This window comes from Eleutherodactylus coqui, chromosome 4 (genome assembly GCF_035609145.1).
Source record: "Eleutherodactylus coqui strain aEleCoq1 chromosome 4, aEleCoq1.hap1, whole genome shotgun sequence".
Lineage (NCBI taxonomy): Eukaryota > Metazoa > Chordata > Amphibia > Anura > Eleutherodactylidae > Eleutherodactylus > Eleutherodactylus coqui.
In genome coordinates, this window is record NC_089840.1 from 210,683,597 (window position 1) to 210,827,775 (window position 144,179).

Below are 144,179 nucleotides of genomic sequence, written 5' to 3' on the forward strand. Positions count from 1 at the left end.
ACAGATTTTCTCACCTGCTGCTGTCTGATAAATTGGCAGTAAAAAGAAACCATTTGCCACAAACGACATTGCTGCCAGGATTTAAGATTCATTTTTAACTATGTACATATTAAATGTTTAGTAAATGACAAAATGCTAAGAGGTCATTTCCGTTACCTAGAATATGTGCTCCTACAGGGCATTTTATAACACTTCTTTCATTTCTGCAATTAAATAAACCAAGGAAGTAGTAGAAAATGTAATTTAATAAGACATCGGATGCCATGAAGCAGGAGACAGAGGAGAGTCGCTCTAACACTATTCCTTTTTAAATTAGTCCTTGTGTTTAATGCCTATTGTTAAAAAAAGGGGTTTAACTGAGTTCTTTGTAGCTTCTGAGAAAATATAACCAAAACATTACAGAGGTTTTCCCACTTTGGACATTTATGGCATGTGTATATATATCTATACTATATTCCATGAATGTCCCATAGTTAGTGGTCTCACCTTTGGGAAAAACGGGAGTTCCCCAACATCTATACTGAAGACCAATACAACTAATGGCCGTCGCATCAAAGAGAAGACTAAATGGAGAGGCGGCCACCCGTGGCTTTCTCTGTTGAAGTCTGTGGGAGTTATAGAAATAGATGATCAAACTTTCCATTCGGTCACCTCTACATTCAGTCTAACACTGGACAGGGATCATGGTTCTTGAAATAGAACCCCAATTTAAGCTCACAATATGGCATATGTGTCTAAGGAAGGAAAATACCTTTGAGGATACTGTGTCTCTCAATAAATAATGTCTTTTTACACTAATGTTTCTATGAAATTTATATCTATCCTCCTAATTGTCTTCTTCTATGGGATAACCAAATTTAAAAGGTGTAAAAAGTTGTCCAATAGAAGCTACCAAAAATTTCCACTCTATGAAAGTGGAACGTTTTTGTAATAATTGAAGGCCAACACCTACAATAAGTTTCCAATGCCGGGGGAGTTTAGAAGCTGACTGATTAGAACTTTTACAATGAATGCCTGCTAGTGACTGCAGGTCTTTTAAAAGGGTATTCCCATCTCAGTCATTTATGGCATAGCCTCTGGTTATGTAAGACATTGTCTGAGATGGCAATACCACTTTAATTTGGTCTAGGTTCTACACACCATACGTGAGGGGTCCAGAGCAGAAGCTTGGGATATCAAGTATGCCTGAGGGTGGTTTCATATCTGTTGTAGTGGTTCCAGTTTCCTGCTCCTTTTGGGGACCTGGTAAATGTAATACCCTGGCTAATTGGCTCTGTCTTATGATGGGACCAAACAGTGCTAAATGAATTCCATTGACTCAGCTGCCCGGGTTCTTGCCAGAAAAGAAAGTGCTGCATGCAGCAATTTTTCTTCTGGTATTTTGTGCCAAATCTGCGACGGAACTTCTAACTTGAGGTTCCAACACGGATGCAACACCACCCTGAGCTTGCCAAAATGCCTGAAAGCTACAGGATGGATGATCAATGTCTGAATGCATGGGGTTCCACCTCTGGAACCATCTTCAGTCACTTGAACGAGGGTATAGTGTCCCTTGGTTCTCTTCACTGCACAAGCGGTGGTTGAGCATGAGCTCTGCTACTCCATTCAATGTTTATGGGGCTAATGGAAACTGCCGAGTACATAATTGGCTATTTCAGTTGACCCCATATACATTGAATGGAGTGGCAAGGCACATGCTCAACCACGACTCTACCCAAACTACTCCTTACTGTGCAGTAAGGATGAAAGGAAGGCTTGGTTCCCCCATTTTGGTGATTGTTGGGCATCTCAGCGGTGGAGACTCAGCACTCAATTTCACAGCTTTGTAATACCCCTGAGGACGCTGTAATAGCAGCGAAACACACCAGGGGGACTATGTTATTAAAATAGTAAATGTTGGTTACTTATCCTGGCAAAGTACAATGCTAGAGGCGGTATGAATTGTAGCTAAGCCTTCATATAACTGATACTGTGATACACGATCATGGATATGAAATAATGTTTGCAAATTTTATACATTGAAAATTTCCATCCAGTCAGAGAAAACCAAGAGCTTCTAAGCACATACGTACGAGCTTATTATTTACCAATAAAGGCGTACTTTCCATTGGTTTTTATACTTATTCCCCACAGGTGTAATCTATAACATAGAGGTGAACAGCAGCTTGTAAATGTGGTGAATATTTAGAAGCACCGGAACAACTAAAAATAATTAGTCATTCATAAGTTTTCATTTTTTTTTCTTAAATCCGTTGTAAATATGCTGTAAAAATAGCATACCAGTACTCCGACACAAGTTACACCACAAATCTGGTGGAAAAGGCTTCATAAATAAGCCCCGTAATTTTTGTTGATCAGTGTGCACTGCAAAGTTTTAGGAAATTATAATAAAAGTGAAGACTCATTAAACCGGTGAGAAAAAGATTTTTACATGCTTCAAGGAGTGTATGTGCACACGCAAAATTTGCAATATGCAGTGAATAGAACCATTGATATCAATGGGTTAGTTCATATGTGCGTATTTTTTCTGTGCATTTCGGTCGATGTGCGAAAAATATGCTAGGAGATGCGTGAAACACAACTTAATTGCGTAGGAAAAAGAACACATCTGGAACTCATTAGCCATTTCAACCGATGTGTATTTTGTTGTCGTGCGAAGATACACATGCCCTGAGTGCAGAAAGCATGCAAAGAAAATACGTCGATGTGCGTGCAAAAGCATAGTTCGTTCTGCAAAAACACTATGCTCATGTGTGTGCAAATATGCATACGCACGTGTGAGAATCTGGCCTAAATAGACTGCTGTGGTCTTCCTTCATGGAACCTGTAAATCCCGAGCTTTCATTCTTCATCCGCACGCTTTTCAGAGACACATTTGCTGCACTGTTTCATGTGACTGTAGACAGCCTATTTTCATGCACAATTGCTCACCTGTCTGATAAATTACACCTTTTATAGAATCAAGGATTACATATTTGTTGAACTTTGCTTTTTCTATTGCTGACATTTTTCAGGCAGGTAACCTAGTGTGCATTGACAACCAGTTGGCAGTGGGAGTTTACTGTACTTGAGGGGCTTTGCAGGCTTATGCTCTGATCCCGCATTTTCACAAGATATACTGTCTGAGTGGTTAGATGAAGTAGCGAAAAAGAAAGATTGTAAAAATTTTGATCCAAATATGGCTCCCAGGGAAAAAAAGCCTGGCTGATTTTATTGAAAGATGGTCCTTCATACCTTGCTACAAATCTATCTGAATACAAATACAATAGAGGTATCTACACTAAAGAACTCCTTCCAGCTGTTACCTTTACACTATCTTCGATTCAGAATAAGGTTATAGTCAGAGGCGTAGCTTGTAACTGCTTGGCCACAATATTAAAACGGAAACAGACCTCCGTACTACAATGTGGTATTTAGGGCTCTCTCACACAAGCGCGCAAAAGATGCAAGCACCTTGCACAGAGAATAGAGCCCATTGTTTTTAATAGGCTCATTAGCACTTGTACTTTTGCACTCACACAAATAAAAACGCAAAGAAGGAAGATGGAACAATACCTCTGCAGTGCCACCTATTGGAGGGCAGCATTCCTGCAAGTTTTTGCCCCTCATCAGTGTACAGTAGGTTTCTGACTTGGCTAGTGAGAGGCCTATGACGTGGGTAGAGAGGGGTATCATTTCTTTGTACGAATAACACCTAGAAGGTGAGTGAGTGAGGAGACTTATAAGGCCATGCATGCTCCTCTGGGAAATATGCAAATGAGGAAGATGAAACAATACATCTGCATCTCTCGATACCGATTGGAAGGCAGCATTCCTGCAAATCAATGTTAGATTCTTTATACAAGCCTTGTAACAATGACTGGTTATAAGTCTTCTCACTCACTTTCTAGGTGTTCTCCTTAAGGAGAAACAATACCCTTTCTGACCCACATCACAGGCCTCTCACTAGCCAAGCCAGAGACCTACTAAAATGTGATTGTTCTCAGCAAGAGAAACGACGTAATCTTGTAGATATGATACCTTTTAATGGCTAACAAAAATACATGATGTAATAATAGCGAGCTTTCGTACCAACGCAGGGTACTTCTTCCGGCTTAAATGGATTGGATCTGAAGAGGCATGCATATTTATACACACTTATAACATACATACTTATGACAAGGCACAGATATGGATGTGATTGGTTCGCACTTAAAAGGAATTCTGCAAACCAGAAAACAAACTTTTTTTGTCTAGGCACTGATAGCGGAGTGAAAGTTTTATGGTCCCTAAATTACTGTTGGAGGTGGGGGAAAAGGTCAACAGGCTCGAATTGTTATAAGAGATACACAGACATTTTTAGCTAAATACTGATAAGGGAGTGAAAGTTTATGGTCCCTGAATTACTGTTGATGGGGGTCTTATCTGTGCAATCAAGTCTCACACTTCCCATTCACGCATAAATCCTGGGGAATAATTTAACCCAGTATTCAGCGTGTCAAAGGTTGTTATCAATTTATACTCCCAAATTCTTCTGTGGTTTTGTGACTTGAAACCACCCTTCAATATCAAAACTCTCATATCTCCAATGTCATGTCCATGGCTAGAGAAGTGTTCGGCCACAGGTAATTCTCTTCTTCTGTGTTCAATCGTGTGGCGATGAGATCTCATCCTGTGGCCGAACACTTCTCTAGCCATGGACATGACATAGGAGATATGAGAGTTTTGATATTGAAGGGTGGTTTCAAGTCACAAAACCACAGAAGAATTTGGGAGTATAAATTGATAACAACCTTTGACACGCTGAATACTGGGTTAAATTATTCCCCAGGATTTATGCGTGAATGGGAAGTGTGAGACTTGATTGCACAGATAAGACCCCCATCAACAGTAATTCAGGGACCATAAACGTTCACTCCCTTATCAGTATTTAGCTAAAAATGTTTGTGTATCTCTTATAACAATTCAAGCCTGTTGACCTTTTCCCCCACCTCCAACAGTAATTTAGGGACCATAAAACTTTCACTCCGCTATCAGTGCCTAGACAAAAAAAGTTTGTTTTCTGGTTTGCAGAATTCCTTTTAAGTGCGAACCAATCACATCCATATCTGTGCCTTGTCATAAGTATGTATGTTATAAGTGTGTATAAATATGCATGCCTCTTCAGATCCAATCCATTTAAGCTGGAAGAAGTACCCTGCGTTGGTACGAAAGCTCGCTATTATTACATCATGCATTTTTGTTAGCCATTAAAAGGTATCATATCTACAAGATTACGTCGTTTCTCTTGCTGAGAACAATCACATTTTGCTCTACTGGCTAACACGGTACCAGATCTTTGTTTTCAGAGACCTACTACACACAGATAAGGGTGAAAACCTCCAAAAACAGCTGTCTGTTTATTGTATTCTGACTTGGTTTTAAATTCCCATTCATTGTAATAAGGCTTGTATAAGTAGTCTAACATTGACTTGCAGGATTGCAGACTTCCAATTGGTGGCGCTGCAGAGCTATTGCTCCAACCTTTTCATTTGCATATATCCCAGAGGAGCATGGATGACCTTATAAGTATCCTCACTCACCTTCTAGGTGTTCTCCTTAAGGAGGAATGATACCCTTTCAGACCCCCCAAAAACGTGACATGCTCTATTTTGGTGTGCATTTGCGCAACAAAAGCATCATAGCAGTCTATGGGATGCACAAATGCACACCCGATCAAATGTGCAATTTCATGGCGCAGGTGTGTTCCATGCCAATGTATACGGTCCCTGGCAGCACAGAGCGTTTCTGCACTTACGTCTGTGTGAGACCGCCTTTATGGACTCCTGCCTGTAGGCATCTACATCGTTCACAATCTGTTCAGTCTTTCACGTTCACAGTATAAGCGAATGAGAAGGACTGAATGAGCAATGTTTAAACTGAATGATAAATGAATGAGGAAACAATTATATTTATGCCTGCAGAAAATGAATGCCGAATGAACATTGAATGATTCTCCTTCGTCGCTCAGTCATTGGCTCACGTTTAGACCGAACAATTATCATTCACTTTCGCTTGTTTGAACGATTTTTTGAACATAATCGTTTTGTCTAAAAACATCTTAAAGGCTCTTTCACACGAGCGTATTCACGAAAGCGTACAATTCAGCGCAATATATTTGTATATATTTATATAAACTAGGTTGATTTGTGCGCTTGTCTGCACATTGTAATGTAATTTATTGCGTATGCAGGGCATGTTCGTATGCGCACAGAATGCACCCATGCCCTGATTTGCATGGCTTTTAGCCTAATGAGGTCTAGATGTGTTCTTTCTTTTCATGGAATTGCTCATTTTCGTTCGCATCACGTGTGCACTTTCACGCCTGCCATAGACTTCTATGTCTAGCTTTGGAGCGCCAGTGTGCACAAAATAGAGCAGGTCCTACTTTTTTTGCATTTGTTAGAAGTGTGTGCGCAAAATATGGAAAATGTGTACAAACCCATTGATATTATTGCACACATAAATTCTGCATGCTCTAATATACGCACAAATTTGCTTGTGTCTCCAAGGCCTGGGTCCAATCGTGCATCCACTCTAGCTGTGCCCATGGTTGTAGTCCGAGCTGTAACTTGAAGCTTTTGGGCCCCAAAGCAAAATATATAACATGCCCCCCAAATATAATGCTTTATACATAATACCGGGCTCCCTATATACAGAGCAGAGGCCTTATGGGCCCCCTAAGGGCTCATGTCCACGGGGAAAATAGGATTTAGGATCCGCAGCGGATTTCCTGCATGCGGATCCGCACCCCATAGGGATGCATTGACCACCCGCGGGTACATAAATACCCGCGGATCGTCAATAAAAGTGATTTAAAAAAAAATGGAGCATGAAAAAATCTGGACCATGCTCCATTTTCATGCGGGTCTCCCGCGGGGACGGCTCCCGCGGGCTTCTATTGAAGCCTATGGAAGCCGTCCGGATCCGCGGGACACAAAAATCATATTTTACTTACCCGCTCCGTTTCTTCTCTTCGGCGCCGCGCCATCTTCTCTCAGCCGCGGCCGGATAATTTTGCTTCAGACCGGCGCATGCGCGGGGCACGTCACCGCCGTCATCGTGCACATCCGCCGGGCCGAAGAATGAAGATCCGGCCGCGACGAGAGAAGATGACGCCGCCGCGAAGAGCAGAAACGGAGCGGATCGGAGGTAAGTTTATTCTCATTTATTCTCCTTTTCGGCGCTCATGTCCGCGGGGCAGGAGGGACCCGCTGCAGATTCTCCATGGAGAATCCGTAGCGGGCCCGATTTTCCCCGTGGACATGAGGCCTAAGGCTCCTGGGCCTGGGTGCAACTGCATCCCTTGCATCCCCTATAGTTACGCCCCTGTTAAAACCTGTACCTGCATATAGCATACATGAGCTTAAAAGATGATATAACATCTAATTCATGCAAAACATTTAGTTACATTTATTTTCTGTGATTTTTCCATATTCCATGTCAAAACGTAACCCCCCCCCCCCTCATGTTATTAATAACAGCACGCACCAGTGAGCCAAATATCTGATTTGTAGTCATTCAGGTTGAGGACACTCAAGGAACCCTTAAGTACTTCCCTACCATTGAGTGTATTTCTATAATTCTATCGGTCTCACTATGTCTGACCAGTGTCTAATAATAAAGCATTTCCATTTATGCAGAAACGTTTTGACTTGCATTTCTTGAATATGACATTCCGCATCCATCCTTTCTAGACTTATGAGCTTTTGCAATTGCGAAATGAGTTCTGTTACTATAGAAGCCTTGGAAGGTAGCCAATACCAGAAGTATCACATGTGGTAATGGGGTAAGCTTTTAATCTCATCAGTGTATAGATAAGGCGAGGATACTGATTGAAAAACAGGGATTAAAGGATCCATGTCCGGTGATAATTTTCATCGGGAACTCATGTAGCGAACCGCACCATCTCATTAGTTGCTGATATTAGCACATGTCCATAGCCCATGCTGAAGGTCCACAGACAGTATATGACATTTAAAGCAAGTCGGCATACTGTGTGGATGTGAATGTGGGAACTTAAAGTTAATGAGTGCTCTATTAATTAATTTGAAGCGTGTTCCGATCGACCTCTCATTGGATACATGTTTTCTCACATTTTCCGAACCTTCTAAAATCTTCTTGTGAGGATCTTGAAGCAGATTAAGAAGATTCCTGCAATTGATCGGGGATAGATATGAGGAATCCTTTATTCTTTCATCCAAAACCTCCATTATAAGTGCTGGAATTTCTTTGATCAAGCTTTAAAAAGGGCCGCCTAGTTACTAAAACATGCCCCTCGTAGTGCCCCATGTCTTAAAAAGAAGAAGAGAAGCAATACTTATCTTTTCCTTGCCACCCCGATCCGATGCTGCATCACTGCTGTTGTCCCGGTGTTTGTTGTGCCTAATGAAGTCACCGATGCTACCTTTGAGTTTTCCACGAAGCAATAATTCCCACTTAATACCCCTATGATGTAATAGTGCCATCTTTGTACCTCGACACAGTAGGAGGGCTTTAACATAAAGTACTATATGTTTATGACATATTGATGGTGTGGGCTCAGATGCCGACCATAACTGGCAGCCAAGATCCTGCTGGAATAGTCAGGATTGGAGATAACTCTGACTCTGTCTATTAACTCCCTAGATGCCGTGGTCAATGCTGACCATAGCATGTAAGTGGTTAACAGTAGGAGGCAGCTAGTGCTTTTATTCTATGTGCATGCCTGTGTAGTTCACCAGGTAGGTGAATGCTGCAGTAACTTTGACAGTGGACAGTGGAGGAACACCAAGGAGGGTAAGTAAAATACATCTCCTGATTCTGCATTTCAACTCCATTATAAGCACCATAAGCTTAATTTATGGGGCTCATAGGAGCTGACAGATTCCCTTTCAATGACATTTTATTTTCAAACACAGAAATAGATGAAATGACTCAGACCAAGTACAGTAAGTTGCATAATGTAAAATTTATTATATGTGTTTTCGTTATTACCTCCCATCCCTCATGAAGAGGGAACAGCAACACGCAGGACAGGAAAAAAAACCCTGTGGAGGAAACCTGTAGGGTAACCATGGCTGCTGTACTGCCCTTCCTCCGGGCATACTAAGGGAGGTAACACTATAAAATGTGCAAGGTGAAGGTGTGTGACTACCTACAGAGACTATCTACAGTGACTGCATTTGACTACCTACTGTGACTGTATGTGACTACCTACAGAGACTATCTATAGTGATTGCATGTGACTATCTACTGTGTGCTGCATGTGACTATCTACAGTGTCTGTGTGTGACTATCTACTGTGTGCTGCATGTGACTATCTACAGTGACTGCATTTGACTACCTACAGTGACTGTATGTGACTATCTACAGTGACTGCATGTGACTACCTACAGTGAGTACATATGACTACTTACAGTGACTGCATGTGACTACCTACAGTGACTGCATGTGACTACCTACAGTGACTGCATGTGACTATTTACAGTGACTGCATGTGACTACCTACTGTGTGCAGGTGTGTAATCATGTTTATGGTTGTACAGTGTATTTGTGTGTGCACATGTGGGTAGGGTTGCCACCTTTGTCACGAAAAAATACCGGCCATGGTAAAAAAGGGGGCGTGGCTTATCACAGCATTTTTTTCCTCCTTTATCTCCTAGATCCCATCCAGCAGCTGTGCGCATGAGTGGGATCCAGGCCAGCATGTTCTCGTGAGTAGATGACGTTTAGTGTGATTCACATGTCATCTACTTACAAGAACACGCTTCAGTCTGCAGACGTTCGCATCGCACACAATCTACACATATATAATTATATACAGGAGATACCCAGGTTACCCCAGCATGGTCCATATCACTATATACAGGAGATATACCTCCCCTGTATATAGTGATGCTGATGTAAGGTAGATATGTCCTGTATGTAATTATATGTACAGCTGGTATAACATATACCACCTAAACATACAAGATTACATGCAGTACATGGTACATACCTCATAACGCATGTACTGCTCCTCCGCTCTCCTCCTCGGGTGTCGGACATCCATTCTGACCCCCACACATCGCACACACACAACTCCACTACATCCATCCTGATCCCCAGACATTACACACACAGCTCTGCTACATCCATCCTGATGCCCAGACATCACACACAGCTTCACTACATCCATCCTGATCCCCAGACATTACACACACAGCTCTGCTACATCCATCCTGATGCCCAGACATCACACACAGCCTCGCTACATCCATCCTGATCCCCAGACATCACACACACTGTTTCACTACATCCATTCTGACCCCCGCACACATCACACACAGAGCTCCAATAAATCCATCCTGATCCTCAACATCACACACACAACTCAGCTACATCCATCCTGATCCCCAGACATCATACATACAGCTCTGCTACATTCATCCTGATCCCCAGACATCACACACACAGCTCCACTACATCCATCCTGATCTCCACACACATCACACACACAGCTCTACTACATCCATCCTGACCACCACACACATCACACACAGCTCCGCTACATCCACCATGACCCCCCACGCATCACACACACTGCTGCAGAGTCCTACATTTACTTAGCCCCCATGGTCATGTGATCCCTGACTCCTTCCACACAGGGTATCACATGACATGACATCATCAAAGGCCCTGGAAGCTGTCGGCTCTGCAGGTCTTTGTTTCCCCTGCTGGAGGAGAGTTACCAGGCGCTAGGGGGCAATGCAGGCTCTGAAAATACCGGCCTGTAATAGGACCAGTAAAAAAAAATACCGGCACCGGCCTGGCAGAAAAAATACCGGCCAGGCCAGTAGATTACTGGCCAGGTGGCAACCCTACATGTGGGTGACCATTAAAAGGATATTTTAGTCTTCATCTGTCATCTTCTGGTTGGTCGGTCAGTCATCTTCCCCATACATGTTTCCTTTTTTCACCTCACTGGCTCTTTGACTATGTAAGGTTCTGATTTTATATATTAAGTGTACATTGTCATTAGTGTTGCTCTTCTTGATCGATCGGGCGATAAAATCGTTCCAATTTTCGCAAAATCAAATTGGGTGAATCTGAACTGAATTTCCTATAATGCCTGCTGTAGAGGTCAGCATGCAGTTAATCAGAAGCCAGGGCACCTTGCTGATATCACTAAATGTGTCCTCCATCTTGCATATGAACAACAGTTTCATTGAATGCTGGCATCACGTGACGCGGCCATACATAACATAGCAGCACCACCACCAGTGGTAGGGGAAGTCTAACAGAGGTATGGCATCATTTTTTTTCAGCTCGTTGCAGTCTGCAGCAAAAGCACAGGGTAGGACTGACAGTCACAGGCATCACTTACCCATGATGGTCCAAGAGTATGTCAGCTCTTGTGTACTCAGAAATGGCTTTTGCCTATTTGATTTCTAGGTGTTTAAGCTGGATGAGGGGCCAGAGCTTGCTCAACATGCTTTAGAGGTGCTTACCTACCCAGCTGCCAGTTTGATATCAGAAAGGGTGTTCAGCATAGCTGGGGCTGTGATAACTGGCAGACACATCCCCTATGTTCACAGATAATGTAGATTGCCTGACATTTATAAAAATGAACCAGGCATGGATTTCACCTGACTTCTGCACCCCCCGATGGCAGATTCCACTGTTTAGTTAGCACACTGGCAATTTTTATTCACGTATGATTGAGCTTAGCTTTATATCAAAGACTAGGCAGCATCAGATGGATCTTCAAAACAATTTTCCAATCTTTATTCCTCCAACAAAGGTAAAACCTGCGACGTTTCGGTCACAATTGTGACCTTTCTCAAGCTTGAGAAAGGTCACAATTGTGACGGAAACGTCGCAGGTTTTACCTTTGTTGGAGGAATAAAGATTGGAAAATTGTTTTGAAGATCCATCTGATGCTGCCTAGTCTTTGCTGCACATTTTCACTGATTAGTTGGTCGTGATCCTGACTAAGCTGGGCTGCTGCATCCACCTGCTCCTCACTTGCACTGTTTGCAGTGGAATGACCGGGACTGGTCTGGAGTGAATCCACGTGAGTGCTGCTGTTGCCTTTATTATTCATTAGCTTTATATCAAAGACCATACAGTGCCCTCAAGGTGCTGGTGGTGGTGATGGTGGAACTGCTACTGCTCTCCTTCTCCTGTTTCCACCATGTTTCCTTGTCTTCCTCTTTCTCTCGAAACAAAAATTTTCTTACGCACAAGAATCAGCTGCAGCTCTACAGCATTTCCTTGGAGAAGGCCCGTGCTTGGCTGTTCTGTTCACCTAGTAGAATTTATCCTCTGCAAACCTTATGACATTGTTTTTAAAACAACCAACACACCTGCTGTCTCCCTTGGTGTAATTTTTGTTAACTCTACTGCTATCCTTGCAGTAGTCCCATGCTTGAGTGTTCTGTTCACCTGGCAGAATTTCTCCTTGTAAAATTTTTGACATTATTTTTAACCTTTTCCAATCCACTGGGCAACTTTGGCTGTATTGATTATAATGGGAGTCAGAATCGACTATCCTGATTCACGATGATTTTTGTTAAATCGGTCCGATACCAACACCAACTGATTATTCCACTAATCGCTCATCACTAACTGTCATCTCGGTCAGCTGTTGCTTTGGATTTTGTTCAAACATTTCAGTGAAGTATTAGAAATCACAATGGCTTACTGCTGTTATGTCAGTAGTTAAAGTTAATATATTATTAAGTAACTTGTGATGCATTTTTAATCGCTTGTTTCTTCCAAATTGTATAAAAATTAAGTGCCTCCAGCTGCGGGTTTAGTTTTTTAAATTTAGTTTGCTTTAAAAAAAACGGTCATTTCTTTTTTGGTATAAAACAAATCAAATGCAAATCAATCACATCATTGAGCCAACAGCAATAAATGTATAACTGAACACACAATACCAATAAAACATATAAAATATTAGTGAAATTAAAACCGAGCAGCAGGACTCTCCATTACTGCTCTTCTCTCACAGGGATCTTCCATCAAAAGCTTACTTTAATGGATTTTATCAAATCTATTTAAGAACATTCAGATGAGATGCATGTGCTTTTCTCCTTAGTGTTTTATGTCAAATAATATATTTATGTCTCTCTTGCTTTACTTTGATCCTATGAGCTGACCCTGTAGTCTATAAGTACCGTGTCCAAGATACTGCTTTCTGGACGTACACCGAAAGAAGGGAGCCCCTGTGCAAAAACAGCATATGAGTCCTTTGCTCTCCAATAGCTCATTATAGAGCATCCTCTTAAAGGGGTAGTCTGGTTGTAAACTATTGGTGACCTATCCTCAGGATAAATCATCAGTAGTAGATTGTCGAGCGTTCGTCACCTGGGACCCCCACCATTTAGCTGTTCTCCATGCTGGTGCACTCATGTACCGAGCTGATTTCTGCAGGAAGCAGACAGCTCCATTCCCACTTCAGTGGTCAGGATTGGTATTGCAGGCATTGAAATAATTGGAAACTCTGTCTGCAATACTAAGGTGGGACACTGCAGTGCAAACAGAGCTATCTGCTTCCTGCTAATACCAACTCAGTGTATGAGCACACTGCCACAGAGGACAGCCGATTGGTGAGGATCTTGTGTGGTGGACCCCTACCGATCTACTATTGATGACCTATTATGAAATATGACATCAATAGTTTACAACTAGACCCCTTTAAGTCACAGTACACAAATTTGTCAATAATTCTTAGCCACTATTATTAGCTCACTCCCATTCATGTAAACTAATAGTTAAAAGCTGATTTTACAGTATTGGTGGGCCCCTTACCTACTGGGCCTCTATACAACTGCATAGGTTGCACATATGGTAGAATGCTCTCTCACAATACAGGAGCAGATACAGCAGAGGACCCATTTACAAGAACAGTTAATGCTCCTATTTCTGTCTAATAACTCATCATAGGGCATCCCTAATGTTACTCAAGCAATTAACCAGTAATTGGCAGCCATTGTTATTAGCTCAGTGCCTTACATTCAATCTTTGGGAAGATAGAACTAGGATCCACCTTGGCAAGGCCTTCCACTCTTACGTGGAACCAACATTAGCAGCCATTGCCACCTCTATGGTATGTACTATCTTGGAAATTTGAGGATTTCCAGTCATTTGCAAGTTTTAGGATTATAGTCTAAAAAAGGGGCTGTTATTGGAATTATCCTCAGAATATCTTTTTTAGGACAAGTGCATTTTATAGTGGATCCCATACTGAGAATTGTTGTATTAGATGAAATGAAAAATGTTATCATTTCAATTAATAGAATAATCTATGTCATCTACATAACGTCAGCTAATTAAATCTAATTGGAATTCTGTTCAAATATTTCCTTCTTGTTTAATATGAATTGATTCTTTTCAGTAACAAGCCAAGCTAGATTAATCCATAATTCACTATAGCCTCATCATTAAGGAACTCACTTTTCATGAAATTCAGAATAGAAAGTGGACTACAGATTTAATGGAATGGAAAACTTATTCTCATAGGCAAGTTGCAGACCTGATGATCTGCGATTTTGTGAAAGATCTGAGCAATGTAAGAGAATTCGGAAATTCAGTTATGAAAACTTAGATGCATCGGTGTCTTTGAAGGAAAGTGCTGGATTTGTTCCTGGTAAGGCTTAAAAAACGCAGGAAAGCATCAATTGTAAATGGTAAGAAATCTCTTCAACAGATGCCCCTCTGATTTTAGACTGATACTGAAGTGAAATCTAAAAAATGTGAAACTTTATTTTTAATCTTAGTAGCACTGCTGCCCTAAAAATCTGAGATTATTGGCAATATTTTATAGAAAAAGTTTTCAAGAAGTTTTAATAACCATGTTGCTTTTATGGGAAATTGTGCCATTTTTCTTATTCCTTGTGCTTTTCTCCATTGGATTTAAAAGCAAAAGCCCTAAGAAAACACCTGGGCAGGAACACAGCTATAGGATTCGCAGAGATAGCAATCAAGTAACACGGACTAGGGTCCTTTGGAGGCCGGAATGGTATCAAGGCCACAAGTTCTTTTGGGGGGAGTAGAATGAGGCAAGTGCAGACAGAAAGTTCCAATACAAGAGTTGAACTTTACTTCAGAGAGTGTGGCAGTTATAGACAGTTCAATAAGCACACTGTTTCACAGTTTCTTAGTAAGGGCACCCGCTTGACAGTTGCTTATTAAAGATGGTGGCTTGTTATACAAAAAGGTGGCTAATTGCAGTAACTCAATGTCATGATGCGCTTAAGGTTCTGCAATACTAATGCCCACTGCTGTTCACTTCTGGTACTGGCCCACCTCTTCTGTCTAGGCTTTGATTACCAAATCCCATTGCCTCATGTCAACTTCCACTTTTCCCTCTAAGCTGTGTGCTCTGGAGAGTAAAAAGTTTAAACAATATATTAGGGTAATATAGGGTAATATGCAAGAAAAATGTGTCAAAGTAGGAAATCCGCTGCAGATCTGCATTAAAATCTGCACCAATTGGGCAGATTTTGACACATTTTTAATGCAGTTTTGATGCAAGGGGGTATCACCAAGGATGTCGTTAGTCCTCGACTTATGCCCTAAATATTTCACCTAGGCCCTCCGATCTCCATGCTGCCACTACTTTCAATCTGGCTAGTATATGCATTACAGTTATATATTTTCTGATAAAAAATGTATTTTGAGTGCTGTTACCATTTGTTTCTGCTCGTAGAGTTAGTTGTTGCCATGGTTTAACGTGCACCTACAGATTTCTATTTGGAAAGTGCTGACTTATTTATTTTTTGTTTGTATGGCTAGTACGGTGGTGGAATTATGGCTGCCTCCACCTTGTTGTGCACTCACGCCCATCTACCTCCTGTCCCTTTAATTAGACCATATAAATTGTTATCCTACTTTCCTTAGTTTTATTTGTAGGCTCAGGCCCAAGAGAGATGAATTCTAAAAGGTAGGTACTAGAGATGAGCGAACGTACTCGTAATGAGTACTTACGCACCCGAGTACCGCCATTTTCGAGTACTTCAGTACTCGCGCGTAAAGATTCGGGGGGCGCCGGGGGGCGGGGAGAGGCGCGGCGGTGCGGGAGGTAGCAGCGGGGAACAGGGGGGAGCCCTCTCTCTCTCCCTCTCCCCCCCACTCCCCGCTGCAACCCCCCGCGCCGCCACGGTGCCCCCCGAATTTTTTCGCCCGAGTACGGAAGTACTCGAAAATCGCGGTATTCGGGCGAAAAAGGGGCGGGGCCGAGCACGTTCGCTCATCTCTAGTAGGTACCCATCAGGTGGTTATAATTAAGCCACCTGGTATTGGTGTTGGGACCCAATTAAAAACATGGTCACCTAAATGTTGGTGGATGGGCAATATACTAAGAACCTTGCATTATTTAATATCGCTAGTATATGCATTACAATTATGTATTTTTCTGATAAAAAATGTATTTTGAATGCAGTTACCATTTTCTGCTACTACTTTCAACAGCATCTGCTTCCTCAAGACACTCCTTGGCTGCAGCGTTCTCCTGATTTCCTGTGACATTATCTGTCATAGCAATCACCAGGACCACAGTTGGCCTGCAGCTTTGGATCTTGCGGAGGGGTAAGTATATAAAATATAGTGCACTTTATCACACACATATATAATGTGTAACTGGATAAAAAACTTTTGAATGGGCACAGTTAATAGTGCCCCATAAGGCTCCTGGGGAGTACTAATGTACAGTTAGGGCCAGAAATATTTGGACAGTGACACAAGTTTTGTTATTTTAGCTGTTTACAAAAACATGTTCAGAAATACAATTATATATATAATATGGGCTGAAAGTGCACACTCCCAGCTGCAATATGAGAGTTTCCACATCCAAATCGGAGAAAGGGTTTAGGAATCATAGCTCTGTAATGCATAGCCTCCTCTTTTTCAAGGGACCAAAAGTAATTGGACAATGGACTCTAAGGGCTGCAATTAACTCAGAAGGCGTCTCCCTCGTTAACCTGTAATCAATTACGTAGTTAAAAGGTCTGGGGTTGATTCCAGGTGTGTGGTTTTGGATTTGGAAGCTGTTGCTGTGACCAGACAACATGCGGTCAAAGGTACTCTCAATTGAGGTGAAGCAGAACATCCTGAGGCTGAAAAAAAAGAAAAAATCCATCAGAGAGATAGCAGACATGCTTGGAGTAGCAAAATCAACAGTCGGGTACATTCTGAGAAAAAAGGAATTCACTGGTGAGCTTGGGAACTCAAAAAGGCCTGGGCGTCCACGGAAGACAACGGTGGTGGATGATCGCCGCATACTTTCTTTGGTGAAGAAGAACCTGTTCACAACATCAACTGAAGTCCAGAACACTCTCAGGGAAGTAGGTGTATCTGTCTCTAAGTCAACAGTAAAGAGAAGACTCCATGAAAGTAAATACAAAGGGTTCACATCTAGATGCAAACCATTCATCAATTCCAAAAATAGACAGGCCAGAGTTAAATTTGCCGAAAAAACACCTCAAGAAGCCAGCCCAGTTCTGGAAAAGTATTCTATGGACAGATGAGACAAAGATCAACCTGTACCAGAATGATGGGAAGAAAAAAGTTTGGAGAAGAAAGGGAACGGCACATGATCCAAGGCACACCACATCCTCTGTAAAACATGGTGGAGGCAAAGTGATGGCATGGGCATGCATGGCTTTCAATGGCACTGGGTCACTTGTGTTTATTGATGACATAACAGCAGACAAGAGTAGCTGGATGAATTCTGAAGTGTACCGGGATATACTTTCAGCCCAGATTCAGCCAAATGCTGCAAAGTTGATCGGACGGCGCTTCACAGTACAGATGGACAATGACCCCAAGCATACAGCCAAAGCTACCCAGGAGTTCATGAGTGCAAAAAAGTGGAACATTCTGCAATGGCCAAGTCAATCACCAGATCTTAACCCAATTGAGCATGCATTTCACTTGCTCAAATCCAGACTTCAGACGGAAAGACCCACAAACAAGCAAGACCTGAAGGCTGCGGCTGTAAAGGCCTGGCAAAGCATTAAGAAGGAGGAAACCCAGCATTTGGTGATGTCCATGGGTTCCAGACTTAAGGCAGTGATTGCCTCCAAAGGTTTCGCAACAAAATATTGAAAAAAAAATATTTTGTTTGGGTTATGTTTATTTGTCCAATTACTTTTGAGCTCCTAAAATGTGGAGTGTTTGTAAAGAAATGTGTACAATTCCTACATTTTCTATCAGATATTTTTGTTCAACCCTTTAAATTAAACGTTACAATCTGCACTTGAATTCTGTTGTAGAGGCTTCATTTCAAATCCAATGTGGTGGCATGCAGAGCCCAACTCGCGAAAATTGTGTTACTGTCCAAATATTTCTGGCCCTAACTGTAATTGCCCCATTATATACTGTATAGTAAAGTAGAAAAAAAACTGGAAATACTCACTTTTCATGCTTCCCTGGCCACTTCAGTCGCTCCTATTTTGCCTCCGCTGCTAACTTACGTGTTGAGTGAGCACATGATCCACATGATACAGCACATCTGATTGATGCAACCATTTACGTGGCCTCTCTAATGCTGAGGCCAGGGATTGGCTGCAGTAATCACAAGTGTTGGGTCACATGATCACACAACCTGGAATTCATCTGGGGGATGGAATGGTGCTGACTGCAGCATCCAGGGAATTGTCAAGGGCGAGTATAGTAATTAAAAATAATTTTTTTGCATACACTTAAAAAGTTAAGCCTGTGGGGCCTGACTGCCATGCCTCACCTGAAGCCCTAGCCACCTCAAAGAACACTCCCATTCCTGAGAACAGTAGTCCTGTCTTTTATAGTAATAATATATGTATTCTATTGTATATATATCTTGTTATATGTTTCTCACATCAGCCTAGGCAAACACGTATATATATATAGGTATATCTTTCTTCTTAGTAAATAGCTAGCAGCTAAGTGGTTAACTTGTTCATGTTATACACTGGTATGTATTAGATTCTTATGTGTATCTCCCACACACAGTTCTCAGGCCTAACACTGCTCTCCTACAGTTCTCTCTCATGAGAAGCCCTGGGATGCCCACTGCTCATAAGGGGGCTGCTCGTACCCCCTACCTCGGCCCTCCTTAGGCCAAGCAGTGATATTAATAAGTCTATTGTAGTTTTGTTTATAAGAAATCACGTGTTTAGTAGTAACACATACCTCAAGGCGTTAACATGTGTCAGTCATTACAAACTAAGCCAATCATGAGTTCTTATGATTGCAGGGGTATGTATTTCTATTGCTGCATCATTTGGGGTATATTTGTACTGTGATGATGTTAATAAAGCAGAAGACGCGTACTGATGCTGACAAGCATTGTGTCAGTCTCACTACTTGGCATGTATGCATGCACTTCTCATTGTAATCAATTTGGAGCAGTACAGTGAAGTCAGAGTGAATCCACTTGGTTCCCCTAACACCTCTTAAGTGGCCAGTATCATTAAACTAAAGCATGAAATATTCCTCTTCTTTAAGCTTCCTTGCCCTGCAGTGGAAAACACAGGCACAATATTGGGGGCATTATGCCAAGTACCCCTTAACCAAGTCATCAAGTACTCAAGCATGGAGAAGGAGATATCAACACAACATTTTACAATTGTTCCTGCACACTTTTAAGACCAAGGGAGGGCTACTCACTTTCCTTATAGTCTGGTGCCTTTCACCAAGTGGAATTGGACTACAATACGATTCACAGTACACAGATAATTGTGCACCAAAATCCACATGCGTATTTTTATAGGGGACTTGTCATAGCTTAATTCTGCAAGAAATTCTGCATCAAAATCCGCAAGTAGTCATAGGGGCTTTGGTGCAGATTTCCCTAGAGGCAACCTTAGCTGTATGTTATGGTCCATTCTTTGGCCAAACTCCAGGCCATGTGAAAGGTCCCTAAGGAGCATCACCAGTCTTAAAATTACACATAGTACATGTAGGGATCTGTTACAGGTTTTGTATTAAAGCCCAGATGCTTCATGTTATCTACGATAGGACATGCTATAAAGTCAATGTTGCATAGTGTGAATGAGATTTTTTACAATCTTGTTCACACCAATGTAACATCTGGCCTGGCATGAAAAAAAAAAGAATTGTCTTCCAACTGCACTGAAATGTATGTTTTATATGGGGCCGTATCCGTATTTATATTAGAAAAAGAATCTGTAGGAGAAAAGTCCAAGTTAAGAGGGACATTATTGGAGCATATAATTGAATATATTCTGACATACTATTGCATCTAAACTCCATTTCCCACTTTGAAACTCTACCCTGATTAATGGGTTCAATCATTGACAAGTGCCATAGAAAATGAGACCACAGTGAATTATGAATTGATCTAAACAATCAATTAAATCCCCTTCCCGATGCAAAGCTGACTGCGCCATCTGCATCTAGTATTAATATGGGAGTTTCACAGCAAATATTTAGAAATATTGTGATCAGCAGAGTGAACTTCTGCTACTGGATAATTCTTCATTCTCATATGCAAATTCATAACATTTGTACAGTGTCGACGCTTGCTGTATTTTTCATCCTGGTTTTTTTTTATAGCTCTAGAATTCATGTAAAAATCAGAATTCAACAAAGAGAGGCTGCAGAATATGCTTTTACGACATCGCTTCTCTCTGCATTTATGTCTCCATTTACGCCAAGTCTTCTTTTGTAGTTTTCAAATAAATATTTTATCGAGCACAAAACAGATATATATATATATATATATATATATATATATATATATATATATATACATATATATATATATACACACACACACAGAGGGAGAGAGTATAAAAGTGCTGCAAAGTAAGAATGGAAATCGGAGTGTTAACAGTTTATTTTTGTCATTAACAAAATGCAAAGTGAGTGAATTAAAGACAAATCTAAATCACATCAATATTTGGTGTGACCACCTTTTGCCTTCAGTTCTTCTAGGTACACTTGCACACAGTTTTTGAAAGAACCCTGCAGGAAAGTTGTTCCAAACATCCTGGAGAACTAACCACTAAAGATGAGCGAACACCAAAATGCTCGGGTGTTCGTTATTCGAAACGAACTTCCCGCGATGTTCGAGGGTTCGTTTCGAATAACGAACCCCATTGAAGTCAATGGACGACCCGAGCATTTTTGTATTTCGCCGATGCTCGCTAAGGTTTTCATGTGTGAAAATCTGGGCAATTCAAGAAAGTGATGGGAACGACACAGCAACGGATAGGGCAGGCGAGGGGCTACATGTTGGGCTGCATCTCAAGTTCACAGGTCCCACTATTAAGCCACAATAGCGGCAAGAGTGGGCCCCCCCCTCCCAACAACTTTTACTTCTGAAAAGCCCTCATTAGCAATGCATACCTTAGCTAAGCACCACACTACCTCCAACAAAGCACAATCACTGCCTGCATGACACTCCGCTGCCACTTCTCCTGGGTTACATGCTGCCCAACCCCCCCCCCCCCCCCGCATGACCCAGTGTCCACAGCGCACACCAAGTTGTCCCTGCGCAGCCTTCAGCTGCCCTCATGCCATGCCACACTCATGTCTATTTATAAGTGCGTCTGCCATGAGGAGGAACCGCAGGCACACACTGCAGAGGGTTGGCACGGCTAGGCAGCGACCCTCTTTAAAAGGGGTGGGGCGATAGCCCACAATGCTGTACAGAAGCAATGAGAAATAGAATCCTGTGCCACCGCCATCAGGAGCTGCACACGTGGGCATAGCAATGGGGAACCTATGTGCCACACACTATTCATTCTGTCAAGGTGTCTGCATGCCCCAGTCAGACCGGGCTTTTTAATTCATAGACACAGGCAGGTACAACCACCTATTGTGAAGTCCCTGTGGACCAACAGCATGGGTGGCTCCCTGGAACCCACCGGCGGTACATAAAAATATCCCATTGCATTGCCCAACACAGCTGAGGTAGTAATGTCGTGCTTAATGCAGGTGGGCTTCGGCCCACACTGCATGCCCCAGTCAGACTGGGGTTCTTTACAAGTGGAAACAGATGCATTTACAACTCCCTGTGGACCCACAGCATGGGTGGGTGCCAGGAAGCCACCGGCGGTACATAAAAATATCCCATTGCATTGCCCAACACAGCTGAGGTAGTAATGTCGTGCTTAATGCAGGTGGGCTTCGGCCCACACTGCATGCCCCAGTCAGACTGGGGTTCTTTACAAGTGGACACATGTAGGTTACACTCCGTGTGCACCTACAGCATGGGTGGCTCCCTGGAACCCACCGGCGATACACAAAAATATCCCATTGCATTGCCCAACACAGCTGATGTAACGTCAGCTGTAATGCAGGTGGGCTAAAAATTCATTTGATTACACTGTAGGCGAGGGCCCACAAAAATTGCTGTATCAACAGTACTAATGTACATCCAAAAAATTGGCCATGGCCAGCCAAGAGGGCAGGTGAAACCCATTAATCGCTTTGGTTAATGTGGCTTAAGTGGTAACTAGGCCTGGAGGCAGCCCAGTTTAACGAAAAATTGGTTCAAGTTAAAGTTCCAACGCTTTTAAGCGCATTGAAACTTTTAAAAATTGTTCAGAAAAATTATTTGAGTGAGCCTTGTGGCCCTAAGAAAAATTGCCCGTTCAGCGTGATTACGTGAGGTTTCAGGAGGAGGAGCAGGAGGAGGAGGAGGAATATTAGACACAGATTGATGAAGCAGAAATGTCCCCGTTTTGGATGGTGAGAGAGAACGTAGCTTCCATCCGCGGGTGCAGCCTACATATTGCTTACGTATCGCTGCTGTCCGCTGGTGGAGAAGAGAAGTCTGGGGAAATCCAGGCTTTGTTCATCTTGATGAGTGTTAGCCTGTCGGCACTGTCGGTTGACAGGCGGGTACGCTTATCTGTGATGATTCCCCCAGCATCACTAAACACCCTCTCCGACAAGACGCTAGCCGCAGGACAAGCAAGCACCTCCAGGGCATACAGCGCTAGTTCAGGCCACGTGTCCAGCTTCGACACCCAGTAGTTGTAGGTGGCAGAGGCGTCACGGAGGACAGTCGTGCGATCGGCTACGTACTCCCTCACCATCCTTTTACAGTGCTCCCACCGACTCAGCCTTGACTGGGGAGCGGTGACACAGTCTTGGTGGGGAGCCATAAAGCTGTCCAGGCCCTTAAAGACTGTTCCCCTGCCTGGGATGTACATGCTGCTCGATCTCCGCACCTCCCCTGCTACCTTGCCCTCGGTACTGCGCCTTCTGCCACTAGCGCTGTCGGCTGGGAATTTTACCATCAGCTTGTCCGCAAGGGTCCTGTGGTATAGCAACACTCTCTAACCCCTTTCCTCTTCGGGAATGAGAGTGGGCAGGTTCTCCTTATAGCGTGGGTCGAGCAGTGTGTACACCCAGTAATCCGTTGTGGCCAGAATGCGTGCAACGCGAGGGTCACGAGAAAGGCATCCTAACATGAAGTCAGCCATGTGTGCCAGGGTACCTGTACGCAACACATGGCTGTCTTCACTAGGAAGATCACTTGCAGGATCCTCCTCCTCCTCCTCCTCCTCCTCCTCCTCAGGCCATACACGCTGAAAGGATGACAGGCAATCAGCCGGTGTACCGTCAGCAGCGGGCCAAGCTGTCTCTTCCCCCTCCTCCTCATCCTCCTCATGCTCCTCCTCCTCCTCCTGTACGCGCTGAGAAATAGACAGGAGGGTGCCCTGACTATCCAGCGGCATACTGTCTTCCCCCGCCCCCGTTTCTGAGCGCAAAGCAGCTGCCTTTATGCTTTGCAGGGAATTTCTCAAGATGCATAGCAGAGGAATGGTGACGCTAATGATTGCAGCATCGCCGCTCACCACCTGGGTAGACTCCTCAAAATTACCAAGGACATGGCAGATGTCTGCCAACCAGGCCCACTCTTCTGAAAAGAATTGAGGAGGCTGACTCCCACTGCGCCGCCCATGTTGGAGTTGGTATTCGACTATAGCTCTACGCTGTTCATAGAGCCTGGCCAACATGTGGAGCGTAGAGTTCCACCGTGTGGGCACATCGCACAGCAGTCGGTGCACTGGCAGCTTAAAGCGATGTTGCAGGGTGCGCAGGGTGGCAGCGTCCGTGTGGGACTTGCGGAAATGTGCGCAGAGCCGGCGCACCTTTACGAGCAGGTCTGACAAGCGTGGGTAGCTTTTCAGAAAGCGCTGAACCACCAAATTAAAGACGTGGGCCAGGCATGGCACGTGCGTGAGGCTGCCGAGCTGCAGAGCCGCCACCAGGTTACGGCCGTTGTCACACACGACCATGCCCGGTTGGAGGCTCAGCGGCGCAAGCCAGCGGTCGGTCTGCTGTGTCAGACCCTGCAGCAGTTCGTGGGCCTTGTGCCTCTTATCTCCTAAGCTGAGTAGTTTCAGCACGGCCTGCTGATGCTTGCCCACCGCTGTGCTGCCACACCGTGCGACACCGACTGCTGGCGACATGCTGCTGCTAACACATCTTGATTGCGAGACAGAGGTTGCGGAGGAGAAGGAGGAGGAGGAGGAGGGTGCTTCAGTGGAGGAAGCATACACCTCCGCAGATACCACCACCGAGCTGTGGCCCGCAATTCTGGGGGTGGGTAGGACGTGAGCGGTCCCAGGCTCTGACTCTGTCCGAGCCTCCACTAAATTCACCCAATGTGCCGTCAGGGAGATGTAGTGGCCCTGCCCGCCTGTGCTTGTCCACGTGTCCGTAGTTAAGTGGACCTTGCCACTAACCGCTTTGGTGAGGGCGCGTACAATGTTGCGGGAGACGTGGTCGTGCAGGGCTGGGACGGCACATCGGGAAAAGTAGTGGCGACTGGGAACTGAGTAGCGCGGGGCCGCCGCCTCCATGATACTTTTGAAGGACTCCGTTTCCACAACCCTATACGGCAGCATCTCAAGGCTGATGAATTTTGCTATGCGGACGGTTAACGTTTGAGCGTGCGGGTGCGTGGCGGCGTACTTGCGCTTGCGCTCCAACAGTTGCGCAAGCGACGGCTGGACAGTGCGCTGAACTACACTGGTGGATGGGGCCGAGGACAGCGGAGGTGAGGGTGTGGGTGCAGGCCATGAGGCGGTAGTGCCCGTGTCCTGAGAGGGGGGTTGGATCTCAGTGGCAGGTTGGGGCACAGGGGGAGAGGCAGGGGTGCAAACCGGAGGCGGTGAACGGCCTTCGTCCCACCTTGTGGGGTGCTTGGCCATCATATGTCTGCGCATGCTGGTGGTGGTGAGGCTGTTGGTGTTGGCTCCCCGGCTGAGCTTTGCGCGACAAAGGTTGCACACCACTGTTCGTCGGTCGTCAGGCGTCTCTGTGAAAAACTGCCAGACCTTAGAGCACCTCGGCCTCTGCAGGGTGGCATGGAGCGAGGGGGCGCTTTGGGAAACAGTTGGTGGATTATTCGGTCTGGCCCTGCCTCTACCCCTGGCCAAAAGTCTGCCCCAGGACCAGGAGGGTAGCAGGTTATATTAGCCTTATTTTTCTTCTCTGCCATCTCTCTGTTCCACCAGTTCTGGGTCCCATTTTTTACCGTCCAAGATGGCCACCGCAATTCTCTAACTACCTAATGGACACTATGCACTGATCTCTGATGGGCCAGCACTGATCATGTGAGCAGCTCTGGCCAATCGGTGAGTAGGTATAGTGCTTGATAGTCCAACACTACCAATGCACTGTGGGGATTAGGTGGTCTGAATGGCTATCTTGCATGACCAAAACCAGGACTATATCGGCAGATTAGAGGGCTGGCAGAGAAGAGCAACTGAAGGTAATATACCCCTTCCCTCTCCGGTCCTGCTACAGAATTTTGTCCCAAAACCAGAGGAAATTTGTAGACTGTATAAAGTGCGTCTAGCCCCATTATTATTAGACAAAGGGGAGGTGGTGCTCCTGGAAGACCTTCTATCTATACTCTGGACCAAACAAACACTAATAATATAGATACTATATAGTGACATCCTTGATATTCTAAAGAATATTGGAGAATTGGGACACTATGTGTCTTTCACTAAGGTTATTCTCTTTTAGTTAGTAATATACTGAATATACACAATGGGCTTAAAGGGAATGTATCTTTTATTTGTTCACTAATTAAAGCCAGGTAGTGAAATATCTTCCATTTTTCTAAGCTGTTTTAATTTTCCGATTGTAGATTCTTTTATTCTATTGTTTGTACATGACTATGGGGTCTGCCATCTTGTTGGAGCTGCAAAAATATGATTTACAGTAGCTTTTAGAAAAGCAGCCTTATGAGCCATTCACACAATGAGCAGGAGCTGACCCTTTGACTTCTCTGAAAGTGTGTTCTAGGCATGTTCTATTCCCTATTGCAGAGGTCATTGTGTAGAGTAGATAAACTGTGACCCTCATCTATTGTGAATGGTGACTCCTGTGCTATCTATATACAGATGTTATCTTTCATTGTAATTCTGCCTTTAATGATAATGATGACATGACTGCTGAAAAGTTTTCTCTATAGAACAGGATGTATTAAACTAGTAAGATTTTAGGATTTTTTTAAATATAGATTGTTACATCAAGAGTAAAGAAAACACCAAAAATTCTTAAAAATATGCTTAATATAAAACCTTGAGTAATACAAAAGGTTATTTTCTGATGACACGTTCCCTTTAAAGAAAGAAAGCATAAGTAAATTTCTGTGTTAATAAGGTCTCCAAAAAGTAATTGGCAAAATATTTTTCAATTAAGAAAGTGAGACAGGTAGTGTGGGTTTCCCAGGAGCTGTGCCCATTAAATAGCGACAACAAGCCTGTTTAGTGACATGTATATTCTTCTTAAGAAAGACTGGTTAGTGTGTGAACCATGTCTCAATGCAGGCAAGTTTCAGAATATCCAGAAATGTGTGACAGGGATGTATAAAACTGTAAAAAGCCACAAATGTATGGCTAAAGACTAGAGATGAGCGAACGTACTTGTCCGAACCTTGATACTCGTTCGAGTATTAGCGTGTTCGAGATGCTCGTTACTCGTGACGAGTACCACGCGATGTTCGAGTTACTTTCACTTTCATCTCTGAGACGTTAGCGCGCTTTTCTGGCCAATAGAGGACAGGGAAGGCATTACAACTTCCCCCTGCGACGTTCAAGCCCTATACCACCCCCCTGCAGTGAGTGGCTGGCGAGATCAGGTGTCACCCGAGTATATAAATCGGCCCCTCCCGCGGCTCGCCACAGATGCGTTCTGACATAGCTCAGGGAAAGTGCTGTCTTGCTGGAGTTGCTATAGGGAGAGTGTTTGGAGTATTTTAGGCTTCAAGAACCCCAACGGTCCTTCTTAGGGCCACATCTAACCGTGTGCAGTAGTGTGGAGGCTGCTTTTTGCAGTGTTGCACTTTTTTTTTTTTTGTATATCGGCCGTGCAGAGCATTGCGCCCTGCAGTAATTATACATAGTCCAGGGCCAGTAGTGGTGGTGAGGCAGGGACAGAAGACATATTTATTGAATATAGGTAGTGGGCCTTTCCAAAAACATTTGGGAAAAAAAATCTATTTGGGCTGCCTGTGACTGTCCTCAGTGTACTGGGTCTGTGCTGGGGGTAATTGTCCTCCTAATTCATACGCAGCCAGCTAAGTGTTACAGCAGGCTTGCGCAAAATTATTTCCTGGCTCTGTGTTGGCTGTTAACTGTTACATCACCGCTGTATTCCAGTCCACAGTGCAACAGTCTGCAGTTATTTTACATACTTCAGGGCCAGTAGTGGTGAGGCAGGGACAGAAGACATATTTATTGAATATAGGCAGTGGGCCATTCCAAAAACAGTTGGGGAAAAAAATCTATTTGGGCTGCCTGTGACTGTCCTCAGTGTACTGGGTCTGTGCTGGGGGTAGTTGTCCTCCTAATTCATACACAGCCAGCTAAGTGTTACAGCAGGCTTGCGCAAAATTATTTCCTGCCTCTGCTGTGCGTTCCGTAAGCGAAGTCAGCCTTCAACCACAGGCCAATAAGCGGCACATTTAATTACAGCGTTCTGTTTCTGCACTACTGGTAATACACCATGCTGAGGGGTAGGGGTAGGCCTAGAGGACGTGGACGCGGCCGAGGACGCGGAGGCCCAAGTCAGGGTGTGCGCACAGGCCGAGCTCCTGATCCAGGTGTATTGCAGCCGACTGCTACGGGATTAGGAGAGAGGCACGTTTCTGGCGTCCCCACATTCATCTCACAATTAATGGGTCCACGCGGTAGACCTTTATTAGAAAATGAGCAGTGTGAGCAGGTCCTGTCGTGGATGGCAGAAAGTGCATCCAGCAATCTATCGAACACCCAGAGTTCTGCGCCGTCCACTGCTGCAACTCAGAATCCTCTGGCTGCTGCTCCTCCTTCCTCCCAGCCTCCTCACTCCATTACAATGACACATTCTGAGGAGCAGGCAGACTCCCAGGAACAGTTCCCAGGCCCCTGCCCAGAATAGGCAGCAAGGGTTCCGAATCCTCTCCCACTGGAGGAGTTTGTCGTGACCGATGCCCAACCTTTTGAAAGTTCCCGGGGTCCGGGGGGTGAGGCTGGGGACTTCCGGCAACTGTCTCAAGACCTTTCAGTGGGTGAGGAGGACGATGACGATGAGACACAGTTGTCTATCATTTAGGTAGTAGTAATTGGAGTAAGTCCGAGGGAGGAGCGCACAGAGGATTCGGAGGAAGAGCAACAGGACGATGAGGTGACTGACCCCACCTGGTTTGCTACGCCTACTGAGGACAGGTCTTCAGAGGGGGAGGCAAGGGCAGCAGCAGGGCAGGTTGCAAGAGGCAGTGCGGTGTCCAGGGGTAGAGGCAGGGCCAGACCGAATAATCCACCAACTGTTTCCCAAAGCGCCCCCTCGCGCCATGCCACCCTGCAGAGGCCGAGGTGCTCAAAGGTCTGGCAGTTTTTCACTGAGAGTGCAGACGACCGACGAACAGTGGTGTGCAACCTGTGTCGCGCCAAGATCAGCCGGGGAGCCACCACCACCAGCCTCACCACCACCAGCATGCGCAGACATATGATGGCCAAGCACCCCACAAGGTGGGACGAAGGCCGTTCACCACCTCCGGTTTGCACCGCTGCCTTTCCCCCTGTGCCCCAACCTGCCACTGAGATCCAACCCCCCTCTCAGGGCACAGGCACTACCGTCTCCTGGTCTGCACCCACACCCTCACCTCCGCTGTCCTTGGCCCCATCCAGCAATGTCTCTCAGCGCACCGTCCAGCCGTCGCTAGCGCAAGTGTTGGAGTGGAAGCGCAAGTACGCTGCCACGCACCCGCACGCTCAAGCGTTAAACGTGCACATAGCCAAATTTATCAGCCTGGAGATGCTGCCGTATAGGGTTGTGGAAACGGAGGCTTTCAAAAGTATGATGGCGGCGGTGGCCCCGCACTACTCAGTTCCCAGTCGCCACTACTTTTCCCGATGTGCCGTCCCAGCCCTGCACGACCACGTCTCCCGCAACATTGTACGCGCCCTCACCAACGCGGTTACTGCCAAGGTCCACTTAACAACAGACACGTGGACAAGCACAGGCGGGCAGGGCCACTATATCTCCCTGACGGCACATTGGGTGAATTTAGTGGAGGCTGGGACAGAGCCAGAGCCTGGGACGGCTCACGTCCTACCCACCCCCAGAATTGCGGGCCCCAGCTCGGTGCTGGTATCTGCGGCGGTGTATGCTTCCTCCACTAAACCACCCTCCTCCTCCTCCTACGCAACCTCTGTCTCGCAATCAAGATGTGTCAGCAGCAGCAGCACGTCGGCAGCAGTCGGTGTCGCGCGGCCTGGCAGCACAGCGGTGGGCAAGCGTCAGCAGGCCGTGCTGAAACTACTCAGCTTAGGAGATAAGAGGCACATGGCCCACGAACTGCTGCAGGGTCTGACAGAGCAGACCGACCGCTGGCTTGCGCCGCTGAGCCTCCAACCGGGCATGGTCGTGTGTGACAACGGCCGTAACCTGGTGGCGGCTCTGCAGCTCGGCAGCCTCACGCACGTGCCATGCCTGGCCCACGTCTTTAATTTGGTGGTTCAGCGCTTTCTGAAAAGCTACCCACGCTTGTCAGACCTGCTCGGAAAGGTGCGCCGGCTCTGCGCACATTTCCGCAAGTCCCACACGGACGCTGCCACCCTGCGCACCCTGCAACATCGGTTTCATCTGCCACTGCACCGACTGCTGTGCCATGTGCCCACACGGTGGAACTCTACGCTCCACATGTTGGCCAGGCTCTATGAGCAGCGTAGAGCTATAGTGGAATACCAACTCCAGCATGGGCGGCGCAGTGGGAGTCAGCCTCCTCAATTGTTTACAGAAGAGTGGGCCTGGTTGGCAGACATCTGCCAGGTCCTTAGAAACTTTGAGGAGTCAACCCAGATGGTGAGCGGCGATGCTGCAATCATTAGCATCACCATTCCTCTGCTATGCCTCTTGAGAAATTCCCTGCAAAGCATAAAGGCAGATGCTTTGCGCTCGGAAACAGAGGCGGGGGAAGACAGTATGTCGCTGGATAGTCAGAGCACCCTCCTGTCTATATCTCAGCGCATTGAGGAGGAGGAGGAGGAGCATGAGGAGGATGAGGAGGAGGGGGAAGAGACAGCTTGGCCCACTGCTGAGGGTACCCATGCTGCTTGCCTGTCATCCTTTCAGCATGTATGGCCTAAGGAGGAGGAGGAGGAGGAGGAGGAGGATCCTGAAAGTGATCTTCCTAGTGAGGATAGCCATGTGTTGCGTACAGGTACCCTGGCACACATGGCGGACTTCATGTTAGGATGCCTTTCTCGAGACCCTCGCGTTACACGCATTCTGGCCACTACGGATTACTGGGTGTACACACTGCTCGACCCACGGTATAAGGAGAACCTTTCCACTCTCATACCCGAAGAGGAAAGGGGTTCGAGAATGATGCTATACCACAGGACCCTGGCGGACAAACTGATGGTAAAATTCCCATCCGACAGCGCTAGTAGCCGAAGGCGCAGTTCCGAGGGCCAGGTAGCAGGGGAGGCGCAGAGATCAGGCAGCATGTACAGCACAGGCAGGGGAACACTCTCTAAGGCCTTTGACAGCTTTCTGGCTCCCCAGCAAGACTGTGTCACCACTCCCCAGTCAAGGCTGAGTCGGCGGGAGCACTGTAAAAGGATGGTGAGGGAGTACGTAGCCGATCGCACGACCGTCCTCCGTGACGCCTCTGCCCCCTACAACTACTGGGTGTCGAAGCTGGACACGTGGCCTGAACTCGCGCTGTATGCCCTGGAGGTGCTTGCTTGTCCTGCGGCTAGCGTCTTGTCAGAGAGTGTGTTTAGTGTGGCTGGGGGAATCATCACGGATAAGCATACCCACCTGTCAACCAACAGTGCCGACAGGCTTACACTCATCAAGATGAACAAAGCCTGGATTTCCCCAGACTTCTCTTCTCCACCAGCGGACAGCAGCAATACCTAAACAATACGTAGGCTGCACCCGCGGATGGAAGCATTGTTCTCTATCACCATCAAAAACGTGGACCTTTTAGCTTCATCGATCTGTGTATAATATTCATCCTCCTCCTCCTGCTCCTCCTCCTGAAACCTGACGTAATCACGCCGAACGGGCAATTTTTCTTAGGCCCACAAGGCTCAGTCATATAATTTTTGTAAACAATTTTTATACGTTTCAATGCTCATTAAAGCGTTGAAACTTTCACCTGAACCAATTTTTATTTTAACTGGGCTGCCTCCAGGCCTGGTTACAAATTAAGCCACATTAACCAAAGCGATTAATGGGGTTCACCTGCCCTCTTGGTTGGGCATGGGCAATTTTTCTGACGTACATTAGTACTGTTGGTACACCAATTTTTGGGGGCCCTCACCTACAGTGTAATCCAATTAATTTTTTGCCCACCTGCATTAAAGCTGACGTTACATCAGCTGTATTGGGCACTGCAATGGGATATATTTATGTACCGCCGGTGGGTTCCTGGCACCCACCCATGCTGTCGGTCCACACGGAGCTGTAGCTGCATGTGTCTACTTCTAAAGAACCCCAGTCTGACTGGGGCATGCAGTGTGGGTTGAAGACCACCTGCATTTAATCTGACTTTAGCTCTGCTGTCCAGGGCACTGCAATGGGATACATTTATGTACAGTGGGTGGGTTCCAGGGAGCCACCCATGCTGTGGGTGCACACGGAATTCCAATTGCGGAGTTGGGGATTCCCAGTTGTACCTGCCTGTGACTATTTATAAAAAAACGCGGTCTGACTGGGGCATGCAGACACCTTGACAGAATGAATAGTGTGTGGCACATAGGTTCCCCATTGCTATGCCCACGTGTGCAGCTCCTGATGGCGGTGGCACAGGATTATATTTCTCATTGCTTCTGTACAGCATTGTGGGCTATCGCCCCCCCTTTTAAAGAGGGTCGCTGCCTAGCCGTGCCAACCCTCTGCAGTGTGTGCCTGCGGTTCCTCCTCATGGCAGACGCACTTATAAATAGACATGAGTGTGGCGTGGCATGAGGGCAGCTGAAGGCTGCGCAGGGACAATTTGGTGTGCGCTGTGGACACTGGGTCGTGCAGGGGGGGGGGGAGGTTGGGCAGCATGTAACCCAGGAGAAGTGGCAGCAGAGTGTCATGCAGGCAGTGATTGTGCTTTGTTGGAGGTAGGGTGGTGCTTAGCTAAGGTATGCATTGCTAATGAGGGCTTTTCAGAAGTAAAAGTTGTTGGGAGGGGGGGGCCCACTCTTGCCGCTATTGTGGCTTAATAGTGGGACCTGGGAACTTGAGATGCAGCCCAACATGTAGCCCCTCGCCTGCCCTATCCGTTGCTGTGTCATTCCCATCACTTTCTTGAATTGCCCAGATTTTCACAAATGGAAACCTTAGCGAGCATCGGCGATATACAAAAATGCTCGAGTCGCCCATTGACTTCAATGGGGTTCGTTACTCGAAACGAACCCTCGAGCATCGCGATAATTTCGTCCCGAGTAACGAGCACCCGAGCATTTTGGTGCTCGCTCATCTCTACTAAAGACCTGGGCATAAAACCATCCAGGGTAGGACAACTTATCTTATCAAGGGTAATCCTAAAAGAGGTGAGAAAGAGGCACTGTGGATGTTTACTCAATGTTTAAAAAAAACAACCCTTTCCTCAGGCTTCCAGGCCCCAGTTGAACTATACAATATTAAATAATCTCTGATTACCTTAGAAGGTTTGGTGACCAGGGGATTATTCCGATTGTCAGATTGGAGTCAGGAAGAAATTTTTCCCCTTAAAAGGAGAAAATTGGCTTCTACCTCATTGCGGGTTTCTTGGCTTCCTCTGGATCAACATTGGGGGGTAATAGCCTGAACTGGATGGACATGTCTTTTTTTGACCTTACATACTATGTTATTATGTATTAGTTTCCTTATCGATTTTGAATGCTTCTTTGCTTCCTTCTTAGTTTAGTAGTTGAAATGCTTTCTTTTTGTTGTTTATTTCCGTCTTTACATCTTTATTGAACAACATTGGTTTTCTCCTACTCCTAACTCTTTTATTCCGGTAAGGTATGAACTGCTCAAAGTATTTATGATATTTTTAGACATTTCCCATTTATTGTCTGTACTCTTATTTTTGAGGACTTTATCCCAGTCAATATGGTTAAGGACATCTCTAAGAATATCGAAATTTGTCTTCCTAAAGTTTAGTATTGTCATAGCTCCCTGATTAACCTCCCTTATGAAAGAAAAGTGGAAATTAATTATTTTTTATATATGGTCACTATTCCCCTCCATTTGCACCCGTATTATTCTGTCAGGTCTGTTGGTTAATGTTAAGTCCAAAATGTCCGTCCCTTTAGTTAGATTCTGTACATTGACAGAAACTTGTTACCTTTACGGGATCTGCAGGTTTCAGCTTCCAAGTTATATCAGGGTACATTTTCCCATAATAATTACCACTTTGTGATTTTCTGTTTCATGTATTTGCCTGGGTAATAGATTTTCAGTGTCTTATGTTATATTTGGTGGCTGATAAAAACCCCTATGAGGATTTTATTATTGTTTTTCCCTCCAAGTATTTCTCCCTATAGAGACTCTACACGTTTATCTCCCTCCCATATATTTTCCCGTAATGTGGGCTTTACACAGGATTTTGCATAGAGATAACACCCCCCCCCCCTTTCCATTTTTCCAATCCCTTCTGACCAGACTGTAAGTTCACTACCCAGTCACAGCTTTTGTCCAACCAGGTCTCAGTTATTCATGCTATGTCATTGCTTTCCTCAGGCATTATTAATTCAAGTTTGTCAATCTCATTGGTTCGACTTCTAGCATATGTCACCAGTTCATAAGGTTTTGGCTATTTTTTTATATCAAGTTTATCCCCGTTAAGGGATATATTAAACGGATGATCTGGTCTGCCTCATCGCTACCATCTTTATACCTTAAAAATAGAACCAAGGTAGATTTGGATATTTACTTATGGTTTTCTCTATAGTGGTTCTCTAAATCATTGACGTCAAACTATAATTATTGAAAAATTGCAGTAAAGCTTTATTACGCAAAATATTATCCACTACAATGTCATAACTGGTTGCAGACTACCACAGTGGTCAAACCTTACCAAAAATGTTAGCTAGGAACAGGCCGTAACACTTCTTTAGTTCAGACTAAAACAGTGGATAGTCATTGATGGGTGACATTTTGTATAGTCCCTTTGGCAGATTCCTTTCTTGGTTTCTTTATCTAACAGCACAGCATGAAAGGAAAAATCACATTAAATTACCTCTCAAGCCTCTTACAGTTTGCTCCATAAATGTAACATATCAAAAGTTTTCTGGTAGAAAGTTTGCTGTTTATTAATGACCATTTGGAAAGGTTAGCTACAATTATGTCTAATTGTATTTTTCCCTCTAATTTAGTATAAAGGCTGGAATGAGTCCCAGACTTTTTAACCACCTAGTGGGACGATGGCAAAGGCTTTGAAGCTTTTTTGAAATATAAAGATGAAGAGTCTGAACCTGATTTATTGGTAGATGATTGATTGTACTGCTTTTCCTAAGTCTGTCTAGAGAAAATTACAGTTATGACAGTGGGATATCATCTTTGTTATTCTTCTGCCCATATAAAACAGGCTGTGACTTATTTAAAGCTACTGTACTTTTAGTTAAAAGAATTCATGTTCATACTTAAGACGATATATTGTCAGATTAATTAATTCTGGAGAGACCTTAAAATGCTTTCAAAAAGTTGTTCTTCAAAATAGGTTATAGTAAGCAATTGAAAATTATTGATAAATATGAAAAGCATTTCCCCTAATCTGACATTAACTAGACCAGATTACAAAAAGTTCTACATATTTAAATGGTTGCAGAAAAGTCAATATAAATTTATCAGTGCAGGTAAGCACTGTAGAGATAGATAGATAGATAGATAGATAGATAGATAGATAGGTAGATAGAAGATAGATAGATAGATAGATAGATAGATAGATAGAAGATAGATAGATAGATAGATAGATAGATAGATAGATAGATAGATAGATAGATAGATAGATAGATAGATAGAAGATATATAAGCGCTGCGGAATATGTTGGCGCTATACAAATAAAGATTATTATTATTATATAGATAGATTGAGAGAAGATAGATAGATAGATAGATAGATAGATAGAAGATAGATAGATAGATAGATAGATAGAAGATAGATAGATAGATAGATAGATAGAAGATAGATAGATAGATAGATAGATAGATAGATAGATAGATAGATAGATAGATAGATAGATAGATAGATAGATAGATAGACCGACTCTATTTACATTCCTCAATAACCTTCAAATTTTTTTCTGGTTCCCTGTGAGAACTGATATGTATTTATTGAACTTCTATGTATTGTTTTGACAGACATTTCAACTAGATGAAGAGGACAGAAATTTAATTTATGAGAATGATTTATGTCCTCTGCCAGTTAGGATGAAGCGGTGTATTGGTAATTCTAAAAACGTGGTGGTTAATATTGGAGATGGAATTTATGTAGTTTCTAAAAATAAAACAAAAAGTTATATTGTCTGCACAATGTAAACTAATGCCCATAGCTTAGGTAACAAACTCTGTAAGATTATGGTTATTATATCCAGGGATAATTCAGACCTGGTTGCCATAACAGAGATTTGGTTCAAGGATTGTAATGACTGAGAAATAGCTATACCTGGGCACACATTGGACAGGAAAGACACAGTAGAAAGAAGGGGCGGTAGAATAGCTATTTATGTCAAATATAGTTTTAAATCAATGGTGATTCAAAATACACACAGAGCTAGAAACGCTCTGGGGTTACATGCAAACTAAAGAGGGAACTGTGATTAGAATTGGTGTCATATATAGGCCTCCGGGGAAAAGCAAGGATTATAATAACCAGTTGGTTAATGAAATTACTCAATCTATATATATAAAATTGAATGTATGTCTGTATGCGTGCGTGTCTGTCTGTTTGTCCTTTATGCGCTACTACACCATTCATCCGATTGCCATGAAACTTTGGGAAGTTGGTAAGTACACTCCTGGGAAGATTATAGGCATAGTACAACTATCCTACGATAAATGGTGCGCGCGCGAGCATCGTCGAAAGTTACGCCCCCCCCCCCCCCACGTAGATCGTTTGATTTCCATCACTGGATGTCTGACAGTTAAAGCTGCATTGTGATGTCATTAAGGCTCTATTATGACACGTACAGAGCCACGTAGATCGTTCGATTTCCATCATTGCCACTAATTCTCTCACTTCCCGATGTCGTAGAAACATGAAATTTGGCACGAGCATTGATTATGTCATAAATAGGAAAAGCTAATGGGTCCCAACTCCATTATTCAATTCTATGCGCCAAAGAATTAGCATCCAAATTTTACGTACGGAATCTAATTTTCTCGCTTCCCAATGTCATAGAAACTTAAAATTTGGCACGAGCATTGATTATGTCATAAATAGGAAAAGCTAATGGGTCCCAACTCGATTATTCAATTCTATGCGCAAAAGAATTAGCGTCCAAATTTTACGTACGGAATGTAATTTTCTCACTTTCCGGTGTCATAGAAACGTGAAATTTGGCACGAGCATTGAATATGTCATAAATAGGAAACGCTAATGGGTCCCAACTCGATTATTTAATTCTATTCGCAAAAGAATTGGCGTCCAAATTTTACGTACGGAATCTAATTTTCTCGCTTCCCAATGTCATAGAAACTTGAAATTTGGCACGAGCATTGATTATGTCATAAATAGGAAAAGTTAGTGGGTCCCAACTCGATTATTCAATTTTAAGCGCAAAACAATTGGCGTCCAAATTTTACGTACGGTATCGAATTTTCTCGCTTCCCGATGTAATAGAAACTTGAAATTTGGCACAAGCATTGATTATGTCATAAATAAAGCTGAGGTCACATGTAAGCTGCGCTGCGATTGGTTGTTATATATTATACCAGTGAGGTAACATAAAAAAGCTGCGCTGTGATTGGTTGTTATCTAGATATATAAAAACGAATGTATGTATGTCTGTCTGTCTTCGCAGCAACGCGCGACGGGTAAGCTAGTTGGTAATAAAGGGAGCTGTAGTGTACAGAAGTTCATGTATGAAAGTTTCTGGAAAGTTCTGATTGATCTATGCAGTCTCGTGCTTATGTGTATTGTCAGTATGTTTTATGTTGCTTGAATATGAAGTGTATTGCCTAGCTGCAGCACTGAATGTGTTACTGTCTGGGTCATGTCTGGAAATGCAGCTTTTATAAGTCAAGTGACTGTTTCTTCTATGTGTTTGCAAGCTGGATGATTGGGTCTTTTGGCTTTTTGCTTGCTGCGACTGATCTGCTTGGAGTTGAGTGCTGTCATGTTAGAGTGCTGCCCGCATGCAGGTACCTTCAACCTGCATGTGGTGAAGGTGGAGGAGAGGGAGAGGTGACCTAGAAATCTATCCTAGGACCACTTCTTACAAGCATTGTGATGTATGACTGGAGTATTAGAGTTTGTCGTGCAGGGACAGCGAAGTCAAAAGTGAGTGAGTGACCAGTGGAGAGCTCGTTCCTTTTTCTAAGGAGTATTTTCCTGGAGCAGTGCTGCAAAGATAACTTGGACTGTGGGCCCGGTGTCATCCTGTGTCTGCCTCGCTGTCCTAATCGCTAATTTTTGCCTGCATCAGTATGTTTTGCTGAGCCTACTTCAATCTACTGTGAACTGTAATTATTGAAGTAAAGTTACAGCTGTCAACTGTTCCTGGCAACTGTTTGTTCAACTAATCTCTGTGTGTGTGGACTTTATTCCATCTTCATCTCCATCGCTGAGGAAGAAGCGGTGGCGTCACATGTGACAAATCAAGTAAGCAATAACTCACCATTTTTAATAGCCTGCCCGCGGCCCCTAGGATGTACTCTCAACTTACCCTCTGGGTGGGAGACGGTAGTGCCACCTTGACAAGGCCCAATTCTAATCCCCACCGTCTCCTAGGCTGAGATCCACTCCTCGGATGCTGCAGAGATATTGTAGTAATGGCTGACTTTAACATGCCTGTGCACTTACAAGACCAGAAGTTTGAGAAATGCACTTAAAGAAGCAACTATAAGACAGCTTGTCAGGTCATTAATCAGCGGAGATAACATCTAGACTTAGTATTTATAAATGGAGATCTGGTGTCTGAGGTTAGGTAGTAAGAGAATTTGGGTTTAGGGTCGTAACTATAGGGGGTGCAGGTGCACCTGGGCCCAGGAGCTTTATTTTCTATATAGGGAGCCCAGTACTATGAATGAAGGATTATAGTTGGAGGCCCTGTTACAGGTTTTGTATTGGGTTCAGAAGCTTCAAGTTATGCCTTGGGCATTATGTTTGAGTTCCATTAACTACCAATGTTTATATCTATATATATAAAGACGAAAGCCCTCACTGACTGACTGACTGACTGACTGACTCACTGACTGACTCACTCACTGACTCACTCACTGACTGACTGACTCGCCAAAAGTTCTCCAACTTCCCGATGTTGTAGAAACATGAAATTTGGCACAAGCATAGATTATCTCCAAAATAGGAAAAGTAATTGGGTCCCAACTCGATTATTCAATTCTAGCGCAAAAGAATTGGCGTCTAAATTTTACGTAGGAATCTAAATCTGTCACTTGCCAATGCCATAGAAACTTAAAATTTGGCACGGGCTTTGTTTATTTCATAAATAGGAAAAGTTAATGGGTCCCAACTCGATTATTCAATTCTATGCGCAAAAGAATTAGCGTCCAAATTTTACGTACGGAATGCAATTTTCTCACTTTTCGGTGTCATAGGAACTCGAAATTTGGCACGAGCATTGATTATGTCATAAATAGGAAAAGCTAATGGGTCCCAACTCGATTATTCAATTCTATGCGCAAAAGAATTAGTGTCCAAATTTTACGTACGGAATGTAATTTTCTCACTTTTCGGTGTCATAGGAACTCGAAATTTGGCACGAGAATTGATTGTCATAAATAGGAAAAGCTAATGGGTCCCAACTCGATTATTAAATTCTATACGCAAAAGAATTAGCGTCCAAATTTTACGTACGGAATGTAATTTTCTCACTTTTCGGTGTCATAGAAACGTGACATTTTGACCGAGCATTGATAATGTCATAAATAGGAAAAGCTAATGGGTCCCAACTTGATTATTTAATTCTATGCGCAAAAGAATTAGCGTCCAAATTTTACATACGGAATGTCATTTTCTCACTTTTTGGTGTCATAGAAACGTGAAATTTGGCACGGGCATTGATTGTCATAAATAGGAAAAGTTAATGGGTACCAACTCGATTATTCAATTCTATGCGCAAAAGAATTAGCGTCCAAATTTTACGTACGGAATGTAATTTTTTCCCTTTTCGGTGTCATAGAAACGTGACATTTTGAACGAGCATAAATAGGAAAAGCTAATGGGTCCCAACTCGATTATTCAATTCTATGCGCAAAAGAATTAGCGTCCAAATTTTACATACGGAATGTCATTTTCTCACTTCGGTGTCATAGAAACGTGAAATTTGGCACGGGCATTGATTATGTCATAAATAGGAAAAGCTAATGGGTCCCAACTCGATTATTCAATTCTATGCGTAAAAGAATTAGCGTCCAAATTTTATGTACGGAATCTAATTATCTCACTTCCCGGTGTCATAGAAACTCGAAATTTGGCAGGAGCATTGATTATGTCATAATAGGAAAAGCTAATGGGTCCCAACTCGATTATTCCATTCTATGCACAAAAGAATTAGTGTCAAAATTTTACGTACGGAATCTAATTATCTCACTTTCTGGTGTCATAGAAACTCGAAATTTGGCACGAGCATTGATTATGTCATAAATAGGAAAAGCTAATGGGTCCCAACTCCCTTATTCAATTCTATGCGCAAAAGAATTAGCATCCAAATTTTACGTACGGAATCTAATTTTCTCACATAGAAACTTAAAATTTGGCACAGGCATTGATTATGTCATAAATAGGAAAACTAACGGGTCCCAACTCGATTATTCTATTCTATGCGCAAAAGAATTAGCGTCAAAATTTTACGTACGCAATGTATTTTTCTCACTTTCCAGTGTCATAGAAACGTGAAATTTGGCACGAGCATTAAATATGTCATAAATAGGAAAAGCTAATGAGTCCCAACTCGATTATTCAATTCTATGCGCAAAAGAATTAGCGTCCAAATTTTACGTACGGAATGTAATTTTCTCACTTTCCGGTGTCATAGAAACGTGAAATTTGGCACGAGCCTTGATTATGTCATAAATAGGAAAAGCTAATGGGTCCCAACTCGATTATTCAATTCTATGCGCAAAAGATTTAGCGTCCAAATTTTACGTACGGAATCTAATTTTCTCACATAGAAACTTAAAATTTGGCACGGGCATTGATTATGTCATAAATAGGAAAAACTAACGGGTCCCAACTCGATTATTCAATTCTATGCGCAAAAGAATTAGCGTTCTTCCTGATGAAGAATCTCACTTCCTGATGTCATTTTATTTAAAGGAAACGTCGCATGGTTACCTCCTGTGGTGTTTCCTGGGTAACACAGAGAACTATGCAAAATGGTAAACATATGTTTTTCCGGTATCTCTAAAGTAACCATGACTTCATAAGATTTCCGTGTGAACACCAGATAAACACCAGTACCAAATTAACTCGTGCGAAGCCGGGTATATCAGCTAGTTTAACATAAGAACAGAATTAAGCAATCCTTTACTACAAGCAAAGTATTACATTTTAGAAAGACTAATTTCAAGAATATGTGTGGGTTAAAAAATGAATTAACAGGGTGGAATAAAACAGCAGGCATGTATGTCCAGTGGACACTATTAAAAATGGCTATCTTAAAGGCAAATAAACTTCATGTCAAACAAAGTAGCAAAAGGAGAAGGAAAAAGAAACCGCTCTGGTTCACTAGAGAAGTTAGTAATGCAGTAAAAGAAAAGAAGGCCGCATGTAAGAGACTGGAAGTGTAGGTGAGTTGTACAAAATTAGACAAAAGGAGCCAAAACATATTATTAATGCTGCTAAGGCACAAAGGGAGGAAGAAATGACCAAATCTATAAAGAAAGATAAAACATTATTCAGGTATATTAGTGACAGAAAGAAGGTAAAATTTAGAAGGGCAAAAATTAAAAATGGGAATAATAACTATATGAATGGAGAAAGGGACAGCGCTAACCATTTGAATAGTTGAATAGTTTTCAGAATGATAATATGTTTACGCCTGTGTGTTGTGTATTTCTAGTTGTAATGGGTCAGATGTAGTATCTTAGAGGCTGTGGTTGTAGGTGAACTTGCATGTTTAAAGTTGAATAAGGCGATGGGTCTAGATGACATCCACCCCAAAGTTCTTAAAGATCTTCAATCTATGATTGCCGTACCTCTAACTGAATTATTTAACCAGCCTCTTCTAACAGGCAATGTGCTTGATGAATGGAGAACGGTCAATGTTGTACTCATCTCTACGAAAGGCAGCAGAGAAAAAGCTGTCTGGGCAATCACTGACACACAACTTCAGGAGTGCTCTAAAAATGCACCTCTTCATGGAGGCATACCATATCCACTAAACCAAACCCCTCTTTATTCCGCCTGATAACATGCTCCCTGTCCTATCGACTTCAGTTCCTACTAGCCGCTATCAACCGGCAGCTTCAGTTATACCGATTTAGCCAAAATACGGCCTAACCATTGTCTGTGTGTATAGCATCCCACACTCCCCACCTTGCCATTATGTACACATCTCCAGCCCCTTTACATTCTGTGTCACTCCATTATTTGTAGTATGTAAGCTTGTTGGAGCAGGACCCTCACCCCTACTGTTTCTATCAATTGATTACTTCATGTAACTGTGGTCTTGTTTTTATTTCCCCTCTATTGTAAGCCCTGTAGAATATGTTGGCGCTATAAGAATAAAGATTATTATTATTACTTCCCACTGCACTGGCTGCTCTGCGATGACTTTGCAGAGGCTTTCTCCTTTTCTCCAGTCCCTATCTCAGCTTCTCTGGACTAGACTCCTGGACTAAACTGACTTAGCTCTGCCCACTCCTCTTTTTATACTGTCACACAAGCACCACCTGTAAAGGGGATTCTATTCTACCAACCACAGGCCCGCTATTCTGAATAAGCCTGGCTAACCACTCCCCCGGCTGTTGCTAGGTGACCTGTACTCACTAAGGGACTGGAGAACATTGCCAGCTAACATCATACAGTAACATGGAAAAACATCACAATAACATGAAAACTCCAACTTTATAATGCATGACAACAAACATGAATTAAACCTTTGCATAACCATAGAAGTGCGGTAGTACCCAACTCTGGGGTAGTACGCATAAATATAGCCTAAAAGTTGCTAAAGAGAAAATCATATAAGGGCAGACTAGATTGACCATGTGGTCTTTTTCTACCTGAATGCTGAATATGGCTCCTCCAGCATCCAAGCACATTTTTATGCAAATCTCATACTGGTGAAGACATCTGCCATTCTCGAACTATGTGGTGCAGCTGCACTTTTTCAGCAGGTCTTTGACATGTGAAAAATGAAATCCTAGTTTCTTGCGAAGGCCTTTTTAAAGGGGCTTTCTGGGACACTAAAAAAATTATAATAAAATAATGAAGAAAATTATAATTAAAATGATGAAAGATCGAACACCCCCCTATCCCGTTGGTCCGCTGAGGGCTGTGACTAGCTGAACATTCACTTGCATAATGTCCCAGAAAATGCATTTAAAGAATTTCTTGGGGTAATGGATCCTTCCCATCCTGGACCACATGATCAGGCATCTTTTGGGCTCCTGCATGTTGAGTCAAAAAGCTTGTTGTCTCAAATTTTTTCACCCGTTTTTGAATACAGTAGTTTGTCGGTACACTTCCTTTACCATATTTATTCCAAAATGCCCTTGTATAAATTAACCTATTCACCAGTATTCATGAATCATAAATGCCAGAACCCATTCACCAGTACTCATGAACATTCACCAGTACTCATGAACAATAAACACCAGTACTCATGAACACTAAACACCAGAACCCATTCACTGGTACTCATGAACATTCACCAGTACTCATGAACAATAAACACCAGTACTCATGAACACTAAACACCAGAACCCATTCACTGGTACTCATGAACATTCACCAGTACTCATGAACAATAAACACCAGAACCCATTCACTGGTACTTATGAACAATAAACACCAGAACCCATTCACCAGTACTCATGAACAATAAACACCAGAACCCATTCACCGGTACTCATGAACAATAAACACCAGAACCCATTCACCAGTACTCATGAACAATAAACACCAGAACCCATTCACCGGTACTCATGAACAATAAACACCAGAACCCATTCACCGGTACTCATGAACAATAAACATCAGAACACATTCACCAGTACCTATGAACAATAAACACCAGAACCCATTCACCGGTACTCATGAAAAATAAACACCAGAACCCATTCACCAGTACTCATGAACAATAAACACCAGAACCCATTCACTGGTACTCATGAACATTCACCAGTACTCATGAACAATAAACACCAGTACTCATGAACACTAAACACCAGAACCCATTCACTGGTACTCATGAACATTCACCAGTACTCATGAACAATAAACACCAGAACCCATTCACTGGTACTCATGAACAATAAACACCAGAACCCATTCACCAGTACTCATGAACAATAAACACCAGAACCCATTCACCAGTACTCATGAACAATAAACACCAGAACCCATTCACCGGTACTAATGAATAATAAACACCAGAACCCATTCACCAGTACTCATGAACAATAAACACCAGAACCCATTCACCAGTACTCATGAACAATAAACACCAGAACCAATTCAACAGTACTCATGAACATTCACCAGTACTCATGAACAATAAACACCAGAGCCCATTCACTGGTACTAATGAATAATAAACACCAGAACCAATTCACCAGTACTCATGAACATTCACCAGTACTCATGAACATTCACCAGTACTCATGAACAATAAACACCAGAACCCATTCACCAGTACTCATGAACAATAAACACCAGAACCCATTCACCGGTACTCATGAACAATAAACACCAGAACCCATTCACCAGTACTCATGAACAATAAACACCAGAACCCATTCACCGGTACTCATGAACAATAAACACCAGAACCCATTCACCGGTACTCATGAACAATAAACATCAGAACACATTCACCAGTACCTATGAACAATAAACACCAGAACCCATTCACCGGTACTCATGAACAATAAACTCCAGAACCCATTCACCAGTACTCATGAACAATAAACACCAGAACCCATTCACCGGTACTCATGAACATTCACCAGTACTCATGAACAATAAACACCAGAACCCATTCACCAGTACTCATGAACAATAAACACCAGAACCCATTCACCGGTACTCATGAACAATAAACACCAGAACCCATTCACCGGTACTCATAAACAATAAATGCCAGAACCCATTCACTGGTACTTATGAACATTCACCGGTACTCATGAACAATAAACACCAGAACCCATTAACCGGTACTCATGAACAATAAACACCAGAACCCATTCACCGGTACTCATGAACATTCACCGGTACTCATGAACAATAAACACCAGAACCCATTCACCAGTACTCATGAACAATAAACACCAGAACCCATTCACCGGTACTCATGAACATTCACCAGTACTCATGAACAATAAACACCAGAACCCATTCACCAGTACTCATGAACAATAAACACCAGAACCCATTCACCAGTACTCATGAACAATAAACACCAGAACCCATTCACCGGTACTCATAAACAATAAATGCCAGAACCCAATCACCGGTACCCATGAACATTCACCAGTACTCAAGAACAATAAACACCAGAACCCATTCACCGGTACTCATGAATAATAAACACCAGAACCCATTCACCGGTACGCATGAACAATAAACACCAGAACCCATTCACCAGTACTCATGAACAATAAATGCTAGAACCCATTCATCGGTACTCATAAAAAAAACATTCACCAGTACTCATGAACAATAAACGCCAGAACCCATTCACCAGTACTCATGAACAATAAACACCAGAACCCATTCACCGGTACTCATAAACATTCACCGGTACTAATGAACAATAAACATCAGAACCCATTCACCTGTACTCATGAACATTTACCAGTACTAATGAACAATAAATGCCAGAACCCATTCACTGGTACTCATGAACATTCACCAGTACTCATGAACAATAAATGCTAGAACCCATTCACCGTTACTCATAAACATTCACCAGTACTCATGAACAATAAACGCCAGAACCCATTCACCGGTACTCATAAACAATAAATGCCAGAACCCATTCACCGGTACTCATGAACATTCACCAGTACTCATGAACAATAAACACCAGAACCCATTCACCAGTACTCATGAACAATAAATGCCAGAACCCATTCACCGGTACTCATGAACATCCACCAGCACTCATGAACAATAAACACCAGAACCCATTCACCAGTACTCATGAACAATAAATGCCAGAACCCATTCACTGGTACTCATGAACAATAAACACCAGAACCCATTCACCGGTACTCATGAACATTCACCAGTACTCATGAACAATAAACACCAGAACCCATTCACCAGTACTCATGAACAATAAATGCCAGAACCCATTCACCGGTACTCATGAACATCCACCAGCACTCATGAACAATAAACACCAGAACCCATTCACCAGTACTCATGAACAATAAATGCCAGAACCCATTCACTGGTACTCATGAACAATAAACACCAGAACCCATTCACCGGTACTCATGAACATTCACCAGTACTCATGAACAATAAATGCCAGAACCCATTCACTGGTACTCATAAAAAAACATTCACCAGTACTCATGAACAATAAACGCCAGAACCCATTCACCAGTACTCATGAACAATAAATACCAGAACCCATTCACCGGCACTCATGAACAATAAATGGCAGAACCCATTCACCGGTACTCATGAACATTCACCAGTACTCATGAACAATAAACCGGTACTCATGAACATTCACCGGTACTAATGAACAATAAACACCAGAACCCATTCACCTGTACTCATGAACATTTACCAGTACTCATGAACAATAAACACCAGAACCCATTCACCGGTACTCATGAACAATAAACACCAGAACCCATTCACCGGTACTCATGAACATTCATCGTACTAATGAACAATAAACACCAGAACTAGAGATGAGCGAACGTACTCGTCTGAGCTTGATACTCGTTCGAGTATTAGCGTGTTCGAGATGCTCGTTACTCGTGACGAGTACCACGTGATGTTCGAGTTACTTTCACTTTCATCTCTGAGACGTTAGCGCGCTTTTCTGGCCAATAGAAAGACAGGGAAGGCATTACAACTTCCCCCTGCGACGTTCAAGCCCTATACCACCCCCCTGCAGTGAGTGGCTGGCGAGATCAGGTGTCACCCGAGTATAAAAATCGGCCCCTCCCGCGGCTCGCCACAGATTTATTCTGACATAGAGGAGGGAAAGTGCTGTTGGTGCCGGAGCTGCTATAGGGAGAGTGTTAGGAGTATTTTAGGCTTCAAGAGCCCCAACGGTCCTTCTTAGGGCCACATCTAACCGTGTGCAGTACTGTGGAGGCTGCTTTTTGCAGTGTTGCACTTTTTTTTTTTTGTATATCGGCCGTGCAGAGCATTGCGCCCTGCAGTAATTATTCATACTCCAGGGCCAGAAGTGGTGGTTAGGCAGGGACAGAAGACATATATTGTGAGGCAGGGACAGAAGACATATTTATTGAATATAGGCAGTGGGCCTTAGCAAAAACATTTGGGGAAAAAAATCTATTTGGGCTGCCTGTGACTGTCCTCAGTGTACTGGGTCTGTGCTGGGTGTAGTTGTCCTCCTAATTCATACGCAGCCAGCTAAGTGTTACAGCAGGCTTGCGCAAAATTATTTCCTGGCGTTCCGTAAGCGAAGTCAGCCTCCAACCACAGGCCAATAAGCGGCACATTTAATTACAGCGTTGTGTTTCTGCACTACTGGTAATACACCATGCTGAGGGGTAGGGGTAGGCCTATAGGACGTGGACGCGGGCGAGGACGCAGAGGCCCAAGTCAGGGTGTGGGCACAGGCCGAGCCAGTGCGGTGGCCAGGGGTAGAGGCAGGGCCAGACCGAATAATCCACCAACTGTTTCCCAAAGCGCCCCCTTGTGCCATGCCACCCTGCAGAGGTCAAGGTGCTCTACGGTGCGGCAGTTTTTCACAGAGACGCCTGACGACCGACGAACAGTGGTGTGCAACCTTTGTCACGCCAAAATCAGCTGGGGAGCCACCACCACCAGCATGCGCAGGCATATGATGGCCAAGCACCCCACAAGGTGGGACAAAGGCCGTTCACCGCCTCCGGTTTGCACCACTGCCTCTACCCCTGTGCCCCAACCTACCACTGAGATCCAACCCCCCTCTGAGGACACAGGCACTACCGTCTCCTGGCCTGCACCCACACCCTCACCTCCGCTGTCCTTGGCCCCATCCAGCAATGTCTCTCAGCGCAGCGTCCAGACGTCGCTAGCGCTACTGTTTGAGTGCAAGCGCAAGTACGCCGCCACGCACCCGCACGCTCAAGCGTTAAACGTGCACATTGCCAAATTGATCAGCCTGGAGATGCTGCCGTATAGGCTTGTGGAAACGGAGGCTTTCAAAAGCATGATGGCGGCGGCGGCCCCGCGCTACTCGGTTCCCAGTTGCCACTACTTTTCCCGATGTGCCGTCCCAGCCCTGCACGGCCACGTCTCCCGCAACATTGTACGCGCCCTCACCAACGCGGTTACTGCCAAGGTCCACTTAACAACAGACACGTGGACAAGCACAGGCGGGCAGGGCCACTATATCTCCCTGACGGCACATTGGGTGAATTTAGTGGAGGCTGGGCCAGAGTCAGAGCCTGGGACCGCTCACGTCCTACCCACCCCCCGAATTGCGTGCTCCAGCTCGGTGGTGGTATCTGCGGCGGTGTATGCTTCCTCCACTAAACCACCCTCCTCCTCCTACGCAACCTCTGTCTCGCAATCAAGATGTGTCAGCAGTAGCACGTCGCCAGCAGTCGGTGTCGCGTGGCATGGCAGCACTACTCAGCTTAGGAGAGAAGAGGCACACGGCCCACGAACTGCTGCAGGGTCTGACAGAGCAGACCAACCGCTGGCTTGCGCCGCTGAGCGTCCAACCGGGCATGGTCGTGTGTGACAACGGCTGTAATCTGGTGGAGGCTCTGCAACTCAGCAGCCTCACGCACATGCTATGCCTGGCCCATGTCTTTAATTTGGTGGTTCAGCGCTTTCTGAAAAGCTACCCACACTTGTCAGACCTGCTCGGAAAGGTGCGTCGGGTCAGCGCACATTTCCGCAACTCCAAGACGGACGCTGCCACCCTGCGGACCCTGCAACATCGGTTTAATCTGCCAGTGCACCGATTGCTGTGCGACGTGCCCACACGGTGGAACTCTACGCTCCACATGTTGGCCAGGCTCTATGAGCAGCGTAGAGCTATTGTGGAATACCAACTCCAACATGGGCGGCGTAGTGGGAGTCAGCCTCCTCAATTCTTTACAGAAGAGTGGGCCTGGTTGGCAGACATCTGCCAGGTCCTTGGAAACTTTGAGGAGTCTACCCAGATGCTGAGCGGGGATGCTGCAATCATTAGCATCACCATTCCTCTGCTATGCCTCTTGAGAAGTTCCCTCGAAAGCATAAAGGCAGACGCTTTGCACTTGGAAACGGAGGCGGGGGAAGACAGTATGTCACTGGATAGTCAGAGCACCCTCAGGTCTATATCTCAGCGCGTTGAGGAGGAGGAGGGGAGGAGCATGAGGAGGAGGGGGAAGAGACAGCTTGGCCCACTGCTGAGGGTACACATGCTGCTTGCCTGTCATCCTTTCAGCGTGTATGGCCAGAGGAGGAGGAGGAGGAGGAGGAGGAGGAGGAGGAGAATCCTGAAAGTGATCTTCCTAGTGAGGACAGCCATGTGTTGCATACAGGTACCCTGGCACACATGGCTGACTTCATGTTAGGATGCCTTTCTCGTGACCCTCGCGTTACACGCATTCTGGCCACTACGGATTACTGGGTGTACACACTGCTCGACCCACGGTATAAGGAGAACCTTTCCACTCTCATTCCCGAAGAGGAAAGGGGTTCCAGAATGATGCTATACCACAGGGCGCTGGTGGACAAACTGATGGTAAACTTCCCATCCGACAGCGCTAGTGGCCGAAGGCGCAGTTCCGAGGGCCAGGTAGCAGGGGAGGCGCAGAGATCAGGCAGCATGTACAGCGCAGGCAGGGGACCATTATCCAAGGCCTTTGCCAGCTTTCTGGCTCCCCAGCAAGACTGTGTCACCGGTCACCAGTCAAGGCTGAGTTGGCGGGAGCACTGTAAAAGGATGGTGAGGGAGTACGTAGCCGATCGCACGACCGTCCTCGGTGATGCCTCTGCCCCCTACAACTACTGGGTGTCGAAGCTGGACACGTGGCCTGAACTCGCGCTGTATGCCCTGGAGGTGCTTGCTTGTCCTGCGGCTAGCGTCTTGTCAGAGAGTGTGTTTAGTGTGGCTGGGGGAATCATCACGGATAAGCGTACCCACCTGTCAACCGACAGTGCTGACAGGCTTACACTCATCAAGATGAACAAAGCCTGGATTTCCCCAGACTTCTCTTCTCCACCAGCGGACAGCAGCGATACCTAAGCAATATGTAGGCTGCACCCGTGGATGGAAGCATCGTTCTCTATCACCATCCAAAACGGGGACCTTTTTGCTTCATCTATCTGTGTATAATATTCCACCTCCTCCTCCTGCTCCTCCTCCTGAAACCTCACATAATCACGCCGAACGGGCAATTTTTCTTAGGCCCACAAGGCTCAGTCATATAATTTTTGTAAACAATTTTTATACGTTTCAATGCTCATTAAAGCGTTGAAACTCTCACCTCAACCAATTTTTATTTTAACTGGGCTGCCTCCAGGCCTAGTTACCAATTAAGCCACATTAACCAAAGCGATTAATGGGTTTCACCTGCCCTCTTGGTTGGGCATGGGCAATTTTTCTGAGGTACATTAGTACTGTTGGTACACCAATTTTTGGGGGCCCTCGCCTACAGTGTAATCCAATTAATTTTTAGCCCACCTGCATTACAGCTGACGTTACATCAGCTGTGTTGAGCACTGCAATGGGATATATTTATGTACCGCCGGTGGGTTCCAGGGAGCCACCCATGCCATGGGTCCACACGGAGTTGTAACTGCATGTGTCCACTTCTAAAGAACCCCAGTCTGACTGGGGCATGCAGTGTGGGCCGAAGACCACCTGCATTAAGCATGATGTTACCTCGGCTGTGATGGGCAATGCAATGGGATATATTTATGTACCGCCGGTGGGTTCCTGGCACCCACCCATGCTGTCGGTCCACACAGAGTTGTAACTGCATGTGTCCACTTCTAAAGAACCCCAGTCTGACTGGGGCATGCAGTGTGGGCCGAAGCCCACCTGCATTAAGCACAATGTTACCTCAGCTGTGATGGGCACTGCAATGGGATACATTAATGTACAGCCGGTGGGTTCAAGGGAGCCACCCATGCTGTGGGTGCACACGGAATTCCCATTGCGGAGTTGTACCTGCCTGTGACTATTTATAAAAAAATGCGGTCTGACTGAGGCATGCAGACACCTTGACAGAATGAATAGTGTGTGGCACATAGGTTCCCCATTGCTATGCCCACGTGTGCAGCTCCAGATGGAGGTGGCACAGGATTGGATTTCTCATTGCTTCTGTACAGCATTGTGGGCTATCGCCCCGCCCCTTTTAAAGAGGGTCGCTGCCTAGCCGTGCCAACCCTCTGCAGTGTGTGCCTGCGGTTCCTCCTCATGGCAGACGCACTTATAAATAGACATGAGGGTGGTGTGGCATGAGGGCAGCTGAAGGCTGCGCAGGGACAGTTTGGTGTGCGCTGTGGACACTGGGTCGTGCGGGGGGGGGGGGGGTTGGGCAGCATGTAACCCAGGAGAAGTGGCAGCGGAGTGTCATGCAGGCAGTGATTTTGCTTTGTTGGAGGTAGTGTGGTGCTTAGCTAAGGTATGCATTGCTAATGAGGGCTTTTCAGAAGTAAAAGTTGTTGGGAGGGGGGGGGCACTCTTGCCGCTATTGTGGCTTAATAGTGGGACCTGTGAACTTGAGATGCAGCCCAACATGTAGCCCCTCGCCTGCCCTATCCGTTGCTGTGTCGTTCCCATCACTTTCTTGAATTGCCCCGATTTTCACAAATGAAAACCTTAGCGAGCATCGGCGATATACAAAAATGCTCGGGTCGCCCATTGACTTCAATGGGGTTCGTTACTTATGAACAATAAACGCCAGAACCCATTCACCAGTACTCATGAACAATAAACACCAGAACCCATTCACCAGTATTCATGAACAATAAATGCCAGAACCCATTCACTGGTACTTATGAACATTCACCAGTACTCATGAACATTCACCAGTACTCATGAACATTCACCGGTACTCATGAACATTCACCAGTACTCATGAACAATATATACCAGAACCCATTCACTAGTACTCATGAATAGAGATGAGCGAACGTACTCGGATAGGCACTACTCGTCCGAGTAATGTGCCTTATCCGAGTACCGCTGTACTCGTGCTCAAAGATTCGGGACGCGCTGCGGAGCGGGGAGCTGCAGGGGAGAGCGGGGAGGAACGGAGGGGAGATCTTTCTCTCCCGCCCGCTCTGCCCCACTCCCCGCTCCGACTCACCTGTCAGCAGCGGAGCGCCCCGAATATTTGAGCACGAGTACAGCGGTACTCGTATAAGGCACATTACTCGGACGAGTAGTGCCTATCCGAGTACGTTCGCTCATCTCTACTCATGAACATTCACCGGTACTCATGAACAATAAACACCAGAACCCATTCACCGGTACTCATGAACATTCACCAGTACTCATGAACAATAAACACCAGAACCCATTAACCAGTATTCATGAACAATAAATGCCAGAACCCATTCACTGGTACTTATGAACATTCACCAGTACTCATGAACATTCACCAGTACTCATGAACATTCACCGGTACTCATGAACATTCACCAGTACTCATGAACATTCACCGGTACTCATGAACATTCACCAGTACTCATTAACAATATATACCAGAACCCATTCACTAGTACTCATGAACATTCACCGGTACTCGTGAACATTCACCGATACTCATGAACATTCACTAGTACTCATGAACATTCACCGGTACTCATGAACATTCACCAGTACTCATAAACATTCACCGGTACTCATGAACAGTCACCAGTACTCATTAACAATATATACCAGAACCCATTCACTAGTACTCATGAACATTCACCGGTACTCATGAACATTCACCGATACTCATGAACATTCACTAGTACTCATGAACATTCACCGGTACTCATGAACATTTACCGGTACTCATGAACATTCTCCAGTACTCATGAACATTCACCGGTACTCATGAACATTCACCAGTACTCATTAACAATATATACCAGAACCCATTCACTAGTACTCATGAACATTCACCGGTACTCATGAACATTCACCGATACTCATGAACATTCACTAGTACTCATGAACATTCACCGGTACTCATGAACATTCACCAGTACTCATGAACATTGACCGGTACTCATGAACATTCACCAGTACTCATTAACAATATATACCAGAACCCATTCACTAGTACTCATGAACATTCACCGGTACTCATGAACATTCACCGATACTTATGAACATTCACCAATACTCATGAACATTCACTAGTACTCATGAACATTCAGCGGTACTCATGAACATTCACCGGTACTCATGAACATTCACCGGTACTCATGAACATTCACCAGTACTCATGAACATTCACCGGTACTCATGAACATTCCCCAGTACTCATTAACAATATATACCAGAACCCATTCACTAGTACTCATGAACATTCACCGGTACTCATGAACATTCACCGATACTCATGAACATTCACTAGTACTCATGAACATTCACCGCTACTCATGAACATTCACCGGTACTCATGAACATTCACTAGTATTCATGAACATTCACCGGTACTCATGAACATTCACCAGTACTCATGAACAATAAACACAGCGCTCAATTAAGTGCATTTTTGTGGTACAATAAATCAAACGCCCATTTGGCGGTAGCAATTTGACAGACGTCATGGGTCCAGTCCACTTCGTTGAGAGATGTGATGATTCAATAGACTAATCTTCATCCATATGAATTTTCATAGGAAACCATATAAAATTGCAAAGTTATCGAGTAATGTTTGGGTTTCCTAGTGAGAAAATTACCCTGTATATCTGTAATATGTACTACACACTGTATATGCAAAACCTCTAGACACATAATCCTGCACATCTGACTCCTTCTTTTAGGTGGACTGCCAAGAATTTGCTTCAAGAGTGGTAATGCAGAACATCCCTGTTGCTGTCTTTGGTTCTAGTGATCTTAATATGAATATGTGGGTGTAGCTTGCTTCTACTCACATGAGCATTTACATCAGGTTTCACTAGTTGCTGATGTGGGATGAAAATAAATAGCTAGCATGCTGATTGTATGCATTATGCATCAGTACTTGGTCTGGATGATTGGTTATATACTTATAATTGGCTACTTATAGGACCAAAACACAAGGTATGAAGAGCGAGCTGTCACCCTTGTCTTTCTCACCAGAAATGGGAATCAATCCTCGTAGGGTTTCAACGCTGCGGCCGTCTGGTCTGATTCATAGCCAAAAAAAATGTTGAAATGCAAATGATATATATGGATTTTTTTTTCAAAGAATATATTCAGCCAGCCATATTCTACACAATGAATATTCATCAACCTATGCTCTTCTGCTTTAACCCTTTCCAATCCACTGTCTGACGTCTGAAGACATTACGATTTAAGGCTGTACAGCTCAAATGTTGGAAGACGTTTGTCGGGGTTCTCTTACTGTATATTGCCAGCCTCTCTGCTGTCGGAGCCTATCCAACGTGTCACCTCATGCAGTACTGGCTTTAGCCAGCATATAGCACCATTGTATAACAGAAAAAGAGTAAGCCCCCTAGGAAAACCAGAATACAAATTGGATTGGAAAGGGTTAACAGTTTCTTGTGTTTTTGAGCGTGTGGGAATTGGAGAATCAGGAGAAGAATCTATGGTAAGGGTAACATTACATTAAAGTAATGGGGGTTTTACACCAGCAGAGATGTTGGCCCAATGTAACAAGCCCAATGTAACAACACACATTTGAAATGTCAGTCACAGAACTTCATTGGAGTAAACTGTGCCAAAGTTATAAAAAAATGCACAGCTCTTAATAAATTTGCTATATCTTGGACTGTCCTAAGGACAGAAAAACAAATCAATGCCTGTTATGAACAAGCATAGATTTGCACAATTGGCAACTCTTTATGTCTGTAGTAATGATAAAGCTGTTGGCAACATAGTCTTCAAATTACCCCAATTGGTGAGTCGTGGGAAAAGTCACAAATTATAGTACAAATATGGTATGTGCCATGATTTGTGACTTTTCTATACTATAAAATAGGCACAAGTCAGGTGATAAATTGTCCTCTAAATCTTTCACTAATTGCGGTGGGACAGGCCAGAATCTGCATGGCAAACAGGGCAAAGTTTGTCCCGCAACCCATTCTGTTCATTCAGAAAATTAAGAATTATTTGCTTTAGAATTCTCGGAGGGCAAGAATGCAGAACAGGAAGGCTGTTATCATTAGGGTCCATTTAGACAGGACGAATGTCAGGCAAACAATGCCCAACACTTGTCCCTGTGTGTCCTTGCTTCCATGCTCCTACACGGGAGCTAGTATCGCTGGCTCGCTCACAGAGCAGCCAGCAGGGGGGCAGGATGGCTGCAGGAGATTTCTGTACTCGCGCTCCCCTACCCCTCTTCATTAATTTAACACTGAATTTAGTACTGAACGGCCGCTATTTACACTGAGCGATCAGCTCACCGTCCATCGTTTATGCTGCATAATTGATGGACGATGAGCAGATCACTGATTGTTCAGTGTAAATAGGAGCCGTTCAGTATTAGGGGAACACGAGGAGAGAAATTTCCTGCAGCCTCCCTGCTGTAAGCCAGCGATACTACCTAACGTGCAGCAGCTCGAAAGCTAGTATGTGCGGGGATGAGTGTCAGGTATGGTTTGCCTGACATTCATCCCATCTAAAAGGGCCTTTACCTTTAGTATTGTCAAATAATCAAGACCACCTGCCTTCGGGTCATTTAGACAAGCTGATTCTCATTTGAGCGAGTGACGTCACTGCTAGCTCATTTGTTTTCATGCACTCTGTTTAGTCAGGTAGATGCATCGTTGGCTTGTTGAAACGAGAATCGTTCAGAATCGTCCAGTCGTTCACATGCACTGTAGAAGCGAATGAGAGGGACTGAATGAGCGCTGTGTAAATCGAACAATAAGCGAACGAGCCAACAATAGTTTTTATGCCTGCATAAAATTAATGATTCGGGTACTCTTAGATGGAATGATTATCATTCAAAAAATCGTTCAAGAAGCAAAAGTGAATGATAAACGTTCAGTCTAAATGCCAGGCCACAACTGATCGGTGAACAAGAATCGTTCGCTTTTCATTCGTCATTCATTTTATGCAGGCATAAAAAACATTGCTGGCTCGTTCGCTTATTGTTTGATTTAAACAGCAATCTTTTGGTTCCTCTAAATATTGCTTATACAGTGAATGTGAAAGACTGAACGATTCTTGTTTAAGCAAGCCAACACTGTATCTGCCTGTCTAAGCACGGAGCAAGAGAGCGGGTGAGTTAGCGATGCAGTCACTCACTAGTTCAAATGAGAATTGGCTAGTCTAAAAGAAGCTGAACGAAAAGTGAATAATTCTTATTCGCCGTTCAGTCGATATCTCGCTTTTAGAACAAACGATTTTCATTCACTTTTGCTTGTTTAAACGTTTTTGTTTACCAACAATCGTACTGTCTAAAAGCACCTTTACTACTGTATCTTGTGGCAGCTGAAAACATCTAATTGCCTGGTGGCATTGCCATTAATGCTGGTGTTATTCTTTCTAGCAATGACCACAGTAGGGAAGTAATGATGTAGTATAGGGACCTCTTCCATATAGATATTGTAAACCGGAGGACTGAAATCTTAGCAAATAGTGTTAATCTGAATAAACTGACTGGCCACTTCCCTAGTCTGTTCTCCTATTGCAAACCTGCATTCACTGCCTTTCCCCAGAGCTATTACAGAGGGCTGTATAACAGTGCTGGGTGATGTTGGAGGAAATCATGGGGACAGAGAGCAGAGAAAACTACTGTTATAGATGGCTGTAATTTACTCTGGGTGACTTTTCTGCTCTTATTAGCAGTGTGAGGGAACAGACTAGCAGCTAGTCAGAGAGACAATTAGATTGACTGAGAGATAGCTGTCTAGGAATGAGTGGGAGTGGTTATGCTACACAGCCTCTAAAAGATAAGAAGGCAGGGAGAGCAGATTTTGTACATGTTCATGAGAGAGACCAGCTGATCGGTGCTGGGAACACCTCAGAGCCAGAAACTTGAATTTAGGAGAGCCTGCAAACCAAGTATGAAGCTTTCTAAATGCATGAGAAAGAAAACTCAATGCACAAAAAACCAATCTTAGTAAGATGTGTGTATATTAAGTTCACAAACATAAAGATTTCCATAGCCTTTAAATGCTGCTAAGAATTTGATCTAATTTCTGGAGCTAAATATGCAGCTCCCACTTGGTTTTATTTTGTTGGAAGATTTTAGCATCAATGTCTTAAATCCTGAGAAATCCATGTTATAGTTAAGCATTGTTATCACCTTAATTGCATAGTAGGTGGAGAATATTATGGATTTTATACAAACCTCTTCTTTTTATTCATTTAGAAGCCAAAGCACCTGAAGGTGAGGATAATGAAGTCAGGATAAACACAACAGGAGGTAGCTATGAAAGTAAAAGACAATCTGAAATGGCCAGTGGCAGAATTACGTGTTTTTATTCCTTCATCGAGTAACATCCATTAAAGCTCCATTAACGTTCATAAGTGGTATGGCTTTCCAGTCTTTGTCATGTACAAATGAGAAACAGAATCCATTGTACTTACATAGTAATCACTCAAGTGTAACAATAGCTACCTGCTTCAAGATGTTCCTGCAAGAAAAACGATTTTCCCTTTCTATGTAACTTTTCAGCACACTAGTTTTGTTATGTTAATTCTGAATACCTAATATAGTGAATGTTGTACTAATTGGAAAATCTAAAATACACAATGATTGATAAAAAATATATCCCGTTTAAGGTGGTATTTTGAGATAGTCAACTTTGCTCGCAGAAAGGGATAGAATTTCCTTGCTGACTACAGTCCAATGTTTCCCAAACTTCAGTTTTCATGACCTCCCCCTCGCCACCTCTCTCCTGCCCTCTGGCTGTTTGCAATGGGAGGGGGAGGGTCCCACCAGGGGAAAGCTCCCTCTCATTGCTGGCTGGGGACAAGGGGCGGGAGGTTAGCTCCACCCCTGCCCTGCCCCCTCCCATTGCAAACAGCCAGAGAGGAGGAGAAAGGCAGAGAGACGGCGAGGGGGAGGGAAGGGGAAAGACAGCTCAGATGGCAGTGTATATCGGCCGGCCATGAAAACGGCGTCCGATATACGCTCGTGTGAATAAGCCCTAAAATCCAGCAAAAAGTTCCCATGCAGACAAATTTTGTTAACTTATTTCGGATGGAATAACCTAAGGCTAGATTCATACAGACGTATTTGCACGTGCAAAATTTACGTGTGCAATACACAGAGAATACAATTTATTGATTGTTCCTGCACCTTTCGGTCTTGCAAAAAACCCTGCAGCATGCTCTATTTTCCTGTAAACCAAAGGTCCCCATTAGAAATCAACGGGCGGGTGGGAAAAGGCGCAAGCAATACACAAGGAGATGTGTGATATGCTGAGTAATTTAGCTGAAAAAAGACCACATTTAGAACTCATTAGACGAATTAGCCATTTAAATCACTGCATCTTTGTTGGCTGAGCACAAATAAACATGCAAGAGCAAAAAAAAGACAGTGTAAAATACGCCAATGCACGTGCAAAAATACCTTGTTCAGTGTGCAAAAATGTTGCGCTGAGACAGATGCAAATACGCATACGCCCATGTACTGGAGGCCTTTGTCATAACATAACAAATAGTGCATTCTCACATTATTTATCACGATCACATGATCTGGACCAATGCATAATTAATTACACTAATTAAAACCTCAATATCTAAATAAGAATGATCAGTAGTGATAAATGACGTCCTGTCTGATGTTCAGGCCCTTTGGAATACGGGTTTGTAATAAAAAAAAATCCCAAATAATTCTCAATTTATAGGCTTCCGTCAGTAATCTCATCCCCTGAGGGGTTCAGTTACCTTCTCAATAGCTTTAAATGAAAAAGAAATACAGTTCCATTATGGCCTTCCAAAAAATGCTGCAGCACGGCGGATATATTTAATGCATTACGATTGCTATCAGATTCCTACAGATTCTGATTTTAAGTGGATCTGTAGTGCATCCCATATATTGTATGTAATATAAAGTGCTTGTTATTTCATCCACTACATAGTTGCTATTGCAAGTTATAAAATGTCTAATATTATCGATTTTACTAGTAATTAGAGATGAGCAAGCACTAGAGATGAGCGAGCATACTTGTCCGAGCTTGATACTCGTTCGAGTATTAGGGTGTTCGAGATGCTCATTACTCGAGACGAGTACCACGCGATGTTCGAGTCACTTTCATTTTCTTCCCTGAGAAATTTGCGCGCTTTTCTGGCCAATAGAAAGACAGGGAAGGCATTACAACTTCCCCCTGCGACGTTCAAGCCCTATACCACCCCCCTGCAGTGAGTGGCTGGCGAGATTAGGTGTCACCCGAGTATTAAAATCTGCCCGCCCGCGGCTCGCCACAGATGCATTCTGACATAGTTTAGGAAAAGTGCTGTTGATGCCGGAGCTGCTATAGGGAGAGCGTTAGGAGTGATTTTAGGCTTCAAGAACCCCAACGGTCCTTCTTAGGCCATAGAAATCGCAGATCGCACCTATGTGCGATCTGCGATTCCTGTTCTCTTCTCTATATGCGCTCAATGGGGCCGACCCCATTGAGAACATATAGAAGACAAATCATTCTTGATTTGCCGACCCCAATCATTCAATGCCGACCCCATTGAGAACATATAGAAGACAAATCATTCTTCTCTGCCACAGCTGTAACAGCTGTGGCAGAGAAGAATGATGTTTGCCCATTGAATTCAATGGAGCCGGCAATACAGCAGGTTCCACTGAAAGCAATGGGCTGCCGGCGATCGCGGGATGAATTGTCGGGAAGGGCTTAAATATATAAGCCCTTCCCTGCAATTCATCCAGAAATGTGTTACAATAAAAATATATACCGTATATACCGGCATATAAGGCGACGGGGCGTATAAGACGACCCCCCAACTGTCACCTTATACGCCGGGAATACAGCGGAGCAAAGAATAAAATTCATTACTCACTTCCCCCGGCGTTCTGCGGTGCTGCTGCAGGCTGTCACTCCCTCCTGGTCCCTGGCAGAGCATTGCTTTCTGGACGCAGGGCTTGAAATCCCCGCCTCCAGAAAGCTACTGTGATTAGCTAACACACGCCGTCAGCCAATCACAGCCATTCAATGACATCATTGTCATTGGCTGTGATTGGCTGAAGGCACGTGTGTTTTCTGGAGGTTTCCATTTGTGAAAATCTGGGCAATTCAAGAAAGTGATGGGAACGACACAGCAACGGATAGGGCAGGCGAGGGGCTACATGTTGGGCTGCATCTCAAGTTCCCAGGTCCCACTATTAAGCCACAATAGCGGCAAGAGTGGCCCCCCCTCCCAACAATTTTTATTTCTGAAAAACCCTCATTAGCAAGGCATACCTTAGCTAAGCACCACACTACCTCCAATAAAGCACAATTACTGCCTGCATGACACTCCGCTGCCACTTCTCCTGGGTTACATGCTGCCCAACCCCCCCCCCCCCCCCGCACGACCCAGTGTCCACAGCGCACACCAAAGTGTCCCTGCGCAGCCTTCAGCTGCCCTCATGCCACACGCTGGCCTCATAGCCACACCACCCTCATGTCTATTTATAAGTGCGTCTGCCATGAGGAGGAACCGCAAGCACACACTGCAGAGAGTTGGCACGGCCAGGCAGCGACCCTCTTTAAAAGGGGCGCGGCGATAGCCCATAATGTTGTACAGAAGCAATGAGAAATCCAATCCTGTGCCACCTCCATCAGGAGCTGCAAATGTGGGCATAGCAATGGGGAACCCATGTGCCACACTCTATTCATTCTGTCAAGGTGTCTGCATGCCCCAGTCAGACCGGGGTTTTTTATAAATAGTCACAGGCAGGTACAACTCCACAATGGGAATTCCGTGTGCACCCACAGCATGGGTGGCTCCCTGGAACCCACCGGCTGTACATAAATCTATCCCATTGCAGAGCCCAGCACAGCTGAGGTAACGTCAGGTTTAATGCAGGTGGGCTTCGGCCCACACTGCATGCCCCAGTCAGACTGGGGTTCTTTAGAAGTGGACACATGGAGTTACAACTCTGTGTGGACCGACAGCATGGGTGGGTCCCAGGAAGCCACCGGCGGTACATAAATATATCCCATTGCAGTGCCCATCACAGCTGAGGTAACGTCAGGTTTAATGCAGGTGGGCTTCGGCCCACACTGCATGCCCCAGTCAGACTGGGGTTCTTTAGAAGTGTACACATGCAGTTACAACTCCGTGTGGACCGACAGCATGGGTGGCTCCCTGGAACCCACCGGCGGTACATACATATATCCCATTGCATTGCCCATCACAGCTGAGGTAACGTCAGCTGTAATGCAGGTGGGCTAAAAATTACTAGGATTACAATGTAGGCGAGGGCCCAAAAAAATTGGTGTACCAACAGTACAAATGTACTTCAGAAAAATTGCCCATGCCCAACCAAGAGGGCAGGTGAAACCCATTAATCGCTTTGGTTAATGTGGCTTAATTTGTAACTAGGCCTGTAGGCAGCCCAGTTAAAATAAAAATTGGTTCAGGTGCAAGTTTCAACGCTTTATTGAATTGAGAATTGAAACGTATAAACATTGTTTACAAAAGTTATATGACTGAGCCTTGTGGGCCTAAGAAAAATTGCCTATTCGGCGTGATTACGTGAGGTTTCAGGAGGAGGAGCAGGAGGAGGAGGATGAATAGAATACACAGATTGATGAAGCTAAAAGGTCCACGTTTTTTATGGTGATAGAGAACGATGCTTCCATCCGCGGGTGCAGCCTACGTATAGTTTAGGTATCGCTGCTGTCCGTTGATGGAGAAGAGAACTCTGGGGAAATCCAGGCTTTGTTCATCTATATGATTGTAAGCCTGTCGGCACTGTCGGTTGACAGGCGGGTACGCTTATTTGTGATGATTCCCCCAGCCGCACTAAACACCCTCTCTGACAAGACGCTAGCCGCAGGACAAGCAAGCACCTCCAGGGCATACAGCGCGAGTTCAGGCCACGTGTCCAGCTTCGACACCCAGTAGTTGTAGGGGTCAGAGGCGTCACGGAGGACGGTCATGCGATCGGCTACGTACTCCCTCACCATCCTTTTACAGTGCTCCCGCCGACTCAGCCTTGACTGGGGAGCGGTGACACAGTCTTGCTGGGGAGCCATAAAGCAGTGAGTGGCTGGGGAGATCAGATGACACCCGAGTATTAAAATCTGCCCCGCCCGCGGCTCGCCACAGATGCATTCTGACAGAGATCAGGGAAAGTGCTGCTGATGCTGCTGCTGCTGCTGCTATAGGGAGAGCGTTAGGAGTTATATTAGGCTTCAAGAACCCTAACGGTCCTTCTTAGGGCCACATCTGACCGTGTGCAGTACTGTTGAGGCTGCTGTGAGCAGTGTTGCACATTTTTTTTTTGTGTAAATCGGGCGTGCAGAGCATTGCGTCCTCAGTCTGCAGTCATTGTACAGAGTATAGGGCCAGTACGGGTGAGGCAAGGACAGTGGTACAGGGAAAGAGATATACAGGCTATATAGGCAGTGGGCTTTTTAAAAAAAATTGGGGAAAAATAGTATATTTGGGCTGCCTGTGACCGTCTTCAGTGTACTGCGTGTCTGCTGGGGGTAGTAGTCCTAATTAATACGCAGCTAAGCGTTACAGCAAGCTTGACTGCTTCTGCGCTGTGAAGTCCACTAGCTGAGTCATACGCACCTACATCACAGTGCAGGCGTGTGCAAAATTGTTTGCTGGCTCTGCTGTGCGTTCCGTTACATCATCGCCGTCATCCCGCCAGAGGGAAACAGTATACATAATATACGCTGCCTACAGTATCTGTCTGCTGTACCAGCTCTGCATTTAAAAAAATAGAAGCTAAATACTTAGGGCCTACTACTGGCCTTTGGCCACTTGACTGCTTCTGCGCTGTGAATTACACTAGCTGAGTCATACGCACCTACGTCACAGTGCAGACGCTCGCAAAATTGTTTGCTGGCTCTGCTGTCTCTGTTACATCACCGCCGTCATCCCGCCAGAGGGAAACAGTATACATAATATACGCTGCCTACAGTATCTGTCTGCTGTACCAGCGCTGCATTTAAAAAAATAGAAGCTAAATGCTTAGGGCCTACTAGGGCCACTTGACTGCTTCTGCGCTGTGAATTCCACTAACTGAGTCATACGCACCTACGTCACAGTGCAGGCGTGCGCAAAATTGTTTGCTGGCTCTGCTGTGTATTCCGTTACATCACCGCCATCATCCCGCCAGAGGGAAACAGTATACATAAAATACGCTGCCTACAATATCTGTCTGCTGTACCAGCTCTGCATTTAAAAAAATAGAAGCAAAATACTTAGGGCCTACTAGTGGCCTTTGGCCACTTGACTGCTTCTTCGCTGTGAATTCCACTAGCTGAGTCATACGCACCTACATTACAGTGCAGGCGTGCGCAAAATTGTTTGCTGGCTCTGCTGTGCGTTCCATAAGTGAAGTCAGCCTCCAACCACAGGCCAATAAGCGGCACATTTAATTACAGCGTTCTGTTTCTGATCTATTCGTAATACACCATGCTGAGGGGTAGGGGTAGGCCTAGAGGACGTGGATGCGGGCGAGGACGCGGAGGCCCAAGTCAGGGTGTGGGCACAGGCCGAGCACCTGATCCAGGTGTATCGCAGCCGACTGCTGCGGGATTAGGAGAGAGGCAAATTTCAGGGGTCCGCAGATTCATCTCACAATTAATTGGTCCACGCGGTAGACCTTTATTAGAAAATGAGCAGTGTGAGCAGGTCCTGTCGTGGATGGCAGAAAGTGCATCCAGCAATGTATCGACCACACAGACTTCTACGCCGTCCACTGCTGCAACTCTGAATCCTCTGGCTGCTGCTCCTTCTTCCTCCCAGCCTCCTCACTCCATTACAATGACACATTCTGAGGAGCAGGCAGACTCCCAGGAACTGTTCTCGTGCCCCTGCCCAGAATGGCCAGCAATGGTTCCTCTCCCACCGGAGGAGTTTGTCGTGACCGATGCCCAACCTTTGGAAAGTTCCCGGGGTCCGGGGGATGAGGCTGGGGACTTCCGGCAACTGTCTCAAGAGCTTTCAGTGGGTGAGGAGGACGATGACGATGAGACACAGTTGTCTATCACTCAGGTAGTAGTAATTGCAGTAAGTCCGAGGGAGGAGCGCACAGAGGATTCGGAGGAAGAGCAGCTGGGCGATGAGGTGACTGACCCCACCTGGTTTGCTAAGCCTACTGAGGACAAGTCTTCAGAGGGGGAGGCAAGCGCAGCAGTAGGGCAGGTTGGAAGAGGCAGTGCGGTGGCCAGGGGTAGAGGCAGGGTGTGAGGGTTATGAACATATTAATTTATATATGTATGTATCTTTGATATACGTTTCCGGAGGCTGTAGGCCTAAATTGTACACTCTATTCTGTGTCCTATGAAAAGCTCTGCTAAATGCTTGTACATTTAGGTTAGTACTTAATTACATTAAGTAGAGGTGTAATCTTAAATGTCCATCATGTCTCCAAGAGCTTGTTTATCTCGTTACACTGATCAAAAGGTTGTATGGAATGCTTTGTTTTTGACTGCTGTCTAGGTAGGGCATGTGATTAAAATGTAGAGTGTGATGATAATGAGGGTACCAGACACGATGTCTACATACAAACAAATAAAGCATTGTTTATAGAGAAGACACAATTATTTACCAGTAAAACAGGTCAACCTCTGTAACACTAGCCTACTGATACGCCTACTATTTTCTGTATAAGAATAAGGCAATGTACACAATAAACTCAGATTGCTCTAAGACACGATCGTGATGCCTGTGTCTATTGCTTTCTCATGGTGGCCGCCATAACCACCTCTGATTTGGAGCCCCACAGCATATTGACGGAACATTGAATTCCCTAACATTAATTGGCGCCCGAACGCGGGGCTTGATGGAACAAGAGGACCACCTACACCTCGAACCCCCCCGGACCCAGATGGGATAAGGAGCCACTCGGAACCACGGATTGACAAAAACTGCGCAGTAAGGTAAGGTTTTATCTTGCCACAATCTATCCGTGCTTCCTGGCTGCTCCTTTCCTGTCCGAGGGGTAAGAAGTGCATGCCTCTTATAAATCTTCAAGCTTTTAAGAATCCATATGGTGGGCTGAATATGCTGTGCGGGTGTTTAACTGTTATTGTCTTTATTTGTTACTTTGCATGGTCAGTGTACAGAATATGATACCCTATTGCCAATCTCTGGAAGGCATGGTATAAGTTTTACCAGGGAAGCCTAAAATTTTCAGGGGATAAAACCCCTGATGGGATCCTCTTATAAACATAAGAGAAGTAGTAGAGACGAGGTAAAATATGCAGGGTGAGGATGATACCCTATTGCCAATCTCTGGAAGGCATGGTATAAGTTATACCAGGGAAGCCTAAAGTATTCAGGGGATAAAACCCCTGATGGGATCCTCTTATAAACATAAGAGAAGTAGTAGAGACGAGGTAAAATATGCAGGGTGAGGAAGTACAGAATATTAAACCCTCTTGCCGATCTCGGGAAGGCATGGTATAAATTGTACCAGGGAAGCCTAAAATTTTCAGGGGATAAAATCCCTGATGGGAGCCTCTTATAGATATAAGAGAAGTAGTTGAGACGGGGGGAAATAAGCAGGGTTGGGAAGTACCGACACTTTTAGACAAGTGAGGAAGTACTGACACTTAAAAAGTAGTAACTGACATGCAAATGTTTTTGTCTTTATGTGTGTGTATAAATGGAAGGACCTGTATGAGAGTTAGATTGTGTTATATGGTATATACTGTCCGGTAACCAGAAACGAAATGAAGCAAAAATGATCAAATGCTGAGCCAGACCACAGGGGGTGGAGCTAGGTGATGTAAGGAGATGGGAGGTAAGAACAATAGGAACAGGTCTTGCTCCACCCTCCACACAGTCCAGCCTAGGTGAGAAGTGTGTCTCCATTTTAAGTGGATGTTGGTGTATATATATGTATATTGTGGTAATGTATAGAGTGAAGGTCACTCTTAGACTCCATGTTAAGTCTCTCACTTGAACAAATGGAGTGACCAAAGGAGGGGCATCTAATTTTATTCCTGAGACTAGTTGTGTGAGATAATAGCCCAGGATTACCACAGTGTATATATGTATATACAGATTCGTGGAATATGTGGAATTCAAAAATATTGAGTTGTGTTAATTTGAATATTATTGAATTTAGATATTAATATGAGATAATTGTGTACTTGAAACACCTGATAAGTACTTTAGTCAAATTAATATTTAAAGTGTAATTCATTTTCAATGAACAACAGTATTTTATTTGAAGAGTGTATAAAGAAAATAATAATAAAAATAATAAGCCTCTTGGTGTACATAAACCACCAGCCATTGGCCATAGTGCTGGTAAAGAGGATAAGGTGTGGAAGACTGCACAGAAAATAGTGAAACAAACAATTGTTTTATGTGTGTGAAAGAATAAAAATAATAAGCCTCTTGGTGTACATAAACCGCCAGCCATTGTCCATACTGCTGGTAAAGAGGATAAGGTGTGAAAGATAGCTAAAGAAATTGGCAAATGAATATTGGTCCCCATCCCACTTATTAGGGTCCCAATCAACTACAGTATGAACCTTTTATAGTGTCTAACTCTCTTTAAAGCGTAATTTGAACTAAGTCTTGCTCCTTGCAGCAATACATAAATGGCGCTGTGAACAGGATTACGCAGAGAGTAATACACTAGTTTGTTTTAAAGGAAAATTTTGATAAACTGATAGTTGAAGAATTTCTTGTGATAATCGGGCTTAGTGTGAAAATGTCGCTGTTTAAGAAAATCCGCAATAGTACGAAAATGTCGGTAGCTAAGAACAAAGAAGTGTCCAATGAATTGTTAATAATGCCAGGGTGGAATAAAGCCCCCTATAATATATTGGCCGCTGAGTGGTCGCAGTGTGGTGAATATGAGTATATGGGTAGAAATGGGCATAAGTTGTATTGTGTTTGTCATTGGGTAGCCTATTCTGAGCGAATTGTGTAAAAACCGCGGTACTAAGAGTTTTTCTTATCTATACATAATTCGCTCATTATTGGAAGTCTGGTGTACAGTAAATACAATCCCAATTTCTACTTCACATATTATCAGTCCGTATAGGAATGAATAAAACCCCCCTTAGTGAGTGTGAATTTGCAGTTTAGAAGATGTTTACAGGCAGTGGAACCGGTTATACAGCTATTTGTCTGGAGAAGTTTCTGTGTTCTATAGAAGATAAGATACATTTCAAAGGGTGGAGTACTGGGCTGTAGACTAGAGGGCCTACTTGTCTGTGCAAAGAAATGTGAATTGAGAATTGGTTATATTTGGCTGCACAGGAAAAGCCCGTATGTTGTATTATATTAAATATATATATACTGTTCAATAGCTAAAAATAAAATGAGAAAAGAATTCAAAGCACAGGTATATAATGTTCTCTCATTGTGGGGTCAGTTCCCTCTTCCACCTTCACCCCCTCCTTCATCTAAATTCCAACCGTCTCCTCCTCACCCTATGCCAAGTCATCCACTCCAAGGTCAAACATTGGACTGGAGGGATGGACCTGCTGGCATTGTGGACAACAGAACCCGGATTGGAGAGAGAGCTGCCCTGCTTGCGGAGCTCCTCGGTGCAAACCGGTTATGCCTATGCTCACTAGATCCTAGGCTAGTGAGTGAAAGCATGAGGACAAGAAAGAGATGCAGGGAGCGGAGGGTGATATAGAAGCAGATGTAAAACAAGGAAGGCAGTGGGAACTATAATCTAAAATTATGTGAAAGACTATTGTGACACAGATTGGGATAAAATTAAACATAGAGAATTGAGAAGTGGTAAAATATTTTTAATTTGTCTGAAACATTGGGGAAAAAGAAAAAAATTTTTTGAGAGAATCCTCCTTGTCTCTTTCTAATATCACACAAAGAGAAGGAAGAAAGTGTAAAACAATTCTATGCCCGCCTTCAACAACATTAGTCAGATCTGGGGTATAGGGGCATAGAAAAGACGGGCAAACATGTACTTAGTATGGCCTTTGTAGAAGGTCTATTGGAATCCCTAAGGTCATAGATAATAAACCAGAGTGGAGACAGTCTGAATCTCCGGCCCTTTTTTTCAGACAAAAGGGCATTATGGTAAAGCTAAAAGAAAAGAAAAAAAAAATAAAAATGCTTGGACAAGTTCTGGCACCAAGGGTGCGCAGAATTCTCCAAACATGTATAACCAGGCATTCCAGTCTGTCCTGCAGGCTTGGACTCCGCCTGAGGGGACTGTGCTGTTGCAATATGTTAATGACTTTCCAGCTTTGTGCTGAGGATCTGAAACATGTTAATCTGCATCCATTTCTCTTCTAAAAAATTTTTTTTAGCAGAAAATGACTGCAAGGCTTAAAAAGGAAAAATTACAGCTTTGTAAACAAAAGGTTGTTGTCTAGCTCAAGAAGGCAGACATCTCACAGAACGACGCAGGGCTGCAGTTCAAGCCATTTCTGTATCTTCTTCTGCTGCCAAAGCTTCGCACCTTTTTGGGACTTGTCTCATACTGCCGTCCCTGGCCTTTCATGCGACAGCAGTATTGACGCAAAAACATGGAGGACGTCCACGGTCACTTGGGTATTACTCCATGAGATTGGATCCGGTAGCCCGAGGAGCCCCCTCCTGTGTCCGTGCGGTAGCAGCAGTACAAGCAATGGTTGACAAATCTTCTAAGTTAGTCCTGGACTACCCCCTAGTGGTTCTCACCCCTCATGACATCCAGAGTATACTCACTCAAGTACAACCTAAACACCTGTCTCTAGCTCGTCAAATAAGGTTGCAATGTGCTTTGCCCATGCCCCCCCTTTAATATTTCTTTTCAATGGTGAACCCGGCTACTCTTCTTCCAATCGAGTATCCTGTTTCAAATGGGGGAGGGGGAGGCATAGGTGATCAAATGGGGGAGGGGGAGGCATAGGTGATCAAATGGGGGAGGGGGATGCATAGGTGATCTATGTATTACAGATCAGCTATTTTTAAAAATTTTTGCAAATAAGAACGTTATCTATTTGGAATAAAAATTTTTGCATGATTGTCTAGCATTGATGCAACAAGAAAGTTTAAGTTTTAAAGAGTTATTGAAACCCCTTGTTAATACATATTTTGAGTTGTTTTTTAGATGGTACCAGGGTGATTGACAACTCCACACCAGATATGCAGTGTTCACACAACAAGATCTCCAAAAGCAGAATGCCTCCGCATGTCTCAGCACAAGAAGCGGAACTGAAGGCCCTCACTGAGGCGTGTAGAGTGACAGAAGGTAACCATTTACACTGACTCCTGGTATGTATTCGGCATAGATCATGGTTACGGCCCAATATGGAAGGCCAGACATTTTTAAACTTTTGTAGGACAACCCATTGAGAATGGTGTAGCAGTACAGAACCTTATGAAAGCCCTACTCCTACCAGACAAAGTAGCAATCCTGAAGGTGAAAGCTCATACTAAAGCCAACAGTGCAGAAGCAAAAGGCAACGCCCTAGCAGACTTCAGCGCAGACAGCGGCCCTCAAGCTGTGGAAGAAAGAAGAAAAGAAGATACTGACCGCACAAGTCAGAGACTATGATTTGGACTTTGATAAAAATTTGAACATTGATGTACTAAAGACATTACAGTCACAAGCCAGCAAAGAAGAAAAAGATAAATGGACTAATATGGGAGCAGTAGAACAGGGTGGCGTATGGCAAACAGTCAGTAACTTGCCTACCACGATCCCTGTACCCCATGATGGCCCAGCTGATCCATGGAAAGACTCACCTATCGAAGGCAGCTATGTTACCTACGCTTGAGAGAGAAAGGGTTGCCCCCTGGGTTCTTTGTAGCTGCTACATCATTTGTCCAGTTTTGCATGAGCTATGCCGTAAGCAACAGGGTAGAAGTAAATTGACCACAAAGGCACTTGCCAGGACCACTCTACCCATTTCAGGGATTGCAAATTGACGACATTCAGCTCCCACGTGTTGGGAAGTATGAATATGTGCTTGTTGTTGTTGATGTTTTTCAGGTTGGAGGCGTACCCTGTTACAAAAGTAAATGAGCAGGTAACCGAAAAGAAGCTCATGAATAAGGTAATCTGCAGATACGGGGTACCAGAGGTAATCGAGTCAGATAGAGGTACACATTTCACAGGTGAAATAATGCAACACTTCATGTCTGCCCTGGGTAACTCCCAGGCATTTGACACCCCCTTATCATCCACAAAGAGCCAGAAAACAATTGTGCATTATAATATTTCTCTTCAGGCAATGAAACCCTGCACCAGAGGAAAACGAAAATGGTATGATACCCTATTAGGGGGAATTGGTACAGGTGTAGGGGTTCTGAACTCTATAGATTTAGAGGTGATGAAGAATAAAATGGCTGGGGTAGGACAGGATGTTTCTAGATTGATAAATGTTCAGGCACAATGCATGCCTTCCTTGTTCCTCCCCCGATGTCTTGCATTAGGATATGATAAGGATGTATTAACGCTTTTTAATCTGGTTTTGCGGTTTAAAAGGATTTGTTTGTAAATATGAGTAAATTCATGAACTATACGCAATGTAGCCTGCAATATGTATATATGATTCACGAGAGGGACAAAGCAGTCAGATGTGATGACAAATAATGAAAAATTGTGGATAAATATTCTCAATAATGTAATTCCAGTAGCATCTTGGATACGGCCCGGGGCTGATGGTGTAGAATGCTCTGATGAGTATAGCACTGGGGAAATGACTTTTTATGATGTAAAGGACACAAGCCTGATGTGTAAGTCTGTAGTACTACCTGTGGTGTTCGGACCGCCTCTATATGCTTTACAATATTGGTTGCCCAAGTTCACAGGTATGATGATTTATAGTGAAAATAAAACCCATGGTATAGAGAACTGTGAAAAAACACTGGATGGCCTAGCATGCGGACGGAGTACAGCCGCATATGAGCCATGTTTCCAGCAGCCTTCAATCAGCATATGTGATTGGACGGTGTTACCTGCTTCTTCTATATGCTGATAGAAGTTGGCCCCCAATATGTATATATTCTTTGTTGCCAACCGAACTGAAACCACCAGTATGTATAATCTCACCACTCCATTGTCTGGATGTATACAGAACATGTCGGTGATACATTGATTTACAGAAACTTACACCTTTTTGCCAGATGCTATCCCTATGTCAACTCTGACAGTATCCTTGGGTAGAATTGTAAGACTAATGATAGATACTGAACACCTTTAAAAGCATTTGGATGTTACTAACCTCTCCCTTATGGAATTAGAAAAATGTATGGGTAGGAGATAAGCTAGTCAGCCTAGGTACTAAGATCCAGGTAGACACAGAGTATAACTGGTATGATATTTTTACTGAATGGTCACCTATTGCAGGAAAGATGATGGATTTTATGTTTCACCCTTTACTAATACTGTTTCTTTTGTTCATTCTTTTGAGTGTTTGCAATTTATGGACATTCTGTGGGATACGGAGACAAGCTAATTATCTGGAATCGCTCCCTCTACGATATCGTTAAAACAGTCATACGTAAAAGAGCCACAACAGTGGGGATCCGGCGAAGAGGATAGAAAGACCGGCAGGGGTGGCTTAGCACCCTTGATAGTACCACTACAAAGGCTCTTTTCAAGATGGACTGTTTCAAAATGGGGGATTGTGAGGGTTATGAACATATTAATTTATATATGTATGTATCTTTGATATACGTTTCCGGAGGCTGTAGGCCTAAATTGTACACTCTATTCTGTGTCCTATGAAAAGCTCTGCTAAATGCTTGTACATTTAGGTTAGTACTTAATTACATTAAGTAGAGGTGTAATCTTAAATGTCCATCATGTCTCCAAGAGCTTGTTTATCTCGTTACACTGATCAAAAGGTTGTATGGAATGCTTTGTTTTTGATTGCTGTCTAGGTAGGGCATGTGATTAAAATGTAGAGTGTGATGATAATGAGGGTACCAGACACGATGTCTACATACAAACAAATAAAGCATTGTTTATAGAGAAGACACAATTATTTACCAGTAAAACAGGTCAACCTCTGTAACACTAGCCTACTGATACACCTACTATTTTCTGTATAAGAATAAGGCAATGTACACAATAAACTCAGATTGCTCTAAGACACGATCGTGATGCCTGTGTCTATTGCTTTCTCATGGTGGCCGCCATAACCACCTCTGATTTGGAGCCCCACAGCATATTGACGGAACATTGAATTCCCTAACACAAGGCCAGACCGAATAATCCACCAACTGTTTCCCAAAGCGCCCCCTCGCGCCATGCCACCCTGCAGAGGCCGAGGTGCTCAAAGGTCTGGCAGTTTTTCACTGAGAGTGCAGACGACCGACGAACTGTGGTGTGCAAGGTTTGTCGCGCCAAGATCAGCCGGGGAGCCACCACCACCAGCCTCACCACCACCAGCATGTGCAGGCATATGATGGCCAAGCACCCCACAAGGTGGGACGAAGGCCGTTCACCGCCTCCGGTTTGCACCACTGCCTCTCCCCCTGTGCCCCAACCTGCCACTGAGATCCAACAACCCTCTCAGGACACAGGCACTACCGTCTCCTGGCCTGCACCCACACCCTCACCTCCGCTGTCCTCGGCCCCATCCAGCAATGTCTCTCAGCGCAGCGTCCAGCCGTCGCTAGCGCAACAGTTTGAGTGCAAGCGCAAGTACGCCGCCACGCACCCGCACGCTCAAGCGTTAAATGTGCACATAGCCAAATTGACCAGCCTGGAGATGCTGCCGTATAGGGTTGTGGAAACGGAGGCTTTCAAAAACATGATGGAGGCCCCGCGCTACTCGGTTCCCAGTCGCCACTACTTTTCCCAATGTGCCGTCCCAGCCCTGCACGACCACGTCTCCCGCAACATTGTACGCGCCCTCACCAACGCGGTTACTGCCAAGATCCACTTAACAAAGGACACATGGACAAGCACAGGCGGGCAGGGCCACTATATCTCCCTGACGGCACATTGGGTGAATTTAGTGGAGGCTGGGACCGAGTCAGAGCCTGGGAACGCTCACGTCCTACCCACCCCCAGAATTGCGGGCCCCAGCTCGGTGCAGGTATCTGTGGCGGTGTATGCTTCCTCCACTAAACCACCCTCCTCCTCCTCCTCCTCCTACGCAACCTCTGTCTCGCACTCAAGATGTGTCAGCAGCAGCACGTCGCCACCAGTCGGTGTCGTGCGGGGTGGCAGCACAGCGGTGGGCAAACGCCAGCAGGCCGTGCTGAAACTACTCAGCTTAGGAGAGAAGAAGCACACAGCCCACGAACTGCTCCAGGGTCTGACAGAGCAGACCGACCGCTGGCTTGCGCCGCTGAGCCTCCAACCGGGCATGGTCGTGTGTGACAACAGCCGTAACCTGGTGGCGGCTCTGCAGCTCGGCAGCCTCACGCACGTGCCATGCCTGGCCCACGTCTTTAATTTGGTGGTTCAGCGCTTTCTGAAAAGCTACCCTCGCTTGTCAGACCTGCTCGGAAAGGTGCGCCGACTCAGCGCACATTTCCGCAAATCCAAGACAGACGCTGCCACCCTGCGGACCCTGCAACATCGGTTTAATCTGCCAGTGCACCGACTGCTGTGCGACGTGCCCACTCGGTGGAGCTCTACGCTCCACACGTTGGCCAGGCTCTATGAGCAGCGTAGAGCTATAGTGGAATACCAACTCCAACATGGTCGGCGTAGTGTGAGTCAGCCTCCTCAATTCTTTACAGAAGAGTGGGCCTGGTTGGCAGACATCTGCCAGGTCCTTGGAAACTTTGAGGAGTCTACCCAGATGGTGAGCGGCGATGCTGCAATCATTAGCGTCACCATTCCTCTGCTATGACTCTTGAGAAGTTCCCTGCAAAGCATAAAGGCAGACGCTTTGCACTCGGAAACGGAGGCAGGGGAAGACAGTATGTCGCTGGATAGTCAGAGCACCCTCATGTCTATATCTCAGCGCGTTGAGGAGGGGGAGGAGGAGGAGGAGGAGGGGGAGGAGCATGAGGAGGAGGGGGAAAAGACAGCTTGGCCCACTGCTGAGGGTACCCATGCTGCTTGCCTGTCATCCTTTCAGCGTGTATGGCCTGAGGAGGAGGAGGAGGAGGATCCTGAAAGTGATCTTCCTAGTGAGGACAGCCATATGTTGCGTACAGGTACCCAGGCACACATGGCGGACTTCATGTTAGGATGCCTTTCTCGTGACCCTCGCGTTACACGCATTCTAGCCACGACGGATTACTGGGTGTACACACTGCTCGACCCACGGTATAAGGAGAACCTTTCCACTCTCATACCCGAAGAGGAAAGGGGTTCGAGAGTGATGCTATACCACAGGACCCTGGCGGACAAACTGATGGTAAAATTCCCATCCGACAGCGCTAGTGTCAGAAGGCGCAGTTCCGAGGGCCAGGTAGCAGGGGAGGCGCGGAGATCAGGCAGCATGTACAGCGCAGGCAGGGGAACACTCTCCAAGGCGTTTGCCAGCTTTATGGCTCCCCAGCAAGACTGTGTCACCGCTCCCCAGTCAAGGCTGAGACGGTGGGAGCACTGTAAAAGGATGGTGAGGGAGTACGTAGCCGATCGCACGACCGTCCTCCGTGACGCCTCTGCCCCCTACAACTACTGGGTGTCGAAGCTGGACACGTGGCCTGAACTCGCGCTGTATGCCCTGGAGGTGCTTGCTTGTCCTGCGGCTAGCGTCTTGTCAGAGAGGGTGTTTAGTGCGGCTGGGGGAATCATCACGGAAAAGCATAGCCGCCTGTCAACCGACAGTGCCGACAGGCTTACACTCATAAAGATGAACAAAGCCTGGATTTCCCCAGAGTTCTCTTCTCCACCAGCGGACAGCAGCGATACCTAAACAATACGTAGGCTGCACCCGCGGATGGAAGCATCGTTCTCTATCACCATCAAAAACGGGGACCTATTTGTTTCATCAATCTGTGTACAATATTCCTCCTCCTCCTCCTGCTCCTCCTCCTGAAATCTCACGTAATCATGCCGAACGGGCAATTTTTCTTAGGCCCACAAGGCTCAGTCATATGACTTTAGTAAACAATGTTTATATGTTTCAATTCTCATTAAAGCGTTGAAACTTGCACCTGAACCAATTTTTATTTTAACTGGGCTGCCTACAGGCCTAGTTACAAATTAAGTCACATTAACCAAAGCGATTAATGGGTTTCACCTGCCCTCTTGGTTGGGCATGGGCAATTTTTCTAAGGTACATTAGTACTGTTGGTACACCAATTTTTTTGGGCCCTCGCCTGCATTTTAATCCTAGTAATTTTTATGGGCTTCGCCTGCACTCATGGTACTGCAAGGTGTGTGGGGTTGGCCTACACTTTTGCTACATAAACATATTACCAGTCTGACTGGGGCATGCACTGTGGGCCGAAGCACACCTGTATTGTATGTGACGTTAGTTCTGCTGAGCAGGGCACTGCAATGGGATATATTTATGTACCGCCGGTGGGTTCCAGGGAGCCACCCATGCTGTGGGTCCATAGGGACTTCACATTAGGGATTTGTACCTGCCAGTGTCTATGTATTAAAAACCCCAGTCAGACTGGGGCATGCAGTGTGGGCCGAAGACCTCCTGCATTTAATCGGACGTTACCTCAGCTGTGATTGGGAATGCAATGGGATATATTAATGTACCGCCGGTAGCTTCCTGGGACCCACCCAAGCTGTCGGTCCACATGGAGTTGTAACTACATGTGTCTACTTCTAAAGAACCCCAGTCTGACTGGGGCATGCAGTGTGGGCCGAAGCCCACCTGCATTAAACCTGACGTTACCTCAGCTGTGATGGGCAATGCAATGGGATATAATAATGTACCGCCGGTGGCTTCCTGGGACCCACCCATGCTGTCGGTCCACACGGAGTTGTAACTGCATGTGTCTACTTCTAAAGAACCCCAGTCTGACTGGGGCATGCAGTGTGGGCCGAAGCCCACCTGCATTAAACCTGACGTTACCTCAGCTGTGATGGGCAATGCAATGGGATATATTTATGTACCACCGGTGGATTCCAGGAAGCCACCTATGCCGTGGGTCCACAGGGACTTCACATTAGGGAGTTGTACCTGCCAGTGTCTATGTATTAAAAACCCTGGTCAGACTGGGGCATGCAGTGTGGGCCGAAGACCACCTGCATTTAATCGGACGTTACCTCAGCTGTGATGGGCAATGCAATGGGATATATTTATGTACCGCCGGTGGGTTCCAGGGAGCCACCCATGCCGTCGGTCCACACGGAGTTGTAACTGCATGTGTCTACTTCTAAAGAACCCCAGTCTGACTGGGGCATGCAGTGTGGGCTGAAGCCCACCTGCATTAAACCTGACGTTACCTCAGCTGTGATGGGCAATGCAATGGGATATATTAATGTACCGCCAGTGGCTTCCTGGGACCCACCCATGCTGTCGGTCCACATGGAGTTGTAACTGCATGTGTCCACTTCTAAAGAACCCCAGTCTGACTGGGGCATGCAGTGTGGGCCGAAGCCAACCTGCATTAAACATGACGTTACCTCAGCTGTGATGGGCACTGCAATGGGATTTATTTATGTACCGCCGGTGGCTTCCTGGGACCCACCCATGCTGTCGGTCCACACGGAGTTGTCACTGCATGTGTCTACTTCTAAAGAACCCCAGTCTGACTGGGGCATGCAGTGTGGGCCGAAGGCCACCTGCATTAAACCTGACATTACCTCAGCTGTGATGGGCAATGCAATAGGATATATTTATGTACCACCGGTGGGTTCCAGGGAGCCACCTATGCCATGGGTCCAGAGGGACTTCACATTAGGGAGTTGTACCTGCCAGTGTCTATGTATTAAAAACCCCGGTCAGACTGGGGCATGCAGTGTGGGCCGAAGACCACCTGCATTTAAGCTGACGTTACCTCAGCTGTGATGGGCAATGCAATGGGATATATTTATGTACCGCCGGTGGCTTCCTGGAACCCACCCATGCTGTCGGTCCACTCGGAGTTGTAACTGCATATGTCCACTTCTAAAAAACCCCAGTCTGACTGGGGCATGCAGTGTGGGCCGAAGCCCACCTGCATTAAACCTGACGTTACCTCAGCTGTGATGGGCAATGCAATGGGATATATTTATGTACCGCCGGTGGGTTCCAGGGAGCCACCCATGCTGTGGGTGCACACGGAATTCCCATTGCCGAGTTGTACCTGCCTGTGACTATTTATAAAAAACCGCGGTCTGACTGGGGCATGCAGACACCTTGACAGAATGAATAGTGTGTGGCACATGGGTTCCCCATTGCTATGCCCACGTGTGCAGCTCCTGATGGAGGTGGCACAGGATTGGATTTCTCATTGATTCTGTACAGCATTGTGGGCTATCGCCCCGCCCCTTTTAAAGAGGGTCGCTGCCTAGCCGTGCTAACCCTCTGCAGTGTGTGCCTGCGGTTCCTCCTCATGGCAGACGCACTTATAAATAGACATGAGGGTGGTGTGGCTATGAGGCCAGCGTGTGGCATGAGTACAGCTGAAGGCTGCGCAGGGACACTTTGGTGTGCGCTGTGGGGGGGAGGGGGGGCGGTTGGGCAGCATGTAACCCAGGAGAAGTGGCAGCGGAGTGTCATGCAGGCAGTGATTGTGCTTTGTTGGAGGTAGTGTGGTGCTTAGCTAAGGTATACATTGCTAATGAGGGTTTTTCAGAAGTAAAAATTGTTGGGAGGGGGGGGGCCCACTCTTGCCGCTATTGTGGCTTAATAGTGGGACCTGGGAACTTGAGATGCAGCCCAACATGTAGCCCCTCGCCTGCCCTATCCGTTTCTGTGTCGTTCCCATCACTTTCTTGAATTGCCCAGATTTTCACAAATGAAAACCTTAGCGAGCATCGGCGATATACAAAAATGCTCGAGTCGCCCATTGACTTCAATGGGGTTCGTTAGTGGAAACGAACCCTCGAGCATCACGAAAAGTTCGTCTCGAGTAACGAGCGCCCGAGCATTTTGGTGCTCGCTCATCTCTAATTAGGACTACAGCTGAAAAAGCCAGCAATGGATAGTCATGTCATGCTGGGCTTTTTGGGACTAATGTAGTTGCTAGGTGATAACATATTCTGCAGAGTGGGAGCATGTTTTGAAACAAATTAATTTTATTTTTTACTATTTTATGCAGAATTTTATCTAGAGGCAAAAAGGGAATAGATTTTTTTTATAATTTTATTAACTTTAGTAAATTTAGTGACTATATATGTTGAAGAAGGTAATGACCTTGGATTTGGCATAATTGTGACCTCTAAGATGCAGCTACAGTTAACTTCTGCTCGATCTGACATCCATTTAGTATAACTTAGTTTATATTATTTATTGCGTGTTTTTTCTTTTCCTGCAAACAATTTCTCAATGCGCAGAGAATAGAAGCCATTGATTTCAATGGGTTCGTTCACATTTCCATATTTTGACATGAGCATTTAGGCCACGAAAAAAAAAATAGAACGCAGCTAAGGTTTCCATAGAAGTCAGTGGGCAGTGCACAAATGCGCGCACAATATGCATGGAGATGCATGAAACACTGTATAATCCTGCTTGAAAAAGAACATTTGGAAATCATTAGACAAATTAACTGGTGTGTTTGTGTCCCGTGTGCAAAGAAACTGAAAAAGTACAGTAAAATATGATGATAGGCGCACAAAAAGCCTTGTTTATAGGGCACAAAAGTTGCACTAAGTCGTGCGCAACTGGGCATGCATCCGAGTGAAGCCGGCCTAAGGATGTTCCAACCACAATATGTCAACTGAATTTGTCTCTTTGTGTGACTGTTTGCTGGTATTAATCTGACTGAATTAATTCCAGGTTTTAATGAGTTTTCTTGCTGCTGTACTCCTTCTGTCTTTGCCATACTGATCCAAGCTCCAGCTCTTAATTTTGCGGTTGAAGGGCACTGTTCAATTAAAAGTTACTGTGAACTTGCATATGGTCTTGATAGTAAGCAACATGTGCGTAAATGCTTCCAGTCTGATGATGATGTCTGGGTACTTGGCTATTTGAGCAGCATAATTCCTTTTAATAGCAGGGATTTTCTTCCTTGGTCTTCCACTTAGGCAGGTACTTCAACAGAGAAGGCAATTATGTAGAAAAATAGACTAGTTATGTGTTTACATGAGTTCAGTATTTCTATGTTACTCGATGATATTATAAAGCAACTGGCTGGAAACTAACCTTTTGGAGTCTTCTCATTGTTATTCGAAAAAAAGTTTAAAAAAGTTGAAACTATAATTGGTTACTGCGGCAAAAAGGGTAATATATCCACCAAAATATGCTTTATTAGATAAGCAATAATATAGCGTTATTAAAAGTGATCTTTCTGATTTGAAACCCTCATAACTCAAATTAACGACACTTAGATAGATAAATTTGATGTCTGGGGAAACAGACATACAAAATGTCTCATTGCACAATATCAAAAATGTTTTCCCCATCAGAGGTGTCAGCGTGGCCCCCTCTATCACTGGACACACATGGAGCCTGTAGACAAGATCCTGCCATATAAGTTGTAGCGGATCACGACTGACTGATGTAATGGCTTCTGGGATGCGTCCTTGCAGATTATACATGGTGGGTGGTAAGGGGGGGATGTAGACGCTAACATTCCCCCAGAGAAAAAATCATAAGGCATAAGGTCTGGGGAACACAGAGGCCAAGGAAGAAGTTCACTATCATCATGACCTGCACAGCCAATCCATCTGTTCGGTAGTCGCCACTCACTTCTGACTTCGTTGTGAAAATGGAGTGAGGGTGCCCTATTCTGTTAGATGACACCTGGGGACTGCATGAAACCATTGCTTTCCATTAGAGTCTGCATACTCTCACAGAAAGAACATCGCCTCGCTTTGTCGTCCGGCTTTAGGGCCGGTAACAATTGTAATCGGTAGGGATAACATCTCAAATGTTTGCTTAAAATCTCCCACACAGTTGGCTTCAGGGCGTCCAATTCTTTGTTTAGTCTGACGTTGGGTTTCTGAGGACGTCTGAGGTGTTGTTATATCTTATCTACTGTATATTTGTGGTCCATATATTTGTGTAATATCTAACCTTAAAGGGGTTGTCTCGCGGCAGCAAGTGGGGTTATACACTTCTGTATGGCCATATTAATGCACTTTGTAATATACATCGTGCATTAAATATGAGCCATACAGAAGTTATTCACTTACCTGCTCCGTTGCTAGCGTCCCCGTTGCCATGGTTCCGTCTAACTTCGGTGTCTTCTTGCTTTTTTAGACGCGCTTGCGCAGATGCATCTTCTCCCTTCGGCTGGTCTTGGAAGCATCGGCGTTTTGGCTCCGCCCCCTTGTACGCATCATCGCGTAGCTCCGCCCCATGACGTGTGCCGGTTCCAGCCTCCTGATTGGCTGGAATCGGCACATGACGGGGGCGGAGCTACGCGATGACGCAAAAAGGGGGCGGAGCCAAAACGCCGATGCTTCCAAGACCAGCCGAAGGGAGAAGATGCATCTGCGCAAGCGCGTCTAAAAAAGCAAGAAGACACCGAAGTTAGACGGAACCATGGCAACGGGGATGCTAGCAACGGAGCAGGTAAGTGAATAACTTCTGTATGGCTCATATTTAATGCACGATGTATATTACAAAGTGCATTAATATGGCCATACAGACGTGTATAACCCCACTTGCTGCCTCGAGACAACCCCTTTAACCACTTTATCTATTACCATCTAGGGAGAGTCAGGATTGTCTCAGGTTCCTGAAGTAGGGTCGCTCTCATCAGGGCGAGCTCTCCACTTTTGGTGGGGTCTTCTCTAGAGATGAGCGAGCGTACTCGGAAAAGCACTACTCGCTCGAGTAATTTGCTTTATCCGAGTATCGCTGTGCTCGTCCCTGAAGATTCGGGTGCCGCTGCGGCTGACAGGTGAGTCGCAGCGGGGAGCAGGGGAGAGCGGGCGGGAGAGAGGGAGGGAAAGATCTCCCCTCCGTTCCTCCCCGCTCTCCCCTGCAGCTCCCCGCTCCGTGCCGGCACCCGAATCTTCAGGGACGAGAACAGCGATACTCGGATAAAGCAAATTACTCGAGCGAGTAGTGCTTTTCCGAGTACGCTCGCTCATCCCTAGTCTTCTCATAACAGTAGGTTAGGGTTAGATCCCCTGTTTACCCACTTTTGTGTTTCCTTATATTCCATTTTGTGTTAACCACTGATGCACTCTGTGTGTATATTCGTCCTTTAAGTACACAATAATTATATCCAGTTTGAATGGTACACTTACATTAAACATTCTTATATAGGTAGCTGTTGATATGTGTTTTTCAGAAAGGTTTCCAGGCTTTAGCATTCATTTATTGATTTATCACATTACTTGATAAAGTGTTGAATATTGTTCTCTATACTAATGCTTCTAATTGAAGTTTAGATTCCCTTATGTTTATTTTGCCACGACTGATTCATGAGCAGAAAAAAGGCTAACAACAGGAAAAAATGTCTCTAAAAAGGCTCAAAAATATTTTTCATTATACCTGTGACTATTCTACTGCACTCTATGGCCTCGGTCACACGGGCGATTTTTCGCACAATTTGCGCATGCGTCCGGCGATTTTATAGAACCATTTTATAGAACCATAGCAGCGCCGGCCCCATTGAGAACATATACTACAAAGATCATTCTCCTCTGCCACAGCTATAACAGCTGTGGCAGAGAAGAACGATGTTCGCCCATTGAATTCAATGGAGCCGGCAATAGAGCCGGCTCCATTGAAAGCAATGGGATGCCGGCAAGCGCAGGATGAATTTTCGGGAAGGGCTTAAAAATATAAGCCCTTCCCTGAAAATCATCCCAAAATGTGTAAAAAGTAAAAAAAAATATATACTCACCTTGTCCCCGCAGACGGAGTTCAGCCGCGGCCGGCAGTTCTCCCGAACTGCTCTGAGTAGTATTCAGCAGCCGGGGATTTAAAATCCCCACCTGCTGAATGGGCTGCCTCTGATTAGTCACAGCCCTCACCAATCAGAGGCAGCTCTCACTCACCCATTCATGAATTCATGAATGGGTGAGTGAGTGCTGCCTCTGATTGGCTCAGCGCAGGGACCAATCAAGGGCAATCAAGGGTGACTCCCTCTAGCTGCTTCCTGGTCATATTAGTGGTTCTGCTGCTACTGCAAGACCTTTGATCTTCGCTATTGTCTGTCCCTATGTGTACAGAGGAAGACCTGCACCCCAAGGGGAGAGATATGTGAGTGATCTCCAATGTTTTATGCTGGGGTGGATCACGCAGGGAGAGGGAGGACTGTGCAGCTGTGGAATGTATGGGAGTTCTGATGAACGGACAGCACACTGCTGGATCATTAAGGTAGTTGTCAGGGGTCTCTGGATCTACCAAACCCTCCTGCCTCTGGACGATAAGGTGCAAATGCTTTTCAGCAAGATTCTATCTTATGGAAAACTGTTTCCTATAGTCAGAAAAAATACAGTAGATGGTGCCCAGATAAATAGCACATACACTGTTCACATATATAGTGTCAATGGCATTTAGATAAAATAAATAAAGTGCCCAGATAAATATAGCATTCAGTATCCTGATAAACAGTGTAATACAGCAGATGGATGATTACGGAGTACAGAATGTAGATAAACAGTGCCCACAGCATACAGATAAAAAGTGTCATACTGCATCCAGATAAACTGTGTATATAGTATCCAGATAAATAATGGAAATCATAGGTCATACAGGAATCTGATAAATAGAAGATACAGCATCCGAATATATTACATGTAGAAGAAGAATTATTATTAACAGAAAATTCTAGGGATTGTGGTTATGGTGCCAGGCTGTGTGTGACAATGGCATACACACTTCTCAGTCCATTGGAGCTGACTTTGCTCTGAGGGCTCAGTCACACGGGTGTTTTTCTGCACGATTTACAGCTGCGTTTGCGATGCGCATCTATATAGACCCAATGCTTTGCAATGGGAGTGGTCACATGTGCGGCTTTTTCAGGCAAAAACGCATGTGGCGAAAATTATAGGACACAACGATTTGCAGAACGCATGTAACTGTGTTCTGCGCAATTCGGTGTTCCTGTGTATGTGCGCTCAAGGGGGCCGGCGGCAGCAGCGCCAACCCCATTGAGAACATACACTAAAGATCATTCTCCTCCGCCACAGCTGTCACAGCTGTGGCAGAGGAGAATGATGTTCTCCCATTGAATTCAATAGAGCAGGCAATACAGCCGGCTACATTGAAAGCAATGGGCTACCGGCAAGCGCTGTATTAATTTTCAGAGAAAGGCTTCAAATATAAGCCCTTCCCTGAAAAATATCCTAAAAAAAGTGTAAAAAATTAAAAAAAAAATCTATACTTACCTCTCTGCAGCTGCCGGGGCTCAGCCGCGTCCAGCCGGCTTTTCTTGTTACCATGCGACAGTTGCTGGTCCTCCCGGGGCGGCGGTGTGCGGGGTCCCGCGGTTGAGGCGCATCCCCCCGGGTTGTTGTCCGGCTGCTGGGGGCGCGGGTGCCTGGCCAGCGTGGGCGGCGGGGTGCTGGTGGCACGCGGACCTGCGAGTGCAGCTGCCGTGAACGAGCTCCCTTTTATTATGTTCTGTTGGGAGCTGGCTGTCTCCCTCTCTCTGCCCCTGGGCGGAGGCTTTTGTTTAAAGGTCGGCCAAAGACTGACAATCCCTGCCAGTTATTGGTTTCCCTCAGTGTGCTAGCTAGTCTGCCTCTGTTGGTCTCCTGCTTCTGTCATCTTGTCTGCTATACTTTGCTATTATCCGCCAGTTTTTTCCATCTGCCTCAGTTCTGCTTAGTATTGTTCGTATTGGTTATTTACATCTGCCTTTTCTGTCATTATTCTACCCTTCCCATCCTGGTACGCCAGCGTCCCTATTTCGGTCCCCAGTGAGAGTAGGGATTGCCGCCCAGTTGCCTGCCTGGGGTTAGCCAGGAGTGGAGGCAAGTAGGCAGGGGACAGGGACAGGACAGATCTAGGGTACCCAGGCTGGCGTATCAAGGGTAGTATACCGTAACATAATAACTGGCACTTAAAATTGCTCTCCAGTGGAGGCCATGAGTACTCTTGCAAGTCAGTTGCAGGATTTAGTGGTCGTGATCCAAGACCTGTCTGGTCGTATGGTGGCCCAGGAGCAGCGGGAGTTAATGCATGTTTCTACCGCCCCTTCTGTTCCTGAGCCCAAGTGTCCGCTTCCTGAGGTATTTTCAGGGGAGAGGAGCAAGTTTTTTGTTTTTCAGCAGGCATGTAGACTGTATTTTTGGATGCAGCCCCGCTCCTCCGCCTCAGAATCCCAGAAAGTTGGATTGATTATGTCCTTACTTCGGGGTCCCCCCAGACATGGGCCTACTCCTTACCGGAGAGTTCGGCTTGCTTGCAGTCAGTTGATTTGTTTATTCGGGAACTTGGATGTATTGATGAGCCGGACCGTGCGGGGTTGGCGGTATCCTATCTCATGTCTCTACATCAGGGGCAGCAGTGGGTAGAGGACTATTGCTCTAAATTTAGACTGTATGCAGGTGAAACCTCTTGGAACGATAGCGCCCTTAGGGCGCCCACCCACTGGCGTTTGCGATTTTCGTGCGTGAAAAACGCAGCGTTTTCGGCGCGTTTTTCGCGGCGTTTTCGCGGCTTTTTCGCGCCTTTTCCATTAATTCCCATTGACATTCATGGGTGCATTAGGAGAAAAATAAGGACACATATGCAACTGACAGTTCCTATGTTAAAAATCGCAACGCACCGCAAAAAAAAACGCCAGTGGACAGGAGTACATTCAATTCTAATTGCTCTTGAGAAAAAATGCAAAACGCAAAGAAAAAAAAATCGCCAGTGGGTGGGCGCCCTTAAAGATGTGTTTTTGTTGGGTCTTTCTGACGCGATCAAGGATCAACTTATTTCTCATCCAGCTCCTGTGACACGTAATGATGCGATGGAATTGGCGGTCAAAGCTGACAGGAGGCTGAGATCTATAAAAGAGGAACGTCAGGCCCGTAAGGCTAGGGAATCTGGCAGACCCGCTCCCACTTCTCCCATGCCAACTTCTGGTGCCGAGCCTATGAAAGTGGATCACCTAAGTCCCGAGGAACGGCGACGGTTCCAGATGACTCATCGCCTCTGCCTCTACTGCGGGAAAGCCGGACATCGTGTAGCGACCTGTCCTCAGAAGCGTCTACAACATCAGTCTGAACCGGCGGAAAACTTCAGATCCTAGGCGGTTTTTGGGAGGATCGCCTAGGATCACAGGCGTCCGGAGGGGCCCCTGAGACTGTTACTGGTGCCTTTTCATCCGTCGTCGCATTTATCGGTAGATTTTATCACCGATCTACCTGAGTCTCAGAAGTTCACCACTATCCTAGTTGTCGTAGACAGTTTCTCAAAGATGGCACATTTCTTGGCGATAAAGAAGCTACCTTCTGCGATAGAATTTTCCAACATTTTTCCAAAAGAAATCATTTGTTTACATGGGGTTCCCGAGAACATTGTATCTGATCGTGGTGTTCAGTTGGTTGCGCAATTTTGGCACGCCTTCTGTAGAAACCTGGGAACGTTGCTTTCCTTCTTGTCAGCATTCCACCCGCAGACTAATGGTCAGACTGAGCGGAAGAACTAGGATTTAGTGCAATATTTACGGTTGTTTGCTAGCGAAAAGGCTCAACAGTGGGCAGAATTCCTGCCGTTGGCAGAGTTTGCGCTAAACAACCGTACTTGTTCTTCCACTGGGCTATCTCCATTTCTTTGCGTATATGGTCAGCATTCTCACTTCCTTACAGCTATTTCTACTCCGTTTGCCTGTCCTGCAGCTGATGTCGCCACAGATGTGCTGCAGGGGGTATGGAAAGAAGTACGGAAGAACCTGGAAGCAATGGGGGCTCATATGCAGTTACGTAGTGGGAGGAGTCTGTATCTGAACCTTACAGGATGGGACAGAAGGTATATTTGCCTTCTAGAAATCTAAAATTGAAGGGTCCGTCTTTGAAACTGGCGCCGCATTACGTGGGTCCCTTTGTCATCACGCGGGTAGTAAATCCGCTTGCTTATGAACTTGATTTGCCAGCTACATAGAGGGTTCATAGGGTTTTTTATAAGTCATTATTGAAACCTTTTGTCCCTCCTGGGGCAGCGGCGTGTGGGGTCGCGCGGTCAGGGGGCATCCCTCTGACTTGTTGTCCGGCTGCCGGGGCGCAGTTGCCTGGCCGGCGTGGGTGGCGTGGTGCTGGCGCACGCGCATCTGTGAGTGCAGCTGCCGTGAACGAGCTCCCTTTTATTATGTTCTGTTGGTAGATGGCTGTCTTCCTCTCTCCGCTCCTGGGCGGAGGCTTTTGTTTAAAGGTCGGGCAGAGACTGGCAATCACTGCCAGTTATTGGTTTCCCTCAGTGTGCTAGCTAGTCTGCCTCTGTTGGTCTCCTGCTTCTGTCAGCTTGTCTGCCATACTTTGCTATTATCCACCTCAGTTCTGCTTAGTATTGTTCGTGTTGGTTATTTATATCTGTCTTTGCTGTCAGTATTCTACCCTTTCCACCCAGGTACGCCAGCGTCCCTTTTTTGGTCCCTAGTGAGAGTAGGGATCGCCGCCCAGTTGCCCGCCTGGAGTTAGCCAGGAGTGGAGGCAAGTAGGCAGGGACAGGGGTTGTGAGTGAGATCTAGGGCACCCAGGCTGGCGTATCAAGGGTAGTATACCATAACACTTCTCCTGAACTGCTTTCAGTAGTATTCAGCAGGCAAAGATTTAAAATCGTCGCCTGCTGAATTGTCTGCCTCTGATTGGTCACAGTGCGCAATCCACGCCTGCTGAATACTACTGAAAGCAGTTCAGGAGAAGAGCCAACTAGACGCGGCTGAGCCTTGGCAGCTGCAGAGAGGTGAGTATAGATTTTTTTTTTTTGTTTACACTTTTCTTGGATGGTTTTCAGGGAAGGGCTTATATTTGAAGCCCTTCCCTGAAAATTAATACAACCCTTGCCGGCAGCCCATTGCTTTCAATGGAACCGGTTGTATTGCCGGCTCCATTGAATTCAATGGGAGAACATAGTTCTCCTCTGCCACTGCTGTGGCAGAGGATAGCGGGCAGCGCTCTTTTTGAGCGTACAAATGCCCGTGTGACCAAGTCCTTTGGGCGAATAAACGCTGCTAGCAGCGTTTTTTCCGCCGTGCCGCTGGCTTCGGTCACACGATTTTTTGAGCGCATCAGTTATGTGTGACTGAGCCCTAAGGGTCCATTTCTGATTGAGGCTGAGTGTATAACTCTTGGCCTTCTATAATATTTAAAGGCAAATGATCCACCCTGGTAAACCGGGTTCCATACTCTTTTATTTTCATCTACCGTATGACAGGCAGAACATATCATGGAGTGGAGGTACAAAAACTAGAATGTAGGCGCAAACTGCAAGAAGAATGGTTGAATTGCAAATGGTGAATGGTGGAATAGACAGCTTCATAGACGCTTCCCGGTGCCTTTCCTATCAACCATCAATCGGAATCTATACTCTTTGTCAAAAAAAAAAAAATCGAAAACCTAGGATTTGTTGTTTTGCTGAGATGCAGTTACACCTCAGGAAGATATGCAAATGGTTAGAGTTCTGGCATGATTAGATGAACGGTCTTGCCACCTGAGGCCCTAAAAGTGTTTCCACTCTTGGCCTACAAAAAGGATCTCAGAGGCTCCTTGTGTGTAGTGACCTCTTTTTCTCCTTGGGTACAGCTTGTTGACCAGTTAGCCGAGTTTAAAACGGGGCACATTATACAAGAAGCTAGATGGTTGTTTTAATGAATTGCTCGCCACCTGGGCCATTCCAACCACACTGCTAGGAGGTGTTGGAACCAGTGGATCTGTGAGGGGACACATAAAAGGCAGCTGAGCTCAGGATACCTTCAACAAACCACCAGTAGAGAGGATTGTCTGAAAAGCACAGACAGCTCCAAGTGTTTTGTTGACACCATCCAGAGACAGGTAGCACCATCGATACATTGCCAGAAGGACATTAGGTCTCACAGCACCCATTACAGGTGCTGCCTTTGATACCATTGCCTCCATTTGCAGTGGTGTCATGAACAATGAAACTGGACTGCTATGGAGTGGAACCAGGTTGTCTTCAGCGACAAATCCAGGTATAGTTTGGGCACTGACAATGGCGGTTCATGTCTGGAGACCTAGCAGTGAGTGCCTTATTCCTGTCTTTTCTATGGAGCGGTACACTGCTCCGACTACTGGTGTGATAGTCTGGGGGGGCCATCACATACAACAATTGGTCACCCCTAGTAGTGGTACGAGGAACAATTACAGCTCAGCAATATGTTTAGGACATCCTGTAGCCGCTTGTGTTTCTCTTATGGAACCACTTCCATGGCCTGCACATTTGACAGACTTATAAATTATAGAACATATATGGGGCCATCCGGGACTCTAACTTTGACAGCTCATGAGTTTGCACTATGTGGAGGCTCATTTACAACAAATGTGGAGTGATATGCCTACATGCCTGCCAATATTATATCATGCATCCAAGCAAAAGGCAGCCTAACAGTGTACTTGAGCATCCATGCCTACCCATATTACATCATGCATCCAACCTAATGGCAACCTAACAGGGCAATAGAGCCTCCATGCCCACCTGTATCACATCTTGTATCCAAGCTAGAGGCGGAATACCAAGGTACTAGAGCCTCCATGCACACCCGTATCACAGCTAGCATCCAAGCTAGAGGTGGTACAACAGGGTACTAGAGCCTCCATACCCACCTGTATCACGGCTAGCATCCAAGCTAGAGGTGGTCCAACAGGGTACTAGAGCATCTATGCCCACCTGTATCACATCTTGTATCCAAGCTAGAGGTGGTACAACAGGGTACTAGAGTCTATATGCCCACCGGTATCACAGCTCACATTAAAGCTAGAGGTGATACAACAGGGCACTAGAACCTTTATGCCCACCTGTATCACATCTTGTATCCAAGCTAGAGGCGGTACAACAGGGTACTAGAGCCTCCATGTCTGCTCGTATCACATCTTGTATCCAAGCTAGAGGTGGTACAACAAAGTACTAGAGCTTCCATGCCCACCCATATCACAGCTAGCATCCAAGCTAGAGGCGGTACAACAGGGTACTATAGTCTCTATGCCCACCGGTATCACAGCTCGCATCGAAGCTAGAGGTGGTACAACAGGGTGCAAGAGCCTCAATGTCCACTTGTATCACATCTTGTATCCAAGCTAGAGGCGGTGCAACAGGGTGCTAGAGTCTCCATGCACGCTCATATCACATCTTGTATCCAAGCTAGAGGTGGTACAGCAGAGTACTAGAGCCTCCATGCCCACCCGTATCACAGCTAGCATCCAAGCTAGAGGCAGTGCAACAGGGTACTTGAGCCTCCATGCCCACCCGTATCACAGCTAGCATCTAAGCTAGAGGCGATACAACAGAGTAATAGAGCCTCCATGCCCACCTGTATTACATCTTGTATCCAAGCTAGAGGCGGTACAACAGGGTACTAAAGCCTCCTTTCAAGAGTTCAGTATTTTGCAAAAAATCCTTTTGCTCTGATATGGTAATCACTTATATCAACGTTACAATCACACTGAGAAAGTTTCATTTGATTCCAACAACTCCTTCTAGGTGTTTGATTTTTTTCCCAATGAGTTAAATGGCACTGGCACTATATTGGTTAGTTACAAGAGATGACTTCCCTAGTACGGTAAATTCCAGCTGTTTGGGAAAGAGGCTTTAACGCCTTGCAATGCCTCACCAGATGGCATCTGATAAAGCTGTTTCCACCATTTATTGTTTCCAACCTAGATCCTAGTTTTTGTACATCCACTCCATGCTTTGACACCATAATAGCCATTTTTGTTAGTGTCTCTATGACGGCAGTAACCCACTTCTGCATCCTATCTTCACGTCCTTCCTACACCATCCATTAGAGAAGCTATGCCCACCTTTCGTTTCTTCCTCTTTATTTTCACAATGCAGATCATATATCCCTGCAATTCTATAAATTCTGTTAACAGCAATGAGGATACCTGGGTCCTGTACATGGATATGAAGAGTGATTGTTGATATGTGGATTTTTAAAGATAACTATATTGTACCGTGGAATATTATGTACAGTGAAGGAGAAAAAAGTATCCTCTATTTAATGCAATTCAAATTATAGCCTTCTGTTCATTTATGTTTAATAGTCCTTAAGCATGTTTCTTAGTAGTGGAGCATGTCTACTCAGTCTTCACTGTCGTTGATTAAAATTGCATAGTAACATAGTTCATAAAGAGGAAAAAAGACATAAAAAATCCATCAAGCCTGGTCTGTTAACTACTATTATAAGAGTGAATAGTCCTCCATTCCTCTAGTAGAAAATAGGTGTATTCTGTCCAATGTGAGTAATACTACTTGTAGCTAGTGATAGACATAGTAACATAGTATGTAAGGCTGAAGAAAGACGCATGTCCATCTAGTTCAGGCCATTATCTAGTAATGTTGTTCCAGAGGAAGGCAAAGAAATAAACCCAATGAGGTAAAAGCCAATTTTTCTCATTTTAGGAAACAAATTCCTTCCTGACTCCAATCGGAAGAATCCCCGGATCCCTTTCCCTTCTGACGTAATCAGTGATTATAACATGTAATATTATTACTATTAAGAAAGGCGTCCAGACCCCTTTTAACCTCATAAAGATAAAGTCCTTTTTTTTCTCCCCACTTTCAAAAAATCATAACTTTTATTTATCCATTAACATAGCTGTATCAGTGCTTGTTTTTTGCGGAACAAGTTGTATTTTTCAGTGGTACTATGATGTCATCACATGATAGTACTCTGACTGCATCCTCATCCACACTGGCGGATCTGATGAAGACCAGATATGAGCTCAAAAGCCAAACTAGACCAAAGATATTTACACTATAGAGAACAGTGTAGAAGGTTTTACTATGAATACTCTAATAAAGCAGGTAGACCCTTGTCATGCTTGCTTCATCCGAGGGCGGTAGGTACCTTTGTCCCATGCATCAAAAACGCGGCGGGAATAGACACTTACAATCCTGCAGAGATTTTAGAGACCTTCCAGGGTTATTACGCACAACTCTATGGGTTAAGGGGTCAATTGACAGATATAGAGCCAAGGGCTCTACGAGACCGCATAAATGAATATATAACGGACACAGCTTTGCCATTAATAGACACTGATGACAATGAAATGGAGTCACAAAGGAGATTGAGGAGGTAATTAAGTCTACCCCAGCAGGGAAGAGCCCAGGGCCAGACGGCTTTACACGTGCTTTTTACAAGCTCATGAGGCATCAGCTATCCCTGTTCTTAGCAAGGGTCTTTTCTGCAGTCTCTTCTTAATCTACCTTCCCACATCAGTCTCTGGAGGCACATATTAGTGTTATACCAAAACCGGGCAAGGACCATACGGTCTCCGCCAATTATAGACCAATATCATTAATAAATGTGGATGTGAAATTCTCCTAAAAAAATCCTGGCTAACAGGCTAACTCCCCACATGCCCTCCATTATTCATACAGACCAGGTGGGCTTTGTCAGTGGCAGGGAAGCTAGAGACAATATTATTAAAACCATACTGGTAACATCTTGGGTGAGAAATAGATCAGACCTACTGACCGTCGATGCTGAAAAAGCCTTCGATAGGGTACATTGGGCGTTGCTGACCGAGACATTCAAAGACATTGGGTTGGGCCCCTAATTTCTGACCAGAGTCCTTGCTCTGTATACTTATACCACAACTAAGGTCAGAGTAAATGGCAGATTGTCATCCCCAATTAGTATTACAAATGGCACCCGTCAGGGTTGTGCCCTGTCTCCATTGCTTTATGTGCTGGTTATGGAACATCTGTCTGTGGTGATCAGGAACAACACTAGTGCTCAATACAAGGCGGCGTTATATGCGAATGATCTTTTGCTATGTATTAATTAGCTGCGTACCACTTTGCCATCCCTGTTGCAGGAATCCATCGGGCCAGATTAGAGACAGATTCATGGGTTGGGAGGCACAGGAAGGCACACAGGTACACCATATTCTCAAATGGGCATCATTGCCAACTTTTCAGGAACTTAGAGATAAAATTGGGAGACTGGACCTCTCCTGGTTTGAATATGTTCAGTTGCGTTCATTCCTCATGGCGCATGGAGTTGGCGGCTCCTTTGACAGGGCGCTAACACCATTTGAGAAGTTGTTAACCTTGCAATCTCCCCCGACACATATAGTTTCCTTGATATACAGCCTGTTGATATTGGGATCCTGTGATATGGACCCTGGTTTTAAGCAGGCCTGGGAAGATGACCTGAGGGCTGTGATATCCACCAGGGATTGACAGAAGGCATGCCTGTTTACACACAAGCTGTCCATTGCATGTGCCACCAAAGAAAAAAATTATAACATCTTGTCCAGATGGTATAGATATCTGGTACGTTTGCACCACATTTTTCCTTTGGTGTCGGACTGGTGTTGGAGCTGTCGGACTGACAGGGGCATGATGATCCACGTATGGTGGAGCTGTGATATGGTAAAACCTTTCTGGGACAAGGTGTTCTCAATATACAATTTGGAGAGCAGGAAGACAATCCAAAACACCCCACAAATAGCATTGCTCTGTATCCTGCCAGGCTCTATCGAAGCTCAGAAAAGGGGACTGCTCAAATTCTGTCTGGCAGCTGTGAGGGTGGTGATCCCACGACACTGGCGAACCACCCATATGCCTTCCATGAGTGAGTGGCAGCAGGAAATGGCATAACTAAGCCTCATGGAAGAACTCTGCGCTGAACGTAATAGAGAGACGGAGAAATCTCTAATAATATGACAGCCTTGGTTGGACTTTGTGTCCTCTGCGGAGTTCGATACCCTGTTTACATAAATTTTCATATACACTACCGTTCAAAAGTTTGGGGTCACATTGAAATGTCCTTATTTTTGAAGGAAAAGCACTGTACTTTTCAATGAAGATAACTTTAAACTAGTCCTAACTTTAAACAAATGCACTCTATACATTGCTAATGTGGTAAATGACTATTCTAGCTGCAAATGTCTTGTTTTTTGTGCAATATCTACAAAGGTGTATAGAGGCCCATTTCCAGCAACTATCACTCCAGTGTTCTAATGGTACAATGTGTTTGCTCATTGGCTCAGAAGGCTAATTGATGATTAGAAAACCCTTGTGCAATCATGTTCACACATCTGAAAACAGTCTAGCTCGTTACAGAAGCTACAAAACTGACCTTCCTGTGAGCAGATTGAGTTTCTGGAGCATCACATTTGTGGGGTCAATTAAACGCTCAAAATGGCCAGAAAAAGAGAACTTTCATCTGAAACTCGACAGTCTATTCTTGTTCTTAGAAATGAAGGCTATTCCATGCGAGAAATTGCTAAGAAATTGAAGATTTCCTACAACGGTGTGTACTACTCCCTTCAGAGGACAGCACAAACAGGCTCTAACCAGAGTAGAAAAAGAAGTGGCAGGCCACGTTGCACAACTAAGCAAGAAGATAAGCACATTAGAGTCTCTAGTTTGAGAAACAGACGCCTCACAGGTACCCAACTGGCATCTTCATTAAATAGTACCCGCAAAACACCAGTGTCAACATCTACAGTGAAGAGGCGGCTGCGGGATTTTGGGCTTCAGGGCAGAGTGGCAAAGAAAAAGCCATATCTGAGACTGGCCAATAAAAGAAAAAGATTAAGATGGGCAAAAGAACACAGACATTGGACAGAGGAAGACTGGAAAAAAGTGTTGTGGACGGATGAATCCAAGTTTGAGGTGTTTGGATCACAAAGAAGAACGTTTGTGAGACGCAGAACAAATGAAAAGATGCTGGAAGAATGCCTGACGCCATCTGTTAAGCATGGTGGAGGTAATGTGATGGTCTGGGGTTGATTTGGTGCTGGTAAGGTGGGAGATTTGTACAGGGTAAAAGGGATTCTGAATAAGGAAGGCTATCACTCCATTTTGCAACGCCATGCCATACCCAGTGGACAGCGCTTGATTGGAACCAATTTCATCCTACAACAGGACAATGACCCTAAACACACCTCCAAATTGTGCAAGAACTATTTACAGCAGAAGCAGGCAGCTGGTATTCTATCGGTAATGGAGTGGCCAGCGCAGTCACCAGATCTGAACCCCATTGAGCTGTTGTGGGAGCAGCTTGACCGTATGGTACGCCAGAAGTGCCCATCCAACCAATCCAACTTGTGGGAGATGCTTCTAGAAGCGTGGGGTGCAATTTCTCAAGCTTACCTCAACAAATTAACAGCTAGAATGTCAAAGGTGTGCAATGCTGTAATTGCTGCAAAAGGAGGATTCTTTGACGAAAGCAAAGTTTGATGTAAAAACAATGTTATTTCAAATACAAATCATTATTTCTAACCTTGTCAATGTCTTGGCTCTATTTTCTATTCATTTCACAACGCATGGTGGTGAATAAGTGTGACTTTTCATGGAAAACACAAAATTGTTTGGGTGACCCCAAACTTTTGAACGGTAGTGTATCTTAATAGCCCAAGAAGAGGATAGATTGAGATTTATAAATCTGTAGACATGTTGGACTGAGCATGGGATGGTTATACTTGTTGTCCCTCCCTCCCCTTTCCCCTCAACACCCCTTCTGTACCCTACCTCCCAACCCATACCCAACTGCCAATCTTCCCTTTTATTATTTTCCTTTACTCAAGGAGTATTCTATTTTCTCTCCAATCTCGAACTTTGGTTATTTCCCTTTTATCTCTCTATTTTTATTTCTGGTTGCTGCTTTCTTGCCACTAGAGGGTTGTAATCTTTTGATGGGATAGCTTACAATTTTTTCCCTCCCACCTTGGTCTCCCCCCCCCCCCCTTTTTTTTTCCAGTTCTTCTTTCTTGTGTCTCACTTTTGGAGCTTAACCTAATAAAATGTATCTATGAAGTTAATTCTGCGCTGGCTTGGTTAAATCTTGTGAGAACGTTTGACGTGCTAGAGACAGATCATGTGGTAAGATAGGCGTAGGATATTTTATTTTTGTACAAAGGCTGAGCGCTACCAGTTATGTTTTTGTAGTCTACTTTAATTTGTATTTCCTGATTTATGTGGTCCTGCGAGACCTGATTTATCTGATTTGTCTGTTCTTCTGACTGCCATAACTTTTTTATTTTTTCATTGACATAGTAGTGTGAGAGCTCGTTTTTTTGAGGGTCGTCTTCTAGTTTCTATTAGTGCCATTTTGGAGTACATACAACTTTTTGATCACTTTTATTACATTTTATCTTAGAGACATGGTGACCAAAAAGCGTAATTTCGAGGTTGTGTATTTTTTTCTGATGACGTTCACCATGCGGTATAAATAATGCGTTACTTTGATAGATCAGACTTTTATGAATGTAGTGATGCCAAAACATGGCATGAGCATTTTTAGTAGGACCCCGACTGCCATGCCAACCAAATGGCACTCTGCGATCTCATCGCAGGAGAAGGGGTTGTTCTGGACCTTTTCGTTTTGAGTGGAGCATTTAAATGCCACTGTCAGAATTGATGGAGGTATTTAAAGAGTTATCAGTCGCAATCAGCATGAGAGCTTTTGCACTATATACAAGGTAGATTTGCGCATATATCAGTGCATTTTAATGTACTTTTTGAACACGCAGGGCAGGAGCTTCTGTGCATGGGACACAACCATGCCCGGATTTCAAAGTGTGTTTAGGTTAATGACGTTTAGGTGTCATATCCTTGTGGTTTTGTGCTGTACTTTGCACATCCCCTTGCGTATTCCGTGCGCACTTGTGCACCCCTCCATAGACCTCTAAGGGGCCCTTTGGTGCACAAGTTTTCACAAAATAGAGCATGCTGTATTTTTTGTGCATGCGCAAAAAAGGAAATGAGAATGAACTCATTGACAGCAATGGGTTCTTCTATTCTCTGCGTACTGCACTTGCAATTTTTCCATGCGCAGTTGCGCCCCTGTGAAGCCGCTCTTACTCTTCTTGTGACCCACTTTATCAAGTACTGTATTCTGTATATTATACTTTGGAAGTGATCTTCTATACTTCCAAGGTTGCACACAATGCCATTCGTAGATCGGCTATCCAGCTGCTTTTTGTATTTCTCAGCTACAGCACCTTAATTCATTCTCTGACTTTTGTATTCTGTAATTATTCCCGTTTGACAATGTTTGCTGTTTATATTGGATTTTTTTGAACTGATATGAAAGCTATTTTTTACGTCTGCTGCTGCTTTGTCCACCTTCAACACATTATATTTACTTTGCTCACTGAGTAGTTTTACAAATAATCAATTTTTACAACTGCAGGTTATCATTTGGTACCTTGAAGCTCGGCCACTTTACACAGATTGATTTGACTACAAATCTTTTTATTTGTTTATAACCATGTTACATTCATCCCGTCAGCGCTGCCGTTACAGTAAATACTCAACTTTTCCTGCACAGTAACAATTCTGGAGCAAGCAATGGGAGGGGGCAGCCAGCAATGGGAGGGGGCAGGGCCGGGTGGAGCTTAGCTCCACCCCCTTCCATTGGAAACAGCTGGAGGGGAGGAGAGAGGAGGGGAGCCGGCGAGGGGGAGGGAAGGGGAAGACAACTCAGATGGTAACGTATATCGGCCAGCCATGAAAACAGCGGCCGATATACGCCTGTGTAAATAAGCCCTTAAGAAAATGTGCTCCAGAATTGTTATTTCATGTGAAATGCAAGTATTTACTAAGGGCTCCTTCACATGGGTGGAAACAAAAAGTACTGCTTGAAATAGCTAATTAAGGCTAATTTCACACAAAGGTATTTGTGGAGGCATTTCTGCATGTGAAAAAGTCGCTAGTCAACCACGACCAAGCGATGCCTCTGATTTCAATAGATTCGTTCAGATTAGCATGTTTTTTTCCACGCAAAATCTTTGTCCACAAAATGGTAAGTTTTGCCCTGTCTTTGTCCTTGTTACGCAGAAAGCTGCCATAGACTTCTATAGCAGCTGAATAAAGGGAAGAGGAAGGAGCTACTCTGCGTACAACACAGGAAAAGAAGTCAGCTGCCCTAATTAGGCATTTAATTGCTTTTCTACTCCACGGGAAGGGTGTTACAAGCAAGTGTGTGAACGGTTATTTTGAGCACAAAAAAAGCTGATCGATCGGCTAACATGGACGTATCGGCCTACTTCCTTGCATCTCCTCCCTTTATTCATGCGAATATATGTTCCGTATGGGCGAACGTATTATCGCATACGTTCATGTGAATAAGCCCTTATGTGCACACGCAAAGAATAGAACCCATTGATTTTAATGGGTTTGTGCACATTTCCATCTTTTGTGTGCGCAAAAGAAAAAAAAACACAGCATGTTCTACATTTTGTGCATTCATGCACCAAAAATCCATAGAAGTCAATAGTGCAGATTTGGCCACTGTAGATTGACTGTGGAATTTCTGTGGACGTTCCATTGCAGAATGCCCACAGTGTTTACGGCCTGAATGAAGATACCCTCAGGTACTTTTCATATGGGATGGAATTACGCCGCGGGACACACCACAAGCCACAGTAAATTCCGCACGCAGGGAGATGCATAATACACTGAAAAAAAAAAACATCTGGAACTATTCAGCCATTTCTATTGGTGCATCTTGTTTGCTGTGTGCAAATGAACATGCCATACGGGTGAAAAAAGTACAGTAATATACGCTGGCAAGAAAGCATAGTGTGTTCCGCAAAAACGCAGCACTGAGGTGCATGTCCCCTTGTGAAGGAGCATTAAAACAGACATGTCAAAAGGCCCCCCATCTTTAACTATACCATATATTCTAAATATGAAGTGAGCCTAATAGGCCTAATGCCCACGGCCAGGTTGGATTCCAACCGCAGAATATTGTAGTGGAATCAGACTGTGAGCACAGCGGAAGTATCGCGGGACGGACGGCTTCCATTGACTGCGATGGAAGCCTTCCGTGTGTTTTTATGCACAAATTAGAACACACTGCTATTCTCCCCCGTGAGTAGAAAATCACAGCTGCATTCCGTTCGTGGGCAGGAGAGAATCGCTTTACATGGCATGTCTATGGAGGGTTATTGCTCCAGAATTTGCGGAGGTTGTCTGCAAGCGATTTCCTCAGCAATAATCTGTCCGTGGGCATCAACCCTTAGTTCCTTCCTGCAGTGTTTTGTACACAGTAGTCTGTTTATTTCTATTAGTGGTGTAAACTTGTTATTGTATCTCTGTATATCTGCAATAATATACATATCATGAAACAAAATGTATTTAACACAAACCCTCCTATTTACCCTCCAAGCATCAGGAGTGGATCGGCACTGAGAGATGAGAATCGTCATGTTGCTTTAGGTTATTTATAGGCAGCAAGAAAAAAATCTCAAGGAAACAGTTGGGCAGATTTCTCTAAAGCGAGATAAAAAGGTTTTACCAGATGTGCACAGCGGAATATTAAAATTACAAAATGATGCAGCCTTTCATTTCTTCCTCACTGAAAAAAACATTTTGGTTCATCTCCATCAAAAACAAAGAGTAACTTGCAACAGTTAACAATAAAATCACACGGCTCATCACTTACACTTGCTCTAAATGTATTCTGTTTATACTGCAAGAGTCAGAATACACTGCAAGAAATACTAAATCTGTGCAAGCCAGCACCTAATGGAAACACAGTCATGATATCGGACTATGGATTTCTAGAGGTTTTATTCCAAGATTTGGCTACAAGTATAATCTATTATTTCTTACAATGAGTGGTGGAGCCAAGTCTAATCACATAGAGTATATATACATTAAGAACACAGATCAGCGCTATAGCTCAATACTAGGGTCCTATATTAAAATAGTAGTGGACTTGAATAGGAAGGCATGGATACACTACATGATCGGATGTTGCACAGACCCTGGGGGCCTCAGAACATGAATTTCAATTTTGCATTGTAGCCCTTGTAAGAGAGAGTAAATCCCAATTGCAAAGTTAAAGAGTAGCATGTGAGAAGCAGAAATCAGTTTTTCTTATTTCTCAAAGTCTTGTGGGACCGCTGTTATGACTGAACTAATAAGTGTAAAAGTGGTTACAAAATTTGGGTATAAGGCCTTAAACAGATGGGTGTGTTCTTCAAGACCATTGATTTCAATGGTTGTGTTTTCACTATCGGAATTCTCACACGTTAATACTACAGGAGGGAGAAGATAGGACTTGCCCTATCTTTCTTGAACGTAGTTTTGCCATGTGTGAGAAAGTTGGGCAGGACCTATCTTCACGCTTTTTTATTCAAACTCATGCACAATAGCGCAGATTTTGAATAGTAAAAAAAACTGTTCAGGCATTAATACACTGACAAGCTATAGGTGTATGTAATTACGTGAGATAGATATTTGACAAACTTCTCTGTTTATTTTTTAAAAAACACTACATATTTGTGTTACAAGGCCATACAGACCTCTTCTTCAGTATTTGCTGGATGCTAGATTCAGTGTATCCTTCTCTTAAAACACACCTTCAGTATCCAGACAAGTGTCCCCAGCAAAAACTGAGGAAGAGGTCTGTGTTACATCGAAACGCGTATATTTAGTGTTTTTTACAAATAAACAGAGAGGTTTGGCAAATATCTATCTCATATTACATATGTCTATAAGTCGTGCCTTATACCCAGTTTTTTTAACCGCTTATATACTTGTTGTCTAAACGTCTACCCAGGAGGGTATGCCGGTACTCGGGGTTGGCTGTACCTACTATGTATAGGGATTATCCATCTATTCAAGAAATATTACATCCATCACTCTTCAAAACGAGGAAATAGTCCTTAATTTCTTCTTCTATTTTCCACTGGGGTTGTTCCACCATCCTGCTCACTATGACTGAAGTAAGGAAAGTCTACTCAAGGTGGCCTCCTTCTGCTACGATACATGCATGGTAGTCATCGTTGGACCTGTGTTAATTCCAGGGACCCTCAGCATGGAGCAGTGCCTGAACCTCCTGCAGACAATGGTGGACGGCTTCCTGGATGATCTGCCCCTATTGGAGAAGGAGGACACTTCCGGTAGCTTTCCTTACTTCTGTCATAGTAGCGCTCCTATGGGATTTCAGAGAGATGTGGATTTCTGCTTCTCTTGTGCTACTCTTCAACTTTGCAATGGAGTTTTACGCTCTTACAGGGGCCACAACACCAAAATTGAAATCCATATTCCAGGGCCCCCAAGAGCCCGTGTGCCATACCATCACAACTTCCTATTCAAATACACGGGATCTGTCTTTTCGACTCCCCCCTGTATTACCTGCGTCATATTACCGCAAAAGCAAAACATTCAAACGAGATAAAGAAGATTTCAACCTAAAATGTAAAAACACTCAAAGTTTGGGAATTATCTTTATTTTTTTTTATTTATTTTTTTTACTGCGGTGTTGTCATTTTTTTTTCTTGTTGAGGCAGTTTGGGAAAAATGACAACATGAGTGCCGCTGTATTGGTTGTGACCTATGAGACAACTTCTCTGTAAATTGACAAGTTTGTTATAGCTTGAACATGCCATCTGTTTCTGAAAAGCCTATTGAGCAGTAAAAACTAATACGACTGTACTACATGTTGTCGCTTTAGCAAAACTGTCTAAAAGAACAGAATAAAAGCAAAAGAATGACAATATCAATGTAAGAGCTTATTCACACGGTGGTATTTACGCAGGTATTTAACCGCGTTGAAAATTGTCCAAAAATCACGACCATCTGAAGCATTTATTCATTTAGATAAATGATTTTTAGGCACGCAAAAAAAATTGCGCCCGTGAAAAATAGCATATACAGGACCGTTTTCAGTTGCCGATTTTACACGTGGCACGAAAAGGTAGGTCTTGCCCTATCTTTTCTTGAGATGCGCAGGAAGCTCCCATGGACTTCAATGGAAGTTGGAAAAATGGGAGGGGGAGGGAATTACTGTGCGTACAATGCTGGGAAAAGACAGCTGGCTGTATTTAAGCATTATTGGTTATTCCGATTATTTTACAGCGATCAATAGTTTTCATCGCTTCTGCGTATCTTTTTGCCGATACGCAGCAGCCGTGAATGGTTGATAATACGCGGCTAAAGATTGGGACTGGATTGCGGCAATTATTTATTCATGCGATTAAATGGTACATACAGGCGAAAATAAAAATGCATACAGTAGTGGGAAGAGGGCCTAAGGGCTTATTCACACATCTGTATATCGACCGGGTTTTAACGCCCGGCCGATATACAGTGTCCCTTTCTGCAAGGGAAGGAGCATTGCACTGAGCTCCCACCCGCTCTCCACCCCTCACCACTGTTTGCAATGGGAGTGGCAGGACAGGGGTGGGGCTAAGTTCAGCCCCGCCCCTCCCCTTGCAAATAGTGGAGAGGGGCGGAGAGAGGGCGGGAGCTCAGTGCACTGCCCCTGGCCCGCCTCCTCCCCCTGCAGAAAGGGACACCGTATATCGGCCGGGCGTGAAAACCCAGCCAATATACAGACGTGTGAATAAGCCCTAAGGCGGTATTTGCACGGGCAAATATGGTGTAAGTCAGTAAAAATCTGACCTACATCGCACTCATTTTCCTGCAATTTTTCAGCGATTTTCACGCATGTTCAGTGCATTTCACTTCGTTGTGCAAACGTTTTCATGTGCCTTATTCACTTGCATAAAAAAAATCCCACATGGTTCCTATACTTAGGGCGGCTTCACATGAGCGTAGCCTTTGTTTTTACGTGACTCAGCACTACATATTTGTGCTATGAATGTTTTTTTCCATGCGCATCGGCGTACTATACTGTACTTTTTGCACATGCAGGGCATGAACTCACCCCAATTTAAATGGCTATTTAGCCTAGTGAGTTCCAAATGTGTTCTCCTTTCCATGGAATTGCACAGTGTTAAACGCATTCCCTTGGGTATTGGCACAAGAGGTACAGGTGCTTGGTCTGTGCAATGGTTCTGGAGATGTTTTTGAGGTGCAAGTGACATGAACGTGCAAGTGATTGAATATAGGGAGCAAGGCTTCACACGAGCGTAAGCGCAATTACATACGCCTTTGCGCAGATTTTTTACACTATCAACAAGGCTTTATTTGCACGCATGTTGCGTATTTTACTGAACTTTTTTTGCTCGCAAGGCATATTGTTATACACATGGAATACAAACACACACCAATTGAAATGGCTAATTTGTCTAACGAGTTCCAGATGTGTTCTTTTTCTTGCGCAATTACGCAGTGCTTCACACGGATCTCCTAGCATATTGTGTGCATATTTGCGCACTCCCCATTGACTTCTATGGGGACCTTTGGTGCACAATACGCAGAAAGATAGCGCGTGTTCTATCTTTTTTTGCGTAGACATGTGCACCAAAATACGCACATGTGAACAAACCAATTGAAATCAATGTATTCTTTTCTCTGCATGTTGCGTGTGCAAATACGTCCATTTGAAGCCGGCCTAAAGGAAGGGTCAGAATGAACCATTTACTAACTGATCTAAACATATATTTTCATATAAGTCTTCGAAACCACCAGAACTCTGAGGAGCTTGCCCGCTGTCTTGGGGATGTGCTGCCTAGGAGTTATGGTGGTTCCACAGACTGAAATGGACATATCAGGTGTAGGTGGTTAGTAGACAGTGGAAACACAACTAACTCAAGAAGTTCAGTTATTGAAACATTTGGTTCTCGCTAGAGAGAGGACTCAATATTAGAGACAGCCGAGACACAATCACTGGAGCTTTGTAGGGGTGATGTCATGGGAAGAACTGTATAATTCAGTGTTGTCAGAGTAGAGATATTACTGAAAAACAAATATGCTGATAGTTTTTTGCGTAGCTAGAAAAGAAGAGAGGACGTACGACCAAACATTGAGGAACCCCCAGAAGGGGGAGAAGAAGTAGAGCCAGCAGTTGTGTAAGTGCGATAGAAGTGACTGCTTTGAGACTTTGGATTTGGGCCATTCTAGTTCAGATTTCTGTTTCTGATTTTTCGCTACTGCAGTTGTCATTGTCATTCCATGGAGACTAAACCTCAACACTTGGGTCCATCATGCCAATGTAGGTGCACTTAATATATTTATTAATGACCTGGTAGGAGGATTGTGCAATAAAAATTAAAAATATTTGCAGATGACACAAAACTATGTAAAGAAATTAACACTAGAGAGGACGCAAGGAGATTGCAAGAGAATCGAGATAAGTTCGGGGCAGAAAAGTGGAAAATGAGGTTTAACACTAATAAATGTAAGGTTCTGCACATGGGCAGAGAAAATACATGTCACCATTTCACACTAAATGGGAAACCACTAGGAAACATATAATAATTACTAGAATATTTATACCCAGGACTGTGACTGTGACAAGGGGGCGCCCTCTACGTCTAGAGCAAAGAAGGTTTCTGCACCGACATTCTTTACTGTAAGAGCAGTGAGACTATGGAACTCTCTGCCTGAGGACGTGGTGAGGATGACTTTGATTAAAGAGTACAAGAGGGAGAGCGGGGAGATACTCGGCTAAGGCACTACTCGCTCGAGTAGTTAGCCTTAGCGAGTATACTTGCTCATCTCTAATTATGTTACTTATCTTATGGCTCTGATTGGTAACTAGGAATCACATCAAATTGTAGGTAGCAGGAAGGTTAAGGATGAGGGGCAGGAGGAGTAGGTAGGCACCATTAATATTTGGGCACCATTTCTGGATTAAAAAAGAAAAATATTCTCTTTAACATTTTTTACCAATCAACGGAGATTAGTGGGGAAAGACACAACAGGGGATCATGAAGTGAATAATTGACTGAACTTCAAAAGGCCAAAGTTGGCGGGGCTCATTCTGAAATCCCTTTTTGATTTTGGGAATCAGAATTTCTAGATTCCTACATGGACACGCAGAAAACTTTACAACGAGTCACATTTCAATTGAAAGCAACATATTCAATCCACGTCAGGCTGACAGCTGAAAGCAGGCTCGTCCTCCTGCTCCAGAAGCTATTCCATCTCCCTCCACTGGCTCTGCTGTCTACTTGTGTTTATTATACTGACATATCCATTCCAGTATCTAAAGCTCCAGAACCCATCTGGGAGTGCAGGAAAAATATGTTTCACAAATGTTCCCGTACACGTGCTTTCAAAACAGATTGCCAGAGTTCTCTCATGTGGCCTTTCCCAATCACACATTTCGAAAAGCTTGATAGTTGTGGTGTTACACTACTGTAGACAATACTTATTAAGCCTACCACAAGGCGTTACAGTAAGGGAATACACACAGCCATTCAGATTAATTGGCTTTAAAGGGTAAATCCATCATTGTCTCTTTTGGTGTTCTAATAATAATTTTTTTGTATCACGTGAATTGCTGCCAATTTCCTGTCTCGCTGAGATGTATTGCATTCTTACTGTTTGCCAGTTGAGAAAAATCAATAAGGTGCTATTTATCAACATGCAATAAACACTATTTATTTTTTGCTTACTTTGATTATGTCTGCGGTTTGCTCACATTAAGGCCTCATGCCCACGGGCACGCACGGATTCTGAGTGCAGGATCCTGCCGCGGATTCCTGCCGTGCCCGCAGACATGAGGCAAAAAATACATTTACTCACCTGTCCAGATGCAGTGCGGGTCTCCTCCATCGTGGCTGGATCTTTCTTCTTCTGCCCGGAGAATGCGTTCGGCACGCCTAATTCTGGGCTCATTGCATCATGTGATAGAAGTGAAAGCAAAAAATCTAACTTTCAAGATGGTGGCTGTACTGAATGAAAGTGGCTGGAATACAGAGAGGAGACCTCCAGAGTGTAACAGGCAATCAGGTGAGGGGGCAGCGTTGGAAAAATGTGTTTTCACTGGAATGGCCCTTTAAAATGACTTATGCAGTATTTATAGAGTCTCTTGCCGTCAGCACAGTTTGAGAGACTTATTGAAATATGTTGCATTCTCAAGCCTACCTTATCCTTTCTAGAAGGTAATTGTAATTTCTAAAAATGACATTTGGCCACCTGGCACATCTGATGGCTTCTAACTAGAGATGACCGAACGTACTCGTTTAGGACAATTACTCAATCAAGCATTGCTTTTTTCAAGTAACTGCCTACTCGGGCGAAAAGGTTCGGGGGGCGCCAGGGGCGTTGGGCGGCGGGATGGAGCGGGGGGTAGCAGTGGGGAACAGGGGGGAGCTCTCTCTCTCTCCACCCCCCCACCCCCACTTCCCCCCACAGCCCCCCACTCACCCCCACAGCCCCCCGAATCTTTTCGCCCGATTAGGTACTTACTCGAAAAAAGCGATGCTCGATCGAGTAATTGTCCTAAATGAGCACGTTCGCTCATCTCTATTTCTAACGCATCCTAATGATTTTTGATTTCCATTAAATCACAGATTCCTTGCTGAGTCCAGAGAGAAAAACCACAAGTATATGACTAAAGGCCCTTTTAGACACAACGATTTTCGCCCAAAAATTTTTCGAGCTAACTACACTGACATCGTGCAGTTTTCGTTAAGCCATCGCTGATCTTTCAGCACGCTGAAAGATCAGCGATCAGTTATCAGGAACTCACAGCGGGATACAGCTGCTACTATTGTTTCAGCTGTATCCCGCTCCCTGATGACAGGCGGGGTATGAAGAACGCAACGGTCCAGCTCTACTCTCCATACCCCGCTCGGAGCGCTCGACTGTATAACAGACAGGCGCTCCAAGCGGGGAACAGCTGGATGAGGAAGACAAGCGGCCCTATTTGTCTTCTGCATCCCCTACTTGGAGCGCTCGGTTGTATAACAGCCAGGCGCTCCGAGCGAGGAACAGCTGGATGCAGAAGACAAGCGGCCCTGCTTGTCTTTTGCATCCCCAGCTTGGAGTGCAAGATGATTTCTCAGAGTTTGAGCAATCACCTTGCGCTGTAAAGAACACAATGATTATCGCTCAAAAATCGCTCAAGAGATTTTTTGAACGATAATCGTTGTTTCTAAACAAGGCTTAAGCCACTGCCTGCAACTCCTAACCAGGTTACCTAGTGATCAGCTAAATAAAAGGGCAACCTGACGTTCCGGGTGTCTAGTTATAAACAATTGATGGCTTATCCTTAGGATAGGCCGTCAATAGTTTGCAACTGGACAACCCCTTTTTATCAAAGGGCCATACGTTTAGTTGTGTCTGTGTGATAGAGAGTGAGTAGTTTTCTTTGAGGCTCCCCAGTGCTCCAGCATGTGACCTTGCAGATGCACAGGCACAATTCCAGCCCCGAAGAACTAGGCCTAACTTGTTTAGTGAAAGCACAGTTCCCTTGTCTCCATGGGTAGGGAGGGTAGGCATTATGCCCTGATTTGGGTCAAACCAGATCAGGTATTGGCCTTGAACGAAAGTAGGCCTGATTATTGGTGGTGGCTTGTAGACTTTGCGGGTAAGTTAAGTACACTCTAGGAAACGACATTGATCCAACTTTATTAACTGAATATAACAGAAAACGAGTTCTGGCCTGTCCCCAGGAGTTCAGCCTTTAACTGTGTTAATAATGATTGCAAACAAGTCCTAACCCATTTCCAGGTGTTCAGTCCCTAACTTAGCAAATAAAGATGGCAAACAAGTTCAGACGTGCTCATCGGATGCCACTCATATACCAGGATAATCAAGTCCATAGTCCAGAGCAGTGGACTTAGGCGGGAGGGGGAAGGAGGATGAGAGAGGACGTTGAGTGTGTTTATCCTTTTCTCTCATTCGAGAAACCTATACCTGTAGGGCTGCAACTGTTTCTCACACTGCGCCTCCCAGAAGATTATCTGCAGCTCCTCTCTTGCCCTCACTCAACCGTTGACTAGTCATTTCTGGACACTCTCCCGCTTTAGGCCACGCTCTTCGTCGCCTACCACTCTTAAAGCCATAGACACATATATATATATAAGAACACAGGGCACATAATAGTTAAACATAGAAACTGCTCCTCCTTTCACATCTATGTCCTGTACTATTGCTCAGAGAAACTCATTCTCATTCAAATAAACACTACTGAGCTGCAGTACCAGGCACAGCCACATACAAATGTACAGTGCTGTTTCTGGTTAACAATGAAAAGGATGGGACATTTGCTGGAACCAACGATAATTGGACCACCATGAAATATTGTTGGCCTATTCTAAGGATAGTCTATCAATAATATAGTCTTAGAAAACTATGTAAGGTCATAGTTTCTACCACCAGCAAACAAGAAGAGCACACATAAGACTGTATGCAGTACCAAAGACACATGAACAATTTGTAATGATCATTTCTTTAACCTTAGAAGTCATTTATGACTCCTTTGGCAGTTTGAAGGCAATGCGGTAAAAAAAAAATCATAGCGGTTCTAGAATTAAACCAATGTGTAGGACCAATGGGAAAGGTTTAAAACTCATCTCCAAAGAGGCGGCTATATTTAGTTATGTGTGTCATTCAGCAACAGTGCTGTGAAGCTTGGACCTTCGCATGACCTGTCCTGCATGGAAATGAAACTATTAGCAAATATACCAGCTTCTCACCTGATGAGATCTGCAGAAACACAACTTCCAATCCTGATTAGTGGAGGCTTGCTGGTGGTGTCCAGGTATCTATAGCAGTTTTCTCTTGTCTTTATCTAATAACCTTTTTTATTAAAATATGCATGACAAAATACATTTCACTTTCTTATTTTGATATTGTTCTGTTAGTTTTAGTCTTTGCTAGCATATGAAACACAGAAAGAACTAGCAGAAGCCAGAGTATTTGCAATTGCTGTTGAGTGTGATAGTAGGATGTTGCCTGTGTTCTGTGAGCAGAGCAGATCTGAAGACATTCTGTGCTGTTCCTCTAGCCTACATTATGGATACTCAGTGTTTTGATTCCCTTTACCCTTGAGAAAGCCCAACTGTATGGAGATGAAAAGATAAAACAGTATGAAAAGTGACAGCTCTGTGATATCGTGTTTACAGATAGATCAAAGGATGGATAGATAGAAAGTTATGAGATACATAGATAGATATGAGATAGATAGATGATAGATAGATACCATGTTTCCCTGATAATAAGCAGATTTTCGGAGGAGGGAGGGGGTGGGCTTGAAATCTGAGCCCTCTCCCGAAAATAATTCCTAGCTAGGCTACATGTAAAGAAACAAAACAATACTCACCTAGAAGGCTGCTGCGTACTCCTTCATGCCGACAGAGCAGTTCTTCCTGGTAATGGGGCTTGAATACCCCGCCTCCAGCAAGCTAATGGTCTGATTAGTTAACCAAGCATCGCGTCATCCAATGAAAGCCGGCGCTGGATTAACCAATCACAGCCATTCAATTATGCCATTCAATAAATGAAGACAGTGTCTTATTTTTTAGTAAACACAGAAGATAGATATGAGATAAATAGATAAATATTAGATAGATAGATAGATAGATAGATATGAGATACAGTGTTTCCCCAAAAACAAGACACTGTCTTATATTAAATTTTGCCCCAACAGAGGGACAATGTCTTATTTTCAGGGGGAGGGTGGAATTATACTCACCTGGTCCGCGGCATCCGTGTCCTCGCACTGCTGGTCTCTGATGCTGTGGCAGATTGTCAAGTCAACCTGACCGAGGATTCTCTTATTTCTGGTAATAGGCTTTTGAATTACCACACCTCCAGCAAGCGAGTGCTGGAGTTGAATGGAGCCCCAGCCAATCAGAGCAGGTGCTCCATCCAACCAATCATAGCTATTCAGTGATATGATTCGCTAAATGGCTGTGATTGATCGAGCGCTGGCTCTGATTGGCTGACTCTCAATCAAATCATAGCACTTGCTTGCCAGAGGTGGGGTAAATGAAAATTGCATTACCAGAAAGAAGAGAATCCTTGGTCAGGCTGACACGGCAAACTGTCGCAGTGTCGGAGACCAGTGCGAGGACCCAGCCACTGGCAGCTAGGGGAGTTTTTTTTTCCAAGTAGTGTAGCTACTAGGGATTATTTTCGGAGGAGGGCTTATATTTCAATCAGGGTAGGGCTTATTATTGCGGTAGGTCTTATTTTTGGGCAAAGACGGTAGAAATATATATATATTAGATAAATAGACAGTATATAGATAGATAAATAAATAGATATGAGATAGATAGATAGATATGATATAGATAAATAGACATGATATAGATGGATATGAGATAGATAGATAGATAGATAGATAGATAGATAGATAGATAGATAGATAGGATAGAAAGAATACATATATTGGTGTATTATAGAGATACTACATATATGTCTTCTGCTCTGATGGTCCCCGCTGATCTTTGTTTACTTTTTCTGCAGCGATGACGCGCTGAACCTTCATGCGGCCAATGTAGCCAATCACTGGCCTCAGCATGCTGTATATGCTAGAATCACGGTAAACAAAGACCAAAGAAGCGCTAAAATCATACAGGGAAAAAAACAAAATATGCAAAGATACGATTAAAACTGCCAAAGAGGAAGCGGAAAGACGGATCGCAAAGGAGAGCAGAAACAACCCGAAGCTATTTTTCAACTACATAAACAGCAAAAGGATTTGCAGGGAGAGCGCTGGCCCTTTAAAAAACAATGCAGGAGAAATCATTGATGATGACGAAGGGAAAGCAAATCTACTAAACAGCTTCTTCTCAAGTGTGTTCACCAAAGAAAAGGAAATGCCACACGAGGAGCAGGGGAATAAAACGAACCCCTCACAAAATATCTCATACCTAACGCAGGAGGAGGTGCGGAAGCGTCTAAAGAAAACTAAAATTGATAAATCACCGGGCCCTGATGGATTACACCCAAGGATACTAAAGGAACTAAGTGACGAGATAGCTAGGCCGCTATACCTTATATTTCTAGACACTATCAAGACCGGAGTAGTACCATTGGACTGGCGCATTGCCAACGTGGTTCCAATCTACAAAAAAGGGAGCAAAAGTGAGCCTGGTAACTACAGGCCAGTAAGTCTCACTTCAGTAACGGGAAAAATTTTCGAGGGGATTCTGAGAGACGCCATCGATGAGTACCTCAAGGAGATTAAGGGAATAACTCCTCACCAGCATGGATTCATGAAGGGTCGCTCATGTCAGACAAATCTGATCAGTTTCTACGATGAAGTAAGCTCTAAGCTGGACCAGGGAGAATCTATTGATCTTGTATATCTGGACTTCTCTAAAGCCTTTGACACCGTGCCACATAATAGGCTAATATACAAAATGAGGCAGCTCGGACTGGGCGAAAACGTGTGTAAGTGGGTAAAAAATTGGCTCAACGATAGAAAGCAGAGGGTGGTAATAAATGGTTCGTACTCTGATTGGACCACAGTCGCTAGCGGGGTGCCACAGGGTTCAGTATTAGGCCCCACTCTGTTCAACATATTTATTAATGACCTGATAGAGGGGCTGCACAGCAAAATATCAATATTTGCAGATGACACAAAATTATACAATGTAATTAATGCAACGGAGGACAATATGTGGCTACAAACGGACCTGGATAAGCTGGGGGCTTGGGCAGAAAAATGGCAAATGAAGTTCAATGTTGAAAAATGTAAGACTATGCACATGGGCAAGAGGAACGGATGTCACGAATATTCACTTAATGGGGTACCACTAGGGAAAAGTGATATGGAAAAGGATCTGGGGGTATTAGTGGATAATAGACTAAACTGGAGTAACCAATGCCAGTCAGCCGCTGCAAAGGCAAATAAAGTCTTGGGGTGCATCAAAAGAGGAATAGGGGCGAAGGACGAGAACATTATCCTCCCACTATATAAGGCACTTGTCAGACCTCACATGGAATACTGCGTACAATTCTGGACACCGGTGCTCAGGAAAGATGTCACAGTGCTTGAGGGGGTTCAAAGAAGAGCGACTAAACTAATACATGGAATGACGGGACTGGAATACCCAGAGAGGCTATCCAAATTGGGACTATTTACTCTAGAAAAAAGAAGGTTAAGAGGCGACCAAATAACCATGTATAAGTACATGAGGGGACAACACATGGATCTCTCCCGCGATCTGTTTACACCCAGGACCACGACGGTAACAAGAGGACATCCGCTACGATTAGAGGAAAGTAGGTTTCATCACCAACACAGAAAGGGGTTCTTTACTGTAAGAGCAGTTAGACTGTGGAACTCTCTACCGGAGGAAGTGGTGGTGGCAAAATCCATAGAGGAGTTTAAAAGGGGACTTGATGTCTTTCTGGAGAAGAAGGATATTACAGGATATAAATATTAGGTTAAGTGTCAATCCTGGTATATAGGCAGGTAGGAACTATTAGGGGTTGATCCAGGGAACAGTCTGATTGCCATTAGGGAGTCGGGAAGGAATTTTTTTCCCCAAAAGGGCTAATTGACTTCTGGCCTTGGGGTTTTTTGCCTTCCTCTGGATCAACACAGTAGGATAGACAGGCTGGACTAGATGGACAATGTCTTCATTCGGCCTTACATACTATGTTACTATGTTACTATGTTACTATGTAATGGGGAGCATCAGTGCTGGAGTGGCAGGAGATTTAACAGATGAGTAGTGTTTCATAATGTTTGGTTTAGTAATTTATTACATTTCTTGAAGCCACTTTCTTTTCTTTTTACTCTCGGACAACTTCTTTAATTTCACTTCTCTAAGTTTCTCAATCATTTATGAATATACGAGTACTAAAACTCATTGTGTGAAAAGATACAATGTGCTAAATAAATATGTTGTTGGTCATTTTTTTCATCTTTCACAAAACATTAAACTGGAAAATGCAGAAACATTTTACATAATGATAATCTTCCCAAAGCAAGAAACATGAACCCCTTTCTGCATATTACCCCACAGGTTTTATAGTTGTTTTGTGTTTTTTTTCATGGTTTTATAGTTTTTTTTATGGTTTTATATTTTATGGTTTTTAATTTTTTTGTGTTTTTATTGTTAGCATGCATACACTTATTTAGAAAATCAATATCAGCTTTGAAAGGAATGTACAGAATGTTTCCTATAAAGATTTTGTTAGAATTATCCTTGCCTTTATTACGAATCTACAGTGGATATAAAAAGTCTAGACACTCCTGTTAAAATGCCATGTTTTTGTCATGTTAAAAAATCCAACAAAGATGAATGTTTTCAGACTTATTTCCACTTCAGGCCTGCTTTACATGACCTTATGAGTTTTTACGCTCAGCCATACCCTGTGGAAAAAAATCGAACGGCTGCTCCGTGATGGCAAACAAATTATCTGCTGCATGGAAATCCTTCGATCGACAGAAATCCACAGAATGACTGCTAATGCCTTATATAGAACCAGCTGTATTCTTTTCTGAGGGTTGGACACTGGAAAACTCCATCCCCCGCCCTTTTTTCAGCTCCCATAAAAGTCTATGGGAGCTTACAGCCTATCTTGGCAAAGGATAGATCAAGACCTAACTTTTCACGCACTGTGTAAAATCAATCACCATTTTCCGTCGCCGATGTCCTCTTTTTCCGATCACGATTTTTTTTTATGTGCTCCAAAATCGTTCATCTGAATGAATACATTGGAATCCAATGTTTCAGATGGTTGCGATTTTTTTGAAGCGGCTAAATTATCTATGTAAATACGGTTGTGTGAATAAGGCCTCAGTGTGATGCATTATCTGTAAAATTCCACTGAAAAAAACCCTGAAATATATACATATACAGCCGGTGTATTCCGTATGTAGATTATTTACAGTGACTGCATCCGACCCGGGTAAAGTGATCCATTCTACTGCTTACTGTAGCACATGTCTTTTAATAAAGACAATATAGCTGACCTTATCGACCGACTTCTGTACACTTAAACTGAGAGGATAATGCAGCAGACTGACGCGTAGAGGCCTCAAACATATATTTATCGGTTGGACAAGTGCTTGTATTACACTGCTCGTACCAAGGTCCTTATGGACTTTGGATTTTACGATTTTAACAACCACTCTATTTTTGTGAAATAACAGGGATTTTGTTGCTGGAGTAATTTCATGCAAGAGAGGAGATAGTTCAAGGGCAGCTCTGGCTTATATTTGGCACCTGAATGTATTGCATGCTATATAACGCACGAATATACATTGAATGGCAACTTTATTAGGGATACCCTTCTAGCAGAGCACTGGACCCCCTTTGGCCTTCAGCATCACATCACTTCATCGTGGCATCCATCCACAGAGGATGTGACGAGAAACAATCCTCCACACCTATTCCACCTCTGCCAACCTGAACTGTTGACTCCTGGTAGAAAAGGTTCATCACTTCATGCTGCTTGTGCCAAATTTTGACCTTCCCATCAGCATGGTGCAACAGAAACTTGGATTCATCTGACCAGCGATGCTAAGCCATTGGAGGTTTGACTTTCTTTTTTTCTTAGATAGCATTAGCAATACATGCTTTGCTAAAGAGAGATGAGTTCCGTATTTGGATTTGTTAGTTGGAGCACCTGCACAATTCCTGACAATCACCCGTTGACCCCTTTTGTTGGAAAGTTGTTTCCATCCAAAGGAAGAGTTTTCATTAAGAAGAAAAACACTAGAATGTGGGGGGCACAATCTGAGGTTAGTTGAGGGAAAGACTAAAAGCAACATCAGGAAATATTACTTTACTGAAAGAGTAGTAGATGATTAGAACAAACTTCCAGCAGACGTGGTTGGGAAATCAACAAGAAATAAACTCAAGCTGCCTGGGATAAGCATGTATCTAACCTATGAGAGAAATAAAAAGGAAATAATATAAGGGTAGACTAGATGGACCATCCTGAGGATAGGTCATCAATAGAAAAAGCCTGGACTTCTCCTTTAAACATTACATAGAGCGTAATATTAATGCAATAATGCTATATAATGATGGGGACCAACATCAAGGTACTTATCACTGCAAAAGGATAACCCCTGAAAACTATTCTCCTTTATTAGAAATGTTTAAAATCATTATTAAACCCAGTATAAACACACTAAATAATAATATTAAAAAATATGTGTGTCGTCTTACGATCAAGATTTATATAGCAGGTATTACTACAGTACTCCCGGTTTGTTGATTCAAACTCTGATGCTTGTTGTACCACATAAATAGATGATTTTCTAGGGATAATCCGCCTAAATTGGAAGCAATGTTCTGATAGCATACTATCCCTATAAAAGGCCCTGTGATTACCCAGGATACCTGTGGAGCGATCGCCCTGACAAGAGCGCCCTTAGTCAATGGAGGCTAATCCTGCTGTAACCCTACAAAACCCTAAGATCAGTACCACACCAATCCTAACACATTTCTCTCATATAGATAGTTGATGGGGTTATCAGGCGATATTCATAGTATAGAGGAAAATGGAGAGCAGACAAAATCATTATCCCCCACAAATGTAGACATCATGATAATGGATGCGATAGCGGTTATGTCTGCTCTTCATTTAACCTTCATGCTATGAATATCACCTGATGACCCCGTCAACTATCTGTATAGGAGAAACCCGTTGGGATGGATGCTACATTTGTCTTAGGGTTTTGTAGGGTTACAGCAGGGTTAGCGTCCGTGAGTGGGGGCGCTCTTGTCAAGGCGATCGCTCCACAAATAGGCAGTGGGATCACAGGGCCTTATATAGGTATAGTGTACAATGAGAACATCACCTCCAGTTTTGGCTGATTTTTCTTGGAAAATCATCTATTTATGTGGTCCAACGAGCATCAGAGTTTGAGTACTGTAGTAATACCAGGTGACACGCAGATTTTCTGTTTATTGTCCATATAATGCTTGAGCATTCTACATTCTCCAGAAACTCTTGATAACTCTGGTCCCTTCTGTGATCTCAAAGTGCCCTAACAGGGTATTCCAAAATTGTTTTTCTAAGCTAGACAAGCATTTTAATACCCCTACAAACTGATTGAATCTCAAGTACATTAATAACCGCATAAACATACAAATTACCAGGTATACTGCATACCAGCCACATTAACATAAGGCACCTTATACTTGAAGTAAGTAGTCATACGTTTACAATAAGATGTTATAAGGAACAATTTCTCCATTTATTTTAGCTCTCTGGCACTGTACTGTATCAATGACATATTATGAAAATGCAAAGCATTCGCCAGGCAGATGATATCAATCATGTAAGATACAGTCATCCTTAAATGTGTGCCTCCCTTTGGTGTTCCTGGAGTTCACGTCTCAACTTTTAATTTGCTGTCAGGTGTATTGATAAGACATCCCATGCATGTTCACAGCTAGTAATTCTAGAATTGATATTGATGATTAGGCCTCCGTGTCTCCTGCATTGTTGCAGTTTAAAGACTCATCATTCTCTCTATTGTCACCTCAAACTCTTCACTGTAGACCACTTCATCCTAATAGAGCGGCTCTGTGAACGTCAGTCTGCAAAGCAACATCTGCAACACAATTTATATCATTCTCCAGATAAAGTAGTCCATCCGTTTCTTCAAGGCAAAAAGCTTGTTTTCTTTGGGTAACTAGGAGCATTGGATGCTGGAGGGTGATTCCACTGATCTCTATGTGCTGGATAAAAATCATCAAAATACATATAAGTCCAACTTTTTATTACAAAGTTTATGTCTGTTGAGATACATTTATATATTATGACTTTACAAGCCGTGTTTCGAACCAATACGTCAGAACACATTTGTGTGTGACAGAACTAGATGCAGAAAATATGACACAGGGATGTAGGGATGATCTCTAGAGAGCCTTTAAAGAGGGAGTAAACTACAGATTTCTAGTGCGGATGTGAGACATATTTCTTGATTAGAATGTTTACAGGAAATTTACTTTGAGTTTCACTGATTTTATATGATATCCAGTTTATCACAGTATTATTGTGTGACTGGATCCTAAATTCTATTAATTTATGTGTATCTATGTATCTTTCTATCTATCTATCTAACTATCTATCTCATATCTATCTACCTACAGTACCTATCTATGAATCTATCTATCTCATATCTATTCTTTCTCATAGCTATGTATCCATCCATTATTCTCTTTAGAGCTTGATAAAAGGTATTTCATATTAAATAGTCTAATAGATTGAACTATAAAGCAACAGCAAGATGTTATAATAATTTAAAAAAAAATCTTGTTATTTGTATAGCGCCAACTTATTCTGCAGTGCTTTAAGGTAATTTATTTATTACACTTCATGAAGTTGGGTACTCATTTTACTGATCTCGGAAGGATGGAAGGCTGAGTCAGCCTTAAGGTGGCTAACTGAACCATGCGGGATTAAATTCGCAACCTTCAGGTCATGAGCAAGAGCTTTGGACTGCATTCTGCTGCCTAAACACTCTGTGCCACACAAGGCTCAAAGTGTTAAATATAGTTATAGCAATAGGTAAATCTGTATTGCGTTGATATATGGCTTCTTCTTTACATGATCCAACTTGCATTTGTGGACTGCACAGTAAACTGTGTTACTTTTGGAAGTATTCCTGAGCCCATGCAGTGATTTGCATTACAGAATCATGCCTGTTTTTAATGCAGTGCCATCTGAGGGCCCAAAGATCTCGAGGATCCAACATTGACCGGCCTTGTTCCTTGTGCATGAATTTATCCAAATTCTCTTTTGATAATATTATATACTGTAGATGATGGGATATTCAAAGTCTTTGTAATTTTATGTTGAGGAACATTTTTGTGAAATTTTTGTTTTTTCACAGATTGGTGAACCTCTGACCATCTTTTCTGAGAGACTCTGCCTCTCTAACATGCTCTTTTTGTACACAGTCATGTAACTTAGTAGAACATCGGCCCTCCAGCTGTTTTTTATTAACACCACTTACTTTTCCAGCCTTTTATTGCCTCTGTCCAAACTTTTGTGAGATGTTTGCTTGCTATCAATTTGTAAATTATTTTTTTTTTATGAAATGGAAAAATGTCTTACTTTCACCTTTAGATATGTGTTCTATTGTGAATAATAATATTGTTACATGAGATTTCAAAATCATTGCATTCTTTTTTTCTTAACATTTAGGGTGCTTACCCACTAGCGATATTTTTTCTAGCGATGCAAGAGCGAGTGCCTCGCAGTGCAGAGAATACTCTGCAATATCGCTCATTGTTTTCAATGGGTCCGGCGGCAGCAGCACCAGCCTCATTGAAAACATATGGCGTACATTGCGGACTTCTGCCACAGCAGTCACAGCTATGGACAACGTTTGCAGACGTCCGTAATGCTATCTCATTGCTTTTAATGGGGTTGGCACTGCTGCGGTTCCATTGAAAGCAGTGGGTTGCAGGGCTTGAAATATAATCTGTAAAATAGCTATAAAATTATACTTACCTAGAAGAGCCATCCAGCTCTTCTCTCTGGCACGGCAGTCTTCTTCTGTGTTCTGGAAGCCGGGGATTGAAAAATCCCCATGCCCAGAAAGCGCTGCTCTCATTGGCTGAGTGCTCAGCCATTCACAGGCAGCGCTCAACCAATGAATGACAGTTGAGCAGTGCCTGTGATTGGTCACAGCGCTCAGCCAATCACAGGCAGCACTCAGCCATTAATTGATGAAGGAATCCTCTGCCATAGCTGTCACAGCTGTGGCAGAAGTCTGCGATGTACTCACTCCCTATGTTTTCAATGGGGCTGGAGCTGCTGCCGCCGGCCCCATTGAAAACACTGAGCAATATCGCAGTTTTTTTCCCTGCGCTACGAGGCTAGTGAATAAAAATCACAAATGAGTATAAAACCATTGAAAATCATTGGTTTCATAATCATCGCTCTTGCATCACAAGAAAAAATATTGCTAGTGGGTAGGCACCCTAATTTACATTTTACCTAGCATGCCAACTTTTTGGGAATTGGGGTTGTACATAACTACAGTACCAGAACCAAGCTCACAACATAGGTACCATTTCCAGAACCAAGCTCACAATATAGGCACAGTTTCCAGATCCAAGCTTACTACATAGCTCCACTACCTGAATCACGCTTCCAACACAGCTAAAATAACAGAATGAAGCTTACTATACAGAAACGAGAACAGAATTCAGCAGTCGATAGACAGGAAAAGTAGGGGAAGTGGGTATGGAGACACAGTGTTGGTCAGGAAGCCTTCACCAGTATCACTCCCCATAGCTTCATTATCTGCTTTCTTCCCCCTTACACCTGCTGTATGCACCCGTCCTCCAATGTACTAACTGTAGTGGACAGCGTGCGGGTCTCAGCAAATGCCAAACTCTAGGCTGAAGACGAAGACATCCATACTTCCTCTGTACTGCTGCCCACTTGTAGGAGTTAGTATAAGCTCTGAGTGTTGGAGCAGCAGCCTGACGCCGCTGCTCCGTCAATCAATAAAGGCAGCACAGTGCAGGTCCCCAAAAGGCTCAATAGAGGGAAGGGAGAAGATGCTTATCCTGTTCATGTTTTCTTCCCTCCCTCTTAAGCAACAGAGTTAATCAGCTGGTCTGGGCCATGGCCACAGGTGATTGGGTTGGAGGCAGCAGTCCAGGGGGCTAGTGAAGTGGAAAAAAAATTGTAAAGTAAAACTTTGACTGCTTCTTGACTTGAATTTTCAAGATGAAACAGTGCAGCATGCTCTACTTTTGGACACATTTCTGCACCAAAGGTCCCCATAGAGGTCTTTTGGGGGTTCTGCAAATGCATGGCCAATACGCAAACTGATGCATGGAAAACAGCACAATTTTACACGAAAAAGAATACATATTGAATTCAGTAGGCTAAATAAAAATTTAAAATGGGGCGCGGTTGTGTCTTTAAGTGAAATGAATATGACTCCATGTTCTATCCTATGCGTAGCCAAGTTCTAAGCAAGTAGCCATCTTCTGTGTCTCTTTTCACTACCTTCATTCTTCATCTTTCTCCAGGACTTATGGATATTAAATGGTTATTTAATAAGCCTTGAGTGAATCACTAAGGCTTTTGATCCAGAAAGATAGCTATATGGCCTTTAGACTGGCCAGCAGGTCAAACTGACATGTTCCTAGCTGTTCACATATGTTGCCAAACACTCTATGTAAACAATTTATTGTTTTTAATTATTGCACCTTCGTATCCTGAGAAATAAATCATGTGTGACTCTTCTACACTTGCGTGGCTTTTGCCTTTAATTTTAGATGTTAAATTCTTTATCTTGTATATTTATATTTTGTTTATGTTCTTTGACCAATGGTAACAAATGAATTATAATAGATTTTAATTATGGTAATTGAACATGTGACCCTATAAAAAGTATCGCTTGTCACTCAATAAACAGATTACTCTGGATCACATTCCATGCTGTGTGTGATTTTATGTTAGTCTCCTGAGCTCAGTTTACCTCTATACAATTAAATTTGGACCCCAATAGCATATCATATATCAAATATTGGTTTGCACTAACATGTCCCATGCACAAAAAAACCATGTCCTGCAAGTACAAAAAGTAAAGTAATACACGCCGATATGCACACAAAAAAGCCTAGTTCACAGCGCAAATACGTTGCGCTGAATTGCGCACAATGGCACATACACTTGTCTGAAGGAGCCCTTACACATGTAAAAAGTGCTGATATGCAGGAACATGCAAGGTAGCAGCGTACTTTGTCCCGTTAATGCGCTGCGTATTTATGGGGCCTAAATACAGTGTGTGAATGCACCATAATATGATGTAAGGCTCTGTTCACACCTGCATAAGTAGCTCCGTTCCGAGTCACTGGTGGATGCAGAAGTGGCCAAAAAGCCATACAAAACAAGGATTCTGCAAAAATGCCAGAGGGCAAGATGGAAGCCAGACAGGCCCCCTTATAATCAGTGGGGTTCATCCGGTGCTGTTTCTTGGATGAATCAGGTATTCCATGTCCATGGCACAGCAGGAAAACAAAAATCTAAAAGTTGTGTGAACAGAGCTGAATCTAGTATGGATTATAGTGGCAGTTGTCTTTGTTTTACCTGTACAGCACGGAGTGCAGCAGTAGTTGTTTTATATACCCTAGAGTGTCAGGAAAGTTTAGAAGGAAATGTATTTGTGGCACAAAAGCATCCCGGTAGCTACTGATGTCACCAGGCAACGCAAAACTACAGAAGAGATATATAGGTCAAGTAATTCAAGTCCATATTTATGTACAGCAAACTTCTTTCATGAGAGAAGTGGTAGTCTGACATTTGTCTTCTCTGAAAATGATGAATTACAAGAATTATAAATGTTGGATAGAGAAACGAAATCCAATACATCGCCTTATACACAGCCAAAAAAGAATCTTCGCTGGCATTAAATTTCTTTGAAGAGCGAAGAGTTTTTAATAGAATATGGATAGAAAAGTGGCACTACATTATATGCTAAATGTAATAAATACAAGTGGATGGTGGATAATTTATGGTAAGTTCCACTTAAAATGCATTATTCATTCAAGGAGTATTCTCATCACACTTATGGCACATCTACTGGATATGTCATAAGTGTCTGATAGATGCCGATCCCACCTCTCTCTAGAACGAGGGGCCCATGACCTAGTCTCACCTTACCTCATCCAGGCTTCAAGAGGTAGCTGGGTATTAAAGAGAATCTGTCACCTTCCAACAGGACCATAAATTAAGTTATGGAGCTGTTTGAGGAGGTAACGGGGAGCTGGGTGGGGTACTTTTTATACTGACCCATTCTCCCAATTCCCACTTGGTCACCCAGTGAAGTCCAGCTGACTTTTCAGCCAGCTCTGTGTACTCTTCCCCATTCATCTCTATGGGAGAGAGCACAAACAGCCAGCTGAAAAGAGTCACAGTGTGTGACTGGGGAAACTCCAGACTCCCATTTCCATCATGTTTCAGACTCAGGGCAAATAATGACAGGCTTCCTTTAATAGGTCCAAGTTCTGTCAAACTCGGACAGAACTCGAATGCCAAAATCGCCCATGTGAATCAGCCTTTAAAGGGAACCTGTCACCATGCTTGAATCTCCACATTATAGGGCTCAAAGATGGGAGAACAAGGAGACCAGGGAGCTGTTTTGCACACTCATTGGGCACCCCTTTCCAGCATTGTGTCCCCCGCGAAGTTGGTGCAAGTACACAGCATGACCAGTTGTGTGCACACGCTCTCCCATAGAAATAAATGGTAGGGCATGTGCACAGAGCCTACTGATAAGAGTCATGCTGTGTGCGTGCACCAACTTCATGGGAAACAACACTGGAACAAGGCGCCTTGTTAGTATGAACACAGCTCCCCAGACTTCCCGTTCCCTAACCTTTGAGCCCTATAATGTAGTTTATGGAACTCAAAAGTGATGACAGGTCCCTTTTAAAGGGGAAGAGTGTAGATTGTGGGGAAAAATATAAGGGCTGCTTCTCTACGGACACAGACAGACATGATGACGCTTTTCTTATTCGTGCATATATTCACTGTGTTTTACACATGCCCACCCAAAAAATGCAAGGCCTCATAGATTTCTCCTGCCTTCATGTATCGTGCGTATTCACCGCATATTTACACAATCCCTTTGACTTAAGGGCCGATTAACGTGAGGCTAGGCACAAAAACGCTTGCCACAGTGTAATGTATTTGTGCATGAACAAGAGGTACATAATCTGTGTTTTGCGTGCATGTCTGCTGTACTGTACTTTTTGCGCGCACAAGGCTAGTTCACACATGCGCTTGACACACCCTTTCCTCGGATTTCATGGCTATTTAAAGCATAATGAGGTCCAGATGTGTTCTTTTCTCTGCGTTTTGCTCAGTGTCAAACCTTTCCCCTTGTGTATTTTCGCACCTACTTTCGGTTGGTGCAGTTCTCTTGGCAACATAACTAACCACAACTAAGCAGATATGCCAGTAGACCAGTACCCGACCGCTGTGGCCTCGGGTTGCAGCGGTCACAGGTTGATAGCCAGGGCTGAGGATGGGAAAGTACAACTGGTTTTCTTGTTTTAACTGATTTGGATCGAATTTTAAAAAATCATATTGCAACCAGACAACCCCCTGTAGGTATCTGCTCCCCTGAATGTGGATCCAAACTGTAGGCCAGATGTATGATTGGTTCAAGGAGTCTTGAATCATGATAATGTAATATCCGTTTTATTGTAGGCAATGACATTTGTCAATAGAAACACCTTTGGGAGAATAAATCCTTCTTTAAATGGGGTTTCCATGAAAATGCTATTGATGACGTATCATCAGCATAAGTCATCAATAGTTGATCGGCTTGGTCCGCCGCTAACAGTGCCAGTATACACTGGGTCGCAGCGAAGATGCTGCTCTGACCCTCGCTTGCAATTGCAGGAGCAGCAGCCATTGATTTAATGAGCACTGCAGCTGCAGTTACAAGTGCCGGCCATTACGCAGGGGTTGGGATAGCAGCTTCCACTCCAGCTCCAGTGTATACTGGCGCTGTCGTCTGAGGTCCACCGCTCAGTCAACTATTGATGACATATCCTGAGCAGTTTTGTGCAAACCCCCTTTAAACCAACAGTCACAAAATGGTGAGATCAATCGCAAAACTTATAAATAACAAGACCCACCCACCAAAGTTCAAAAGTCAGGGGTGCTCCATGATGAAAGAGTAAATATAATTTCCCAAATAATAGTGCACCCAAATAGAAACATGTTCACTGATAAAAAAAAGTGAATCATACACACCACTTATTAGAGTATTCATACATATATCAAGGCGATCAAGTGTCATTTTTTGTATATATCTGTTCATATGTATATATCTTAACTAGCTTTCTAGCTGCGCAGCCTGTGCTTAGTTGAGATTTTTTAGGTGTATGCACCCTGAGTGTGAGATGTCTATGTCTGTCTTGCATATGTGCATGCCTTGGTTTGTCTGGTGTTATGTGCATGATCATCAGAGGACTCTATAGCAGTGAGGAGCACTAATCAACAGTTTTTGTGCAAGCACACCTTTTCTCACGTGGAAGTGATAACCTTAAGGTGATGGGACATTTTGTACATGGAATCAGGTTTCTAATTGCCTTGGCATGTATTTAATCACATCTTGTATCCAACCTAGAGGCAGCCCGACAGGGTATTAGAGCCTCCATGCCCGACCATATCTCATTTTGTATCTAAGCTAGAGGTGGTACAACAGGGTACTAGAGCCTCCATGCCAAGCTGTATCAAATCTTGTATCCAAGCTAGAGGCGGTACAACAGGGTACTAGAGCCTCCGCGCCTGCCCTATCATATCTTGTATCCAAGCTAGAGGGAGTACAACAGGGTACTAGAGCCTCCCTACAAGGGGTCAGTTTTCCACAATAAATTCTCCTTTTGCTCTGATACTGTAACCACTTACTTATATCAACGTATTAATCACACAGAGAACGTTTCATTCAATTCCGACAACTTCTACAGGAGGGATTGTTTTTTACAATGAGTGTACATAGGACCATGGCAATACTCCACTGGATTGGCGCATTGCCAAAGTAATTCCGATATACAAAAAGGGGTCCAAAAGAGAGCCTGGTAACTACAGGCCGGTAAGTCTCACTTCAATAACTGGAAAAATATTCGAGGGGTTTCTGATAGACGCCATCGTAGAATACCTCAAGGAGAACAACAGAATAACTCCTCACCAGCATGGGTTCATGAAGGGTCAATCATGTCAGAGCAATCTGATCAGCTTCAATGATGAAGTAAGCTCTAGGCTGGACCTGGGAGAGTCTATTGATCTCGTAGATCTGGACTTCTAAGCATTTGACACCGTGCCACATAATAGGCTGATATATAAAATGAGACAGCTCGGTCTGGGCGAAAACGTGTGTAGCTGGGTAAAGAATTGGGTCAGAGATAGAAAGCAGAGGGTGTAAATAAATGGTTCATACTCTGATTGGGCCACCGTCGCTAGCGGGGTGCCACAGGGCTCAGTATTAGGCCCCATTCTGTTCAATATATTTATCAACGACCTGATAGAGGGGCTGCACAGTAAAGTATCAATATTTGCTAATGACACGAAATTATACAAGATAATTAATGCAACGGAGGACAAGGTACGGCTACAAACGGACCTAGATAAGCTGGGGGCTTGGGCAGAAAAATGACAAATGAAGTTCAATGTTGATAAATGTAAGGTTATGCACATGGGGGGGAGAAACGGATGTCACCAATATACACTGAATAGGATACTGTTAGGGAAAAGTGATATGGAAAAGGACCTGGGGTACTAGTGAATTGTAGACTAAACTGGTGTAACCAATGCCAGTCAGCTGCTGCAAAAGCCAATAAAGTCTTTAGGGAGGGAATGAAAAGAGGTATAGGGGCGAGGGACGAGAACATTATCCTCCCATTATATAAGGCGCTTGTCAGGCCTCACATGGAATACTGCGCACAGTTCTGGACACCGCTGCTCAGGAAGGATGTTGCAGCGCTTGAGGGGGTTCAAAGAAGGGCAACTAAATTAATAAACAGAATGGGAGGACTGGAATACCCAGAGAGGCTATCAAAATTAGGATTATTTACCCTGGAAAAAAGACGGTTAAGGGGCGATCAAATAACTATGTATAAATACATGAGGGGACAATACAAGGATCTCTCCAATGATCTGTTTATACCCAGGACTGTGACGGTATCTTCTAGAAGAAAGCAGGTTTCCTCACCAACACAGGAAGGGGGTTCTTTAATCTAAGAGCAGTGAGACTATAGAACTCTCTGCCTGAGGACGTGGTGATGGCAAAATCCATACAGGAGTTTAAGAGGGGACTAGATGTCTTTTTAGAGCGGAAGGATATTACAGGATATAGACATTAGGTTGTTGATCTGGGTCTTACAGACAGGTAGGAACTATCAGAGGTTGATCCAGAAATTATTCTGACTGCCGTTATGGAGTCAGGAAGGAATTTTTCCCCCTAACGGGCTAATTGGCTTCTGCCTCTTGGGGTTTTTGCCTTCCTCTGAATCAATAAGGAGGTTGAAACAGGCTGAACTTCATTCAGCCTAACATACTATGTTACTATGTAAGAACTGCATTGTTAGCAAAGAAGGAGGTAGAGAATTGGTACAAGGATTATGTAAAGGGCATGGAATGAGAAACAAACACCAGGCCCCTCTGTCTTGGGTGGGGTGGCAAAAGTTAGCACTATACATTTAAGTTTTTGCTATGGGGGCCCCATCTCTTCTATGTATGCCACTGATGGGCAGATCTTGTTATTTTTAATGAGTACTTTTGCCATTTTGTAGGTGCGTCTGTTGGTTTAAGGAAGATGTTATACTAACAAACACATCCTTGTTGACACTTAATAAAAGTGATATTTATTACATCATCGTGATCCGATCATATATCTGCCCTACAGTTTGGATCGATATTGAGGGATGCAAATATTCTAGTTTTTCTCTTTTCCTCTGTGGGCTTTTGAAACCCCAATTGATATCAAGTGCGATCATCTAGCGAATGCAGCAAACCTATGGGATGTGTCTAAGGGACCTTACACTAGGGAAGGAATTAGGATGCACCACAAGCTGCGTTACATTCCGCACCAAAATCCACAGTCTACCGGTGAATGTTGGCTTGGAATTCTACCGCTGCGGATTTGGGTGCGCCCTGCGGTCTGCTGCTGCATATTTCTGCTCAATAGTCCACATGTACACATACGGATTTTGGTGCAGAATTTTCTGCGTCTTTATGTGCGTATTGCAGAAATATTCCACACGTGTGAAAGCTCCTTTATATGCACGAGAGTTGTTGTGCCTCCAGTCCAGCTAAATGAGGTGGGCACCGTTCTGCATATTCTGCTCTTTTAGGGTTTCGACAGATGACTGTATGTCACAACACGCTCACTCCTGCGCATTTTTTTTGCGAAGTGAACAAGTGTATTTTGCACACATGACTGTGCAAATACTGTGTGCATTTGTGCAGGCACCACTCATTCACATGGACGGACCGGTGACCGTGGGTATGTGCAGCATTTATCGTATACCCTCGAGTGCAGATGTGCATGTTTGTGTAACTCTAATAGACACCTATGGGGCTCTTTCGTGTGCAAATACGCACAAAATAGAGCTTGTGAAAACAGTGGGTGCAAAGAAAAAAGTGAGAATGAACCCTCTGAAATCAATGGGTTCTATTCTCCACTTTTTGCAAGCAGGATTTTCCTATGTGCAAAAATAAGCAAAAACACACTTGTCTGTCAAGCGTAATGCATATGCGTCTGAGTGCTGCATATTTGTGGAATGAACTATGGTTTTTTTAGACTTGCATCAGCGTATTTTACTGCACTTTTTGCATCTGTAAGACATGTTCATTTGCGCACGGCAAACAATGCCGCACCAATTGATGCACCAATTGAAATGGCTAATTATTCTAATAAATTCCAGGCTGTGTTCTTTTTCATGCGCAATTACGCAGTGTTTCACGCATCTCCTAGTAGATTTTGTGCGCATTTGTGCATCCCCATTAACCTCTATAGGGACTTTGGGTGTGCAATGACGAAGGAAAGTAGAGCATGTTGCGCTTTTTTTGTGAGACCGAAATGTGAAGGAAAAACATGCATGTGAACAAAGCCATTGAAATGAATGGATTCTATTCTCTGCGTATTGCGTGTGCAAATTTTTGTTTGTAAATATGTGCACAAATACACCCATATGAAAGGGGCCTTATTTGCAGGTTTGCCTATAGAATTGCATGCCGACCTATCTTCTGTCCACTAGAACCACACAACGTTTGGGGGTTGCAGAGGAAATACAGACCTCAGCGGGACTTCTAATCCAGACATTTGAAATTGACTATACTGATTGACGTGGGACTTTTCAAGATATTGGTTGTCATGGCCATAAAGGCATATCACTTTTACTCATGTAACACAAAGTGAAGGGTTGGCAGGACTCATTGTCACTATGATCCAGCAGAGATTGGTATATTGTCACATTAATTGCCATAATTATGGTAAATGGTCGTAAAAAGCAGATTTATTATTCCACGAAACGTTCCAATAGTATCACCATTATTTCTACTATATAAGCATCAGTTCCCATTCTGAGAAATAACACGGCTTCTTTTTTTTAAGATGAAAACGATATTTCCTGTTTCCATCCCCCAATATATCTTAAGGCCCCTTACATACAAGTGTACGCGTATTTGTGCACGCCTGAGCACTGCGTGTTTGCAGAATGATAATTCTTTTGCATGCGCATTGGTGTACTTTACTGAGTATTGCCTTTTGCGAGTACCTGCCCGCTCGTCTCAAAAGATTCAGGTGCCGGCGGGGGGGCGGGGGGTGGGAAGAGGCAGGGGGGAGCGTGGAGGAACGGGGGGGAGATCTCTCTCCCCCCCCCCCCCCCCCCCCGCCGCTCCCTGCTCACTCCCGCAACTCACCGCTCACCCCCGCCAGCACCAGAATCTTTTGAGACAAGCGGGCAGGTACTCGCAAAAGGCACTACTCGCTCGAGTATTTGCCCTTAGCGAGTACGCTCGCTCATCTCTATTTACTATACTATTTGTGCTCGTAAGGTATGTTAATTTGTGTGAGGCAAAAAAATATGCACCGATTGAAATGGGTAATTAGTAGAGATGAGCGAGCATACTCACTAAGGGCAATTGCTCGAGTGAGCATTGCCCTTAGCGAGTAGACAGAAGGTTCGGGTGCCGATGCGGGGGAGCGGTGAGTTGCGGCAGTCAGCAGGAGGGAGCGGGGGGGAGAGAGGGAGAGAGAGATCTCCCCTCCGTTCCTCCCTGCTCTCCCCTGCAGCTCCCTGCCCGCCACCGGCACTCGAACCTTTTGTATCGAGCGGGCAGGTACTCGCTAAGGGCAATGCTTGCTTGAGCAATTGCCCTTAGCCAGTATACTCGCTCATCACTAGTAATTAGTCTTAATTAAGCTGGCTTCACATAAGCGTATACATAGCGTTTTTGGGCAACAAATTATGTTTTTTCCATGTGCATAGGTGTAATTTACTGCAATTTTTGCCCCTGCCAGGCATATTCATTTGCACAAGGCAAACAAAGACTAATTGCTTATTAGTCTTAATGAGTTCCAGATGTGTTCTTTTTCCTGCGTAATTACAGAGTTTTCCACGCATCTTCTAGCGTATTTTGCATACATTTGAGCATGCCAATTGACTTCTACGTGGACTTCGGGTGCGCAAATGTGCAGGAAAATAGAGCATGCGTGGGAGAAAAAAATGCACATGTGAACAAACCCATTGAAATCAATGGGTTCTATTGTCTGCATATTGCGTGTGCAAATACGCCCATGCGAAGGTGGCTTAACATGTATATATAAAACTCTGACCCATGTCCAGATTATTCCTCATTGCCCATCTGATCGGCACTCAGTCTAACAAGAATTTAGTTGAGGACTAATAACCCAGCGTGTCTATATCTTCTTGAGCGTAATTTAACGCAGTCTATAGTATTTCATCTATGGTCTCATTGCATTTCTGTAACAATATCCACTACGTTCCTTTATTTGCATAAAGCAAAACTGATTGTCAGCAGAAGCAAACTTGACCTTAGTGTGGTGTTAGCCTGACTCGGTATATTATCTCTGCAGGAGCCCACCATCTGTGCTCTCTGTGAGCCTGCACATTGCACACAGAATAAACACGGGGTATCTGTCACGCCATAACAGCTCTGATCTGTGAACACGGCAGTCTGTACCTGCTGCAATATGAAAGGTATCTGGTAGCAATGTGCAAACAGCGGGCTCAGACACAGGGCTCCAACCCCAGCTGTGCTACTGAACTAGACAGTTTTGACTCTACACAAATGTCAGTGACATTTAAATAATGTTGGAACATTGAAGCTCATCTTAATCTTGTCTCTTGAAATATTAGTATAAGTTAAGAATAATTGGTTCTAATTATGAGCCTAGATTTGCTCATTGCTATGAGTAGAAAAGCACAGCCAAGTGGATTCCTTCACCTTTTCTTCCTGCTGATTGGGGCTGTTGGCATCTTTGGTGTTTTCTTGATAGTTCCTAAGGCACACTCCCACTCTGGAGGGTGCCTAAGCAAAAGTTTCCATTAGGTTCCACATTTATTCCTACCTTTGACCTGTGCATGTTTACCCAGCTTTCCCAACTTCTCCTATCCTGATCTCAGCTTGTTCCTTGCCTGCGATTTGCCTGATTGCCATCTGCTTGGACCCTCTGCCTGTCCTTCTATCTTGCATAAACTCCACCTGTCTCGCCCTCGGCCTGTGATATGAACTATGGCTCTGCTTGCTCTTCCAGTAGCTTGCTGTGGTAACTGTGACTTGTCAGTGTCAGCTGCCACTGCACCAAGACTACGCTTGGGGAAACAGTCTAGGGGTCACTGCATCTAAGACCATATCCTTCAAAAAGGGGATAAAGGGTGAAAACCAGAGAACTCCTTCTTGCAGCCCCAGGAGTAGCCAAAAGCTAAAACAGTCAGTGGTACAATGGGTTCACACCCACTACATGACAACAAGCCAATGTGTTTCTTAAGAAAGCAACAGTCTCTGCTGCTGTTATGAACAAGAAGGCAGCATTTCCCATTGGTGACATTCTGTTCCTCGTGGGTGGTGTTTCCATTGCCATGGGAACTGGTTTTTTCAAATGTAACAAGAAAATAGCATAAAACTAGTAATATACTTGAGCTAAAAATCAGCAAAATCTCATTCCTATGGAGTCTTCTGATCTACTAGGTGGCAGATGTTGGGAGAACGAGTGATCAAGCATGTAGAATTTCAACATGGCCAATCCTTTTTTACTGCAAGAGATAAGCAGCTGCCTAAGGTGTCTAGCAATGTCTTATTCCACTCTCGTGTTTGATGTAATTATGCAAGGATGGTCATTATTTATAGCGGAATACAAAACAATTGCCATCAGCAGAAAGTTCAATCAATTGTTACTATTTCTTGTATATGGACAGCTTAAAGCTGCCCATACAAGGCTTATTCAGTTGGCAAGGCTTATTATCTTGCCGAAAGCCCCTATACACATGCATGCTGTGCTCAGTCGAATGCACATTTGTTGTGAATGTAGGAAGGGGAGAAAGCTGCTTACATACATTTCTGAACGCAACTTATCACCTTACAACAAGAGGAACAGGCAGTTGCATTCCAACTGCCCTATCGTTATCTGACCCAACATAGATGATGGTGGCAAGTAATGGCATAAGGAATATCATTGCATAAATGCTTCCAATGGAAAACCCATTTTGATCTTTGCTTTGACCCCTAGCCACAACAATGACCTAAATCAGTGATTGGCTACAGTAGTCACATGACCTGGTCACCAACAACCGGAAAGTACCGAGTCATTCTGAAGCAATTTTACGGAATGGGAAAACCCTGTTAACTACAATCCATGTAATTTTCATCCAGCAGGAGAAAATTAATTTGAACATTTTTCAATTAAATTGGTAACAATTAGAACAAATAAAATGCTTATAAACTTCCAATGTTGTAACATATTAGATTGACAGAAATTTGAAACAATGTAAATTATATGTAGTGTTTGACAATTATTTTTGTAAATTAAATTAGTCTGTTATTGCTAAATATACCCAACACTAGAAGCCAATCCAGATTACAAATCAATTAAAGCACTCAGCAGCATGTACCACATCTCCCATTAACTCAGTCAACACAGTTTTACAAATTCAATTAGACAGAACATAATTGTGAATGATAAATAATTGAATATTTTTCCTGATCTAATTATTATTGTAGTGTGCATATTAGCATACACCTAAATATTGTAATCTCAGAGTGCTTGTCGAATATCTAATACTGATGCTACGGGTGCTAGGATGGATTTGGTCTTCCTTTCCTGGGATGACATCCTCTACTCCTCTGGAGAAGCTTTTCACTACATTTGGGAATATGGGTCCAAGGATTCCCAACTAGTGTACTACAAGTCAATTATTGAGGTTCAACATTGATGTTGGGCAAAATAGTAGATGGTGTTCCACTTCTTCTCCATTTCCTATGAAAGTCCTGCATCAGAGTAGGAGGGGCGGTCTCCCAGTGCGGGATAGACTTGGGGCGTTTGCCAGCAGCTTCAAGCGCAGAAGGGCCTCTTGTAGGATCAATAAAGTTGCAATCTACCTGGATCTTTGGCCAACCCCAATGACAGTAGGGCTGGACATCCTGTTGGGCGTTATGAAAATGGTCACAAGATTGGTGTCGGGTCAGCTGCTAAGAAAATGTACAATCCTGCTGCATGCTTTAATTGATTTATTAAAACAGTAACCAAGCATACACAAACAGCTTGAAACATTGGCTGCCAGGATTACATAGGAGGTCATGTACCATAAATGTTTTTCAGCCTTGCCTTTGACATCGCCCCAAGCCCCAGCTCTGTCCTAGTGCTACCCTGAAAATAAGACATAGCATGATTTTCCAGAATTTGTGAGGATGCAAAATGATTTTTCAGGCTTTTTGAGGATGCTTGAAATATAAGCCCTACTCCAAAATTAAGCCCTGCTAACAGTTAATTAAAAAAGTCAATTTAAATAGTGTCCAGGCAGCTATACATGTTAAAAAGTTAAACCTTTTTGAACAAAAATTAATATAAGACACTGTCTTATTTTCGGGGAAACAGGGTATCTGCTGCTCTACGCGGTAGAACCCCATTTTCTCAGGCTTGTTGTAACACAGCCCATATAGCATCTCTACTCCCACTGCATCCTTTTAAGTATCTCAGGATGACCCTGCAAGACCATCTTCATTCCTTCCCAATGCTGTCTATCACTACACCACTCAATTTAAAGGGGTTGTCCCACGCCGAAACGGGTTTTGTTTTTTTTTCAATAGCCCCCCCCCCCGTTCGGCGCGAGACAAACCCGATGCAGGGGTTTAAAAAAAAAAACGGATACTACTTACCCGAATCCCCGCGCTCCGGTGACTTCTTACTTACCTTGCGAAGATGGCCGCCGGGATCTTCACCCACGGTGGACCGCAGGTCTTCTCCCATGGTGCACCGTGGGCTCTGTGCGTTCCATTGCTGATTCCAGCCTCCTGATTGGCTGGAATCGGCACACGTGACGGGGCGGAGCTACAAGGAGCAGCTCTCCGGCACGAGCGGCCCCATTCAGAAGGGAGAAGACCGGACTGCGCAAGAGCGTCTAATCGGGCGATTAGACGCTGAAATTAGACGGCACCATGGAGACGGGGACGCTAGCAACGGAACAGGTAAGTGAATAACTTCTGTATGGCTCATAATTAATGCACGATGTACATTACAAAGTGCATTAATATGGCCATACAGAAGTGCTGAACCCCACTTGCTTTCGCGGGACAACCCCTTTAAGGCCACTTCCACACAGGCAACGCAATATCGCCAAGAGAAAATTGCAGCAATATCGCATCTGTGTTCTGAGCAATATTGCTGCATATGCTCGTGGCAGTATCATGATTTTGTGTCACTACCAAGTCACGCGTGCTGCTACAAAGTTGTGCGACTTTGCAGCGGTCTTTTGCCGTTATTTTCAGGGGAGGGGGCTTTGAAATATAAGCTGTAACCTGCAAATAAGCCCTATCTGCATGAAAAAAAACAATACATCACCGAAGAGGCGCTGTCCGACTCCGCCGTGCGTCAACTTAGCATCTCCGGCACTTGTTTGAAGTCCTCCAGCATTGACTCCTGGTCAGAAGTTTGGTTCATCGAACGCTGGCTCTGATTGGCATTCGAGAACCAATCAGAGGCAGCACTTCCTGGTGGCGGGGATTTTCAAATCCCTGACCAGGAAGAGTTGCCTGAAGACTGAAGTCAAGTCCCAGGGACCTGCAGAAAAGAAGCGGCGGAGCAGACAGCGCCTCTTAGGTGATGTTTTAGGGGATTTTTTGTATTTTGTTTTTTTAAAGGCAGCTAGGGCTTATTTTAAGGCTTTTACAGCAGGATCTCCTACTGTAAAAGTTGCATCGCAACGCATGAAAACCATGTTTATGTGAAATGGGATGCAATAGAAAGGAAGATTCCATAGAGAAACGTGGGCTACCAAACATCGTAAATTGCAGCTGTATTTTCGCAGTGCAGCAGCCTACAAAGCATCACTCATGGGATGGAACTCATTGGAAAGCATAGGCTTCACATACATGCTATTTGTCGCATCGCAAGACTATTGCGGGATTCTGTCGCCCGTGTGTAGGAGGCCTTAAGGAGAACACACCGCATTCTTTTGACTACACCAGATAATATCAGGATACATAGCTTGAACAGCTGAAACGGTACAATATAATGTCTGTTCTCCCCCCTCACTGCAGATACACTTCCAGCCATGATTAAATCCAATGGCTATTTTCCCATATAAACGAAATCTGTACCTTGGTTTCTGAAACATCACGTGTAGAGATGAGCGAGTATACTCACTAGAACACATTACTCGAGCGAGTAGTGCCTTAGCCGAGTATCTCCCTGCTCGTCTCTAAAGATTCGGGGGCCGGCGGGGGGCGGGGAGGGGCGGGGGAGAGCGGGGAGGAACGGAGGGGAGATCTCTCTCTCCCTCACTCCCCCTCGCTCCCCCCTGCTCCCCGCCGCAACTCACCTGTCAGCGGCGCCGGCCCCAGAATCTTTAGAGAGGAGCGGGGAGATACTCGGCTAAGGCACTACTCGCTCGAGTAATGTGTCTTAGCAAGTATATACGCTCATCTCTAATCACGTGTAATTTACAATACTGCTGTCTTCCTATGGTATAGGAGCCCATTCCAATACTTGGGCCCTATTGTGACTGTAAACAATGTACTCTCTAGATCTACACAACTGGAAGGACAGGAATTAAGAAAATGTCCAGCCTTCTGATTAGTACTTTTGGATATCATTTAGCCAATTCCACACAGTAGTTCTGAATTATTAAAGGATCGTTATTAGAGATGAGAGAGCGTACTCGTCCAAGCTTGATGCTCGTTCGAGTATTAGGGTACTCGAGATGCTCGTAACTCGAGTCGAACACCACGCGGTACTGGAGTCAATTGCATTTCCTTCCCCGCATGTTTAGCACCATTTTCTAGCAAATAGACATGCAGGTAAGGCATTACCACTTCCTGCTTTGACGTGCCAGCCCAATCCCACCCCACAGTAGTGAGTGGCTGGCGAGATCAAGTGACCGCCGAGTACTTAAACTGGTCCCGCCCGCGGCTCGCCTCAGACGCATGCTGGCAGAGGTTAGGGAAAGTGCTGCTGCTGATATAGGGAAAGTGTTAGAGTAGGATCCTGCCGTTAAGAGAACCCCAACGGTCCTTCTTAGGGCTACTCCACATCGTGTGCATTACTGTTGTGGCTGGCTGGGAGCAGTAGTGCACCAATTATTTTTTCATCTAGGGCTGTGCAAGCCATTTCAACTATAGCGTTCTCAGTCTACAGTGTATTACGCAGAGTTTAGGGACAAAGCTGCTTCTATAGGGAAAGTTATATAGTCCTGATCCTCCGGGCAAGAACTCCAACAGTCCTTCTTCGGGCTAAATGTCACCGTGTGCATTACAGTTGTGGCTGGCTGGGAGCAGTAGTGCACCAACTTTTGTATTACGCATCTAGGCCTGTTCCCAGCCTTTCAGTAATAGCGTTCTCAGCCTGCAGTGCCGTACAACCAGCTCTTACCATGAAACTGCACTCTAACATTTCCTATGCTACTGCAAAGTAGTTCAGATATACCGTTCTGTGTGTGCAGTGCATAATGCAGAGTTTAGGGACACAGGGACTTCTATAGGGAAAGTTTACAGGACTCCTGATTCTCTGTGCAAGAACCCCAACGGTCCTTCTTAGGGCTACATCTGACCGTGTGCTTTACAGTTGTGGCTGGCTGGGAGCAGTAGTGCATCAACTTTTGTATTACACATCTAGGCCTGTTCCCAGCCTTGCAGTTATAGCGTTCTCAGCCTGCAGTGCATAACGCAGAGTTTAGGGACAGAGCTGCTGCTATAAGGAAAGTTATACAGTCCTGATCCTCCGTACAAGAACCCCAACGCTCCTTCTCAGGGTTACATCTAACCGTGTGCTTTACAGTTATGGCTGGCTGGGAGCCTTAGTGCACCAACTTTTGTTTTACACATCTAGGCCTGTTCCCAGCCTTTCAGTAATTGCGTTCTCAGCCTGCAGTGCCGTACAACCAGCTCTCACCGTGAAACTGCACTCTAACATTTCCTAGCCTACTGCAAACTAGTTCAGTTATACCGTTCTGTGTCTGCAGTGCATAACGCAGAGTTTAGGGACACAGCGACTTCTATAGGGAAAGTTATACAGTCCTGATCCTCTGTGCAAGAATCTCAACGGTCCTTCTTTTGGCTACATCTGACCGTGTGCTTTACAGTTGTGGCTGGCTGGGAGCAGTAGTGCACCAACTTTTGCATTACGCATCTAGGCCTGTTCCCAGCCTTTCCGTAATAGCGTTCTCAGCCTGCAGTATCGTACAACCAGCTCTCACTGTGAAACTGCACTCAAATATTTCCTGGCCAGCTGCAAGCGACTTCAGTTATACCATTCTGTGTCTGCAGTGCATTAGACAGAGGTCTCACCGCTAAACAGTACTGTAATATTTCCTGGGCCACTGCAAAGTATTTCAGCTCTGCCGCTGTGCAGAGCGTCTCACAATACCCTTTCCTTGGTGGGGTTGAGATAGCCGCAGTTACCAGCACTATCCACTGGCTTTAGAGTCTTCTCCCACTCCACAAAGCCTCTATGAGTCTACAAGTCTCTGCGAGCAGTAAATTACCCCTAGGTATCAGCGCAAGACAGTGGGTTAATTTTTTTCAAGTCACAGCATAGAGCCGCCGCTATCTACAAGTCTCTGTGTGCGGTGAATTAGACCACAGTTGTCAGTGCTGTACAGTGGGGTAATTTATTTGGGCCCTGCTCTATTCTTAATCTGCCATTATGAGGAGTAGGGGTAAGGGTTGACGACGCGGGCGTCCAAGTGAGGGTGTGGGCACAAGCTGAGTTCCTGCTGCGGGATTAGGAGAGAGGCAAGTTTCTGGGCTCCCCAGCTTCATATCACAATTTACGGGTCCACGTGGTAGACCTTTATCACAAACAGAGCAGTGTGAGCAGGTCCAGTCGTGGATGGCAGAAAACGCGTCCAGCAATCTATCGACCACCCAGTCTTCTACACAGTCCACTACTTCCGGCCTAGGGACTGCAACTCTGAATCCTCTGGCTGCTCCTCCTTCCTCCCAGACTCCTCACTCCATGAAAATGACATATTCTGAGCAGGTAGACTCCCAGGAACTGTTCTCAGGTCCCTGCCATGACTGGGAAAAAAACGGTTCCTTTCTCACCTGAGGAGTTTGTCGTGACCGATGCCCAACCTTTGGAAAGTTCCCGGAATCTGGGTGATGAGGCTGGGTGATGAGGCTGGGGACTTCCGGCAACTGTCTCAAGAGGTTTTTGTGGGTGAGGATCATGAGACACAGTTGTCTGTCAATGAGGTAGTAGTAAGGGCAGTAAGTCCGAGGGAGGAGTGCACAGAGGATTCGGAGGAAGAGCAGCTGGACAATGAGGTGACTGACCCCACCTGGTTTGCTAAGCCTACTGAGGACAGGGCTTCAGAGTTGGAGGCAAGTGCAACAGCAGGATAGGTTGGAAGAGGCAGTGGAGTGGCCAGGGGTAGAGGCAAGGCCAGAGCGAAGAATCCCCCAACTGTTTCCCAAAGCACCCCCTCGTGGCAAGCATCCATGCAGAGGGCTAGGTGTTCAAAGGTGTGGATGTTTTTTAGTGAGAGCGCGGACGACTAATGAACAGTGGTGTGCATTCTGTGTCGTACCAAGATCAGCCGGGGAGCCATCACCTCCAGCCTCACCACCACCAGCATGCGCAGGCATATAATGACCAAGCACCCCACAAGATGGGACAAAGGCCGTTCACCGCCTCCGGGTCACACCATTGCCTCTTCCCCTGTGCCCCAACCTGCCACACAAGCGTTGAAGCGAAAGCGCAAATACGTCCCACCCACCCGCATGCACAAGCTTTAAACGTGCACATTGCCAAATTAATCAGCCTGGAGATGCTGCCGTACAGGCTTGTGGAAACCGAGGCTTTTAAAAACATGATGGCGGCGGCAGTCCCGCGCTACTCGGTGCCCAATCGCCACTATTTTTCCCAGTGTGCCATCCCAGCCCTACACCAGCAGTCTCCCGCAACATAAATCGTGCCCTCACCAACGCGGTTACTTGAAAGGTCCACTTAACCATGGACACGTGGACAAGTACTGGTGGGCAGGGCCACTATATCTCCCGGACGGCACATTGGGTGAACTTGGTGGAGGCTGGGACCGAGTCAGAGCCTGGGACCGCTCACGTCGGTGTTGGTATCTGCGGCGTTTTATGCCACCTCCTCCAAACCCTCCCCCTCCTCCGCCACCTCTACCTCCCAATTAAGAAGTGTGAGCGTGTCGCCAACAGTCGGTAGAGCGAGGCAGCACAGCAGTGAGCATACGTCAGCAAGCCGTGCTGAAACTAATCAGCTTAGGTAACAAGAGGCATATGGCCCCCGAACTGCTGCAGGGTCTGACAGAGCAGACCGACCTCTGGCTTTCGGCGCTGAGCCTCCAACTGGGCATGGTCGTGTGTGACAACGGCCATAATCTGGTGGCGGCTCTGCAGCTCGGCAGCCTCACACATGTGCCATGCCTGGCCCACATCTTCAATCTGGTGGTTCAGCGGTTTATGAAAAACTACCCCCACTTGTCTGATCTGCTCGGCAAGGTGTGCCGCGTCTGCGCAAATTTCCCCAAGTCCATCACGGACGCTGCCACCCTGAGGACCCTGCAACGTTGGTTTCAGCTGCCAGAGCACCGACTGCTGTGCGACGTGCCCACATGCTGGAATTCTACGCTGCACATGTTGGCCAGGCTGTACGAGCAGCGTAGAGCAATAGTGGAATACCAGCTGCAACATGGGCGGCGAAGTGGTAGTCAGCCTCCGTAATTCTTTACTGAGGAGTGGGCATGGATGGCAGATACCTGCCAGGTCCTCAGAAACTTTGAGGAATCTACCCAGATGGTGAGCGGTGATGTGGCAATCATTAGCGTTACCATCCCGCTGCTGTACCTGCTGAGAAGTTCGCTGCAAAACATAAAGGCTGACGCTTTGCGGTTAAGACAGGAGACGGGGGATGACAGTATGTCGCTTGATAGCCAGACTATGAAGACTCCCCTCATGTCTATATCTCAGCGCATTTTGGAGGAGGAGGACCAGGGGGAAGAGACAGCTGGCCACACTGCAGAGGGTACCAATGCTGCTTGCCTCTCATCTGTTCAGCGTGTATGGGCTGTGGAGGAGGATCCTGAAAGTCATCTTCCTAGTGAGGACAGCGATGTGTTGCATACTGGGACCCCGGCACACATGGCTGACTTCATGTTAGGCTGCCTTTCCCGTGACCCTCGCGTTAGACGCATTCTGGCCAACACAGATTACTGGGTGTACACCCTTCTCGACCCACGGTATAAGGAGAACCTTTCCACTCTCATTCCCAAAGAGGAAAGGGGTACGAGAGTGATGCAATACCACAGGGCCCTGGTTGAAAAAGTGATGCTAAAGTTCCCATCTGACAGCGCTAGTGGCAGAAGACGCAGTTCCGAGGGCCAAGAAGCAGGAGTGGCGCGGCGATCAGGCAGCATGTCCAGCACAGGCAGGGGAACACTCTCCCAGGCCTTTGCCAGCTTTATTGCTCCCCAGCAAGACTGTCACCACTCCCCAGTCAAGGCTGAGTCGGAGGGAGCACTGTAAAAAGATGGTGAGAGAGTACATAGCCGATCGTACCACCGTCCTCCCTGATGCCTCTGCTCCATACAACTATTGGGTGTCAAAGTTGGACACGTGGCACAAACTTACGCTGTACGCCCTGGAAGTGCTTGATTGCCCTGCCACTAGCGTCTTGTCAGAGAGGGTGTTTAGTGCAGCTGGGGGAATCATCACGGATAAACGTACCCGCCTGTCAACTGCCAGTGCTGATATGCTTACCCTCATAAAGATGAACAAAGGCTGGATTTCCACAGACTTCTCTTCTCCACCGGTGGAAAGCAGCGGATCCTAAAGAATCTTTTCGCTGTAACAGGAGAAAAATGCATCCTCTATCACCCCCAAAAAGGGGAGAATTAGCTTTGTGTATCACTCTCGGATATTATTACTCCTCCTCCTCCTAAAACAGCATGTCATCACGCTGAACTGCCAATTTTTATGCGGCCCAAAATGCTCTGTTTAAAACTTTTAAAAGTTTTATCAGTTTTTAAAGTTTTAAAAGTTAAGCTCAAACCAATTTTTGCGGAGGGATGCCTCCAGGCTCCGTTACAAATTAAGCAATAACGAGCTATATGTTCAAAAAATATTTGTGGGTTTCACCTGCCCTCGGGGTTGAGCAATTTTTCAGGGGTACACTTGTACTCTTGGTACACCAATTTTTCAGGCCATTGCCAATACTGTTAGCAAACTAATTTTTCCAAGCTTCGCCTATACTCTTGGTAAACAAATTTTTACAGGTGTTCGCCTATACTATTGCTACAGAAATGTTACAGGGGTCCGCCTATACTTTGGCTAGTGAAATGTTACTGCGGTCTGCCTATACCTTTTCTACTGAATGGTTTGAGGGGTTCGCCTATACTCTTGCTACAGAAATGTTACTGGGGTCTGCCTATACTTTTGCTACAGAAATGTTACTGGGGTCTGCCTATACTTTGGCTACAGAAATGTTACTGGGGTCTGCCTATACCTTTTCTACTGAATGGTTTGAGGGGTTCGCCTATACTTTTGCTACAGAAATGTTTCTGGGGTCCGCTTGAAGCGAGCATGTGGCATGAGGCCAGCTGAATACTGCGCAGGGAAAATTTTGGGTGCGCTGTGGACGCAGGGTCGTGTGGGGGGGTTGGACAGCAATGCCAGCAGATAACCCTGGAGAAGAGGCAGCGGTGTCACCCGCAGGTAGAGATTGTCATTGATTGCAGGTAGTGTGGTGCTTAGCTAAGATGTGCCAGCGCATGTGCCTTGCTAATGAGGGTTTGTCTGAAGTAAATTGCTACGGGGGTGACCGCCAGACTCTTTCCCCCATTTTGGCTTAATAGTGGGACCTGGGAGCCTCAGATGCAGCCATGCATGCTGCCCCTGCCCTTCCCTCTCCATTTCTGTGGTGTTTCCATGACTTTCTGACGTTTTCTGGTGTTTGACAAGTAATCAGCTATGCGGAGCATCGGTTCCATACAAAAATGCTTGAGTTTTCAATGGGGTTCGTTACTCGAAACGAGCTCTCGAACATTACAAAAAGTTCGACTCGAGCAACGAGCACCCGAGCATTTTGGTGCTCGCTCATCTCTAATCGTTATAATGCTATTATAGAAAGGTAACAGATTACCTTCAATTACAACTACTACTCTATGCAGGAAGTTCCTGCTTTCGTTGCTCACAACTTTGCAAATGAATGAGCAAGGCTGCACAATGACTCACCAGATGCGAACAGATGTATTATCTGTACTGCCATCATTTTCAGACGGTAGTCATTTTGCTTTTACATGAAATGTTCCTATACAGTAAAAATGTAAATGACACTATATACAGAAACGTAGTTTAAAGCTTTTGTTTCAAAATGATGTTAGTCATGTTACAATGTCTATAAAAGGACCCCAACCAATATTTGGCATTTAGTAAATTTGCTCATTTATATACTGCATAGATATTCTGCAGCGCTGTACACCAATTGTCATCACTTACATTTGGCTAGCAATCTATATTTGCCTATTAGTACATTTTTGAAGTGTGGGAGAAAATTGGGGTACCTGGAGGAAATCTATGCAAACACAGGGAGATCATACAAACACTATGCAGATGTTGGATTTGAACCCAGGACCCCACTGCTATAAGGCAACAATACCATACTGCATTCGTATTATAGAGGTTGCCCAAGATCTTTTTTTCTGTAAATCAAAGTGCATCCCGCCATAAAATAACAAATAGGTATATATTCACCTCTCCCCACTCCCCGCTGTGTCCTGTGCAGCAGCTTCAGGTCTGCTCCCTGATGTCACAGTTACAGGCTGCTACAGCCAATGACAGAGCTCAGCGATTGAGCACTGAGCCCTGTAATTGGCTGCAGCAGCTTTTGACGTCCCGTAGACAGGCAACATTGCATCCTGTTAAGAACTGGAGAGAGGACCAATCGGCAGTGAAGGACAAAGCAGGGAGCAGGGAGAGGTGAGTATATGCCTATTTATTCTTTTATGGCAGGAGAAGCTGTGATTTATACAAAAAAAATGATCTCAGACAACCCCTTAATTGCTGTTTTTTTATGTCAGAAAATCCTTGGGATCCCCTTGGGGTTTTTAGGTGCCTAAGGTTATTTTTACATGTGGAAGATTTCTTGCAGAAATTTCTGTGACTGTTCTGCACATCTGATTGGGGTTGTTTCTTCAGTAAATGCATGGATTTTTGCAAACCTCATTTAGATATATAGAATGAGATTCAGAAATGTCTTTTTATAAAGGTTTTATTTTCAATGTTTAACAACCATTACAAAAACAGTTAAACAGCCACCAAGAACATCAAGCAATGATATTGCAGGCCTAATTAGGCAATAAAGGCTTTGAAACATTGGACATAAAAGCATTTTGTATATGTTTTTAAAATAAAGGAAACGAGCAAAGACAAAATTGTGCTTGACAAGAAAACACAAGAACAACCAATCGCGCATTCACATTCACATTCTTATACACTGACAGTATGCCTGGCCTTCCGCCAACCTCAACCTATAGATTTAGTCCGCTGAAACATCAGTAGATGTTGAAGTGTTACGTCAGTTGGCACAAATTCTTTTGAATTTCTGTGAACCCTTTTGACAGAGCCAAATACAGTGGAACATATCTAATATAAATAAGCCTACCTGCTTTTTCTTGCACCACACTTTGACCCCTTTGCTGTAACTTTGGTGTATGATGTTGGTGCCATTAGATGATGCACATGCTCACTGGTGCTGTAAAATCATCAAGCTTATGGGTGGCGCTGCTGTGCTTCAGGCATGCGCTGGAATAAGTGAAGCATTGCTAAGCAAAGCAGCATACACTGCTAAGCTGTACCATACACTGCCCAACCAAAAGTGATAGAGAGACAGAGAGAGAGAGAGCAACAGAGAGAAAGAGTGATAGAGAGAGAGACAGTGAGAGAAAAAGCGATAGAGAGAGAGAGACAACGCTAGAGAGACAGACAGAGCAGTAGAGAGACAGAGTGAGAGAGTGATAGAGGCAGAGAGAGCAATAGAGAGACAGTGAGAGAAAGAGTGATATAAACACAAAGAGAAAGCGATAGAGAGAGAGAGAGAGCGATAGACAGAAAGAGAGAGATAGATAGTGAGACAGATAGAGAGCAATAGACAGAGTGATAGAGAGACAGAGAGAGCAATAGACAGACAGATAGAAAGAGCAATAGAGAAACAAACAAAGAGAGAGAGTGATAGAGAAAGAGAGAGAGCAACAGAGAGACAAACAGAAAGAGAGAATGATAGACAGAGATAGCATTAGAGAGACAGAGAGAAACAGACAGAAAGAGAGAGATAGAGAAACAGAGAAACACAGAGAGAGAGAGGACATGGCGATGGACAGACAGAGAGAAAGAGTGATAGAAAGACAGAGAGAGAGAGCGATAGACAGACACAAAGAGATTGATACACAGAGAGAGCGATAGACAGAACAAGAGCAATAGACACAGAGAGAGTGCGATAGGGAGACCCAGAGAAAGTGATAGAGAGACAGAGAGAGCGATAGAAAGAGACAGACAGAGAGACAGAGCGGTATTGAGACAGAAAGAGAGAGAGATAGACAAACAGAAAGTGATAGACAATGAAAGACAGATAGAGAGAGAGAGAGAGAGGCAGACAGAGAGACAAACAGACAAACAGAGAGAAAGAGACAGACAGTGAGAGACAGAGAGACAGACAGACAGACAGACAGAAAGACAGACAAACAGAGAGAGACCTGTAGGCTTTTTTATATTAGATACAGTATCTGCTCCAAATACAAAGTAAAGAAAGAAAAAGAGAAAAAAACCGTCAGAAAAAAGGATCCGCGCTCACAGGTGAAGTGCACTGAGGACAAATTCACGTGTAGACAGTGGTGAAATAAAACACTTACTTGGAAGGAGGGGGGTATGATGTACAGATGCCCCCTCCTCAGAGTGTCCACCACAAGGTATAGAGCTGTGCTCCAAGTAGCAAGATGATTCTCCAGTTGTTGAAATCAAACAGAACTTTTAATACGGCAACGCGTTTCGGTGCAGAATAAGGCACCTTTCTCAAGCCATTAACATGTTAATGGCTTGAGAAAGGTGCCTTATTCTGCACCGAAACGCGTTGCCGTATTAAAAGTTCTGTTTGATTTCAACAACTGGAGAATCATCTTGCTACTTGGAGCACAGCTCTATACCTTGTGGTGGACACTCTGAGGAGGGGGCATCTGTACATCATACCCCCCTCCTTCCAAGTAAGTGTTTTATTTCACCACTGTCTACACGTGAATTTGTCCTCAGTGCACTTCACCTGTGAGCGCGGATCCTTTTTTCTGACGGTTTTTTTCTCTTTTTCTTTCTTTATTATATCTGGGGGAGTTCTTCATCTAGACCCCCCAGCCTGTATCTGCAGCTCTCCTTTACATTGAAGGATTGGAGCACTGAGGAAAAGACACTTTGTGACCGCATCCACACAGCTGAGCTAGTGTGGATTGGATCCACCTGTGGCGCTCTCTACTTTTTCCACTTCCAAATACAAAGTGACACTCTAAATAATATTCACCTAACCAAGCAGATTTAGATGTTCACAGCCACCACTTTTGAAGCATTTTATGTTTGCGTAGTGAACATCGGGTCAATCTAGGGAATTAAAAATCTTGACCTGATGAGGACCAAGCGGCATAAATTCTCAGTCCTGGGCTTTAATCCCAAATGATGGTAAAAATATGGTGCAGAATAAAGATCCTGCTCTTGCAATTTAACAGAAGCAGGTAGGGTCCTTGGCTGTTAGCATTTTTTAACAGCTTCTGCCTTCTCTCTTACAGACTATATAGTGCTTAATGAGTGCTATGTAGTGACTGGAGAAAGGGAAAGTGCCACTTTCGCTATTCAACTTGTCAATCATGTGACCGCCCAGTGCCTCCTGCCAGAGCAAAGGTGCAGGGTTCTAATAGACCCAGACCAGCTCTGCCCATGATGACTGTCACAATGGGGAAATGTTTTTCCCTGTAACTGGGGCTCCTATGGATGCCCCATTTACAGTGGAAAAGTGTAAAATTAAAAAAGGACTATATGAATGTCCCCCAGAGGTCTTAAA